Source organism: Balaenoptera borealis (genome assembly GCF_965194805.1).
Source record: "Balaenoptera borealis genome assembly, chromosome: 14".
NCBI lineage: Eukaryota > Metazoa > Chordata > Mammalia > Artiodactyla > Balaenopteridae > Balaenoptera > Balaenoptera borealis.
Window position 1 is genome coordinate 19905813 of NC_138875.1, and position 144179 is coordinate 20049991.

At 39.1% G+C, this 144179-nt stretch overlaps 1 protein-coding gene across 3 annotated transcripts; it reads left to right on the forward strand.

The window, feature by feature from the left end:
• Positions 1 to 1393: 1393 nt before the first annotated feature.
• MBD2 (methyl-CpG binding domain protein 2) lies at positions 1394 to 70816 on the forward strand. Of its 3 annotated transcripts, XM_082353419.1 has the most exons (7): positions 1426 to 2128; positions 16468 to 16627; positions 34983 to 35120; positions 60731 to 60821; positions 62118 to 62295; positions 66504 to 66642; positions 70342 to 70816. In XM_082353419.1, exons 1-6 carry the CDS (start codon positions 1593 to 1595, stop codon positions 66628 to 66630), a joined length of 1230 nt encoding a protein of 409 aa, XP_082209545.1. In that variant the 5' UTR covers positions 1426 to 1592; the 3' UTR covers positions 66631 to 66642; positions 70342 to 70816. The 3 variants fall into 3 exon arrangements, 2 of the variants coding, with proteins under 2 accessions (XP_082209546.1, XP_082209545.1); XR_014233974.1 differs by lacking the exons at positions 62118 to 62295; positions 66504 to 66642; positions 70342 to 70816 and adding an exon at positions 36146 to 36269 and having other exon boundaries at positions 1404 to 2128; positions 60731 to 60785; XM_082353420.1 differs by lacking the exons at positions 34983 to 35120; positions 60731 to 60821; positions 62118 to 62295; positions 66504 to 66642; positions 70342 to 70816 and adding an exon at positions 18466 to 18925 and having other exon boundaries at positions 1394 to 2128.
• Positions 70817 to 144179: the final 73363 nt, after the last annotated feature.

Here is a 144179-nt window from a genome sequence, read left to right on the forward strand (position 1 = left end):
AAACTTTGATTTCATAATTCTCTGACTTTTACTCCTTCACCTGAGCCTTAAACGTAGGTGTTCCTTAAGATTCAGTTCTTGGTTCCTCTTTCTTTTTTTTACTATTATTTTTAAGATTTTAATTAATTAATTAATTAATTATTTTACCATGCATACTCTTCCTTGGCGATCTTATTTACTTGCAGGGTTTCCTTCAATTGTCACTTTCACAAGATGACTTCTAAATGCATGTCTCCAGCACTGACCTCTCTCCTGAGAACTTGACTTTCCAACTCTTTGCTAGACACATTTCTAGACAGATTTCATGGAGGAAGCTATAGCTTAGCATATCTCAACTCAAGGACATTAAAAGAAGTCTAAGATCAAGCTCAGAGATAGACAAGTTTGTGTGTTTGAGCTGGTGTTTGAATATGCTGCAAAGGCAAATCAAATAAATTTAGATTTTCCATTATTTTATATTAATCAATATTTTCTATCCATTAAACTTGGCCCTCAACTTTTAGGTCCCACGTGTCCAAAAACTGAAGATAATTGAACACTATTTTCAGTATTCCAAACATTTCATAATATATCATCTTGAATTTCAAAAGGTTAAACAAAGATATAGAAACTGTTCTCCTCCGAAATGGCAATCAGTTTTCTTAATCAATTTGGTATTATTCTTTAAAAATCACTCCTGAACAATGAGTTGGCAGGTCCAAGTGAATTCCATCCAGATTCCTAAAGGCTGGTGACAGTGGGTTAAATTGGTCTTTCAACATACAGGTGTATTTGCCAAGTCAAAGGCCATTGATATTTGTCAAAGGTCATTAGACAAGGAAGTACAAATTAAGAAAAGATCCTGAGAAATTTGGTAAATTCTAGGTGGATTCAGGAATTCTGGTCATTTTATGGGGAATTTAGCGGTAAAACCTGTAGAACTGGAGGGAACTTTCCAAGTTGTTGCTTACCTTCCTGTAGCCTTACAAAGTTATAAGAGAATAATCAGTCCAGGGTCCTAAGGCCCGGAAGCCAGACTGGAGGATAGTGATACTCCTCTATGGGGACACTTCGACTCAATCCATCAATCTGAGCTCCCTGGCAAGCTACGATGTCGAGGCAGGAATGGGGGTATCTTCTACGCCGTTAAATGAATAGTCTCATATTTATATAGTAAACATAAAATATGAGATACATTTTGTTTGTTCCTCTTTAATTGGGAAGCAAACGTAGGTAAAATCATACAGTGAGAGAGGTTAACCCAGTTTGAAACAAATTAACCGCAGTCCTAACATCTCTCTACAAGTGACTCTGGGCCCAAATCGCGCGCCTCGTGGGGGTGGGGGCCGGAAGGGCGCGGCCGGAGGCGGAGCGGGTGGGGCTGGGGGGCGTGTCCTCGAGGAGGCGGAGACAAGATGGCCGCCCTGACCGCTTGGAGGACCTAAGAGGCGGTGGCTGGGGCCACGCCCCGGGCGGGAGGGCCTCTCTGTGCGCGCCCGCTCTATGATGCTTGCGCGCGTCCCCCGCGCGCCGCGCTGCGGGCGGGGCGGGTCTCCGGGATTCCAAGGGCTCGGTTACGGAAGAAGCGCAGCGCCGGCTGGGGAGGGGGCTGGATGCGCGCGCACCCGGGGGGAGGCCGCTGCTGCCCGGAGCAGGAGGAGGGGGAGAGCGCGGCGGGCGGCAGCGGCGCTGGCGGCGACTCCGCCATAGAGCAGGGGGGCCAGGGCTGCGCGCTCGCCCCGTCCCCGGTGAGCGGCGTGCGCAGGGAAGGCGCTCGGGGCGGCGGCCGTGGCCGGGGGCGGTGGAAGCAGGCGGGCCGGGGCGGCGGCGTCTGTGGCCGTGGCCGGGGCCGGGGCCGTGGCCGGGGACGGGGACGGGGCCGGGGCCGGGGCCGCGGCCGTCCCCAGAGTGGCGGCAGCGGCCTTGGCGGCGACGGCGGCGGCTGCGGCGGCAGCGGTGGCGGCGGCGCCCCCCGGCGGGAGCCGGTCCCTTTCCCGTCGGGGAGCGCGGGACCGGGGCCCAGGGGACCCCGGGCCACGGAGAGCGGGAAGAGGATGGACTGCCCGGCCCTCCCCCCCGGATGGAAGAAGGAGGAAGTGATCCGAAAATCTGGGCTCAGTGCCGGCAAGAGCGATGTCTACTACTTCAGGTACCGCCTTGGGGGCGGGGAGGGGGCGGCAGGGTCAGGCCGGGGTCAAGGGTCGAGAGCTGACCTGTTAGGGGATGTCAAGAGGAGAGCAGGGGCCAGAGGGGAGTGACAGAGACAGACTGGCCTGGTAGTAGAAGGTGCCCGAGCCCTTGGGTGAGAGTTGACCCCAGTGCAGTGACAGTCACAATGTCTGAATGGTGAGAGCCCATAGGAGGGCCTCTTATGGGTAAAGTGTTGGGGAAAATGGCTTGCGGAAAGAAGGGTTACTCTGGCAGGGATGATTATTCCTCTGAAGGGTTAAAAGAAGGTGTAATTCATCGAAACTATAAAACCAGTCACTGTTGGCTCCTGTCCCAGATTCATCATCACAAGAGTGTTTAATCATGCACATGTGGAAGAATGAGGTATCTACAGTAACAAGGTTTCAGTTGCTTTGTGGGATGCACGAAAGTTTCTTATGAAGTAGCCACTTGGATTGCCTGTAGTTTCTTGGTGTTGCAGAATTTACTCCCTTTTGAAACGAAACACTGTAGTACATTGTTAGACTCCTAGACCAAAATTTGTCCTCCAGGGGATACTCGGTAATGTCTGGGGACATTTTTGGTTATCACACCTTGGAAGGGGGTGCTACTGGCATCTAGCGGGTAGAGGCCAGAGATGCTGCTAAACATTCTACGATACACAGGACAGCCCTCACAACAAAGGATTATCTGGCTCCAAGTGTCACAAGTGCTGGATTGAGAAAACTTGGTCTGAATGATAACAGGTTTTCAGTTTGATGGTGAATCCTGTGGTCATGCTGTCCGACCCAGTAAGCTCAGGGAAGTGTCTTTGGCTATTGATACCAATGGAATTTTCTTAACAACAAATTTACTAACTTTTCTTATAAACAGTCCCATTTCTCGAAGAGAATATAAATATAAACATGTTTTACTCAGTGGCTTGGAGGGCCATGTTTGTGGGCTAATTGAATCATTTTCAAAGGGACGATATATGCGTGTTGGAGTAGTTGTTGTTTGCCATTTAGCCATTGGAGTATGGTAGGAAGGATTTCCTTTTTTCCAACATCAAGTAGGTTTAATACATTACCCCTGGGTAAAAGTATATATATATATATATACACACACACACACAAAATACAATGTTTATGAATTGAAAATATTCTTAAATAGATTTGAGGTTAAAAAAATACATGTATATGTGTATATGAGTATGTACATATATACATACACACAAGAATGTGATCACTACTGGTATAACATGTAAATATGAACATATTCCTGATAGTTGCTCAAATATATGGAAGAGTAGTTTCAGTGAAGTTATTTCACCTATTGAAGTAAAAAAAAAATAAAAAAAAAATAAAATGAAAGTGGTGTTGCATTAGAACTTATTTTGTCACTTAATCCGAGACCACTCATTTTGCAATCTTAAATGATAATTAGAAAACTTATTTTAAACATACAAAGGTGATAATCTTGTTTTGTATTTCCCCATCATTACATATTAAGTTTATTTCAATAATACTAAGAAAGTTATTGTGGAACAAATGGTTACTCTCAAGTTCACTTGTTTCATTTAGTGCTTTTCACAATTGTTCATTTTTGCATATTCTTTCGTTAACAGCTCTTTCTGTTTCCTTTTTAAGCAAGTAGTATGCATAACCTTCTTTATGTAAACTCTGTATTGATGTCTTTTAGCCAGTTATATTTGACAAGAACATTCTGTGTCTGGGATTGAACTCCTTGAGGAATAAGTGACTAGTCTGTTCTCAATAGAGCATCTTCAACTTTGAATTTCACTCCCTGTGGCATTTCTCCTGGGATATGGTTTGTTTGGTTTTGGTATGATGTATTTGTTCGAACTTACTTTTGGTTACTGCAAAGGTTTTTTGTTGCTGTTCTTGCAGTACCTGGAAAAGTTATTTTAAAAAGGCAGATTGCTGTAGCGCTCATTCTGATGTGTGGTCACCTTTTTTTTAATGTGTTGTAAATTTTCGATGTTAACTTTTCTATACAAGCTCAATAGATTATTTTATGGTAGAAAAACTGATATAATCAATCTAAAACTTTCTAAACAAATTCATCCTGTGAAGAATCACAAACCAGTATAGTAATAATTACTCTCTAAAATTAAAGTCTGGGGCTTCCCTGGTGGCGCAGTGGTTAAGAGTCCACCTGCCAGTGCAGGCGACACGGGTTCGAGCCCTGCTGCACGAAGATCCCACATGCAGCAGAGCAACTAAGCCTGTGCGCCACAGCTACTGAGCCTGCCCTCTAGAGCCTACGAGCCACAGCTACTGAAGCCTGTGCGCCTAGAGCCTGTGCTCCGCAACAAGGGAAACCACTGCAATGAGAAGCCCGCGCACCGCAATGAAGAGTAGTCTGCGTGCAGCAACAAAGACCCAATGCAGCCAGTAATAAAATAAATTTATAAAATTAAAGTCTTTTTAAAAATAAATTTATTTAATAAATAAATTTATAAAATTAGTCTTTTAAAATAAATTTATTTAATAAATTTATAAAATTAAAGTTTTTAAAATAAATTTATTTAATAAATTATAAAATTGAAGTCTTTTAATAAATTTATTTAATAAATAAATTCATAAAATTAAAGTCTTTTTAAAAAATTAATTTATAAAACTAAAGTCTTTTTTAAAAAAATAAATTTATTTATTTATTTTATTATTGGCTGCACTGGGTCTTCGTTGCTGCGCGCCAGCTTTCTCTGGTTGCGGCGAGCGGGGGCTACTCTTCATTGCGGTGCGTGTGCTTCTCAGTGTGGTGGCTTCCCTTGTTGCGGAGCACGGGCTCTAGGCGTTCAGGCTTCAGTAGTTGTGGCACGAGGACTCGGTAGTTGTGGCTCGCGGGCTCTAGAGTGCAGGCTCAGTATTTGTGGCGCACAGGCTTTCCGCAGCATGTGGGATCTTCCCGGACCAGGGCTCGAACCTGTGTCCCCTGAGTTGGCAGGTAGATTCTTAACCACTGAGCCACCAGGGAAGTCCCTTAAAGCCTTTTTATGAGACAGTGCAACATGATTTGCTTTTTACTTGTTTATGCCAAATGAAAAGACACATTGAACAGATTTGTGCCACATGTGCTTAGTTCAGGGCTGGAGGGAGTGTTGTCTATTGTTTGTTGTCTACCTACAAAGCTTAGTTACTCTACAAGATTGTAACATCCAGTCTCGATTTCATTCTGAGAGGTTACATTCTGGGACAGGAGGACACATAGAGTGTGATGTGATACTTGTGATATAGTAGTTACTCTGACTTTGACTTCTGCTTTCAGTGATGAATGCTGGAAGTCACCTACTTACATTAGAGGTGAACACACTATTTTTCAATCCGCAGTGTCACTGCTTTGAATATTAGCATCCCCGTATACCTGCCACTCATTAAAAACCAGTAGCTCACAAAATACTAGCCATATCTGTTAATAGGTGGGTTAAGAGTCAACTCTTCCGTTGGTAATGTGAACACCTGCACACAGTTGTGTGCACATAGATTCTAATAATGCTAACTCCTGATTTAGCTTGCCCATGGGAAGATTAATTTAAACAAATCTGTGCCTGTTAACGCAGGGTGTGTCTTACAATTATTAATTGGACTTAAATTAAGCTCATTGAGAAAGCCTCAAATTTTGGTAGAATTTTTTTCTTTTTTTGCTGTTTCCTGAGATTGCCAAGTTCTAATAGGAAGGTATGCCTCTGGTTGCTAGTTAAGCAATATAATTATGCCTTCTGTCAGGATTACTGATAGTACTGTGACAGTTTGTATATGATCATCCAAAGTTTGTTTTTTAAAAGGGTGTGGTTTCATCAAGCGTTGGATCCATTGGTAGAGTTTCTGAAAAAGTTCATTGCCATCACATGAGCCCATTATTTGAACAATACTTTTCTTACCGGTCTACTTGACTCCTGTCATTTCTAGTTTTTGGTTCTTGCACTTGCAGATTGATATTTTTGAAATATTGTTTTCCTCTGCAGAGGAACCTTTAGTAGCTGTCTTATGCCTTTTTTAAAATCAAGTCTATGCTTAACCTTGGTGTGAGCTCTCTATCGATGTCTTGTTGGGTTCTAGACTTCTGGTTATAACTGGGTTAAAGGCCTGGGAGTCATGGTAAACTGCTACAGCTGCTGCCATAAAATGTCATCTGGTTGGGTATTGGAAACATAATAGTAACCATTTTTGACTCTTTTATCAAATTATGATGCATTCACACCTGATCACTTCTCTGAAAAGATAAAATGGAACCAGAGAACAGTTAAAATAATCATTAAGGAGCAGATGCATGATGAGAGACTAAAGAGATTTCACCTTGATCTGGAAAGAAGAGGACTCAGAGGCAATATAATTGAGGGCTTTAAATCATGAGTGAGATGATAAAAGTAGGAGTCTCCAGGGAAAGCAGCAGGGCACAGGGGGTTAAGGTCTGGAACTGGTATTCTACCTCTGCATTTACCAATGGTGCAGCCTTGAGCATGTCATTTACACTTCCCAGTGCTGTGGTTTCTCTGTTTGTAAAGCGGGTATGATTGTACCTGTACCGGATAGTGCTGTAAGGATTCAGTTCCAGAACACCAAAATAAATATGTAGATGCCTTAAAGCTTTGGATATGTTTAAGGACTAAGGAAAACAGTTCATTAAATAACTCAAGTTGTATGGACGGAACATATAAATAGGTTTAAAAAAGTCTGTAGGCGTATCTCATTTGTTATGAAAGGCTGGTATGGTCTTTGAGGGCATGAATTCTGAATCATTGAGGATGTCAAAGTTCAACTAGGCTCTTCCCCTCTTTTTTTTTTTTTTTTTTTTTTGGTTTAAAAATAATAGACTCTCCCTTGTAGTCGTTGTTGGAAAAAACTAGCTCAGTGGACCAAGGGTCACAGTTCTTTTTTTTTTTTTTTTTATAATTTTTATTGGAGTATAGTTGCAAGGGTCACAGTTCTTAATTGAAGTCTCGCTGACGTTCAGTAAACTGTCTTTCTCCATAATATTTTCTTTCTGGTCATCCCTATGTAGTGAAACGTGGTGTCTCCTGTATTACTCTGTTGTTCATTTCCCTAGAACCTGTGGCTTTCTCACAAAGCTGTCTTCCTCCCCCCAGACACAGTGCTGAACACACAGATACTAAATAAGTGTTTGATACACGGCACGTAACATTTTGTAAAACAGGGCTTAAATGATCTCTTAGCCTTTGCTTTATATTACCTGTGATGTTGTACTGTACAATTATCTCCATTTTATAGGTGGGGCGTTAGGACAGGGAAGTTAGGTAATAGGCTTGAGGTTGTACTGCTAGTAGGTGCAGAGTTAGAATCCTGAGGCAGGTGGTTTAACCCCACAACTCTTAGCTACCCTGCTCTGCTGCTGCCTCACATAGAGACCTCTAGTTATATTCTGAAATATTGCAACATCTCTTGCCTAATCTACTTTATTAAACTTGGTGTACCACTAAAATAATGTAATTATTTACTATTATGCTTGCATCCTGAAGTTGACAAGGGGTACATTTTAAATCCTATTTCGCAGTGAAGCTATTGTACCAAAAGATGATCTTCCAGTTAGTTCTATGTAATATTGAAGCGGAAAAAAAAATGGAAAGATTGTGGTAAATTAACATAATTAAAGCAGTTTTTTTTCTGGGTAACAGAAGTGACCATTTTGTTCAGAAATATTTCTCTTTTTCTTGTTTATCCTAGGGTTGCCCCTCTTATTTATCAGATATTCAGATAGGCAACACATTCGCCAAGGAGCAAGCTATATAGATCTTCTTCATTTTAAAAGCTTTCACTTAAATAGAAGAAATCACATTGTAACTTGCAGGCTAAATGCAGCTTATGAGATAGTTTTATATGGTTCCTGGGAAAAGCTTTATATGTTTCTTTCAGAGTTGAGATACAGTTGAAATGTATCCTACAGACCAATTTAAAAAAAATCCCTTTAGTTGGAGAAAGGAACAAAATACAGTATTTATTAAATACTTATTGCGTAATTGAAAGTTTAACTTGCTTTTAGTCTCTTCTTGATAATGCCTGATTGAAGCCTGAATCCAGAAATAAAAGTCATAGGTGTGGTGGAAATTGTGCTCTGATAATTCTTTTCTCAACTGTACCATCACATCTTTTTGTGATGTGCTAGAGGGATTTCTGTTAGGTTGCAACATTGCCATCTGTCCTACATCCGATTTTTAGAGTCTGACATGCAAAGTCTCACCTGCCAGAACATGCATAATACCTGTAGTAGAGGAAATACATAGCTCAAAAGGAACCGATACACGTACATTCTAAAAATAATCTCCAACAGAAACTGATGTATGATTTTTTTCAAATTGCTTTAAAATTTCATTTGTGAGATATAGAGTCACAATTTAATTTTTCGTAATTTAACTTTAATTAGTGGAACAGAAGCAGATGATTTGTGAAGTTGATGATGATTTTTTTTGCTTTGTTTTTGTTTTACACTTTATAGTGGGACTAATAGAGATTCATAATGTTTAGCTTGTATTTGAGATTTCTTAGCCCAGCATGATGAATTAGAAATAAGTCATCAACTCTTATTTCATGGATTTACTGTTTGACTTGATAGGTATTACTTGCAGCTCTTGTCTGTTGATCTTTTATTGTTGTTTGCCATTTCCACTAAGAAATGACTAGGCAAATTGAAAAATGAAGTTTTACTTAATTTTGTCAGAACTTCTAAAAACTAAAACTTCTCAAGGAAGGAGAAGTATGAAATAGGGTGAAATTTGAATAATATATGTGGATCTTATGATCTTGCCTTATCTTATTAGAGTATAAATTCAAACTCATTTGTTTGGGAACTTAGCTACATAAGCAGTGTGTAAATGCAAATGATAGTAAATATAATTTAAAATTAGATCTTAAAAATTGAACACTTAGCATTTGTCAGGAACAATTATTAGTGATTTACAAATGTGAGGAAGAAGAACATCATCCTCTTGATGATTTTTGACTACTGTATTTTGGTATTGTTTTCCTCTTCTTTTTTTTTTTTTATTTTTTGGCTGTGCTGGGTCTACGTTGCTGCACGCGGGCTTTCTCTAGTTGCGGCGAGCGGGGGCTACTCTTCGTTGTGGTGCGTGGGCTTCTCATTGCGATGCCTTCTTTTGTGGAGCACGGGCTCTAGGCGCGCAGGCTTCAGTAGTTGCAGCACGCAGGCTCAGTAGTTGTGGCTTGCAGGCTCTAGAGCGCAGGCTCAGTAGTTGTGACGCACGGGCTTAGTTGCTCCACCGCATGTGGGATCTTCCCGGACCAGGGCACGAACCCGTGTCCCTTGCCTTGGCAGGCAGATTCTTAACCACTGCGCCACCTGGGAAGCCCTCCTCTTCTTTTTATACGGAAAGAATCCATAGATTAAAGCAAAAATGAATGTCCTTAGAATTCTTTTTAACATGTATGCAGTGATGTATGCATCTCTTTAAAAAAGAAAGCTCTTTCCTGGAGGCCCCTAGCAGAAGTGGGCAGTATAATACAAAAGTGGACATATGAAATACACATTGCAACTTTTTATTGTTAGATGCTACAAGTCATAAATTTACCATGTCATATTGCCATAGCAGTTTCTAAATGCTTTCTCTCCATTTCTGTACTTATTTGAAGACCTTGTTTGAAGTAAGTCTGTGCATAAACTATACTTGCATAGCACTGGTTTAGAATAAAAATAGGGACTTTAAGTCAGAAGATTGGGACTTGAATCTTGAATCTTGCTTTACTGTTTTAACTTGGACAGATTTTTAAACTTCTGTAAGCTTCCGATTTCTCAACTGTAAATCAGGGGTAGGAATCCTACTTCATGGAATTTTGTGAGATTAAATGAAAATACATGTAAGGCATTCGGCGTGTAGTAGATGGTCAATAGATCAGTAAAATCTTTGTTCCTTTCTCTTCACTTAATTACCCAGCATAAATAGAAGCATGTGCTTGTTAATTATGTGAGGATTTGCAATATTTTGTATTTTGAAATGTGTTTAGGGTAGAGCTTAGGTTATACAAGTTCATCAGAGGTTTAAAAAATATTCCGTTTTTTCCCTGATTATAAAAATAACCCATGCTCAGTGTGGAAAATTGGGAAAATACAGAAGAGTATATAAAGAGAAATGACAATCCTTACATAGTTCTAAAGAGAATCACTGTTAATATTTTGACACATTGTCTTCCATTCTGTTTTCTGAATATAGTTGTCTGTGCACACACATATACACATACACACACCCCAACACATGTGTGTGTACCTGTGTATGTTCTTTCATAGTTCTTTTCATACTGGAGGAATCCATAGATTAAAGCAAGGATGAATGAACTTAAAATTCTTTTTAACATGTGTGCAGTGATGTATGCATTTCTTTAAAAAGGTCTTTTCCAGAGACCCCCTAACCTCTTTTTAAGAAATATAGTTTGGTTTTTGGGTGTTCTTATCTATCTATATGTATATTTTTTTATTATGGGAAAGTTCAAACATATGCAAAAACAAAAGTAGTTAGAAAAGTGTAATGAATTCCTCATGTACTTGTCTACCAGTTTTAACAATTATCGACTCCTGGCCAGTCTCGTTTCATCAATATCCAGTCCCCTTCCCACCTCTCCCATTATATTTTGAAATAATTTCCAGACATGCTTAATTTCTGACATTTCCATAACAGTGTTCAGTCCCCAATTCAACCAAAATAACCAGTGTTTTTGCTTTTTCAAAAGGTGAGTGCTTGTGGCAGTGGGATGAGATGAGGTAGAATTCTATGTTCATTCATTTTTTATTTTTTAGTGGATCACCCTGACTTTTTAACCATATTCGTAACCATGATATAGAGATAATAGAATTTGCTACCAATAGTATACTCTTTGCATATAATTTTTGTTAAATAAATGCTAGTTTATGGAATAAGGATGATTGGCACAGAATTTGAATTCTACTAAAGGTCTTTCATACCATTTAAAATTGTGTGGTGATTCCTTAAACATTTAAGTCGAGGAAAAAGGTGGAATGCTGTCATATCTTATCAGTAGCCAAATTGTAAATACATTTTTTTTTCTTGTTGATACTTTAAAAATAATTCTCCACCCCAGCCCCCACCCCAGCTGCTAAGGAAATTCTTTCATGCTCCAAGTTACTTGCCCAAACTCTTCATATTTTTAAAAAACTACTTTTCAGTTTTCATGGGGAAATAGCTTGCATACTTTAATGTTTATATTTTAAGCATCTTATTATAGAACATTTCAGACATATATACAAAAGTAGAATTATGTAAAGAACTACCAAGTGTCCAGTTCAGCAGTTGACAGCCTTATTTCTTCCATACCCACATCTACTACCCTGACTCAGCCTTCATTATTTTGAAGCACATTTGACGTCCTATCATTTCATTCATAAATAATTATACTTCAGTATGCTATTTGTGAAGATAAGATTTGAACTTGTAGAAGTTTTACAGCCATACAGAACTCAGTATTTCAAACTAGACTGCAAGAGATGCCAACAGGCGGTTCATGATTATTTACGTAATTCATGATTATTTACGTAATTCCTGTTACTTTGTTCTGTTAAGGCTTTGTGGAAGAGGTATAAGATGGATTAGTGTTTCTGGGCTCTTGGGGATTGGGGGGTGGAGACACGCATGCTGGACCAAGTAAAATACATGGTTTGCATAGGGCTGAAGAGGGAAATCATTCAGCCTATTGATTCAGAATAGACTTGAGTAAATCAATATGGCAGGAGTCACTGGGTAAGAGGAGTGGAAAATAGGGTTGAAAGGTTAAGAGAAGACTAGATGACAGAGAATCACAAATGCAGGGCCAAAATGTTTGGCTTCCTTTTGCTAATGGGTTGAAGTCCGTTGAAGGCATTTAAACTGGAACTTTGGTAATAGTGGTGTTTGAGGAAGAGCAGTCTGGCTAGTTTAGGATGCAAAGAGGCTAGCAAATAGAAAATCAGCCTATTGTGGTGATTGAGACTTGAGGTGATAAAGACTTGATTTAGGCAGTGGCAATGGAAATGGAAAGAAAGGATGGATTCAAAGGTGATTATGAAGGAACTGGATTTTGTAATTGATTGGAGATGGGAGATATTAAGTAAGATAAGATAAGAGTAGATAAATTCTGCCTGGGACAAACTATAGAGGAGGGCTGAGGATGTTCATTTTAGGAAAGGCCTACATTTAAAGTTTGGGAGGAAAGGAGTTAAGGGGGACTGGGAGCTGACTTTTAGATGGATTTTCCTGTGTGTATGTCATGTAGTTTTGAAAAAATTGGTATATATTTCTTCGAATTAATTGGTTTGGCAGTTTTCTGATTGTACTAAGGTACAAAAAGATAATTTTAATTTCAGATTTTTAGTCTCAGCTAAAATTTGATTTCTGGAGACAATTGTTATTTAAAGTTAGAGAAATCTTTCTTTCAATACTTAACACTCTTGTAAGTAACAAGTAAACTTTAACACTTAGAGGGATAGAAAAAATAGAAAGTTGATGTTTCTTTATTCTCAAACTTTTCCAGTGCTGTAGCTTCTAGAATTTTTATTATTCCCCGCAAAGCACTTCCTGATGTTGTTGGAGAGCCATGCGTGTTAGAACTTGCTCTTGAGCCGTAGACCTAACCATCTGCCGTCGACGATGCTCCTTCCTGCTGATAGGCCAGTCCATCTTCTTCCACTCTGGTTGCCGCCACCCCCACAGTTCATCCTGTTAGAAACTGGTTTGAAGGTATACTTGTGTTTGCTCAGACCTCTGGTCTCCTCATAATGGTTTGACTAGACATCATGATTATCCATTCTACCAAAGTAACATGAAAAAATACATTTGCTCTACTACTCATTTTCAGAGTGCAGTTTCACATGCAAGCAGCAGTCTTCAGAGAGTTAATTTTCATGTCATAGACTGGCAGGGCATATTACAGTTGTCTAGCTCCAGTAATGCTGTTTACAGATGAGTTTATAGAGTGACATAATGGGAATACTACTAAGTTAAGGTGACTGTTATTTAAGTCTTTCTGGTATCTCAATAGAGTTTTTTTAGATTTGAAAGTCAGATGCCAAATAAAATTTATTTCTGTTTGATAATCTATAGTTAGAAACCTCTAAGGTAGAGTTAGGTTTAAAAAGTGCTTTAAATCAACTATACTTCAATTAAAAAGAAAAAAGTTGCTTTAAACAGCTTAATCAAAATGAAGGCAAGCAAAGACATAGTTCAAGTGATGAAATGTTCTAATATGAACCGGAAAAATGTAACTCATGCTTTTGATTTTCATTTAATAGTTACTTTTCTTCACGGTATTTAGTGGGGAGGACAAGTTAAAGGTGAGATCACAGGTTGGCTCAGGATAGGCAGATCTAGGGGGCAGTTGGTAGGGAAATTTTTTGTGGTTGAAAGTGAAATATTAGTATTTCATTACCAGGATTAGAAGTAATCGCTTTGGGCAGAGAAAACTGAAAGTGACTAATATCCTTCACTAGTCTACTAGAGTTTAAAAAAAAATAATTTCCCTAAGTTACAATTTGATGCTTTTAGAATAAAAGCTTAGTCACATTAAGTCCTGGTATGTCTGAGACTGTTACCTAACAGCAGCCATCTTAGAGGGCAGACAGATGATAACTTAGTCACTTTAGTGACATACAGTCGTTTTGTTTATCTAGCACTGACTTCCTCGGCCACTTCCAGAGTCATTTTGCCGTTGTGCAATGGTCCCTACGGACAGAATTTCTGCTTAACCATTCCCATGGGCCTTGCCTTTCTAATATGCTTGCCTTCATCTCCTGCAGAGGAAGGTCCCTGGTCTTAAAATCCCCTGGGGCAGCCAGGTTGACTTTCCTTAAAGCACCAAGCACAAGCTATAGCAGTTATGGAGAAGAAAATGGCTTGTAGCACGTTCTGAAGGCAACAGTGTGTATGACCAGTACTTGTAGCTGTGCATTACAGATGCTTGTATCTGTATATCAAGTAGTTTATCAGAATCTTATTTACCAGTAACTGGAATATCTGATTATAAGGACTATATACCTATTTTAGCTTAATTAAAATTATTCGTAATTATATAAGTGATATAATAACAGGGTACTCTTTACCAATTTTTCATTAACTTGGGTTTTTTAGTAATACTTCATTTCTTATGTAGTATAAGATTAACCATGAAAATATTTTCCAGTTGAGTTTTTAAATTCCAGACAGTGTAAGTTTTATATAAGCATAGACTTTTCTGTTCCATTGTGTCTGCAAATGAAAACCATGTTCTTAACTATTCAACTGAGAGGTTTTCTTTTTGCTCTCAGAAGTTACTTTGTTCAGTACTAGCCTATATATGTTTTGTTTGAGGGTTTTAATAAGGGACATAGTAATCTTTGGTTGTTTACTAATCAAGGGAATGTTTAGAATTGTAATGAAGTAGAATTGAGGGATAGCAGAATTATTTCTAAGTGGGCTTGCAGAATCACAGACAACTTCATAGATGCAGTGACATTTTAGCTGGGCTTGGAGGATTTAATAGTTTTATGATAGACAGGATATTGCTTATGCTCATCCTTCCACCTGGAAAGACATGACTGGAAGTCAAAGGTACATGGCATGTTTTGGTGACACTGAGTTTAGAACGTGAGGCGTGTTCAAGGCTGGTGGGAAAAAGTCAGGAAAAAAAAAAAACCTGAACAGATGGAAGGTTTTTGATGTTCTATTAAGGAGGCAAAACTATTTTGTCAGCACTGGGGAGCCTCTGAACATTTAGAACTTGGGATTGGATGTGTGGGCTGAGGGATGGAGCACTGAACATTGTGTTTGGCCTTCTAGCTTGAAGATTAGTTGCTAAGTAGACAGTGATGCTACAATAGAGGGCAACACAAGAAGATCAGGTTTGGGGGTGGAAGTTTGCAGTGAGCAGAAATGATTCAGGTTTTAAACAGTATTGAGGGTTGCGTGCTATTTTATTTTGTGATACTGAGCATATTTGGAAATCTGGATTAGAATGGGAGTTGAGGTTTGTTTATACATAATTCTATATTCTTTCCTCTGCTGTGTTCTGGTTGTTGTTTGCTTCTTTCTATTCTGTTATATTCTGGTCTTAACTGGCTGTTATCTTCATCTGTAGGCTGAATTCTATACCTTGAATTGTGTTTCAGGAATAGCTACGTCATGTGATTGTGGAAAAAGAATGTTGATACGATCTTCAGTTTTGTTGAAGTCTGTGGTGGCAGAATACCGTGGAGTTTGTGACAGACTGGGGTGTGTTGATTTGGACTTGACCCAGAGAGAAGTTTTGCTGTTCCAGGGAAATGTAAATTGCTTGGTTTTCCAGCCTTTTCTCTTTTGTCTTCCTGTTGAATTATTTTTCTTTTACTGTAGTCAGTTGGTGCAAGGTTAAGTTCTCAATATGACATGTTGGCTTCTTTGAGAAGTATTTGAGAATTCTCACAATTCTCTTCTGGTAACATATCCCACTGCAGTTTATTCTAGCACATTTGGTTCAGAAAATTTATTAGATGAGACTTTGGGGTATTCTTCATATAAAATTTTTCTTACATTTCAGTGCAATATGGGACAAATTTTTTTAGGAAACACTAGTTTAGTTTAGCCCTGTATATAATTCCAGCACTTCTGTCATTTTCCAGCTTCGACAGTTTTTCTTACAGGAAGTAAGTTATTCTTGATACCCTTCTCTCAGATAAGAGTTAGGCTAACAAAAGTCATGTCAGCATCATACAAACACATTTGCAAATGTTTGCCTTAGTTTTCTCCTTTCAGTAACATTAGGGAGCATTTAAATATTGTCAAAAATTCAACAATTTTTTTTTTCTGTTGTGAATGTTATGAGTTCAAATCGGTAGCACAAAGATTATATGGGTTCCAAGTGTTGTGTAAATGTGTTGTTAACAAGAGTTGTTGACTTCAGAACAATTTGTTTTGAAGTTCTTTGTGATTATTGTTGGCATTGTGTATATGTAATACAGAAAAAAAAAATTCAAACATCAATTTGGAAAATGTGTAAGATTGAAGACGTTTGCAGTGTGCACATTGTGTTGTGCATGCTGTTTGGGTTGGGATTCTGTTAATGGTTGCTGGGTGAGTGCCCAGTGGGATAATCGGCATTCACATCTGTTATGTGCTCCAGGGGTGTACCTAGTGGAGTATTATATTAGGTGACACATTATCTCTTTTTACAGAAGATAAAAAGTTCTAATTAAGTTCCTCTAAAACTTCTAATATTTCTTTGAAAAAAAATATGTAAAATCGTGATGTGATAATAATTGGGAGCAGAAAAGAAGGCATGAAGAAAAGGTTTATGTAGTGATCTAGGGTAAATATTGTTGTCTTTTGTACAATTAATGTTATCTTTCTTCTAGTCCAAGTGGTAAGAAGTTCAGAAGCAAACCTCAGTTGGCAAGGTACCTGGGAAATACTGTTGACCTCAGCAGTTTTGACTTCAGAACTGGAAAGATGATGCCTAGTAAATTACAGAAGAACAAACAGAGACTGCGGAATGATCCTCTCAATCAAAATAAGGTTGGTTAATTTACTTATAGCAAATGAGTGCTATTCCAAAAGCTCTCCCAAAAGTATCTTACATTGTACTATGTCACTGGAATTTTGGTTGTCTGAATGTCCCAGTTTTTTTTTCTCCTCCCCCTCCAAAGCATTTTGACTTATATATCTGATTAATTTTCTGGTAGTTGGCTTACAGAGAGATAGCCTAAGTAAAATTGTGCACAGTTGAAAACAACATTTCAGTATCTCTCTAGGCCAACATACATCACACTTTTGACCCATTGGGACTATTTACAAAAGATTTCTTTGTTGATATTAATTGTCTCCTTTATTCCCCCTCTTAAAATAGTTCCTGTTGCCCAGAAAGAGGCAAAATTTTATTGTGGCGCAAGTATCGTTACCTACCACATAGTTTATACTTACCTGTTAATTTTCAGGATTAGGATTTGAGAAAGAGCAGTTTTTATTTTGACTTTTTGATGATGTTGAGGATAGTGACCTTTAGGAATAATATTCTAATACTGTAATTGGAGATTGTTCCACTAGCTCTTACTTTTACTGGGTTGCTTAGTTGATGGTTTATTGTACAGGAATTTAAATGAGTAGCATTTGAATTCTGATGCTAATTTAATTGTATTAAAACACCCAGTATCTTTACAGAGAAAGCTCCCCACCTCCCTGTGGCCCCGAAACAACTAATCTTAGATAACCTTTTTTTTTTTTTTTTCCAGTTTTTTTCCCTCTAAATTTCAGAGAGACACATGTATGTGTGTTGCCACCACCGTTGTCTCACACTGACCATGAAAATGGTGGAGGGAAAAGGAAGGGCTTTTCTTTCTAGGTATTTGGCCGATGTAGCCCTGCGTGCCCCTTGGGAGTGCCGCGTTCACTTGAGGAACCGGGGTGGCGTATGGAGTGGGGTGGGCATGTTTTGATGTACTGGCTCTGCCACTTACCAGCTCAGGCAGTCATGGGCAACTTTATTAACCTCTGATGGCCTCAGATTTCTCATTTGTAAAATTAAGGTAATAAGATCTTTCCTTTAGTTGTTGTGGGGAGTAAACAGGAATTTATGTGAAATTACCTAGCAAGTTCCTTTCCTCTTCCCGTTGTAGCTTCCTAAGCAGCGAGCTACCTTAGTGAACAGTGTTGCCTGGTGGCCAGTGTAGGAAGCTTTTCTGACCCAAGCTCTCTTCCTCCTCACCTTTTACTTTTCCTGGAGAATATGGGGTCTCTGCTTCATATCCCTCTTTTTTTCAGAATTTAGCTTAACAGTTGTCTTTTTTTTTTTTTTTTTTTTTTTTAACAATAGTTTGATTTCCAAAAAAATGGTGTGGGGTGAGAATGCACTGTTTCCTCACATACTGCGTTAGTTACCTGGCATGGTTTCCCAAGGGGCATCGGCAAGTACCACGTTCAGAGGCAGAGCGGGAAGGGAAGGCTGGAATTGCCTCCGTATCGCTTAACTATGGTGTTACTGTGGGTTGATGGTTCTGAAGGTGTTAAGGAGGATATGAGGTAGTGGTAGGAGTCGGGGGTGCTCAGTTTGGGACCTTGAGTGTGTAGAGGCGAAGCTGGGTGATTTCAGCTTAAGAAAGTCTTTATTCTGGGCTTATTTTGCTGCTTAAATGTACGGAGGAAAATTACGATTTATTTTTCTGAAACTGCCTTTTTAAAACTCTGAACAGTGCTGGATGTCTTTTGAAGGGGCTTAAATATTTATGAAATGAATGGAATGCTTTCAAACTACTCTGTTGTTACCAGAATCACAGTTAAGCTGCGCTAAGTGTAATATGAAGATATACTTCCTGGTAGTTATGATTCACTAAAAACCTAAAACTAATTCGTCTCTTTAGTTTGTGTGCACCTTTCCGCGCTAGCTGCGCTGGACCGCTCGTCATCCTGCACCGTGGCATGTGCTTTCAAGATTCTGCTTGCTCATGTGCTGTTTCCTCTGCTTGGAATGTGCTTCCCCCTCCCCCTCCATCTGGTGAACTGCTCCTCATCCAAGGCCCAGCTCCATTGTCTCGTCTCTGTGAAGCCGCTCTGCATCCTCCAGGCAGAACCAGTCCTTCCTTCCATAATGCCTCCCTGGTGCTTGGCCGTTGTATTTGTGATTGTTTGTCGGCTTCAGCTAGACTGTGAGCTCCGTGAGGGCAGGGTCCATGTCTTTTGTTTTGTTTTGGTATATTTAGTCCAAAGCCTAGCATACGGTAGGTACCTAATAAATGTTTGCTGAATGTTTGTGTATTATTCACCTCATTCCAGAAGTTTATAGTGGTCATAAATGTTTACTGAATAAATTAATATACCATACATATTTTGGAAATGCCTTTTATTATCATTGTTTTCTGAAGCTCTCTGTCTGAATTTTGGGGGGCCTGATTTATTTTTGTATCTGATTTTATTTTAGTTGAATAGACAGAAGATGGAGTTTTTCCTTTTTTTTTTTTTAAGTACGCTCTCTTTTGGAGTAACGCCAACATTAAACATCTCTATAAAGCAGAAAACATGTTTGTGGGTAATTAATAATAACTATATTAGGTATTTTTTATAATAATACAGTATAGAGAAAATTGAGAGATTTAAAGTGATAAACAGGAATCTGAGGTAGTGTTTTGCTATGTAGTTGTGAACCTGGCTGAAGTACTTTATTAATTGTATTATTATTTCTTAGTATTTATTCACTGGTTTGTTTTATTTTTTTAGATTCCACATGTAAATGATAACATACAGTATTTGTCTTTCTCTGTCTGACTTATTTCACTTAGCATAATACCCTCCAGGTCCATCCATATTGTTGCAAATGGCAAAATTTCATTCTTTTTTTATGGCTGAGTAGTATTCAGGGGTGTGTGTGTGTGTGTGTGTGTATCTATCTATATGTATATCTTTATATATCACATCTTCTTTATCCATTCATCTGTTGATGGACGCTTAGGTTGCTTCCATATCTTGGCTATTGTAAATAATGCTGCTGTGAACATTGGGGTGCATGTATCTTTTCAAATTAGTGCTTTCGTTTTCTTCGGCTGTATACCTAGGAGTGAAATTTTTTTAAAGACTCGTATCTTTAAAGAATTAGAAATGTAATGAACAAAATAAACTTTGAAACAGGCTAAATTGTAGTTTATATTGACTGGTTATAAACTGTGATTTTAATGTATCTTTTATATCAAAGGGGAATTTACTGGGTGAATATCTTCAGGTGTGTCTGGAAAAATATCTTTTGAAGATCTTTGCAAAATGGTTTTTAATTCTTCTAGGATAGGTGGGTACAGTGGAGTGGAAATTATCTTTCGATTGATACTTACTAAGGTTTTTGCAGTACCTGTTCCCGTTTGTCTCAAAGTCAGTCTTAACCTTACCCTGAAAATCTGTTCCATTCTTGATTACATTGTACCTTATTGATTTTCTTGCCACTGCCGTGATTATTTCCAGCCACTACTTCCATCTCTTCAGCTGATAAAGTAGAATTGAAATATCGAGTATGTTACTAAAGATATTCCATTAGGTTAATGGAAAAAAACTAGAGAAGGATTTGGAAGTCATCAACCTAGAGCTGATATTTGACGTCATGAGCAGCTTTCTCAAAGCTTACTCAGAGGGAGAAGTTGTAGAGCAGCACTGTCAATAGCAGTTTCTGTGATGATGGAGATGTTTTAGCCACCAGCCACATGTGGCTGTTGAGTACTTGAAATGTGGCTGATGTGATTGAATAACTGAACTTTTAGTTTTATTTAAAGTTTAAGTAGCCACATGTGCCTAGTGGCTACCATATTGGACCACACAGTTCTAGAGCTGTGCCTCTCAATACAACTTTTGCTTCGAAAGCTGAATATTGTCTAGGTATTTATGCAGGCTTTGCTTTTTCAAAGAGGAGATGTTTCAGTGTTTTAGAGATAGGACCCTCAACATTTTATGAAGGAAGTTAATTTCTTAAAAAGATACATTTCTTTAAAAATTAGAGAAAGATTGGATAAAGAAGAGTACGGTGTTTCTAGTGCAGGATATGTTTAAGGAACTTGAGTAGCTTGGTTTTCTTGCTAGAAATTTAATGTTTCAGTTGTGTAAATATTAAACTGAATTCCTTTTGTTTCTAGCTCTTAACAACACTGAAATGTTTATGAATTAAATCTACAAAACTAATAAAATTCAAGTTCCCTAACATTAATGTGGCATGTATTTTACAGCTTGCTCACAATATGAATATGGTATGGAACAAATTATATTTTAGCCTGACTTGTCAATTCTGCTAATACCTTGGAAAGACTCAGTTCTTTCATCACATTTCACAAATTTGATACATTTGGAAATAAAGAGCATTATGTTCTCTTGAAGGAATTAATTGTATAAGTCTGCCGTTATTTTGTCATGAATTACCTTGGTTTATGGTAGTATGCTATTGTGATTATAAACACAGCATTGGATTCTGTATGGTTGTGTCCTAAGTACTTAATCAGACCATCTAGCAGGTGTTTGCTTTAATTATCTTCAACAAAATAATAACAAATTCTTGTCGAGAGCTCATATATCTTGGGAGCAATATTTGTGCAAGTTGAGAAACTTAAGTGAGCTGGTGGTAATGGTGGAAGTCAGATTGGGTATTGGATAGGTGAATATCGAGTAGGTGCGATTTGGGAAAAGGGGAGACTGGAAGTAGGGAGAGCAGTTTGAGTTGTTTTAGTCCAGAGAAATAATGATGGCTTGAATTAATGCTGTATTAGGAGGTATGAAAAGGTGTGAGACTCAGTCAAGAGAAATTAGTAGATATGAGTACCTGATGATTGTAGAGAGAGGGAATTGTTGATGCTAGCTACAATTCTGGCTTGAGTCACTTGGGGCAGGGGTCAGTAGGAAGTAGGACAAGAAGAGCAGATTTGGGGAGGGAGTTGGTGAGCAAGACTGAGTTAAAATACTTTTGTTTCTTGGAGGTCTGAAAAGAAATTGTGGACCGCCAGGGTTCCCCAGGTCACACTTTGAGAACTCCTGTCCTAGTGGTTTGCTAAAACATATTGAGATCGCCCAACATAGGGGCAAACAGAAAAGTATCTTGTCACACTGTAGGCAGTGAATAAATTAGTTGTGTGGGGAGTAAGAAGGAACTTCCAGAAAGGTAGTAGGAGAATGAAGAGAATGTGGTGTTATAAAAGTCTAGGAAAGATTTTTTTGTTGGATGCCGTGGAGAGATCAAGGAAGATAAAGACTGTAGTATTCATTGGATTTTCAAATTAGAAGTCACCTGGTGGCTTTGATATAACCAGCTTTGGAGAGATAGAAAGAGCAGAAGTCATATTTAGAATGCCAGAAAGTTTCTGGGAAATGAGAAATTAGAAGCAAAAATGTAGCCTGCTGTTTTAAAAGTTTAAAAAAATTTTATTTGATATTATTTGATTAGGATTTGCACACATGGTAGAAAGGATATTCAATGAGAAACATCTCTCTCCTCTTTCAGTCTCTTAAGCTCAGCCTCTTCCCTAGAGGAAACTGTTGTTAACCAGTTTTTTTTTTTTTTTTGGTATGTCCTTTCAGAGCTTCTATGCATTTACAAACACGTACACGTATGTGCATTTCTACATCTCCCCATAAAATGGTTAGACTACTCTTGTGAAGCTTGAATGAGAGGTGAAGGAAAGAGGACAATATTCAGAAGAGAATGCACCATCAAGGAACATTATTATTATTGTTATTTTTCCTGTAAAAGTTGAAAGAGGCCAACTTGGCAGGAACCAGTAGAGTTAGGGAGGTGTCTAACCTGAGAGTCCACGTTTCAGGATGCTCTCCAGGAACCTTTGAAATGTGTGTAATACTTTCTGTTATAAATTTTTAAAAATTAATTAATTAATTAATTTTTGACTGCCTCGGGTCTTTGTTGCTGCACGCGGGCTTTCTGTATTTGCAGTGAGTGGTGACTACTCTTTGTTGCGGTGCACAGGCTTTTCACTGCGGTGGCTTCTCTTGTTGCGGAGCACGGGCTCTAGGCTTGCGGGCTTCAGTAGTTGTGGCTCACGGGCTCTAGAGCGCAGGCTCAGTAGTTGTGGTGCACGGGTTTAGTCGCTTCGTGGCATGTGGGACCTTCCCGGACCAGGGCTCGAACCCATGTCCCCTGCATTGGCAGGCAGATTCTTAACCACTGCGCCACCAGGGAAGCCCCTGTTATGAATTTTTTAAGGAGAAAGTCTATCTTCATCAACTTCTCAAAGGAGACTGTAGCCGAAAAAGTTAATAACTACTGTTTTACAGACAGGAAGAGGGAGCAAGGCTTTGGCGGAAGATGTTAAAGACCAGCTCATTTGCTGTAGCTCAAATTAGGCATTTGTTTAACTGATTAGGAATTTTTCAGTTACTGAAGTAGCACCTTAGAGGGGTGATATATTTCTGTCGTAGGGACCCCGTTGTCAATTAACCAGCACTAAAGGGCCCTGTGGTAGGATCAGTCTGATTACCAACTCCTGGTATTGTGGTAAGAAGTACCCCTTGGCTTCTCCCTTCCTAGAATCTTTCCATCCAGACTGAAAACAGAGACCTCATTCCTTACATCAACATTCCTGGCCTATCGGGAAAGTAAAATCTTTCCCAAAGATGCTGGTGCTTTTTTCATCATTGTGTTAAGCCCTTGCTGAACAGAGTGTCTTTTGGTCTTTCTCTGTTGGATATAGTTGGGGGTGGAAGGAGGAGAGAGTAGAACACAGCTGATGAATCCAGCATTTCTAGGCCTTGAAGTCCTTACAGGGGATTACTGGCATCTCACTTAAGTGTGGGCCACTCTTGAGTACAGATTTCTGTTAATTTGAAATGAAATTGACAAAAGCGGAAGTGAGGAGCGAGTAGCTGTTAACAATGGTACAATGAGGAATGGCGATGGCCTAGACATATGTTGTGATAGAAGTGAATAGATCCTAGTTCCGTTTTGAATATAGAATTGACAGAATTTACTAATGAATTGGTTGTGAAAGATGACAGAGAAGACTCAGAGTGTGAGCCCTTAGATTTTAGATAGATTGAGTGACTGGGTGGATTGGATTGCCATCTACTGAGATTGCCTTAGGAAAGAATTTATATGGGTGAATACAATAAATTCAACTTCAAACATGCAGAGTTTGAGATGCTTATTAAACATCCAAATGGAGATGTCGTGTCATGTGTGTATACTGATTGAGAGGTCTGAGCTGGAAAGTCATTAGCACGTAAGTAGTATTCCAAGTAATGGAACTGGAGTTTATAGATAGGTAGATAGATAGAAGGATCCAGAACAAAGCTCTGAGAAAGTCTGGTAATTAAATTTGGGTTAGAGTAGAAGGAATCAGCAAAGTGGATTGTGAAAGAATGGCTAGTAAGGTAGTAGAGACATAGAAGAGGAGAAAGTTTCAAAAAAGAGAGTGGTCTGTTACATTGATTGTTGCTGAAAGTTTGAATGGAGGAAGACAGAAATTTCCATTGAGTTTGGCAGCCTGAAGGTCATTAATAACCTTGATAGATAGCAGTAGTTTCAGTGGGAAGCGAAGCTAGATTGGATTGGGCTGAAAGTGAATGAGAGTTAAAATTGTCAGCATGGACAATTCTTTCAATAAATTTTCTTGGCTAGGAAGGAGAATCACTAGATAGTAGATGAAAGGGATGCTGACTTGGGTAATCTCCCATTTTAAAGATTGTGGAAAGGATAAGAATGGGGTCTGTAGCACAAGTGGAAAAACCACAGAGGTCAAGAAAGTTAAGCATACTTGCAGTGTAATAACAATGATGATGGACCATGGAATCTATACTGGGTAGGGAGGAATGTGAAAGAGGTTATGGAAGAGTAAGAAATATGATCAGTCAATGGATGGGAAATATTGATGGGTTCAGAGAATGCAGAGGGCAGTCCTCAGTGAGTTACAAGGATAGGAAGTAGAAATTGAAGAGTTGGATGCTTGATTGAGATATTGGAGATGGTGTAGTTACTAGTGTTGACAAGCCTGTGCCTATAATGTTAGGTGGGTGAGGTTGGGTAGACAGATAGGTCAAAGGACTCAGGATGTTGGATGGATTATCCACATGGGTACTGAGGCCTTTAAGAATGAGGACAAGAGTTGGGATGGAGAGGAAAACATGGAACAGAAACTAAAGTCTTTAGTGAATAAGGAGAAAGCAGGGAGAAGGGGTAGACAGTAGTATAGTCAGATCCTATGAGCTTCAGAGGAGCTCCTGTTTTTGGAGGAGGAAAAATAGATGATTTGAGAAAAATGGGGAGAAAGGAGGAAATTACCACTTCCTGGCCCCTTAGATATGTAGTTGTAAGAGAGAGAGGAAGAGAGAAAAAACTCTCTCTCTTTAAATTTGAAAGAACTTTAGGGAAGATAGGACCTTTGAGGGACAGCCAAGTTTCAGTAAGCCCAGCAACTTGAGAGAATGTTGAAAGAAAATATTGAGGGTATAGGAGAGACTGCGATCAGTCACTCGAGTGTACAGTACAAGGACTGGGGGGTGGGATGGGTAAGGTGGGGGGTTGGTTTTCAAACGTCAGATGGTTAAATCAGTGTAATTGTTCAGGACTGGAATTTTTAAGATATGAAATGCAATAAGATAGAAAATAGTGTCCATCCCATTTAGCAAGGATAAGTATTTTAGGTGACTTTTGTGATACACACCCTTGTGTATACTAAGTCATGATGTAAAGTATATATTTCTACTCTTAGTTGAAGTCAAAAAAGTTTGAGAGCCACTGAACTATGGCGTGGATGTACAGAATATTTTGGAGATGAGTACTGGGTGATGACCTATGATCTGGGGGACTTGGCCGTTTGGTTATTATGAAGATAGAATGTGGGGTGTGATGGGATTAATTTTGATAATTGCTAGAGCAGAGTATACAAACATTTGAAATATTATTGTCCTGACTTTTTATAAAGGAGGTATGTGTACCTCTGCCAGATAGCTATTACAAATGAACTCAGAAGAACTTTCTTAGGCAGGTAGGACCTGTCTGGAACTCTGAGCCCCAAAAGAACTGGCTTTATTCCTGCCTTAGTTCTCAGCCTCCTACATGAGCGATCTGCTACAGGACTACTCAGCAGAGTATGGGCTCCTTAAACACCTTTGCTTACCTCCCTAAGAGAGAATAGTTTTACAGTTTGGGGCAGGCTGAATTCTCACTAAACTTTTTAGGATTCAAGTTGATTAGCTCTGCTTATCTCCAAGTTAATATTCTTCTTCTTTTTTTTTTTTTGGCTGTGTTGGGTCTTTGTTGCTGCGCAAGGGCTTTGTCTAGTTGCAGAGAGTGGGCTTCTCATTGTGGTGGCTTCTCTGGCTGCGGAGCACAGGCTCTAGGCGTGCGGGCCTCAGTAGTTGCGGCATGCAGGCTCAGTGGTTGTGGCTCGTGGGCTCTAGAGCGCAGGCCCAGTAGTTGTGGCGCACAGGCTTAGTTGCTCCGCGGCATGTGGGATCTTCCCGGACCAGGGATTGAACCCGTGCCCCCTGCATTGGCAGGCGGATTCTTAACCACTGCGCCACCAGGGTAGTCCTATTATTCTTATCAATTAAACTTAAACCAACTTTGAGTTGGTGTAACAACCAAGAGATCACCTGTCTCATCTCTATAACTTACCTGTTGACATCCTATTGACCTTACACTTTGGCCCAAGGTTTTAATCTCCATACCAGTCTCCTTTGTCTAGACCACTGCTAAGTTTTAGGTTATTTTACTATACAGATGAAAAGTTGTTATGGCCAGTAAGTTGTAGTGAGATGGTCCAAGTTTTCAGATCCATAATGAAGAACATTTTTCCTAAACCGTGGCTCTCTAGGAGCAATATGGCATGCTTTCTGCCAATGTACATAGTTTGTTTTGTTGTCTTAATCTCATGTTGGCAGTCTGCTGAGTTATACATTTTTTGTACTCTTTATTTCCCATTATTTCATGGTATAACATCACTATAATTGACAGTGACTTTGCCAAAAACACCATCTGAGGATTTATTTTCCCATGGGATGTTTGTGTAGGACTGGCTGTGTATCTATAAGCATAACTTCATGTTAAATACTAAGAAATGGAACAAGTCTGGGGATTATTTTACATTGGTAATCTTGAGGTATATAATACAGATGACTATGCTTAATAATTTTGACATGGATATCATAGACCATGTTGAGTTAATAATTTCCACTTCCGTAGCATGGGTACGTTTCAGGCTGACAATGAGAGTATTCAAGAGTAAGGGCTGCATAACCCAAGACCTTACATGTAACAGACATTTTATGCATCATTTATTCCACAGAAAAATTTTTAGCACATTCTGTGTGCTCAGACATAATTCCAGATTCTGGAAATATAGTAGAGGAAGGTTATATGTTTGTGGAGCTTATTATTCTAGTGGTATGACAAACTAATACACAATTTAAGTATTAAACGCTACACAGTAAATTAAGTAAGAATGGTTGAGATCGACTAGGTGGCTATTGTAGGCTGAGTGATCAGGAAAGCTTTTTGGAGGGCGTGATTTCTGGCCAAGATCTGAATGAGAAGGAGTCAGCTCTATAAAAACCGGAGGGCAGAGTGTTCCAACCAGAGGGAGTAACCAGTGCAGAATCCTTAAGGCCGGATACATTTAGCATATGAGGGCAGAAAGTAGGCCAGCGTGGTGGGAGGTTAGTGAGTGGGAGAGGGGTACTTGGTGAGGTCAAGGAAGAAGACAAACCTAATGACAGGACTTGGGAAGCCACCATAAGGAGTGGTATGGAACGCTTAGTTGTGGACTTTGTGTAGGGAGCGATATGCTCTCTGGCTGCTGTGTGGAGAATGTACTGTAGAGGTGCAGAAGTGGGAGCTGGGGGCCAGTTACAGCCGGAGGCTATTTACCCAGGCTTGGATGATGATGTCTTGGACAGTGGTCGTTTAATGAATAAAGAAAGAGATGTAGCAAGAGACACTAGAACTACAGTTGACCTTTGAACAACACATTTGAACTGCATGCATCCACTTATATGCAGATTATTTTCCATAGTAAATACTGCAGTACTATACGATCAGCAGTTGGTTGAATCCATGGATGCAGGACCAGGGATCCAGAGGGCTGACTATAAGTTAGATGCTGATTTTCATTTGTGTGGAGGGTTGACGCCTAAACTCCCACCTCGTTCAAAGGTCAACTGTATTTAGTATTCCAGAGAACTTCTGATTTTCTCATATGCAGAAATATCCTTAATAAATAAATAAAGGATATTTATTTATCTTTAGCTGATGAATGAAGATAATGAACAAGTTATTAACAACTAACAGCACTGGTCCATTTTTTGGCTAATTTGAGATAGGTATTTAGGTATGGATTGTATAAAGATTGCTAGGAAGCAAAAAGTGAACAGAAGAACTTTAGCCATGTTAGCAGATAGACTTGCTGATGAGAGTATACTCTTCAGTATGAGAGCAGGTTTAGCATGTTATAAGTTAGTACTTCAAAGGTAACAAGGTACAATAGACCCTTTGGGAGGGTCTGGCTTGGCCTTTGTGCTAATAATGAAGGTAGATATGGGGACATAGGTGCCCATGGTATGGTTTTGTCAAGATTTATTTTGGATGCCTGGTTTTCTGTCAACAATTGAGTGAATTTCACCAAGTTTTATAGGTCTTGAAGAGTTACCTGACTTTGTAGACTCTAGGTCAACGAGAGAATGAAGCCCTACAGAAAACGATTTGGGTGACTGTTTCCATAATTCTAGGGATGTGTACTCAGCTAGTGCCAACAGAGATGTAAAGGAGATAATGAATTCCATGCAGTTGATGCCTTAGTTTGAGTAGAGCTGTTCTGGTCGAAACTCATTAATCTTTTGCCATCTGTCCTTTTATGACCCCATATTAACTAAATCTCCAAGAAGTTATTTTTTCAAACAAAACTCTTCAAAGCTTGATTTCAATGATGAATTTCAAACCTCCACTTCTTCAATTAACTACAAGTATATGTCCTTTTTTAATGAGCTCAAAGTATAGTATACCCATTTCATTATTTTTTTTAATATTCCATTGATCTCCTTAAGAAGGTAATATCTTATTCCTCATTTAGGATATTACATGAAGTGGATTTTCAGTACAAAATCATAGATCCCAGATATATTTTTCTTTACTTTTTGCAGAAGCCTGTGAAGCTTGCACAACCTTCTGAATCTACTAAAACCCACTGAGTTGTATACTTTAAAATGGTGAATTTTATGGTGTGTGAATTATATAAAAAACTGAAGGATTGTAAAGCACTTTGCATTGTTGGCTTTTGATTTCTGTGGAAACGCATTAGCTGTTGGCTACTGTGCATATTCTGGAGAAAATCCAAAATTAAGTTTTGAGGATAATCTTGTTTCGACCTGAAGATACCACTCAGGCTCCTCTTTGTGTGAAGCAGCAGATCGCTTTCCTTATGGGAAAGCTTAATAGGTCAAGTTTCTAAATTTTAGTAGCATGTTCAATAACATGTTAGTGCTGATAGTAAAAATAGCTCCTATTTCTTCAGAATTTGTGTGCCAACATGACTATAAACTCTACACCTATTTTGTTAATTGTCGTCTTATCCCTACCCTGAGAATGTAAGCTCTGAGGATTTTGGTGTTTTGTGAGTGATACCATACCCAGCGTATGGTCAGTACCTGGCAGATAGTAGGCACTCAGTGTTTGTTCAGTGACTGAATGAAAGCTGCATGAGCTTTCATTATCATACATGAATTATCTTGTTTGATCTTTACAAGAATCTTATGAATAGTTATTGTATTTACCCTCATTTACAGATAAGGAAAGTGACCTTAGAAAAATAAAGTCTTTGCTTCTCAAATTGGGGCATGACTATCTCTTGGGGATATGCAGAGCCACAAAATTAAAATGATACTTAAATGATTAATTTTCTTTTTTTTCCTTTTGTTTTTGTTTTTTTAAATTGAAGTATAGTTGCTGTACAATATTATATAAGTTACAGGTGTATAATATATGATTCACAGTTTTTGAAGGTTACTCCATTTATAGCCATTATAAAATATTGGCTATATTCGCCATGTTGTACAGTATATCCTTGTAGCTTATTTTATACCTAATAGTTTGTACCTCTTAGTCCCCTACCCCTATATTGCCCCTCCCCCCTTCCCTCTCCCCATTGGTAACCACTAGTTTGTTCTCTGTATCTGTGAGTCTGCTTCTTTCTTGTTATATTCACTAGTTTGTTGTATTTTTTAGATTCCACATACAAGTGATATCATACAGTATTTGTCTTTCTCTGTCTGACTTATTTCACATAGCATAATGCCCTCCAAGTCCATCCATGTTGCTGCAAATGGCAAAATTTCATTCTTTTATGGCTGAGTAGTATTCCATTGGAGGTGTCCAGTTTTGTTGAAGCATTTTGGGTAGGAGAGCAACATTTTTACATTAAAACAAACATGGCTAATTTCTAAAATAAAATGCAAAATTTGCATGCATTTTAAAGATAAAATGAATCCCCTAGGCGCTTGTTATACAATATGTACAGTTCTGAACTATCATACTGTTTCAAAGCTAGGCTGAGAAAAGTGGTATTTAGAATATATAGTTTAAGTTCCTGCTGTTCAAACTATGTTATGTGGAGGCTTAATATGGTATACACAGCATGGGTGGTTTTAAAGGAATTATTTCTGTATCCTTAGGTTCTGAGAATGTACCTGAGATAGAGGTACAGGTTCTTTTTTCCCCAGTTCCCCTTCCATAGTCAACTCTCTCCCATTTTATAGAAGAGTAATACTCTTCTCACTTGTGTGCAATTTTACCATGGTATAAAACGTTTGACCTCCAATAAAGGGACAGTTTGAAATATTGGTGTTGATACTGAGAAAATGAATGACTTGGCAATTGTCAAGTCTTTCTACTAGTACAGTTCTTTGCCCGCAATAAAATTTACAGAGGACTTAATGTAGATGTCAATTATTGAAATTTTTGATGGTTCGCTATGTGATATTTTGACATATAACTCAAAAGAAGTCCAAAAAATTCACAGACTAAAACTATCTATTCATTTATGCGAACAAGGTTTCTTAGTGTTATATCTATCAAAATATGAAGAATAGGAATAGAATCGATATTAAATCTTATTCTAGCAATTAGGACTACTCATCTAAGGCTATGGACTTAATTTTTAAATAAAAAATTATTTTCATGTATAGTTTTATCTCTTATGTTTAATAATTATTTATTAAAATGTATAATTTACTGTTTTTGGTCAGTTATATACTAATAATTGTAATAAACCAGAAAAAAAATTTTTTTTTATCACTAAGAACTTTAAGGTCACAGAAAGTTAAAAAAATAACTTTATGATGTATAAATGATTAATTAAAGGTTTTCAAGTTTAAAATAAGAAATAATTCTGGGAATGGAATTGTTCAAAGGGAAAAAGGAGTATAATAAATGTATTACTATTGAAGATTTTGTTTATGTATACATGGCTGATGGTGGGTATATTTAGATCCTGTTAGATACATTTTAACATGATGTAACAGTTTATTATTAAAGTGTCAGTATTTAAAATACCTTAGCTCATCCTCCCCAACTCTTTTTTTTTAAATTTTATTTTATTTATTTTTTATACAGCAGGTTCTTATTAGTCATCTATTTTATACATATTAGTGTATACATGTCAATACCAATCTCCCAATTCATCCCCCACCCCCGCTCCCCAACTTTTTACATTAAAATGTGAAATACTTCAAAATGTAGGTGGGGTATATATATTTGAAAAAAATTTTTAGGGGTAGGAATGAAACAGTATTTGAAAACGACCGGTTTATGAAACATGCTCTGCATCACCTCTTTAGTTATCCTCTTTTCTAGCCTTAATCATGTTAGATCACTGAAAGTTTACACAGTAATCCGACCACACTGATTTAGTCCTTTTCAGAATCATCTTCACTGAGTTGTCCTTTAAATATGTTCTTGGCTTTAATGGAAGGTCATTGGAAAAAGAAAAAGCATTTGAAATCTGCTAAATATTTGTTGTGATGTTAAGTGTCTTTAATTTTTTTTCTAGGTTTAATACCAGGACAGCTTTTGTTTTCCTCCTTAATTGGTATGCTTCCTCCCTTCTGAGTGTGGTATCTATGTAATTTAATATTTCTTTTTTCATCCACACCCCTAGAAAGTTCACATCCACATTTGATGCTCAGCTCTAGTATCAATCACTGTTAACCTTTTCAAAAGGAAATTTGTTTTCTCCTTGATTTTTATTGCATATTTGTCCTTTGTGAGTTTTAAGAGCCATCTCAGATATTTATTGGAAAGAGATGAAGCAAAAGTTTAAAAATTTTTTTAAAAGATTTTTGTATTCATCCCAGGAGGATAGAATAAACCCTTAACAGTTATTTGAGTTATTTGAATACTTCCAGCTTAATATACACATTATTATAAAATACATTAAATTTTGATTTGAGCGCTAGCCTGTATACTGAGAAGATTTATCAAAGGTTGGAAACTTTATTAGAATGTGGGTGTTTGTCAGTTTAGTTTTCTAATATAAGGAACTTCTATTTTACTTTTTCTTGTATTGAAAGGGAAAATTTCAGATACATGAATAGCTTTAACTTGTCCCATAAAAAAAGTGTTTGCTTTATAACTCCTAAGTTCATGGCAGATTGGTAGTTATTTAGAAAAACTCACACAACAACTGGGCGTGAATTAACAGTGACTCTTTGACAGTCCTCAGGGGAGAATGGTAATAAAATTTACTGTTTTTGTGGCAGTTTCTGGGAAAACCAGTTCGTCCAGCTTCTCAGATTATTCTACACGATACTGCTGTAGAATACAAAAGTAATTAGTAAAAAATTCTTTCTGTCTTCAGAGCTTTCAGGCCAGTTTAAAAAAGAAAAAATAATAAAAACCAAAATAAGATCAACAGAAGAGCAAGGCAGCACACTCTTCAATAATCTCATTCCATGCCACTGGGAAATGAATTGTCTCATTGTCAGACAATGGAAGTTAATGGTGTATTTTGAATACTTTTAGCCAGTAAATAAATTTTTATTAATTGCACCACGAACATAAGTTAATGAAAAAAATATCAATCTAACTATTGTAGCACAGGTCGTTTTACATGTTCCGTGCTTCCTTCCAATCTGTGTGGATTCAGGATTTTATAGTTTTGAATAGTTTAGACTAGTCTGTGCTTCCTCCAGTCATTCTTTGTAACAATGAGAATCTTACAGGCTCGACTGTGTTTGCTCATACAAATAGTTGTTATATACTTCTTTGTCTGCTGATGCCATCTTTGTTCTAATACCAGCAGAGTTTAGTGTTCTTTATTCAAGAACAAAAACATTAAAAACCAAACAAGATATTGTTTAGTGGAAGATACTAATTATAACTAGTGACAGGATAAGTTCTTCATAAGCATTTATGTGTTAAGCTTCTTTAGGATTGAATATTGACTATGTGATAGGTTGGATGGCTTCACTTAGGGCCTCAGAATGCTCTAGATGTCATAAATCAGAGGGATCCAAACCTGTGCATCACAGAATTACCAGGAGAGCTTTTAAAAAATACACATTTCTGGGCCTCACACTTTTCAGAGATGGCATCCTAAATGGTTATCTTGCAGCCTGTTGGTCAAGTTTCCACACCTCTAAGTTTTTTGGAAAACCATAAAGATAAAGTGAAATGCCTGAGAAATAATATTAGAGTTATGAAAGATGAATATGTCTCTTAAAGGTAAGCACAGACATGGGGAGAAAATTGAGTGCAAGAAATGACAAGCATGCCCAGTAGGTACAGAAGATCAGTGTGTGTGTGTGTGTGTGTGTGTGTGTGTGTGTGTGTGTGTGTGTTTGGGGCTGGGGGTAGAGACATATTTAATAGTGAGTCCAAATAATACTGTAAGTGTAATAATGATCAGATTAATTTACCTTTCTAGTCATCCTGATATTCTTTAAGCAGAGATCACAAACTCAGTACCTGTAGGGCTCAGACAGCTTTGCAAATGTGAATTGAAGACTTTTGCAAAAGAACAAACCTTGACACCTCTAGTGGCAGCCATTACTAATCGATAATGGCCTGCTTTGGCCACATCAGTCCAGTATTTCTAGGTCTTTGAGTTTTTAAGAGAAGCTAGAATTCTGCATTTTTGGTGAATTTTATTTGTAGATGTTGGCTTAATTTACTAAAGAAACTAAAAACTGAACAAAACACATCTATGGGTTAGACCTGGTCTCCCCGCCACCAACTTGCAGTCTGTGTTGTAGAGCAGTAGTTGTCCAAGTGTGGTCCCTGGACCAGCATCAGAATCACCTGGACCTTAATAGAAATGCAGTTTCCCAGGTCCTACCTCAGACCTCCTGAGTCAGAATTTCTGGGAGCGAGGCCCAATAATCTGTGTTTTAATCAGCCCTCTGGGTGACTCTGATGCATGCTCAAGGTTGAGAACTGCTGTTCTGGAGTCTCGAAGTTGATATAATTTTTATTTGGAGATAGTTATAAAGATAAAAGTTCATTGAATATCCTGTAGATGATTTATCAAGTATACGTCTATACTAAAATTATCTGAGGTATATTGCTTTCAGGTATATCTGACCCTTTATGGTTTTTGCCAGAATCAGAATACACAGTGATTAAATCACATTTTGTTCTTTTTCTTCCTCTTTTTCCTCGCCTCTGCCCCCACCTGATGTTAGAGTATTTCAAATGAGCTCAATAGCAATTCTGTGCCACATTTGCTTTTCATTAGAACATATCTTAATTTTTTTACTGGTGGATTAAAAGTATATAAGTATGTTGCTTGCCCTTCTGAAACTTCAATTTTAAGTTTACTTTTAAAAAGCATTAAATGTGCTATAAAATATTAAAGATAAAGAATATTTCCTTATTTTATTACATTTTTCTAAATTGAGCTCTGTTTGTGGAATTACAACTTTCATTTCTTATTATCTTTTTTTTTAATATAAAAGGGAAGGTTAACCTTTGTGGTTTTATGTAAGCCTGGCCCCCTGACAGCTCATGAGGTTATTTATATTTTAATGGCCAAGTACGCTATTAGTTTCCTCCATTCTCAGAATGTAGAAATGACTGCTTTCCGATTATTGTCCTGAAAACCCTCCTTCCTTTTGTGTAACCTAACCTTAAACATATTTGTTCACCTAAAAGTTCCTAGTATCTTGCTAATCAAATTTATTATGAATTTTAATATAGAGAATTTTCTTACATTTAAAAGAATACAGAAAGCTTTTTATTATGAGAAAACCTTGCATAAGTCTTACATAATAAAGTGATTAAAGTGTACTTCAGAGTATTTAAAATGCTGAGATTGAGAAGTTTGGACTAATCCAAGTTAAAGTAATACATATTGAATTAATAAAAATTCATCTAATTGTATTTATATATATATTAATTAAAACACACTTGTATCCACAGGGTAAACCAGACTTGAATACAACATTGCCAATTAGACAAACAGCATCAATTTTCAAACAACCGGTAACCAAAGTCACAAATCATCCTAGTAATAAAGTGAAATCAGATCCACAACGAATGAATGAACAGCCACGTCAGGTAAGGATCTAATTGGTTCTCCAATCTTATTTTTCAGAAAATTCTGGTATCTTTACCAGATATAGTTCAAGTAAACTCTGGTTAAAATGGAATATATCTGGAAAGAAAATTGTTTTATATCCTAGGCTATTACATGAATGCTGGAGAATAACTCTGATAAGATAACATTTAGGTAAAATGTTTTACGAAAAAAATTAAGTTAATTAAAAAAATCAAATTAATTTTATGGACTCCACTTTTATGCTTTTGTGTGGTAGTGTACATCAGACTTGGTTCTGCTCTTCTTAGTTTTTTAAAGATTATCTTTCCAGGGATAATATTTCCTAAGGGGATGAAGCATGCAGTTTGTGTTGCTTAGTTTAAAAATATTTTCTATTATTTGGAAATGACTTTTTGTTCTGATTTCTTATTACATGAAAGCAGTCCCTCCCCTTTGGAAAAACAGCAGTAAATAAACTTTGTCAATATGGTATATTGTCCTGTGACTTCCATTTTTGTATAAATTGCATTTATTTTTCTCTTTCTTTATTGTTTCAAGCTGTATTCCACCAGAATCTTTTCTTAGAAAAAAAGTATTATCTGAAAGGCCTCCCTGCTGCTTAATAATGCCACTTAGCCAGGGGAGGGAGACTTGACAAAACGCTTAAACTTTCCAAGTGGTCTCGCTCACTCACTCCCTAATTGCGGTCAAAAAGTTTAGGTACCTTGTGAAATTTTAGTAGCAATTGGGGTGAGGGAGCGGAGGGAGAAACCTCGGTGCATTTTTTCTCTCCTTTCTCTGCCTCCTCCCACTTAAGGATTAGACACACTGATTTACCTACGACCAGTATCTTTTGCTCTCGTATTCCCCTTTTAGATGTCTCACTCCACCTTTTCATTTGAATTTGGTTTTTCGCTAGTCCCTCAAGTGTCTCATCTCCAGACTTCAAAAAGGATTGGGCCAAAACTTTCAGACAGTTGCTCTAGAAGAAACTACATAAAGAAATTCAGTTCCCACATCCTCTGTAGTGTTTTTTCCTCTTCAGGTGAGCCAGGAAAACAGAAGATATTTGGAGCCACATTGGATCAGCATCTTGCTATAGATGTCTCAAGATTTGAAGTTCTAAACTTGCTTTACTGTTGGTCCCCAAGAGATTCAACAGGGGCCATGTAAGTGTATCACATCCAATATAAAAGATGCGTACCTGCATGTGCCTTTAGGCTCTTGTCACCACTTAGGTTTTCTTTGGGCCATTCAGCTTTCTGTGCCAGGCTTTTCCCTTCTGTTTTACTACTGCACCCAGTGGTAGCCACCAAACCACCGGCAGTTTTAGTATATTCATTCCAACAGGGAAGGAATTCTGCCATTCTGAACTTTGCCCACCTTGACAAAGCCACTCCCTGATTGTGTTCTTTCTTAGATACTGTCTAAAGTCTTGAACATCTTGTCCTTTGGCTTTTTGGTGATTTTAAAATCGTTTCCTTGTAAAGATTTTTATTAATTGAAAAATTTGAAAGTATGTAATTGGGTAAGACAGTTTGCTTCAAAGAGCCCGAAAGATAAAGGAAGTGGAATAACTAATAATATTAGTTCCATATTAAAAATTTGAGTTGTCTCATTGAGAACAGGTAGTGTTTCGTAAATTTTATCCTCATCTTTTCCTTGTCAAATCATTCTCAATATAGTCTGTGAACAAATATTTTGGTTAAAGACAAACCGAGTAGCAAATTATGGTCATTTTAACAGGAATTTAATTGTTTTCTGCACTTAAGTTCGGTCACAGATTTTAAAAACAGTAATTATTATATTTATTGGGTGTTTATCTGGTTGTAGAGATATTGGCAACCTAGATTTTTAAAGCTGAAGTAACCAGATTAGTTGCTTCTTATTTTTTGGTATGTTGAGTAGTTGTAAGTTTTCCTTCTTTAATTAACATTTATGAGACTGTTCTCAAGTGAAAATAATATGTCAAAAAAGCTAAATCATCTCCTGCCCCCACCAAAAAAAACCCACTTATGTCATTTTAACCCAGATCTTTTGAGGGTTTTTATCTTCCTTCTAGCTTTCAGAGACAGGAAGTGTTAAAATTATTTTGGAGGTTACTTCTCCAAATGTTTGCACTGTTTTTCACATCATCCTCTTGTCACCTGACAATTTTTGCTGGATGTTTTTGATTACACTAAGACATTAGTTGTCTCTCCCCCTTCTTTATCCTGAATGTAAGAATTGAGATAATATTTGACTACTGTCTCACTAACAGGATTTCAAAATATAGGACTGTGCATTGAGTAAATGCAGGAAAATAGTAAAGAGACAACTTTGGTATTAATGTTTTTTGAAATCATGATCTGTCATCCTGACTATTCCAGTTTAGATTCAGGTTTTTAAGTAAAGGAAAGATGTTGATTTAATTATATTTTGGCATACATATGGCAGATGACTGCTAGTGAGCTATTATTGTTGAGGAGATAGTTGGTATAAAATACATAGGCAAAAATGATTCTTCCAATTTTGCTACCTTTTGCATAGATTCATTGAACTAGATTAGTAATATAACTGGCCAAATATTTCATTTGGAGAAGCTATTTTGATCATAGAGTAAATAAATTAGACAATGAATTGTCTATTTTTTTGAGGTTCCTGCAGATATGTTTTTATCTTAACTGTATCACATTCTTTTAATAAGATGGTATTGTAATTCCTTTCGGAGCGTTGAATTTTGAGACCTAGAACTAGGATTTGGTTTTTAGATCTTTTACCTTGAATCGGTTTGAAGTGATTAGTTTAGATGTGAAGCAATCATAGAAATTCATAATTCTGTTTTTATATAACAAACATCATGTGCCTAGTTCTGTCTCTATGGCAGTCTAATTTGAGTTCTATAAAATGTATAAATTATGAAATTCTAATGTACTGACTCCTTGAAAATGCCTTAGTTTTAAAAGGGCAAATTAGGGTATGTAAACAAAAGTGCATTGAACAGAATTCAGCAGTGATTTGGGCCTACAATTGAAATTATAAGGTAGAGATGGCATTTGTAAGATCTGGATCTCTAGCCAGCCAGTTTTGTATGTCCTATCGGCATATTTCACATGTACTTGTCTTGTCATTAGATTCAAAAGAAATCTTGACCGGGGTGGAGGGAATTCTACCAATTATAAGACTCTTATCCCAAACAGTAAGATCATTGAAATATCCTTATTTGGCCAGATATGTAAAACATGCCCCAAATTCTTTTTAATCTAATTGAATAGTGATTTTGCTGTTAAGGGTGTCTTTCCTAGCTTCCTTCTTTCAATATATGAAGAACTCACGTATCTGTTTCTTTCATGCTGTCATCTTTGACACTTTATGGTCTCTTGCTTTTTCTCTTTTTTTATCCTCAAATCAAAGAAACTTCATTTTTTGAGCCATTACTTCTTCCTTTTAATTAAAGCCTCTAGGCTTTAGGTGTTTCTGATAGTCTTTGAATATTAATTACATTTCTTACAGAATATTCTCTGTTTTACCCAAAAGTAAACATTTAAATCACCGAAGAAGTGGATTTAAATCTTCCATTTGATCCTAGATTTTTTCCCTTTTATTTTGTTAGCTAATTCTTTGTTCAAAGGATATGAAACTTTCCTTTACTCCCTTCCAGAAATGTCTTTTTTGTAATGATTTTTTTCCAGCTTTATTGAGATGTAATTGACATATAACATCGTGTAAGTTTAAGGTGTACAATGTGACGATTTGATACATGTATACATTGCAAAATGATTACCAGAAAAAAGTTAGTTAATACATCTATCACCTTACATAATTACCATTTTTTTGTTGTGGTGGTGATTGTGAGAACATTTAAGATCTCTCTTAACAACTTTCAAGTGTATAATACAGTATTGTTAACTCTAGTCACCATGCTGTACATTAGATCCCCAGAACTTATTCCTCTTGTAACTGGAAGTTCGTACGTTTTGATCAACATCTCCCCATTTTCCCCACCTTCAGCCCCTGGCAATCACCATTCTACTCTGTGTTTCTGTGAGTTTGGTTTTTTGAGATTCCACGTATAAGCAAGATCACACAGTGTTTGCTTTCTCTGTTTGACTTATTTCACTTAGCATAATGACCTCAGGTTTCATCTATGTTATCACAAATGGCAGGATTTCTTTCTTTTTTATGGATGATAATATTCCATTGTGTGTGTGTATATACATGCATACATACATATATATATGTATAAATATATATATATATACACACACACACACACACATTATCCGTTCATCCATCGATGGACACTTAGTTTGTTTCCATAACTTGGTTATTGTGAATAAAGTTGCAGTGAATATGGGGGTGCAAGTATCTCTTTGAGATGTTGATTTCGTTTCCTTTGGATATATAGCCAGAAGTGGGATTGCTGGGTCATATGGTAGTTCTATTTCTAATTTCTTGAGGAACCTTCAAATGTTTTCCATCATGGCTGTACCGATTTACATTCTTACCAATAGTGCATGAGGGTTCCCTTTTCTCTACATCCTTGCCAGCACTTAAATCTCATCTTTTTGATAATAACCGAGAGTGACTATTTTTACATGTTAGAAGAAACTTTCTAGGTGAAAGATAGATTTTAAAAATGTGCACTTTAAAGACATTGTGTGTGAAAAGTTTATAAAATATTTTATTATTCAGTTATTATAATCCTGAAAATTGCTGTTCATTCCAGGCATTTTAACATTTACTTCTTCCTGACCCCTGACTATTATTTCTAGTTTAGTCTTTAGTATAATGCTTTTATGATTGAGAAATAGATAAGCTAAAGCACAGAGTTCCATGGAGGATATTATATTCCTTGTCTCTAGACAGATAAATTGGCTGCCTGGGCAGAAGAAATATATGATATGTTGTCCAGTATTATTTAAAAGCATTATTCTGGGTGATGTTGGAAAGATGCCACATATATATACATACTTTAAAACATTTCACCTAACATTGTATTATACACATTTAATCCATGTTTTATATAATTTGTGTGCTATAATTTTATAATTAACTGTATATTATTCCAAAAACTGTGCATTGTACTAGCATACAATTTACTTTATCATTTCCATATTATTTCCAATTTTTCACCATTATAGGTAGTACTCAAGTGAGTATCCTTATGTATATAAGTTCCTATATTTTTCAATATTTCCTTGGGCTAGATTCCCAGAAGTATAATTAGTATGAATATTTATGATTTTTGATACATACTGGCAAGTTGATTTCCAAAGACTTGTACCAAATTAAAAGTCTATTGACAAATTATGTGCAATTCAGTTTCAGCTTACCTTCTATGGTATTATTATCAATATTTCTTCTTCTTGGTAATTCATTATATAAAAACTGTATTTCATTTTAAATTTGCACTTATTTGAATATTCGTGAAGTTGAACAGACTAAAGCATTTGTGTTTAAATTTGCAAATGAGAAGTGATTAAAGGATTTGAACAAGGGAGTAGCTTTTTTATTACCCCTCTGAACTGAACTTGACCATATCTTGTGACCTAAAACTAATACCAATATCTGTGCTTCCCAGATACATTCCCTCTTACCTTCTCAGACAGCTCACTCAATGGATTATGTCAGCTACCTTTCATCTTCAACTTCTTTCTAAACTGGCTTCTTCCCCAAAGCATTTAAATATATTCAAATCTTCCCTATATTAAAAATTTATTTATTTTACTCTGTGTCTCCTTTAGAATTAATTTTCTTTCTTTTCCCTTTACAGTCAAACTTCTTGGAGTTGTGTGTATTTACTATCTACTTTACCTCTTTAATTTTTATATCTCTGAAATACTGCTTTTGTTCTCACTATGCCACTTGAACTGTTCTCATCAAGATTATTGATGACCCTAATTAAATTGGTTGAGCAAACTTCAGTCCTTACATTACTTGACCTGTTTTAGTATTACGCACTCTTGACTACTCCTGCCTTCTGAAATACTGTCTTTTATTCTGTGACACTGTACTCTCTTGGTTTTACTCCTTCTTTGTTTTTTCTCAATCCCCATCCTATGTTCTTTCTGTGTCTATCTTTCAAAACGGTGGGGTTTCCTGGGGAATACTGTGCATTCTTCTCTGGATGTAAACCCTCCATGGATGATTTCACTCATTGTCATGGCTTCAGTTATCATCTATATGTTAATGATTTCCAAATTTACATCTTTATCCTGAGCTTCAGTTGTTTGTATCACTCAATCTACTAACATTGTTTGCTTGGAAGTCTGACCAGTATCTCTAATTCATCTTCCCAAACTTCATCATCATTCCTTTCAAACCAGCTCTTTCTTCTGTATGCTTTATCTCACTGTATGTACCACTGGCCACTTGGCCGCCTAAGCCAGAAACGTGAGCATCACCCTTGACTCTTCCCATCTCTTACCCCCAAATCTAATTAGCCAACGAGTCCTGTTGACTCTACCTCCTAAATATTCACTTGCTCCATCTCTCTACCAAGTAACTCTCATTTCATCTCTCTGCTTCTTGTCTTATTTTCTTCAATTCTTTCTTCATATTGCATCCTGAAGATCTGTTTGACATAATGATTTAATAGTGTTATTCTGCTGAAAACATTTTAATGATTCGTGTTAGTTTGTAGGTAAAAAAAAACTAAACATGACTTTTTAAAAATAATTAATTAATTAATTAATTATTTTTTGGCTGTGTTGGGTCTTCATTTCTGTGTGAGGGCTTTCTCTAGTTGTGGCAAGCGGGGGCCACTCCTCATCGCGGTGTGCGGGCCTCTCACCATCGCGGCCTCTCTTGTTGCGGAGCACAGGCTCCCGACGCGCAGGCTCAGTAGTTGTGGCTCACGGGCCCAGCTGCTCCGTGGCACGTGGGACCTTCCCAGACCAGGGCTCGAACCCGTGTCCCCTGCATCAGCAGGCAGATTCTCAACCACTGCGCCACCAGGGAAGCCCCCTAAACATGACTTTTAAAGTCAAAACACTTAACATAACTTACAAAGTCCTTCATGATTTGGCTTTTGTGTATCTCTCTGGCCTCACATTCGTCCCTTGTTCTACAACTGAATCATGTGAAACTGCAGATTTTTGAATGTGCTATTCATCTCCCCCTCTGCACCCTGCCCTTGCATTCCCTGATCATATTTCCTGCTGCTTTCTTTCCCACTTTAATTAGCTATTTCCTACTCATCCCTCAAGTCTGAACTTAGATATCGCTTCATCTGTTCAAGAAACCTGATTCATGAAGTCTAGGTTTAGAGACCCTCCTTAGTGCTTCTCCTTTCGCCTTTTCTGATCATAACTGTATTAGTTGTTCATTGCTTTATCCACAGTGTCTCCATTACCTCAGTGCTTAACACATATTTGTCGCATTAATGAATGAATGAATTTTTTAATTCAAAAATCATAAATTGAGCCCTCAACTTGTGGCAGGCACGTTTCTAAGTGGTGGGAATACTGCAGTGAGCAAAACCAAGTCCCTGCTCTCATGGAACTTACTTTCTAGAGTGATAGGGAGAGAGACAACAGATAAATACATATATAATGTGTCATGGCATGGTAAATGCAATGAAAACAAAAAGCAGAGGAGTGAGAGAATATATGGTCTTTGAAAGAAGAGAAGTATGGGGAGGACATTCTAGACAGAGGTTTAAATTTATTTATTTATTTATTTATTTAATTTTTGACTGCGTTGGGTCTTCGTTGCTGCACACGGGCTTTTTCTAGTTGCGGCGAGCGGGGGCTACTCTTGGTTTCGGTGCGTGGGCTTCTCATTGTGGTAGCTTCTCTTGTTGCAGAGCGCAGGCTCTAGGCGCGTGGGCTTCCATAGTTGTGGCACGTGGGCTCTAGAGCACAGGCTCAGTAGTTGTGGTGCACGGGCTTAGTTGCTCCGTGGCATGTGGGATCTTCCTGAACCTGGGCTCGAACCCGTGTCCCCTGCATTGGCAGGCAGATTCTTAGCCACTGTGCCACCAGGGAAGTCCCTAGACAGAGGTTTTAATCTGGCTCTTGTATGTAATATGATAACTGACTTAAGGCCAGGAGACCGTTGAAGAAAGTATAGGAAGCTAGGGCATAGATGATAAGATTGGTTTCATGCTGGTCATAAAATAATTGACAAAATTTATCTATGAATTAGCTGTGCCTATGAGGAGAGTTTTAAAATTTAACGTAACTGGGAAAACAATGTCGTTGACTGGAATGTGGAAATGTTTTTTAAATAATAAAATATGAATGTAAGTATTAGAAAATGTATACTCTTAAAGCAGTTGTGGGAAGTAAAAGATCCAGGTAAAGGATGATGGGTTGGAGCCCTATAGAGAAAACCGGTTTGGTGACTTGTCAGTTTTATGGGGGTAAGAGTTGCAGCTGAAAGATGATATGTGACTTTTTAAAAAAAAATTAATGAATCCATAGGTTTTTCATTCATAGTGACCTTTAATCATCATATATTTCTCTAGATCACTTAAAAATATTTCACTGATATGGGGAGGTCCATGGCATTTTTTGAGATTTTTGTATTTCTCTAAGAAACGTAGGAATATAGATGAAAAAAAAATCAATGCTTAAAAACTTGTGTTTCAAAACAGTAGTTTCCTACTTTTTGTGTCTTTTAGTTCCATTTCCAGAAGCATTTAATCTCAATTCTGGTCACTCCCCTTTATAATTACCTCTATATTTCTGAATAATAAACTTATTATCCTATTTCTTTATTTATTAATTTTAGACATTATTTCTTGACTTCCCACAATGGTACATGAGTACATAGTTCTCTCTCTGCTTCATGCTCCCAACATAGTTATACCATATTTTTAGTTAAATAGGTTAAATAGTCAGGGTTTACATTACTATGACTGAAAGTTATTCATGGTTATGGCAAGTAATGTCTTATCATCAGCATCAGAATTCTTTATTGTTGTCAGTCTTAGGAATTGTATGCTAAGTTTTCTTTATAACAGAGTTAATCTTTCCTCATGCTTGTTTCTGCTACATGCCCATCAATAATACTTTCCGTATGCTGAAATCCGTGGGGTTCCTTCTTGTGTCTTTCCTGGAATCACCTCTGCTTCTCTTCAGTCTGAATGCATTCTCTGGCCTTGCTGTGTAGCTGTAGCTCTGAGGATTTTCTTTACTGTGCTTCTGTGTGGGGAGTTTGTTTTCTGGAGTTCTGTCTTTCTCTGTCTCAGTAGATGCCTTCAGTTTGTAACAAATCCTCTAGTAGCTTTGTAATAAAATAAAATGGGAGGTAAAGTTGAGAACCTGCACATTGGAAATAAACTTTATTCCAGCTGGACACAACCCAGTTTGTCTGGGTATGAAATCTTAGATTGAGAATCATTTTTCCTGAAGTTTTGAAGGCATTGCTTCATTGTCCTCTAGCTTTAGAGTTGCCAAAGAGAAGTTCAGTGCCATGCTCAACCTCTGTTCCTCTTTTATGGTCTTTTTTTTTTCTCTCTTAAAAAGTTTAGTATATTTCTGATTTTTAAAAATTCACTGATATGTGCCTGTAGGCCTTTTTTCATTCACCAGGCACTTAGTAGGTGATAGACGTGACTACTATCCTTTGCGTGGAAAATTTTCCTGTGTCATTTTTTCCCATTTTCTCCTGAATCTCCTAACTTTCCATTTTCTCTTTGTATGAGTTGTGTATTAGCCATCTATTTCTACTTTTTCTACTATTTCTACTTTTGTATTTTCCGTCTTATTATTGTTGTTGTTTTACTTTCTGGGATATTTTCTTGATTTTACTTTTAGTCCTTTTTTTGATTTTTTTATTTTGGTGATCATATTTTTAATTTCCAGCAGCTGTTTCTTGGCTTTTGTATATAAAATTTTGCTGTTCTTGTTTTATGGATACAACCTCTACTCTTTCTTCTCTGAATCTATTAATTATAGGGAAATTTTTTATTTGTATGATATTTGTTTTTTCTCTGTTCCTTGCATTGACTATTCTGTTGCTGTTATTTTAGTTTCTGTCTTTCTTGTTGGCTATTATGGATATTCTTCAGTGAATATTCTAGTATGTGTTTTTGGTTTTGAGCTCATAGAGGAGTAGAAGTGCTGGGTCATAGAGTATGCATATGTTCAGCTTTATTAGATGCTACCATATAGTTTTCCAAAGTGATTATACAAAGTTACCCTTCTACCAGCAGTGTGCAGTTGCTTCAAATTCTTGTCAGCACTTGGTATTATCAGTCTTTAAAATTTTGAACATTCTGGTATGTGTTTAGGTGTATTTGTTACAGTTTTAACTTGCATTTCCTTGGTATTTAATGATACTGTGCACTGTTTGTATGTCTATTGGCTGCATAGATATCCTTTCTTTTGAAGTGCCTCCTCTTTTATGCATTGTTCTGTTATGTTGTTTATCTTTTTTTCATTGACTTGTGGGAGTTCTTTGTATATTCTGAGTATCAGTACTTTGTCAGATATATCTATCACACATATCATCTTCCAGTTTGTGACTTAACCTTTTCCACTTCCTTAATGGCTTTTTTTGGTAAATGTAAGTTCATAATTTTAAGAGAGTTGGGAGGTGGGATAGAGACTGGGAGAGTGTGGGGTGGGGGCTTCTGGTGTGCTAGTGATATTCTATTTCTTGATCTGCATGGTAGTTACATGAGTGTTTACTTTATGAAACTCCAGTGAGCTGTATACTTATGTTTTTTTTACACTTTCCTGTATGTAATACTTCAATGATGATTTACAAAAAGTAAAGGATATACTTTATCAGTCTCTTCCTTTTATTTCTGTGACGTGTTTAAGAAATTTTTGCTTACCCCAAGGTTATCAATATATTCCCCATGTCATCTTCTGAAAGCTTTGTTTTACTTTTGCATTTGGGTCTATGATCCATCTGGAATTGACTTTTGTGTATGATGTGAGGTAGACTTATTTTTTTCCCATATGGATATCCAGTTGACCCAGCACCATTTACTGAAAGACCATTCTTTTTCTGTTGCTTTGTGTTGTCACCTCTGTCATAAATGAAATGTGTAAGTGTGAAAGTCTGTTTTTGGTCTGTTCTGCTCCTTTGCCCTATTTGTACATGTGAATCTGTTTCTACACTCTGTTTTATTTCATTGGTCTGTTTGTTGTTTCTCAATACTGCACTCTTTTTAATTGCTGTAGTTTTATAAAAAGTCTTGATGTCTGGTAGTGTAAGTTTTCCAGCTTTCTTATTCTTCATTCAAAATTATCTTGGTTAGTCTTGGCTGTTGGCATTTCCACATACATTTTATTTTATTTGTTTATTCATTTATGTAAAGTTTTTTTTTTTTTTTTTTTTGATGTGGACCATTTTTAAAGTCTTTATTGAATTTGTTACAATATTGCTTCTGTTTTATGTTCTGGTTTTTTTTGGCCACGAGGCATGTGGGATCTTAGCTCCCTGACCAGGGATCAAACCCATACCCCCTGCATTGGAAGGTGAAGTCTTAACCACTGGACCACCAGGGAAGTCCCCCACATACACTTTAGACTCAGCTTGTCCAGTCTTTTTCAAAACCTGCCAGGATTTAAATCTATAGATCAATTTGGGGGAGAATTAACATTTTTACAATATTAAGTCTTAAAATTCACTAACCTTGTATATTCTACCATTAAGATTTTATAGTTTTCAGTCTAGACATCTTACATCTTTAATTGATTTCTAGATATTTGATGTTTTTTGATGCTATTCTGATTACATTTAAATTTTTTCTAGTTATCTGTTGCTAATATGAAGAAATAAGCTGAATTTTGTATATTGACTACGTATTCAGTTATCTTCCTAAATTCACTTATTAGATAGTGAGTCTCTCCAGCTTTGCACATGAACAAACATATCATCTGCAAACGAGAGTTTTATTTCTTCCTTGCCAATCCTTAAACCTTTGATTTTTTTTTTTCCTTGTCTTATTTCACTGGCTTGGAATGCTAATACGATCTTGAATAAAAGTGATAGCAGACATCCTTGTCTGTTATTGTAATACCAGGGAACGTTTTTAATCATTCTCCATTAAATATGATGCTTGCTGTAGGTTTTTTGGTAAATACCCTTTGTCAAATTAAGGAAATTCACTATATTCCTAGTTTACTAAGAATATTTTTCATGAATGGGTATTGAATTTTATCAAATTATTTTCCCTACCTAGTTAAATGATATAATGATCTCTTTTCTTTTAATAGGGTGAATTACAGTGATTGGTTGATGTGGTAAATTGCAAGGCTTGATTTTTTTTTAATGGAAAAACCTTTAAACATACCTTGAATTCCTGGATTAAGCTCAGTGTGGTCATGTTGTGTTATCACTGTTTAGATTTGGTGTTATTTTGTTTAGGATTTTTTGCATTTATAGTCACAAGAGAGATTGATGTGCATTTTTCTTTTCTCATAATTTTCTTAATCTTTAGTATCAAGGTTTTGCTGACCTTGTAAAATAAGCTGGGAGGTGATCTCTCTTTTAATATTCTCTGGAAGAATTTGTGGAAGACTGGTGCTTTTCTTAAATGTTGGGAAGACTTAATTGTGAAGTCATCTCAGCCTAATTTGTTGTTGTTGTTGTTTTTAAGTGGGAAGCCTTGAAATTGCAGATTCAATTTATTTAATGAGTACATGGATGAATATTCATAGTTCCTATACCAACTTTGAGAACATGTTTTTCTAGGAATTTGTGCATTTCATAATTTTCAAGTTAATGATATAAGGATGTTCATAATATTTTCTAGTAATATTTTTAATGTTTGTACTATCTGTGATACCCTCTTTTCTCTGATGTTGGTAGTATCTAGGTGAAAGGTGGAATGAAGTATTGGGGAGAGCTTTCTTAACAAGTTTTGAACTCAGTCTATACATGCACATTTCCCCATGGAAAACCAAACTCCAATTTTATCATCAAATTTATTAAGATAATATTTATTTTATGGAAGTTAGTTAATTATAATGGGTTAAGCTTTGTCTTATTTGACACTTACTGCCTTGAAGTAATTTTCTAGTAATATTGGAGCCTTTGTTTTCTCATTGTCTATGTTTGCTTTCTATTTCTTTACTCTTTATTGTTAGCTTTTTGAGTCCCTTTATTTTTTTTTATTTTTTATTTTTTGAGTCCCTTTATTTTTAGAAATTTTTTTTTTCCATGAAACATACAGTTGATTTTTTTTTTTTCTATCTGATCTGAGGGTCGTTTTTTCTTTTATAGCCGAGTTGACCATTACATTTATTGATTTTATAGATATGTTTGGTCTTGATTCTATCATTCTATTTATATACTGTTTTTAATATTTTATTGTCATTTTCTGGTATTAATATTTTCTGAGGTCTGGGTTTTCCACTTAAATTCATACTTCTGATAATTTTGAGGATTTGTAACCTGATTTTAGTTCTAGTCGTTGCTCAATGTCATGTTTTAAATAGTACGTATGTACGTCTATTTCTTGATTTATTGATATTAGAAAGGAAATAGTATCTATTAATGTCCCACTATAAAAATGAGGAATTACTTTATACTATTGAAATTAGTTTCAGGGAAGCTCTTCTGAAGGGCCTCTCTTCTGATAAACAACTAGTGATAGCTCTCTATCAGAGATTAAAGTTCTTGCACTTGAGTGGGTTTTGAAATCATTAATTCATTTATTAAACAGAGTATATTGTTGCTTCTATTACAGGTGCTGTACAAACACACAAATCAGTCATGCATCCTCTCCTTATAAAACTTCCAATCTAATAAGGAAAACAAACACTGAACAAATAATTTCAACTGTGTGGAAATATGACATACAAGAAATAAAGGAACATAGCTACATCCTTATATGGACTTACATATTGATAAGAAAATTGTTACCACTTTTCCTGTGGGAGTAGCACATGAAAAACTTATAGGCCTCATGAGCAAGTATTCTTATTCCATGGTTATCTTAGGGTAACAGTACCTTTTCAGGTACTTGGCAAGTATTACCTACCCACTTTGTGTAAGTGAAGTGGCATTCATGACAGAGTTCAGACGAGCAGCTGCAGTGGGCGGTTACTGCACCTCCATCCTCCTCAGCTCTACTGCCTCTTGCTTCATCCTTCCATCCTCTCCAGCCCACATTGTTATCTTTTGCCTTAACAAACGATCTCACTGTAGTTTGCACAACCACATGAGTCAAGCTTTTCCTTGATTTACGTAATAATTTTCTTGTCATTATCTAGCCCTTTCTTCCTAGCCCACTCCCCCAAAATAAAAGGGTAGCTCATATTTGTCTTTTGATGTTTGCAGGCCATGGTATTTAAGTTAAGTTGTTTTTGCTGACCAAAACTAGCAACTCAGATATCATATGGGGTTGATTTGAAATAGAGCAGTTTATAAACTGGACAGCAAATTCCTTCTGGGCAGGAAACATTGTTCTTCTGTGTAGCCCTAACCCAGTGTCTTGCATATTTAGCTTTTCATGAATCACTGAATATAAAGTGTACATTTTTTGGGTTTTGGTTTAGTCTACAAATACATGACAAGATCCTTTGTTCTTTGATTCGATTTAGCAAAAGCCTTAGAAAAGTGAATAAGATATTTATTGAATTTATGGAATCCTAACATTGGAAAATGTTCTAAACAATACAATAAAATTTTTATGTTTTCAAAGAACTTCCTCATTTTTTTTTTTAAAGAAATTCACGTTCTTTTATTTATTTATTTATTTATTCATGACTGTGTTGAGTCTTCATTTCTGTGCGAGGGCCCTCTCTAGCTGCGGCAAGTGGGGACCACTCCTCACCGCGGTGTGCGGGCCTCTTACCATCGCGGCCTCTCTTGTTGCGGAGCACAGGCTCCAGACGCGCAGGCTCAGCAATTGTGGCTCATGGGCCCAGTCGCTCCGCGGCATGCGGGATCCTCCCAGACCAGGGCCCGAACCCGTGTCCCCCGCATCGGCAGGCAGACTCCCAACCACTGTGCCACCAGGGAAGCCCTTCCTCATTTTTTATCAGTGTTTATCTTCTGAGGTAGATAAGGCAGTTATTAGTATTTCTAGTTTTACTAGTGAAGATACATCCAAAGGCGATTAAGTGACTTCCCTAAGACAGCACATCTATTTAATGGTTGAGTCAGGACCAAAGCATTAAACTTCCAAACCAGTGGTTTTCCTGTTACCCTGTATTCCCTTTACTTAGCCACAAATTCATCCCATGAAATTTGAGTGTCTCGCATCATGCTTTTGACAGAGATGAAGACTGTGCAAGTTAAAATTCATAAAATGGTTAAATTTTAAAGGTAACTTTTGGTTCTTCTACTTTACAAAGTATTAACACTTCTGTGCCCAAATACTTTAAAAGGTATATTACATCTTTTGTTTTTAAATGTTGATAATTATTTTGTTTTGTTCTGTTTTGTTTTTAATATTTATTTATTTATTTATTTGCTTGCGCCAGATCTTAGTTGCGTCAGGCAGGCTCCTTAGTTGCAGCTCAAGGGCTCCTTAGGTGTGGCTCACTGGCTCCTTAGTTGCGGCACATGGGCGGGCTCCTTAGTTCTGGAGTGCGAACTCTTAGTTGTGGCATGTGAACTCTTAGTTGTGGCATGCATGTGGGATCTAGTTCCCTTACCAGGGATTGAACCTGGGCCCCCTGCATTGGGAATGCGAAGTCTTAACCACTGCGCCACCAGGAAAGTCCTGGTATATTTCATCTCATACATTTTAAATATTTGTTTTTATTAGAAAAATTGCTTATAGTCTTATTTCTTTGACAATTACTGTTAGAAGTCTTAATTTGTTGCCTAACAGTAATAGAAAATACAGAAACATACAGAGAAGCATCATAAAAGGCACACTTACATAAGTCTTCTGACAGCAGGCAGTGGCAACAGTGAAGCAGGGCAAAGGAGGCTTGAATCAGGAATTGGATTTGGTAATTAGAAGGTTACTGTGACCTTGGGCAGGTCAGTGCTAATATAATAGTAGGAGCAGAGTCGAGGTTAGAAGGAAAGAATGAATGGAAGGTGAGGAAACAAGAAAGTTTCTCTCCTAGTGGAAGGAGGAAGACAGATGGTTTGAAGGAGATGTAGTTAAATAAGGTCACTTTTTATGTTAGCCATGTTCCAGTGTATCTGTCACTTCAGGGGAAGAAGCCCAAGGAGAGGAAGGGGTAAAATGGAAAGTGTGAGAGGAGGATATTGTAAATCGATGGGCAGGATCAGAAGGAGGCAGGAGAAGATATGACCAAGCATCACTGTAGAGAAGCTCTTAGAAAGACAGCAGGGTACTTAGTCCTCTGAGACAGGAGAAAAGTAAAGGAAGGGTGAAATGGTCCAGGGGCCATCTGTGGGGCAGGGAGGAAAGCTCAAGAAATCTGGGGTTTGGATATATCGCAGTTTTAGATGAATTTGGTTTCACTATTGAAATCTCAGTGTGTTCTATATAGTCAGTTTGATTTTTTCTAATGGAGATTATCATTTCAAAAGGGAAGGGAAGATGTAATTTAAGACAAGATATGAAAATTATATGAAGATCTAAGTTTTAAGTTTTTGTATGGCTCAGTTTGGCGGGATGCTTTTTCCCTGGGCTTTTAATTTAATATTGGCCAGGCCCTACTGATAGCTACATACTAAGAATTTGTGGAAGTTAAAATGTTCAAGATCAACCCATGGTTCTATTTTGTTACCATACCTGTATTTGAACACCTAAAGTCATTCTGAATGGAGCTGTGTTTTTCTCAGTAGTCAGTGACATCTTTGCACATACATGTGGTCTCTGATGCTGTGGTAATAACAGAGAACTCCCTCTAAAATCTGTACACACAGATGCTTTTCAACTTACAGGTTGGGATATAAAATGTCGTGTTTCAGTCCTTTGGAACCGCACATCTTCCAATAGAAATGATATTATAAATGGTTCTAGTGTCCTAGACCAGCCCATAAAAGACAATTAAATCTAAAGTGTGTCTGAATTACTAAAAATAATTACTGTTTATAACCATGTTTCTATCAGGAAGTGTGTTCAATTTCAGGTCTTAAGGTAAGAAGTGTTTCTCCCACTTCTGCTTTCTCGTACTCACCCCCTGGCTGTCTGGCAGTGACAGAAGAGGCAACCAGCTCCAGGCCACTTAGTGTGGTTCTGGTAAGGCCCGGGAATGGAGAGCTGGGATAGAGACTCTCTGAAAGTCGAGAAGGGGGCTGGTGTAGTGATGCATATGCCAGGGAAGGGTCTCCCTTCTGTCTCAGCTCTGAGAGCTGGGCCCCTGCCACTGTAAACCTCCTGTCTCCTCTCCCCTTTCTCTTTCTCTGGACCCCTGGTTCTTAGCCAGACCTGATTTTGTCCTCCCGCCCCGACCCCAAATACCTGGGGAAATTTGGCAGTGTCCAGAGACATTTTGGCTGTCACAACTGGGGTGGTGCTACTCGTATCTAGTGGGTGTAGGCCAAGGATGTCGCTAAACATTGAGAACCAAGAATTATCCAACTTGAAACGTCAATAATGCCAAGATTGAGAAACTCAGCGCTAGGCTACTGCTACTGGTTTGAGTTTTTTGCCTTCTTGCTTCACTGAGGAACAGAAATGTCGTTTGTTTCCAGTTTCTTTTCTACCTTCTGTTCTTGAAACAAGCTTATAGCCTTTTGAGGTTTCTCTGAGGGCTCTACTATCATCACAAGATGGAAATAGATGGAGTAAAAATAACAAGAAAATTACAGTTTCAGGAAATCTTAATGAAAAGCTTCCATGTTATCCACTGTCCTTTAAATAGAACAAAATTCTCATCGCTCTTTAGGCTTCTGTCCTTCTTCCCCGTTATGATTTCCTCCTTCCCTGGGCTTCCCTTCTTCCTACCGTACAGCTCACTCACAGAGGCTTTGGCAGGGGTCCTCGCTCCAGTCTTCCAAATGAGGAGTGACAAGAGGGAAGAGAAATCCTTGGGCTGTTTTGACGCGGAGTGAGGGGAAGTTTCCTTTGTTATTGCATAGATCCGGCCAGAACAATTTTCTGTTGCCCTGCTACTTTTAAGGAATTCACAGAATGAGATTATACCACAGCGTTTCCCTAAGTACTGCTGCATGGCACAGGGGTCTCCTGTCTCTGCTGGTCTCTCCTCCTTTCTACCCGGCACGTAGTTACCATCCCTCTGGCTCCCTGGGCGTGTGACCTGAGCAGTTCCTTACTAGGGCCAGTGCCTGGTCACATGCTGTGCTGTCATCATGAAATAGTCTTAATAACTTTCGGGACAAGAGCCTCACATTTTCATTTTGTACTGGGCCTTGCAAACTGTGTAGCTCTCCTGCTTACCAGAGTTCTCCCAGCCAACCTTGGGCCCCGGAGGGGCGCAGACTGGCTTGGATGAAAAAAGGAAGGGGAAGGGTTTTAAGATACTTAGAGTAGCAAGAAAGCCCCCCCAACCCACCGCTGAAAATCTGGGCAGGACTACCAGACTGGAATGCACGTCTCAGTCTTCCTTTGTAAATACGTACCTTTCAGAGCTGACTCTTTCTGCTGTGTTTATATTTGTTAATTTTAATAAGATGACCAATTACTTACTAGGTACTATTGTGTGATAAAACAGTGTGCTAGACGCCGTGGGTAAAACTAAGTAGTAAACTGATATTTGCTCTCTATGGGTTATCTTCAAGTGTTTATAAAACCTCTTCATGTAGTGTCCATAACCATTTGAGATTGTTTTATTGTCCCATTCCATAGGGTAGGAAGCTGAAACAGGCTATGTTACTTGTCTAAGTTTATAAAGCTAGTAAATGACAAAGAATGGATTTGAACCTAGGTCGGTCTGACTCTGAAGGCCAGTCCCGTTCACTCAGCTACTCAGAAGTTCAATCTTCCTACTGTCCAGTTGACTCTCAAGTTGAGGTCATGAGCATACATTGGAGGTCAATTTCTTTTAATCAGTGAATTCTTTTAAAACACTACACAGTGCTTTTCAAATTAAATATAATGGTGGATGAAAATGTGTATTTGATCTAGATGCTTTTCCTTGTGTTCATGAGAAATAGATATTCACATAAGTAACCAAAAATAGTACTCTTACAGAAAAAACTCAAAAGTCTTCCAATTCTATAAACTTCGTAAATCACTCCGTCTCTCCTGTTTTATGAAACATCCATTGGAGCTAACACTCCATTGTTAGTGTGACTTATCTGAAAGAGTTTTCTTGGAGTACGGGTTTCTGTCTTTAATTTTTATCCACCAAATAAAAAATGTGGTGTTCAATGTCATCGATATTTGCAATTAATTCTAAGAAAGCTAATTTGTAGAGAATATATTTTATACCAATTCTTTGGTTTTTATCATGTGAGCTACCCCACATTATGGTTTGGTATCATCCTTTTTTTTTTTAATATTTATTTATTTTGGGGACTTCCCTGGTGGCGCAGTGGTTAAGAATTCTTCCTCCAGTGCAGGGGACATGGGTTCGAGCCCTGGTCTGGGAAGATCCCACATGCCGTGGAGCAACTAAGCCCATGCGCCACAACTACTGAGCCTGTGCTCTAGAGCCCGTGAGCCACAACTACTGAAGCCTGCATGCCACAACTACTGAGCCTGCGTGCCTAGAGCCCATGCTCCTCAACAAGAGAAGCCACTGCAATGAGAAGCCTGTGCACCACATTGAAGAGTAGCCCCCGCTCGCCGCAACTAGAGAAAGCCCGCGTGCAGCAACAAAGACCCAACGCAGCCAAAAATAAATAAATAAACAGATAGATAAATAAAAATGTAAAAATATATATATATTTATTTATTTATTTGGATGCACTGGGTCTTAGTTGCGGCAGGCGGGCTCCTTAGTTGCAGCTCATCAGCTCCTTAGTTGTGGCATGCGAACTCCTAGTTGTGGCATGCATATGGGATCTAGTTCCCTGACCAGGGATCGAACCCGGGCCCCCTGCATTGGGAGCGCAGAGTCTTAGCCACTGCACCGCCAGGGATGTCCCTTGATATCATCTTGAAACCCTGTGCCAGCTTTAGCCAAAATACATTACACGGCCAGGCCTCTTAATTCTACATGAGGAGGAGGCAGGTGTCGGCACCAGTCACCTACAGTGGGCAGTTTACACAGCATTACTTAGTAGGTGAATGGATTAAGAGCAACTTGACAATTTTCTTAGCAGTTACTGATCTTTCATCTGCCTTTGATTTCATGACTACAAGGGTCTCAGGCCTGTTACTATTAACACAGAGCCGTGCATGTAAATGCTCTTCCAGAGCTTTTACTGTTAAGATCAGGACTGTTTAATCACACTGACCTGAGTGTTAATTCCAGCTGCACCGCTGACTGGTTGTGCACCTTTGGTGAGTTACTGTAGGCGGGACCAGTGATGTCTTCTTCAAAATGCTGTAGGAAAGACTAACCGAATTACTGTATGTAAAGCCCTGAGCACAGCGCCAGGCTGAAGGAAAGGGCCCGGTGGGTAAGTGGGAGTTGTCGTCCTCCTTCTCCTCCTCCTCCTCCTATTCCGCCAAGAGAATATGCCTGGGCATAAACAGAACTTTGGGCAAGCCCTTTTTCTGTTTACACCTAAATAATTTGCTATACTCTTAAATATACTTTGACACACGTCCTCCTGCAGTGAAAAATAGAAGGGCAAATATCTTCCTCCTGTTCTCTGTGAGGAGAGGATAGCATGATGTGTTTTTTATCTTCTGGTAGAATCAGGAATAACTCAGGGGTCTCGGTGATCAGTGTACACAGCCCTCTGTGTATACTGCCGTTCTCTCAGCACAGACCAGACCAGCCTTTTTCAAACTGAGATCCCCGGCCTGCATCAGAATCACCTAAGACACTGGTTAAAAAAATAAAATAAAAGCCAGCTCTCTAACCCCAGACCTACTGAACAGAATCTCTGGGGCTGAGGTCTTAGAATATGCATATAAAATAAGCCACCCTGGTTATTCTTGTGTATAAAAAACATTTAGAAATACTGGCCCATACTCTCCGTCTCACTCCCCTGCCTTTGCTTAAGCTATTTCCTTGGCTTGGAGTAGTCTTTCCTCTTCTATAGAATTCTTATACATTTTTCGAATGCTACCTCTTCCTAAAAGCCCTTCCAGATTCTCCCAAATTGAAGTTAATTTTGTATCTTCATTATTGCAATTATTACAGTCTACCTCATAGAGTTTTGCTAGTTTTTTACCAAACAGTAAGCAGCTAGAGGGCAGTGATTGCCTGATTGCCAGTTATCCTAATAACTATCCCTGGTGCCCAGCAAAATGCTTTGTGTATAATGGGCACTAAAAGAGTATCTGTAATTTGGATTGATTCTCTACTGCTTTTTTCCAATAAAACCTTCTGTTCTGACTTCCTCCGAAGAGCACAAATCCCTTCAGAGTACGTATTATTAAGCTCAGGGTGACGGAGGACAGTCCTCATAAACATGATCAACCTTAGGTCCCAGCACATCAGAATTGGGATGTGTGTTTGTGTATGATACGAGGAATTGTTTGACATCCCCATTTCTACCTCATCCTCATCTTTGGATACCATTTGTAAGGCACGTTGAAAGAGTCTGCCAAAGTCCCAGTTAAATCTGCAGCCATTGAAAAAAGAAAATGATATGGTTGTATTCTGGGTTGGTTTTACTTTCAGGAAACAGATTTGATCGTATGAAGCAGCTTTTATAACACATCATCATACTTTCCTCTGGGGCTCTATAAGATAGATAAAGCACTTGCAGCTGTGCTTCCACTGATGTCATAGAGGTATTTCCTACATTCATGTGAGGAGCAAAGGTGTAGAGATGAACTCCACTTTCTAGTAAGATGGTTTCTCCAAAGCTGCACTGTCCCTGTCAGTGATATTTTAGGCACTTTTTTTGGTTTTGGACGACTTTTAATCCCATCTTGTGCTTCTCTATCAACTGGCTTGTTGGATAGGGCATTGCCCAGATCGTTGGCAATATAAAGTGATGCACACATGGGACCTATCCAGTTCTTTTATATACTGGAGGGTGACAAAGAAAACATGATATTAGAGGAGGGTCTGATTAGTGGGGATTAGAAAGGGATGTAATAACTGAGAGTAATAGCACATTAGGGAGTTTCTCCAGATATTAGATCCTTAAAAGTATTACATTGATTATTTGACCTCACACAAGGCAGCAAGGTTAAGCCGTGAAAACTATTGGATTTGGCAGGTGAAATCAGATTTTCATTGGGTAGATTAGGATTTATGAAAGCAATAGTGTTCATGAAAGTATGGTGGACAAGACAGCTATCCTAGTGGGGGACTCCTTACAAATTTAGGGAGATTCATCTTTTCGATATTTCTGTCTTTAGATTTCTAATGGAAATGCAATAAAAAGAACTCCAGATGACCACAGTTAATCACCTAGTAAACACATGGAATACATAAATGAGTAGAGTAGATCAGAAATTTTAATTTCAGGCAGAGGAAGACCTCTCCCTTTTCCTGCACCCTTCCAAAGCATTCAGGGCTATAAAGTGACCAGAGATACCGAGAAAAGGTCACTGAACTTGGTGAGAGGAGCTGACTAAGTTTTACAGTAAATTTAATGGAAATTCATGGCATAGGGGGTGGGGTAATAAAGTTGAACTGGGCCTGGGAGAATGGAGATAGTGCATGTTGATCATTCCTTGAGCAATTGGCTTGGGAAAAAAAATGGTAATTGTATCAGCGGGATAAAGTTTATGTTTATAAAAAAAAAACCAGAGAGCACAATTCCAGCACCCCAAGGAATTCCCTTGCGCTAACCCCTTGCAGTGAGACCTTCCCTCCACCCCTAATCCCTGGCAACCATCCCTATAGTTTTTTTCTTTTTTAGGATGTCATATAAATTCAGTCATACAATATGTAAAAGACTGGACTCCTTCACTTAGCATAATGCCTGCTCAGTGTAAATTTTTTTTTTTTAATAATTAATTTATTTATTTTTGGCTGTGTTGGGTCTTCGTTTCTGTGCGAGGGCTTTCTCTAGTTGCGGCAAGTGGGGGCCACTCTTCATCGCGATGCGCGGGCCTCTCACTGTCGCGGCCTCTCTTGTTGCGGAGCACAGGCTCCAGACGCGCAGGCTCAGTAGTTGTGGCTCACGGGCCCAGTTGCTCCGCGGCATGTGGGATCTTCCCAGACCAGGGCGCGCGAACCCGTGTCCCCCGCATTAGCAGGCAGATTCTCAACCACTGCGCCACCAGGGACGACCCCAGTGTAAATTTTAAACATATTTTAAAGTACAAAGAATCCCCCCTCTCCAAAACAAAACAAGTAGGACCCGGAGAAGATGGGTGTAGAGAAAGTGAGTTAGGGACGTATTGAAGTGTAAACAGACACCTAGCTCGTGAAGATGGCTCCAGTCCTCATGGAACCTAGGCAAGTTTGTTCACTTTGAACGCATGGTGGACAGAATGGAGAGGATGGCAGTGGTACCCTTGACCAGTTAAATATTTTCTTTTCTTAAACTAGCCTCCTTTCCTGCTCTGAACTTCCCCACTACCTCCCTACTTCTCGGGGTGGGGTGGGGGGTAGGGGCAGGGAGAAATACACACATACACACTTATACATTCATAAATACATGTATCTCCATTTTCATGGCATAAGCATTTCATTTATAAAGAGCTCATCAACCTTTCAGTTTCAACTTCACATTTAGTTGAGGGCTATCAGATGACGCGTAGTGGTACCAGGATTTGTAATTTAGAGCTGTACGCTTGTTTCTCAATCCAAGATTTATTTTGCAAAATTTTTCTTTCTAAATTTTTGTTTTCCTTCAAATTAATAGGAATTTAAACATTAAAAATTATAGAGGGTAAACAATTTAACTTTTGCTATCTAGAATTGGAATTTTTAGATGTAATTTGTTAGTAATCATCTCTGTACAAGGTTTTCAAACTTGGTTTTTGGCAGTGTTATTTTTACAGATTATATATATATTTAATTTTATTATAAAAGCACTTATTAATCTCATATTCACTGACTCCCTCTGTATGCTTTTTCATTAGGAATTAACTGCACTTTCGTTTTTCTTGTTTTTTTTCCTGTAGTTTTGATATTCAAAGCATAGATGATTGTTATTTCCCCAAAGAGGAAAAGCAGGCAGACTTTCTTGGGACATTTATCACATTCATTAATTATTACCTTCACCTAACTATTTTTCTCATGACGGTTGATATATTCATGTCCTCATATGTGTTGACCACATATTCTGCTGCTGATGTAATTTGTGTGGAGATACAAGGAGCTGTTAACCATATACCAGAGGTCTTCAAAGGACAGTGAAGCAGGTTACTCTTGGTGCTAGCATTGTGGTTATTACATAATCTAACATATTATTGTTCTGCCATAAATAGAAGTATTTTACTGTATCTTTTCATTTATCTGGAAGGTGATTATTTGATACTTTTCATATATCCTGAAGTTAGAATATAAGCCTGAAAAGCCCTCAGAGTGGTCAAAATTTGTTAAAAGTAAATGTAATGAACCTTATTCCTACTCTGTGACAGGTGTTTACATATATTGCTTTATTTAATCTCCACAGTAATCTTATGTGATAGTCATTGCTGCCACATTTTACAGAAGAGGAAATTGAAACTTCGGAGGTTATAGAACTTGTCCAGGGTCATACATCTATCTATAGCTGGGCTCTCAACTTGGGTTTGTGTGTCCCTCAAGATCCTGATTCTGAGTCCATTTACCCCCACATTCAGTCATTCACACAAATATTTTTTCATTATTTACCACGTGACAGGCCCTGGGTATCCAGGGTTAAAGACAGGTATATCGAATCCTGAGGAATTCCTTTATCTGTTTATTGGACTGTAGTAAATATGAAACAGACTAGAAAAGAGATGAGGCTTAAGGACAAAGACACTGTCTATCTTATCTACTGTTGCATCCACAGGACAAGCACAGCACATAGTAGGAGCTCAATAAATACATGTCGAATGGATGAATGATATGAGTGAGAAGTAATAGCCAACTAGGAGAGAGAACTAAGTGTAGGAAGGGTATAAAATCAAACAGAACTGTCCTGGACCATTTAGTGTTTGAATAAGCAATTGCGTACCTCACTAGCCCCAGAGGGTGTGAAGAGACTTCAGTGTGCTCACTGGTGCCAGAAGGATGACCTGGGGCCCCCGAGTGGCTAAGGCGACCCAGGCTCTGTGCAACAGGAAGAGAGTCACTCATGAACATTACATCCTGTTTAAAAAGCAAGGTAGTATGTAAGACATTTTAGGAAAGTTTCCATTAAAAAATGGCCCTTTTCCCCTTAAAGTATGCTAAAGGGCTGAACTTCAGTGTCTTGGAAAAATCACATAGGTGGAGGAGTTATTTCCCAAACAATATTGGATTAAGAGGTATTACATAATATAGTTTTTCTCTTTCCTGGTAAATTATAACATTAAATTTTCATGCCAAATGAATCTTTAAAAAATTCAAGTTATACTCTTTGGAAGATACCTTATAAAGGACTATATATAGTACATGGCACATAACAATCTATTGTATGTAACAAGTGAATAGGTTGCATAGAATAACAGAAGTTTTTGAGTCATATAACTTGAAAGAATTATGATGTGTTGAAGTCATGCTTGGAATATCATTTAGCTTTTTGTAAGGAAAAAGTGGGGAAATTAGGAAACTACTGAAATGATTTCAATTTCATTATTCAACAGCATCGATGCGCTACTTTCTTGTCCCAAGAATGTATCTATTAACCGTGATGTTTTACCTTACAGCTTTTCTGGGAGAAGAGGCTACAAGGACTTAGTGCATCAGATGTAACTGAACAAATTATAAAAACCATGGAACTACCTAAAGGTCTTCAAGGTATTATCCAAGTTCAGTTGAGCAGTACCTACTACGTGCCAGGCTCTGTGTTAGGTGCAGTGGAGTCAGACCTGATTGAGACAAGTCTTTGCTTTGGGGACTGTACGCCTTGCTGGATGAGGTACCTCTTGGGTTTTAGTAAACCCAGAGGAAATGTACCTGAAAAGCTTGTATGTTGCAGGGATGCGTCGGGGCAGCGTCTTACTTAAGATGTTTTTCTGCGTGTACATTTTGGCTTTAGGTTAGTTGGGTACATCAAGTAAATTAACCCATGTGCTGCTTTTAGAACCAAATGCAGCTGAATGACAGAATGTCCCAAGCTTCCTGCTCAAAGCAGCATCTGGCCCCAGCACATGCTCTTATCAAAAGAGCGGCCAACAGCTCTCCTTCTGCCCCTCCCTCCACAAACTGCTGCTGCAAGTAGCAGTGGGAGCAGATGCCCGTTGGTCCAGGGAGAGGAGTGAGTGGGATCTGGGGTGGAGACCTCAGCTGCTGGTGTGCTTGTCATATCATAGGTTAATTCCAACTTGTAGAGAAGCATTATTTTTCAAGTATTAGAACTTTGGCTTCTAAAACTTGATACACTGTGGATTGCTCAAAAATCCTCATAATTCATGGTTAGAATATTGCCTCATCCCTCTATGCTCTTGGAAATTATTGCTTTAACTGGTTTAACAAGTTTAGGACTTTAAGCAATGCACTTAAATATAGCCACGGTTCCAGTCTCCTACATGTAGTCAAGGTGTGCAATTATTAATTCTGTTAATTTGGATATTTCGTTAGGTATTTGAAAAAGCTGTTAAAGGTGCAGGTACAGCATACTTGCATTGGCTTTTCCTTTGAGATCCCTACACAAAAAAGATAAGTTTTGAGATATGGCTAGAAATGAATGTTAAACAGCTACAGGGGAAACTATTCCAGGATCCTAGGGACACATTAATAGGGATACTGGAGTGTAATATGACCTTAGAAGGGACTTAGATCATTAACATAATTGAACTTGCTTGTGGAAATGTAGCCAACTTTTAAAAAGTTTAATACTTTGGAAAATGTATTTTTAAGTTATGTTAAAGTTTTATTATAATACTCAGGTATTTTGTTACTGTTTCTTTAATGTTAGTTCTTTGGTGTATAATAACTAAATAGATATGCTATTATCCTTTGCTGCTTTGGCTTGTGTCAGTTTTAAATAGCTGATCCCAAATGAATATAAAGATATCAGTTGTTTTAGGTTACATAAGGTTTGCTCAGCACATCTAGAAATTTCCTTTAACTCATATATGTTTCTAATTGCAGGAGTTGGTCCAGGTAGTAATGATGAGACCCTTTTATCTGCTGTTGCCAGTGCTTTGCACACAAGCTCTGCACCGATCACAGGGCAAGTCTCCGCTGCTGTGGAAAAGAACCCCGCTGTTTGGCTTAACACATCTCAACCCCTCTGCAAGGCTTTCATTGTCACAGATGAAGACATTAGGTAAGGCAGCTTAACATGACTTCAAAAGCTTGTCTTTTACACTTGTTACATTTTATACTGCCTGTTAGGTTCCGTGGCACATCTAGTAAGTGATGAATCAATCAGAAAGTTATACTTTTTTTTTTTTTTTTTTAACAGAGCTTTTGTGAAACTAATGAAAGGTGATAGAGAACGTTTAAAACAAATACATGCTTGAAAAAGGCAGCAGTGCTTTGTATAAGGCATATCATCACGATGATGTCCAAAGGACAGATCAGTTGTACTCTCTCCACATCATTTTTGCAGTGTCTTATGAAATCTGGGGTTCTGCCTTTCTGCTCTAAGAACCCCTTCATTCAGTTATGCCTTTTGTGATCGCTGACTGCATTGGTTTGTCTGCAGTAGCAGATCATTGCCGTGCTACTTTAAGTTTGGTTGTGTTTTCAAAATTCAGTTTACTTATCTTGATTATATTTACCTCACTTAAGCTCAATTTAGAGATTTATTTATCTCTACTTCAACTTGTTTCAAGTAAAGATTTAAGGTGGCTCCAAAGACACACACACACACACACACACATGCACAGACACACACAGAGAGACACACACACACACACACACACCACAGTGAAGCCAGATAAGAAGCAAATGAGAAGAAAGACAAAGCAAAGCGTAAAGCAATGAAACAGAGCCAGGAATGAGGAGCGGACACAAGTGCATCTGTTAACATCTTTCACTCTTTCTAAGGCTGGGCCACAAATTAGGTTTTTAGCAGCAAATTTTGAAAGGAAGACATATAGCTCAGATTGATAATGCCCAAGGAGTATAAGCAAACCATTGCTCAGGAGAAACAAAACTATTCCAGATATTTAAGACCACAAAGAAATTCTTATATGGGATTTATGAACTTCAGTATTATTACTCTAGAATGATTGTGTAGTATACTGTATTTTCTTTAAATATAGGGCAGTGTGTACACTTCACTATTTCTGTCCTCTGAATGTAAACCAGAAAGCTTTACTGGAGTATTATTCCTAAACCAAACCAGCAGAAGGCACTTTTGAATTAAAAAACATGTATTATATTTGTATTTTTTTTTCTAAATCCATGGAAGTTGGCATGAGAATGTTTTTAAATGCCTGAGTCTAGCTAGGTTTATAATTGGAAAGCCGTTCCTGGGTTTTAAAGTAGTTCCTTTTGCAAAGATGTAGAATGGTTCAAAGTTGCGTTCAGATGCCTTTATTACATAGAATTTACGATCAGTGTTATTTTCTTAAGAAAAACAAAATGTAAAATCAAGGAAAGGAATCAACTTGCTCTTTGGACAATTCTTACCTTTGAGGAAGGAAATTACTCAGGAGACAAGTTCCTATCTGTCTTGGAATGAGTACCCAGTTAATCAGCAGGGATTCCGCTAGGTCATTATGGGGGTTGACTGAGGTTCTCTGAGTGATGTCATGGGAATGCTGACGGCTTCAACATCAGATCTTTTGACAGTGGAGGAAGCTGTCTCAAAGCCAGACCTGGATGCTTTCCTTTTAGGGTAAACTTGTCTAACAAATTGTCCATTTGATTTCATTGTCATAACAAATTATTAAGCAAACATGTCTTGTTGAATTAGTACAGGTTCAAAACACATGACTGCAAATGGAATTGTTACCCTTTCTCCAATTGGATAGCCAGTAATCTGTTTGTATTAAACCTTCAACTAAGAATCTCAACATTAAGCATATATATTTTCATCAGTCTTGATGCTATTTTCACCCACGGGTGTATTTGTTTTCTAATACTGAGTAACAAGTTCTCACAAACCTCACAGCTTAAAACAATACCTGTTTATAGCTCTCAGTTCAGTAGGTCGGAAGTCTGGGACAGGCATGACTGGATTCCCTCCCCGGGGTCTTACAAAGCTGAAATCAAAGTGTCAGTGGAACCGCAGGCCTTCTGGAGCTTGGGCTCCTCCTAAGTTTGTTGCAGAATTCATTTCTTTGCAGTTGTAAGAATGAAGCGCCCGTTCTCTTGCTGGCTGTGGGGTGAGGCGGTTCACAGCGGTTAAAGGCTACCAGCATTTCCTTGCCCCATGGCTCCCTTCACATCCCCTCTCCTGCTTCTTTCTGGAAGGGCCCAGCCCCTTTTAAAGCCTCTTCTTATTAGATCAGGCCCTCTGTGATAATCCCTTTTGATTAACTCAAGGTCAGTTATTAGTAACCTAATCAGAGAATGATAGCTCAATCATATTCATAAGTTCTGCCTGCCCTTAGGGGAGAGAATTATACTAGGAATGTAAGCAGGGGCAGGTGGGGACATCTTGCGGACTGTGTTAGAATTCTGCCTACCACATCCAGCAGATGCTTTAATTTCAGTTTTCATAAATGTGGGAAGCAGTGCTCAAGACAAAAGAGAAGCAGTGGCCAATGTCAAGAGTTTCAGATATACTTCTCTAGCCAGAAGCACCATTCCTTCCATTTTCTTTGTCTTCCTAATGGGGTGACTTTAAGGCAGTTGTGTAGACTCTCATACTCTGTTACTAGGCATGAGAGACTGCCATGAGATTGATACGCCATTTATCATAAAGCTGGAGTCACTGAGCCAGAGGCAAGGCTATCTGTAGAAGAAATAAACATTGTGTTCTTCATGACTCTGCTCCACTGCATGAAAATCAGTTGAACTTCAGTTTCTGTTGATATGATTGAGGCTGCAGAGCCCGATTAATTCAGTGATAGATCCCCTCTTTTTGAAAATTCATTTAAAAGGTAGAAGTCCAAACCTTTTATCTCTTTGCGCTGTTTTTAGAGTTTAGTAAAGATGACGTCTAAAGTTACTGTGTTTACACAGTATATGTTAATTTTACTACCTTGGACATAGTCTCATGAGATAGAGAGACGTGGGGATAGTCTCATGAGATAGAGAGACGTGGGGATAGTCTCATGAGATAGAGAGACGTGGGGACTAGACTACAGTAAACACGACTTTGCAACTGGTTGAGTGCCCAAGGGGTGAATACTCAGGGCATCTTAGTGGCGTCTTCTGGAACATTGCTCCTCTACCCTTCTGCTTTCCCAGGTTTGGGGCATTGTTACAATTTGTCTTCCTCAACTATTGATGAACTACTTCTTCTTTCAGTAGAGCCATCAGTATTCCTTGTTGCATCTCTTATTTGTCCCAGGGCTGCTCCGTCTCCCATTCTGTATCCATCCTAACCACCTTTCCTTTGGTCTCAGGAGGTGACTCGTCCTGTTTTCTAATCAAGGGGCTCATCCTCCGACCTGGGCCTTTGCCTCTCTCCCTTTCTTGCTTTTTTCTAAGTCTTTTACTTAGCCAGTCTTGTCCCTTCCCTTGTGTCTTCAACCATTGCCTCTCCACTGGGTTCTGGATGCGAGTTTCTATTTACCATCTTCATTTGCTAGAACTGTTTTAGGAATCCCTCTCTTGCCTTGTCAAGGAGCTAGTCTCCGTTTTTTTCCTGCTTTTTAAAGATGGATTGTATACCAATAGCCTCTCTTCCTGTGCTTTATTTTTCACCTAATGGTTCTGAACTTTTTTATGACTCGGTGTTACTAACTCTCACTTTTGAGGTTCCTTTAGAGTCCCCAAGACACAGGGAAACTTGTGGCATATTCTTAACCGACTCAGCTCACCTCGGTTCACGAGTCTTTTCATTCCCTGTCCTTGGTGTACAGGATCATGTGCTCTTGGTTCCTTCATGATGGCCTGCTCCCAGCAGGCCAGGGAACCCAGGGAGAACTCCAACTACCTTTCCCCTGACACAGCCAGAGAATGCCAACGAAATCCCAGCTCATCATGCCTCCACCTCCTCCATCTTTCTCAGTGCTTCACTGAGCAAATCTCTTTTCCTTCTTTATTTTCTGTATTCCTTCCCTGCTTTTAAGTTATTTCTAATTATCCTTTATAGGAAAAACCCTGAATCTTCACATATTTGAAGTTTGTGAAGTTGTAGAAAAGGTCACTGAAATAAATCTACTCCTGCCGGAATTCTCTGTGAGATGAGGGCTATCTGCCTGTCTGAATGTCCCTCTTTTGGACAAAGTTCATCCCCCATGTGACTTGGTTTTTTGAGGGTAGAAGCAACTTTTGCAAAGTCTAAGGAGAAGGAAATGTATGTTTCTCCGGAATTTTCATGACTTTGAAGTAAAGATAAACCATTTCGGTAGCTTCATTGTTCCAATACTTGCTAAATTATTAGTATCTTTTTACTCTCTTTTTAAAAAGGAAACAGGAAGAGCGAGTACAACAAGTACGTAAGAAATTGGAAGAAGCACTGATGGCAGACATCTTGTCACGAGCTGCTGATACGGAGGAGATGGGCATTGAAATGGACAGTGGAGATGAAGCCTAAGATTAGCATCAGGTAAAGCAACACCAGAGAGACGTGGAACTTAAGGTCTTTTATTTCCTTGCTTTTGCCCTCGTAGCCTGATTCAGCAGTGCCTACAAAGCCTTCTCCTCTGCGTATCTTGTGCATGTGCTGTTGTTTGGCCCCTTCTATATTTAAGGGCCATATAAGTGTGCATCCTTTTGTTCTCATTATGTGAAGATGTTCACACCCCTGCAGCCACTTGCAAGGCATCTGGTCTCCAAGGTGTCACCAGAGAAAAGCAGAAGAAGGAGGAAAGGACTCTGCCGGGGAGGGAGGAGTGGCTGGGGGAGATGAAGGCGCCATCGCCTCTACCACAGTAGCTCTCCTGGGGTCTGTTGTCCCCTCTGTAAAATTATGGTCACAAAGTAGGCAAAAATCCCTCCTTTTTCCCCTCCGTTTCTGTTCTCTCTAGCACAGACTTGATGCAGGGAGAATGAGAAGGACATTTTAAAGTATGATAAATAATTTACCTTAAAAAATACAAATAATGATCCTGTCCTGAACTCACGTAGGAGTCTCCCAGTCTCTGTTCCATCGGGTACATATTCTCTGTAGAGGATTACACTCCAATCCCCAAGGGTTTATGTGGCATCTTGCTTCCCAACTTCTATCCTGCTTCGTTTTGGGGGCCATGTCTTTCTGCCACCCCCAAGCCAATTATTTATTTGCGTCCTTTGAAGGCAGAACTGAGCGGTGGGTGGTGGTGTTAGGAGGGAAAGAGAAAGGGATGGACCGAGAAGGAGAGCGAGCGGAGGGTGTGGGAGTTCTAACCCCGTGCTGGTCTTGGAGCCCTGTCTCTGCCCCTCACACCTCGTCCTGAGAGTCAGTCTTGCATTCAGTGCTGGGTCCTGGGGACGTCCCCGCGCCCACAGAACTTACCGTACAGTTGTATGAAACAAATGCTCACATAACTGTATGATCACCAGCTGTGATCAGTGCGATAAAGGAGAAATGAAGGTGCTGGGAGAGCTGCCGGCAGGGGAGCTAATGCGATGTGAGGGCCAACAGGACTCTGGGGACGTGGCATTTACGGTGAGCCTGAAAGGCGGGTAGGAGTGAGCAGAAGTTAGGGTGAAACGTGTTCTCATCAAAAGAAATATAAGGGACAACTCAGTTCCTTTGAGGACCAAAGGAAAGATCACTATGGTTGGAATGTAGGAAGTCTGGGGAGGGTTAGAAAGTGTGGAGATGAATCAGATCATGGTGAGCCTTGTGGATTCTTGTTAAGGATTTTGAGCTTTATCATTAAAACCACTGGGAATCCACTGAAGGCTTCGTAAAGTGATTAGATGTGCTTATTTACAAGATCCCCACGGCTGCTGCATGAAAAAGGATGTCCTTTCTAAGGAAAGCTTAGAAGCAGGGAGACCAGTTAGGAGGCTGCCGTAGTCCCGCAAGAGGTGATGGTGGCTTCACAAGGGTCTCGGCAGCGGATGTGGAGAAAAAGGGGAAAAGGCCGATTTGAGATGTATTTGGAGGTAGAATCGACTTGACCGGGTGACTGACCGTTAGGGAGGATGAGAGAGTGGGATGAATGACTCCAGGTGTTTTACTGGAGCCACTGGGTGGATGGGGAGGGGTCCTGTTTGGTAGAGGGTCATACTGAGGGTGTTGCATGCAGGGGGGATGAATTCATTGTTAACACAATCTTTCCTTCCCATCCGTGCTTTGTCTCAATTCAGGGAGTGGCCCATGCCACAGTGACACAGATCAGGTGATAATCACAGTGTCTTCCATTTACATAGTCAGTGACAGCAGCAACGTTTGGTCACACAGTTTCCTGACCACGCAGAACCTTTTAAATCGAGTTCAGTGCTATTTTAAGTGGTTTTGTTTTGTTTTCCATGTTGAGGACAGGAAGGTGCCGTGTTGACACTGAATCTTGTTTTCCACCCCGATCAGGATGTGTTTTATGGACTTTGATGAGCGTACTTAATGTGTGTGAAGTCTCTCAGAGGCAAGTCTGCAGCGTGCTTCTTTTCTCCAGAGACTTCAGTGCAGTGTGGGAATCTGGACCATTGCGCCTGCACCACATCAGAACTGACTCTGGGAAAGCCCTCTTCTTCTCCAGAGCTTTTTGTTGTTTTTCAGACTTTTTTCCTGAAAACAATTTAGAATAATCAAGGGTCATGTAGTTGAGGTTTTACGAGACCCTCACTTACTTTGCAGATTACTTTGCAGGTTGACGTCAGGGCAGCACCCTAATTTATGTAAGCGAGCCTGTGGTTAATGCACGAACAAACTAATAAGTTGAGGGATTAAAGTTTTAATATGTACTTAAAGAGTAGCCATCACTTTGTCATGTGCTAGGGAGAGATCTGCATTACGTGTATCATATTCTAAACTTCAGAATGGTATTATTAGACCAGGCCATTAGACTTGTAGGTTATGGAAGATTTAGATGTACTTCTTGATTATCAAAATTAAATTTACCTAAATCACTAATTTAGCCCCACGTACACCTAAAGTGTTTAATAAACCAGAGCACTGCCACATGACTTAATTAGGTGTTCATAATAACCTGTGGAATAGGTAGGACTTAGCTTGGCTAAAGGTGGGACATGGCCAAGTTCACATGGCTGCTAAGAGATGGAACCTGTAACATGCGGTTCTGTTTAGGTCTGTTCACTGCATTATGACATGGATGCTCTTTCTGATGGTCCTCATTAGCAAAATGGACCTTAATTTGTATGTATATATATATATATATATATATTTGGCAGGCGCAGAGTTTAGGAAGCTGTCAGCAGAGGTGTAACTCCAAGTTTCGTGCAGTCGCAAGAAGAGATTTCAGCTCTTCTTCCTTAGTCACATGGCCCCTGGGGCTCAGCTGTGGTTTCAGCCCACCTCTGCATGTGTTTCTCCCGCCAGAATCTGCTCCAGAGATTGCCGGAACACAGGAGCCCGTCAGGGAGGACGGAGCTGAGGCTGTTATTGATCAGGGCGAGCAGGCGTGCGTGTGTGTGTGTGTGTGTGTGTGCGCGTGTGTGTGTGAGTGTGTGTGTACACACACACCATCAATAACAGGTTGAGGTTTGCTGTGTTACTTAAGATTTTACACTCAAGAGGAGTGCCCAGGTTATCAAACATTTTAGGAGTGACTGCAAGAAGAAGATAACTATAAAAACAAAGGTGTTAAAACATTTAGCTATAAATGAGCTAGAGTATCAAATACATAAATAGTTGAATTGGCAATTGCACATTACCATTTCACCCAAGTTAAGCAGTAATAAAACTTCAGTACATTTCTGTCATCTGTAAATTCTGAGAAGTAAAATAAATTATTGTGAAATAAAATAAATCATTGTTAGAAATTTTCCTAAATCTTCTCAAGGTATGTTTGGATTTGGCTACGTCTATTATGTTTTCTTCATTTGTATGCCCTGTGATTTCTCTTTTTATGCTGATTTAATTAATGATAGAAAATATTTTCACAAGCATACAAAGGGGTACATATGATTTATTTGAAAATGAAGTGAGTATTAAGGGTTATTTTCAAAATAAAACACTTGAAACAATGAAGGGAAATGTTGAGCACTTTTTTATGTACAAAGTGCTGTAACTAAACGCTATCAAGGCTCTAAAAATCCTATTCTAAGTGAAATTTGGCCTCTTAACTGCTTTTCCAGGTTTTGCTAACCTCACCTGAGAAATCACTGAATTACTTAAGTTTGTTTGTTTTTCTTACAGGTAACTTTCGACAGACTTTCCCCAAGAGAAAATTCCTAGAATTGAACAAAAACGTTTCCACTGGGTTTTGCCTGTAAGAAAAAAATGCACCCGAGCACATAGAGCTTTTTAATAGCACTAACCAATGCCTTTTTAGATGTATTTTTGATGTATATATCTATTATTCAAAAATGATGTTTATTTTGAGTCCCAGGACTTAAAATTAGCCTTTTGTAATATCTATCAAGCAGGACCCTGAAGATGAAGCTGAGCTTTTCATGCCAGGTGCAATCTACTGGAAATGTAGCACTTAACGTGAAATATTCGTCTCCCCCGCAATTTTAATATGAACGGATCAGGAGTACCAAATAAATTTCCCAATGAAAGCTTATTGTGACTTCACTGTATATAAACAGATTTTTATACTTTATTGAAAGAGGACACCTGTACATTCTTCCATCATCACTGTAAAGACAAATAAATGATTCTATTCACAGACTGATTGGAATTCTTTCTGTTAAGGAGCACACAATACATAGCCCCTCCTTAGGATTCCTGGTTCACAGTCAACTGTGATCCCTGGGACTTAGGTTTGAAATGGAGGTAGTAGCAAATAGTTCATACATTTGCAGTATGCCTCTGGATATCATGAGAATTGCGCTGCTTTCACCAGAATTGTAAGTTGTCGTGTAGCATGGGTAATTTTTTTCCCCTTGCCTGTAACGAGTACTTTTGTTAGTTCTATAAAAATAAGGCATTTTCTTCCCTGGGGCGTGAGTTAGGTACACAGGTGCGCTTCAGATGTTACTGGAAGTCCATGTCTGTTTTTCTAGAACATTTTACATTTTCCAGTGCCTACTGGCTTACAGAGTTAACAGGTGCAGGTCAGACCCTTTGCCACAAAGAGAGGCATTTTTCTGGGCAGAGTTGCTTAATGAACCAGATTGTAATACTTTGCTAATTACTACCCGGCCTCCAAAGTATTAACATCTTTTTTTCTGTTGAAACTCACAAGTGTTAACTTCATTACCAGTTAAATTCCTTGATATCTAATTACTAAAACTGGCATAGCATTGAGAAATGAGTTTTAAAAATCAAAACATACTTAAGGTAATCTGATGCCAAAAAAAGGAGGGAGTGGTTATAAGCAAATTTAAGTACATTTTGAGAAATAGAGCAAACATGTTATCTTTCTGTACGAAGGGTTTATGCACTTCTTAACTCTGAGTTCTTTCAAAATCAGACGCAGAATGATGCGATCAAGGACGTGACCAAACCCCTCTAAATGTCACTTGTACATTTTTTTATCACTACCTCCAGCACCCTTCCGGTTTCCGAGGAGGGGAGAGAAAAGAAAATAGTGAAAGCAATATGACTGGCTAGGTTTGAGCTGCTGTCTCTGTGGACCTTACGCAAAACTACCTAGATAGCACCTTCTTGGAATTCCTGATTTACATGCAACTTTGATCTCTGGGCTTTAGGCCACCAATTTCCACAGAGTAATCCTGCTGGCAAATAAGCAGAGATACTTGCAGACTCTGGGAAGACAAGTGGCAGAGGGTACCTGCTCTGGGCCCTTCCGACTGTCCCAGTTGGGGTGGCAGTGGGAAGTTACAATAATATTGATTTCTTTGTAAGAGCTATTACAACTAGTTAGAATGAATGTCCAAAGGCTTTGCTTAGACTCCTCAAAGTCACGAGTCTTCATTTGTAATCAAGCTTGGGGTAACTTCACCTTGGTGATCGTATGTTCTCTTCACAAAGCAATCCAACCAAGACGTACATGCCTTTATAAACAAATTTTGTAAAAGGAAAAACACACACGTGCAAAACTTTGATTTTTGTCGTTATATACATTGCTCAGGTAGAGAACAAGGTTTGAAAGCCGTTACATGGTGTCTAGCTGGGAACTATCCCATAAGTCCAGGTGTTCCCAGTATACCCGTGGGACATGTCCAAAAATAAATGCATCGTCTTATCCCCCAGACCTACCACCGTCTTGCATTCCCTAACTTGTGTAAAAGCAAATCATCTGATCCAGTTGCCCAAGGCAGAAGCCCAGGAGTGATCCCAGATGCCACTCTTCCCCTTGCCTCCAATATCCCATCAATCCTGTTAGAATTGTTAACCACGTTTCTCACACCTTCATCTACATCTCTTCTCCTTTCCTGCAACCTCTGCCTCCTCTCCTCTCCTCTGCTCCTTCAGCGGCTTCCTTTTATTTTTCACCTGTCCCCTTTCCCTTCTTCCCTCTCCATCCCTCCTTTTTCTCCTCCATATAGTCATCAGAATGGTCCTGGAAGCAAATGTGACCTTATCATTTCCCTGCTTGAAATTCCTCACTTCTCCGTGTATGCAGTTTAGAATCATGCTTAATGAGCACTTTGAAATGGAGAGAACCTGTGTCTGAACCCTGGTTTTGCCATTTGTGTGACTTGTCAGGTTACTTAATGTCTTTGAGCCTGTTCGTCCTCAGTGAAATAGGAATAATAATACCTACCTCATAGAGTCGTTGTGAGGACTAAAGGAGATACTGTTTGTCAAGTGTTAGCACAGTGCCTGGCGCATAGTGAGGGCTCCTGTTGGAGCGGGCGCTCTCGCTATTATCTCTGCAGGTGTCATTTTATGTCACTTCCAAGAGGCATTCGCTGATAACCCTAACTACCCTCCACTTTATAAATACCCGCAATACTTTATTTTCTGCCTTGGCACTCTGTTTATTCCCTTTGTAGAAATCTTCTAAATCTGTATTTTATTTATTTGTTGACTTTTTGTCTGTCTATCTACTAGAATGTAAGCTCCGTGAGGGCAAGGATGTGTCTGTCTTGTTCCCTGTTATAACCCCAGCGCTTAGCCTAGTGCTTGGCACACAGTGAGCACTCAATAAGTGCGTGTTGAATAAATGGACGAATGATCAAAAGCCTCTTCACGATCTGATGCCCGCCTACTTGTCTAGCTCATCCTGCCACTGTCCCCACTGCACCTTCGGCTCAAGAAAAACCACATCACCTGCTCCTTTGAAGTGCCCCTTGGGCCTCTGTGCCTTTGCACCTGTCGTTCCCTTTGCCTGCCTGTCTACATGGCCAATTCCTGAGCACTGGTCAAGTCACAGCTCCCTCCTCTGTGAAGCTGTCCCTGGTTTCTCCAGGCAGATGTTCTTTTTCCCCTCTTCCAAATTCCCACTGCACTTTGTCAATACCTCCACGGAAGCACTTTACTGTATTGTATTGTAAATTTGTTTGGATGTCTGTTTCTACTTTTAGACTGTAAGCACAGTGAAAGCAGAGATTGCATCTTCTCATCCTCATGTCCCCAGAGCCTAGCGCTGTGCCTGGCACATAACAGTTTGTCAATAAATACTTGTTGAATGAATTAGTGAACAAAGCATCTTGCAGTTGGAAAAATCTTGCAAGACGTATGTATTATTACAGAAAGGGATGCCCCTGGCGGCTTCCGGGGTAGTTTTTTGTGCTAGAGAGGAGATCTAGAAAGCATTATGTAATCTCTTTGAATAGAAGATGACTTGTTTGAATTTCTAAAATAAGTTGAACAATATAGATCTTCATAAATGATTGCAAAAGATATCAAAAAGCTTTGTGATCCCTCAAATGCTACAAAGTCCAAAATAAATATTTGCACTATTAGTATTTCCATAGTAAATGCTATGCGAAAATGTACAGCAATAAATTTTGAAGCTTTAAAAATGTTTGTGTAAGTTATCTTCAATGACTTAATCTATGGAGAACATCTAGGACCTGTGTTTCCCAGACATAGGGGCTTCAGACTGGGGTTAGGGCCCCAAAGCTTTCAAGCTTATCCAGTGATACTGCTTTCATTTGTTACTGAGACAAATTGCTCAGTCATGCTGCTGGCATGTCTAGTGAACAGAAAGGTCTGGAAGTGTTCTCCACAGAATCAGGTGGTGGCCACACTTGACCTCGTGAGGACATAGCCTCCGAACCTCCACGAAGACTGTCATAGCTCCCTTGTCCTGCCCGCCTTCACTGCTGGGATGCATATGTGACCCTTATATGAAATCTACTTCAGTGGCTACCAAATCCACCTGCCAAGTCATCACATCAGTCAGAATAGCATTAGCTATGGGACTGCGAATCGCAGCAGTGGCTTATCAAACCTGCGTGTCTCAAAGGGTCTGGGGTGGACTTTAAAATTTCCAGTTGCATACTGATTTTTCCAGAAGGGCACATGTAAGTTACTCTGTCAATTATTTGGCTTTTGTTCTTATGACAGGAGGACACAAGTTTTTATTTCTTCTCATTTATATAGCATTTTATGATGTATAGAGCACGTTTACCTCCATGAATGGCATGTTTGAATTTCAAGCTACATATAAGGCATGTCATATACACATGCTATTACCCCCATTTAAGAGTTGAGGAATCTAAGAAGCAGACAGGTTAAATGACTGACTTACTCAAGCCGGTAAGGTGCAGAGAGGGGCATTTGCATGCAGAGGGCTTCTGTTTCTTGAACGCCATGCAACCTTCCAACACTCTTCTCCACTCACATCTGAAGCTGCCTTTCTCTCTGTGACAGAGAACAAAACAGTTTGGTTTATCAAGTACAGCGTGACTGTGGCCTGAAAGCTTACACAGGGCAGAGCGACTCTTTATGGGAAACTTGGTTCTTTTCAGTCTGAATAGTCAAAGCTTTTCCAGTGAATTCTTCTGCTGAGAAATCTTTACTAAGATTAATCTTTTATAAGAGGTGAGAAGAGGTGCAGCTTCTCAGTCGCAGAACATTGGGAGTTATTTTTATCTGAGGGGGTTAGCATTTTCTTTCTGCTGTAGTACTTTCTATTTTTTGCTTCATGAGCTTGATGCTGTGAGAAGTCTGGCATCAAGATGCAACTGGACCGCAGGGCCTGGGGAAGGGGCTGCAAAGTGGGGCACGTGCATCTAGGCCTTGTGTAAAGGCATTCAGTGGGGGTGGGAATGTTACCGAACCAAACTTGGGTCTGCCCACCCGAGCACAGTAAAGCCAATCTACTGACACCGGGTCTTGGTGAGGCAAAGTGCAGTGTTTATTGCAGGGTGCTAGACAAGGAGTCTAGGGCAGCTAGTGCTCAAAACACCCAAACTCCCTGATGGGTTTCAGCAAAGCACTTTTAAAGACAATGTCCCAGGGTATGTGATCAGCTTGTGCACAATTCTCTGATCTGTGGATGGTGAGGTAACAGGGCAGTGTCACAAGGGTTAACACTATCAATCCTTAGGTGCCAGTAGGTATGGGGGCTACATGCTTATGATCATCAGGTAGTTAATTTCTTCCATTTGGTGGTGGTTTTAGCATCTGAAAAACTCAGGAAATCTGCGTCAGATACTATTTTCTAGATACTTCAGAGAGGAGCTGCAGCCGAGGATATGGAGGAGGGGGTCTGTCCCAGGAAGGCCCCAAAGGGTCCTGCTCAGTTACAGGAAAGTATCTGACCTTTTATTATTTGTTTTCATCTCATCTGTTTGAGATTTTAATTTTTGACTATTTAATTAAAGATATAATACATTAGCAGAATAGTACATGTATATGGTTTATAAGTAAATATCCATAAATTGGGGACATATACTTTTGTTTTTGAAAGGGCTTATTATTATTAAAAGGGTTTGTTATTAAACTCTTACTATTAAAAGAGTTTTTTTAAATTTTAAATTTATTTATTTATTATTTTTTGGCTGTGTTGGGTCTTCGTTTCTGTGTGAGGACTTTCTCCAGTTGCGGAGAGCGGGGGCCAGTCTTCATTGTGGCGCGCGGGCCTCTCACTATTGCGGCCTCTCTTGTTGCGGAGCACAGGCTCCAGACGCGCAGGCTCAGTAATTGTGGCTCACGGGCCCAGTTGCTCCGTGGCATGTGGGATCTTCCCAGACCAGGGCTCGAACCCGTGTCCCCTACATTGGCAGGCAGATCTCAACCACTGCGCCACCAGGGAAGCCCTATTAAAAGAGTTTTGAGACCACTACTCCAGTGCAGGACTCCTCATCTGGGGTTCATGTACCCTGGAATCAAGGAGCCCACCAACCTCTTGCCATCAAGTGCAAAGTTTTGTGGCGATGTGCCCTTCTCCTGGGCTAGTATCCAGAGCTCCCATAAACTTCTCAACAGGGAATACATATCACAGTTTCCGTATTTCATAAATGGTACCAACCCCTTCCCTCAAAAAACACCCCAATGATTTTTTCAGGATTGGAATCTGCTTTGGGGGGAGTTATCCTGAATTTTGCTGACTTGACAGATACCTCTTGGAGCAAGAGAGAGCCAAACTGGGGAGTTGGGTGTGTTGGTGGGAGGTTGGTGCCCAGCTGTCAGAGTGCCTTGTTGATCGCAGCACGATTTACACTAAAGAGCCTTGGACCCAACAATAGCTAGTTGTGTGAAAATAGAAACATTTGGAAACTTAAAGGGAAAGATATGAATAGCAGCATGGTAGAATGTTCTATTTATGAAGGGAATAAATGCCTTTTTTTAAAGCCTTTCTTTCTTCTGTCACCCCCAGAACATAAAGTCACTTAGTATAATGTTGTAAATGAGAAAACCACAGGCTTACAGCTATGACTGTTATTTTAAAAAAAATAACATTGTGGCTCTTTGTAGCAAGCCAGATTTTAGTTTATCAGAATCTGCTGTGAGAAGGGGATGGATTAGTCACCTAACCCTGAAAACACTTAACACTGGGGAGAAATGCAGTATTACTCAATGAGTCAAAAACACGCACAACTTTCCTGGAACTTTAAATTCATTCAAGGAATGGTCACAATCTTTGTTCTTCTGAATTTTTTTTTTTTTTAATGAAATCCGATAGGCTCCATTGCCATATCCTTAAAGACCAATTGAGAGGCAAGAGGAAATACAGGTGAGAGGTAAAGAATAGAGATAACTCAAAGCACTCAAGGAGATTTCTACCTGGCACAGAGATATTGCAGAGGACATTTGGGGAAGAAACAAATGTGACAATGAAGAAATGTACACTCTCACAAATATGTCCACTTAGCACTCGCTTATTAGTTCAAATATCTATAAAAATCTTGGCTCATATTCTCAAATAAAAAGGGAAACTTCTTTTTTTTTTTAAAAAAAATATTTATTTATTTAGGCTGTGCCTGGTCCTAGTTGCAGCACGCGGGGTTCGTTGCTGCACGCAGGATATTTAGTCACGGCATGAGAACTCTTAGTTGCGGCATGTGGGATCTAGTTCCCTGATCAGGGATCAAACCTGGGCCCCATGCATTGGGAGTGCAGAGTCTTAGCCACTGCACCACCAGGGAAGTCCCAAAAAAGGGAAACCTCTTATTTGGTTATTTAACCATGTGATGTGTGGCACACAGAGAAGGTTGGCTAACCCGACAGCCATTCACAGATGTACTGGTGCCACACTTATGCTCCTAATTAAGATCGGATGCCTAGATCTTCAGCAGCTGTTGCTAATTAGTACATACCCAAACTTTAGACTCAGCTTTGAACACTCATATTCAATTAGTCACTGGAAGCCCCACCCAGTTTTCCTTCTCATTCTCATGGTTTCGTATGCTTTTGTTAACCCCTGCCTGGATTCCTGCAGTGATTTCTATCTGCTGTCCCTGCCTCTAGTTTTTCCAGCTCCATTCCATTTTGCCTATTGCTGCCAGATGTTTCGCCTATACCTCTTAGATGATCTGATGTTCTCGGTCATGTTTACAGTGGGCTTCTATCCTTCTGGACCAGGTGTGTATTCCTCAAATGACGTCTGGCCCTTGGTCGACACACCTTACCTGAAGATACTCCCAACTAAACGCCTTAATCAGCTCAGACACTGTGTATTCGTTTTCTGCTGCTGGGGTAACAAATTACCAAAGTTTTAGAAACTTAAAACAGCATCTCTTTATCATCTCATAGCTTCTGTGGGTCAGAAATCCCAGCACAGTGTGACAAGCCGGTTCCCTGCTCAGAGTATTATGGTTGAAATGGAGGTGTTGGCTGGTCTGAGATTTTATCTGGAGGCTCTGGGGGAGATCTGCTTCCAGGTGCATTCAAGTTGTCCGCAGAATTCAGGTACATGCAGTATAGGACTGAGGTCCCCCTTGATGACTGTTAGCCAGGGATCATTCTCAACTTCTAGAGGCTGCCCACATTCCCTGGCTCATGACTCCCTTCATCTTTAAAGCCAGTAAAAGCGGGTCAAATCCATTCTATGCTTTGTATCTCTCTCATCTCCCCTTCTGCCTCATGTCCCCAAGTCCAGCCAGAGAAAGTTCTCTGCTTTTAAGAGCTCATTTGATTAGACTGTGTCCATCCAGATAATCCAGGATAATTTTTCCAATTTTAAGGTCTGCAACTTTAACAGCATCTGCAAAATCCCTTTTGCCACGGAACCTAATATTTTGATGCTACTAAGAATTAGAGTGTGGACATTTTGAAGGGGCTGTTCTGTCTGTCACATACTGCTAGCTACCAGTAACAGAAAAATCAGTCTTAAGTGGTTTAAATATTAAATGTAAAGACAATCCTAGTGGAGGACAGACACCCAGGGCAGACCATCAGCGCTGCCCCCCAGCTTTGCTTCTGTGTAGTCTTCTGATTCTGGCCTCCCCTCCACGTATTAGCTACATCCTCATCTCAGTAGCAGGATGGTTCCAGATGACATGTTTAGACAGGACAGTGGCCAGAGGAAGAAGATAGACTGTTTCTTCCTACGTCTGCATTTTAAAAGCCCCAAACACTTTCCTCCATACTTCACTGGCTGGATTTGGGTACCTGCCCATTCCTAAACTAGTCACTGAAAAAGGGGGTTGGAATTACCCCAAATGGCTTAGATTAATCATATGGGAGTGATATGGCTGTTAGGAGTCAACCACAATACCTGCTTCAAACGACTCACTATTCTTCTGTGTCATGCTTTCCCCACATTTGTGCTTTCAGTTTTACTTGTTTCTTTGTAAAAACTAGCTTGTTTTTCTCACAATTGTCCAAGTCCTATATTGTCTTTAAGCCTGAGAACATCGCGTTGCTTTCCGGAATGCTTCTCATGCATCCCTCCCTCCGATCTATCCCTTCCAGATAGCATGACTCTGTCTGACACACTGTATGTGACTCCATATGGCGCCTTCCTCAAATGTTTCTCATCTTAACTAGGTGTTAAGTTCCTCCAGAATGTGAGCGGTGAATTTGGGGGTGAGTTCGTCAATTTAACACCTGGCATTAATTGCAAAATCCCCATTGTCCTCTCCCTGCTGAGTTAGGACACACTATCTTCCCAGAATCAACATGATAAAAGGCACCGGGTATTGCCAACCCAGACAGCTCACCTGAGCTTCAGGGTTCATTGTTTCACTGGGGCTTCACTATCTAGGCATGGCTGATTGATTGATTGCCCACATGGTCAAACTCAGTCTCCACGATACTGCTTGACCCAAAGCCTCTACCCAAGTCACACGGTTGGTTCTTCCTGGTGTAGCTAGTCCCTCTCCCCCTAAGACAGTGCGGCATGGTCAGCCCCATTCTAAAATCTATTGTGACCAGGCCGTCCCGTAAAAAGAGAGACTCCCTTCAGGTATGACATAGATTACCTCCCAGAGGCCAAGGGCAATGGCCACTCTTCTCTCTAGGCAAGGCCAAATTCTGTACTACACACTTCATGGTAAGTATTTTAGTAATAACAAATACTAACCTGGTTATTACTAGAGCCTTCAGCAAAGATCTGTGATAATCAAATTAATATTTAGATATGCTATAGAATGATCATACTTGAAGAGCAATTAGCATTTTGTGCCATTCCACTAAAACCTTACTTTTCAACTTTGCTCTTATTATACAGGAATACTTCCTTGCACTTGTAATGTAAAATAAGCAAGAGTATCTCTCTGTTGCTTTTTCTTCACAAGTTATATAAGATACTTAAGACATAATTGCTTTCTTTTTTCTTAATCTGGAGCAAATAAATGGTGTAGGAATAAACAACAAGGCCACAGACTGAGTAATCATGCAAACACTTTACCTCCTAGAAAGAAAAAGCAATAATCTCCATTAAACTTTAACAATAATAATTATTGCAGCGATTACAAAGTCGTAGGTCTTTCCTACCCCTAATTCAATATTTTTTAGACCTTTTAAAAAATCCATCCTTTCTTCTATATCACATTAGAACTTTCTTGATGCTAATCTTACGATGCTAGTCATAAAAATCTAGTAAAAGGGATAAACCAATAAGTGAGGTTATAGGACAGGAGAACAAGTCTTGACACATTATTTCTACAATAGAGTCATGATCTCTGGGGGGTCCAAAATACATATGGTCAAAATGTGGATATATCTGAGCGTTTTATTTTGCCTTTCAAGTAAATGTCACTCTCTAGATGTGAATTGGGGTTGGTGGATGGGTGGGTGGGTAGAGAATTCTAAAGTGCTCCTGCTTGCCTAGAGGATTACATATAATTTTGGTTTTAAAAAATATTTATTTTAAAAATTATATACACTAAAATTTTTGATGTGCAGGACTGTGAATATTGACAAAGGAAGAAAGTCATATGTCCACCACCATAGTTGATACGGAAATGTTCTATCATCATCACCCTTCCGAATTCCTTTGTTGTTAACCACTTCCTTACCCCAAACCCTTGTCAACCACTGATATGTTCTCCATGTCCATAGCCTTTTGCCTTTTCCAGAATGTCATATGAATGGAATCATGCAGTATGTAGCCTTACAGGACTGACTTCTTTCACCTAGCATGATACATCTGAGAATAAGTCATGTATTGAAAGTTCATTCTTTTATTGCTGTGGATGTTTGTTTATCCATGGTTATCCATTCATCTGTTGAAGGACATTACTCCACTTTGTTTTAGGATCAAAACTTGATCATCTTAACACATCTTATGGTGGAGAGGATCAAACAAAAGAGTAGCATCATATTCTATGCATAGTGAACTTCCAAATTCAATGTAAGTCAAATTCAAATAGGAGACAATTGCTCTGTTTTTAATCATTCTGCTTTTTGTTTCAGAGAGTTGCACTTTAATATATGCTCAGGATTGTGCTGGATACAGTAACGAATGTACAAAATACTCTCCAAATGCAACACATGAGTTAGACACCTTCTTTGTCCTCTGGCCTAACCCAACATAATATGGGAATGCTGTTTGCTTGGTAATCACAGCCATTGTGGGTCTAAAGAGGAAAAGAAAAAACACTATCATATAACCTTAATGATATTCTTTTGGAATCCTAACTGTATATTCATCTGAACATTTCCCTACCAAGTATTTTGAGTGACATTTTTCTTGTTTTAGCTACTTTCACCCTTGGCAATCAGAATTTCTTTGGCTGCTCTAGTACTAAACAAACATGGATAGGAGGGCTTTCTGGCTGCAACATCTCCTATACTGCTAATCCAGAGGGTAGATCCAGAGGGTGGATCCAGCTGATCTGGCTGGAAAGGAGTGTGTTGCCTGTCTCATCTATCAGTGTGTGACCCTCCTGAATCTCCATGAAGAGGCAGACTTTCCAGATGGATCTTGGTCAGCAGTTGTCAAATATGAAACTTATGTTACCATAGCATCTCCCTTATTGTAAATTTCAGTTTTTAATTTCTTTCCTTCCTTGTGACCAGTTTCTTTCTTTTGTTGGCTGGTTTTGGTTAATTCCTGAAGAAAAATGCTGACTTCTGACTTCACACTCTATGGTGGTGTTTAATGGAAAATTGGCAGGCTGGACTAGTGAACTTAATAATTAACTTTCAGTTTGACCCAATGATGGGCCTTCAAAAGATCCAATTATGTTTAGAACTGTGTATGAAGATACAAATGAGCAGGGGTAAGGATCCATGGGGCATAAGCCCAGGGTCACCCTTGTGATCACATTAAGATGCCACGTAAGGAAGGGAGATGATCTTTGCAGTGACTGGACCTTCTTCCATGTGGTTCTGCTGGCACAGAGGGAAGTGACACAGACCGAACACTTCCAGGAGAAGTATTACTCTGTTTCCTATTACAATCTGTTTTTCTTTCCATGGAAAAGGCTTATCAGTTCTTACTGAGTTGGAGAACTCCCAGAAAATAGCTTATGAGATAACATATAATAATGACAGATGTCTGCATACACTCATTTTAGACTCACAATATCCCCTGCAAGAAAGACATTACTATCCCCATTTTGCAGATAAGGAAACTGAGTCTTAGAGGACCTTCATCAAGGCCACCCAGCTGGTGCCAGAGTCCATTCAGGACACCATTTTCACCTCTCCATTCTGTCTCTGTGGATCGGGTTAGCATATTCACAGAAAGAACAGCATGAGGGAGTGCCCCAATTCTAGAGAGGAATGGATTATGTTAAAGTGGGAGAACAACCTTTTTGGCAACATTCCTGTAAAAACCCCAGAACTGAGAGAAATGGCATGAACTCAAATGAGTGGAAAGTAGGGATATTTGAGTGGAGTAGTGGACCTGGGAATGAGAAAAGGTGAGAAAATATGATTTGAAATAGAAATATATATATATTCATTCATATTCAATAATATATATATATATATTTTAAACAGGGAATGGTAAAGAAAATTGTAAAGAAAAAGCCTGTGTCAAAATCTGCATGAAAACAGGAGCAAGAGTCCCATGTTGAAAGAAGCCACATTTAGATATTTTAGAAAATGTTGCTTCTTCAGCATTTTGCATCTTCACTCAAATGGCATGCTTTATTTCTTTAATGCTTCACTTTTCCTAGCCTTTGGTTGGAGAGGCAGCCTCGTTACCTTCATTTTTTACTGGCTGTCGAGATAGCTCAGGTTCAGATGGGCCAAGCCGAGGTAATGACCCAGGCAGGGTAAATGGGAAACTTTCTGTACTCTTGGGAATAAGTCATCAATGTAATATATTTCCTGAATGCTACATTCTTTCTAAAAATCATATACAAAATGTAGGCAAGCTAGTTCCTGAATTGTTTTTATTCAAGAAAATTTAAGAGGAGCATTGCCAGCTCATGCATCAATGTCCACAAAATACTTAACAATGAAATGTGCTCCAAGAAGCACGTGTTGAAAAGTCAGTGCTGAGTTTCCAAGAGAACTCTTCTGAGGTTCCATTTACCATATTCTTTCAGAATTTTGTCCTGAGTCTTTTCCAGAGCTAGTAGGCAATTCTTGCCCAGGCTGGATGGAAGGGAAGCCTTTACATGGTGGGGCTGCTCTTCCTTCTTTGCTTTTTCTCTCCCTTCCTTTTCCTTCTCTTTAGTCATCACCATGGCATGCAGGGCTTTGTTTCAGGACCTGTTCTAAAAGAGAAAAACAACCTGGCTCACAGACTTGGGCTCTTATTTTCCTAGAAACAACATTTGGTGCTAACATTCGTGTCCTTTCTGCCTGCAGTAGCAGCCCTACCATTACCCTCAATTATGCATGGCCGTAGCTTGAGTATTGTACAGGGAGATTTCAATCTCTGCTCTCTGGCCAAATGTGACTAGTGTTTTGACAAAGGACAGAGACAGTTTTCCCCCTATCAGAAATATAACACCTGCATCTACATCATTCATGCTTGTATACACTTGCCTATGGAATCTTTTCCTCTTGCCACGTAATTAAATTCATCCGATACAAAGGTTTTGTATTTATTGTTGGTTCATTTGGATAGTCTCATAGAGTCTCGCGTGGGATAGCAGTTTGAGAATTTCAAAACAAGGATGTAGTATTTCAAACAAGGTCTCAGTAAAATTCATAATCGCAACTGTTTTTCTTCACCTCTTTTCCATATTCACACATCTAAGTGTAAAGGAATAAGTGTTCCCCCTCTTTTTTGCAACTTTTTCAGCTCTTTGGTTCAGCACACCCCAATGCTGTCACTGTTTCTATTACCCTGTGTGTTAGTTTGCCAGGGCTGCCATAAGAAAGCACCCCAAAGTGGGGGGCTTAAACAACAGAATGTTATTTTCCCACACTTCTGGAGCTTAGATGTCCAAGATCAAGCTGTCAGCAGGTTTGATTTCTCCTGAGGCCTCTCTCCTTGACTTGTACATGGCCATCTTCTCCTTGTGTCTTCCCATCATTTTCCTTCTCTATATGGCTGAGTCCAGTTTCTTCTTATAATGACACCAGTCAGATTGGATTAGGGTCAACTCAAATGACCTCGTTTTAAGTCATTTACCTCTTTAAGACCCTATCTCCAAATGAGTCACTTTCTGAGGTACCGGGGGCTATGACTAGACATATGGACATGAATTTGGGGGGGGACACAGTTCAGTCCATAACTCCCTACATCCTTGATACCACATCTTAGATGGTGAAGTTTTAAAAATACCTTAATGCTCATTGTGCCATCATGTTTTCACTGTAAGCCTGATTTCAGCATAAGGCGAGGCTAGAGCCCATGGACTACTTGGGGTCCATAAACATGCTGAAATCATAAAGCAAACTTGTGTCCTACATTATGAGCACACATCCATCAGACTCTTAGTGCGTTTGTAGTGCAAAAAATGCTAGGGTCTAATGGTTGACATACGGGTGGTGTTGTTAGAATACCTTTCCCATAAATAACAAGCACTCTACATTTTGTCTCCACATTCAACACATGCATACACAACATTGTACAGCTCTTATAACATACCCAACACTCTTTCAAGTGCTCCACATATGAACTCAGTTAATCCTCACAGGGACACTGTGAGGAAGGTAATATTTTTTTTTAACATCTTTATTGGAGTATAATTGCTTTACAATGGTGTGTTAGTTGCTGCTGTATAACAAAGTGAATCAACTATACATATACATATGTTCCCATATCTCCTCCCTCTTGCATCTCCCTCCCACCCTCCCTATCCCACCCCTCTAGGTGGTGACAAAGCACCGAGCTGATCTCCCTGTGCTATGCGGCTGCTTCCCACTAGCTATCTATGTTACGTTTGGTAGTGTATATATGTCCATGCATTAGGCTTCTTTAAATACAGTTGCAGGAGGTCACAGAGAGGATATGGCCACTAGCTGACCATGACATCAGAGACTCCTCACCCCGTCCCCTGTCCTTGGGGTGTATGTTCCACCCGTCCACTGTTCTCATATCAGCAGCCATTGCAAGGAACAAGTCTTGAGAGAGTAATGTCTGATCGAGACCACCTGGACCATGTATGTGACTGAACTCCATTAAGGGCTTTATATAAACTTAAGATTCTGGTGGGCAGGTGCGGAGAGTTACTCATCTTGCAGCGGCTCAAGACAAGCCTTGTAGGTAAGTTCTCTTGCTTATTACACCTGCCACCTACCAATCTGGAGTGGCCTGCCTATGGTCACTCCTTGTCCTCTGCATACTGGGGCCGGTTTTGAATTTCACCAGGGGAACTCCCGAGAATGCAAACCAACAACATTCTATCATTTCTAGTCCAAAAGACGAAATTAAAGGAGAAATTGCATCCTTGGACTGGGGTGGGTACAGGAGTTAGCCAACTAGCACTTGCTTTTCCCGCCTACTTAGCCGCTGTATTTTCTACTTTCTTCTACCTTCCAAGCCCAGAGGACAACTAGAAATGCCTCATTCCCTTGGGCAAAAGGTGCTTAACTAACAAAACACAATTGAAAAAGAAAGTAAGTATAAATCACATCTTCTTGTAATTTGGGAAGATTGGTATTCTCCCAGGTTTTTTTTTAGAAATTATAGACATAACTATGAAGGCTTACAAGTTGGTAGCAAGTGCTTGCTCTGATACTTTTTTAGAACTCAAACTACACATGGGGAAAAGGGACATATTTGAAGGCAAAATCAGTGCTGTTAGTCTTAGGACTGACTGCATCAGGACTCCTTGTATATGAAGTGGGAACCCCTTAGACTGGCTGTAAGGTGGATACATTTGATAAATGCTCACATACTTATGTATTTCTTTTCCTTTGTTTCTGGACACACTTTTTGAGTGACAACTGCAGTGGGGCACTGGAAAATTTTGTGAATAATTATGATGCTCTATGGATCTACTGAAGGAAATGCATGAGATCTTAATGGGCAAAAGATGGTGTGTAAGCTCCTCATCTGTGGAAACTGTCAATCCTATTATTTCAGCTAGTCACCCATCAAATCAGATCACTGCCTGATCAATTATTAGACTATCAGTAGTAAAGACAGCCTGAAATTCCAAATGGATAATGTCAAGGATAGTGACACTAACAGTCGTTATTTTCATGAAATGGGTAACTGGTTTAGCCACAAGACACGAGTTGTTTAATTACCGTCTATGTTTCTATTTTTGGTGTCAAATCAAGTGTCTAGATGAGAAGTCATACCCTCTCCCCCCACAGGTATTCATTTTTAAAAAGAAAAGAAGTCACCTACGTATATACCGGCTTAAAATTCCTTCTTCCACAGTTCATAGGGATACAGAGATCTATCTGCAATTATATTTCTCAGACTCACCATTTTTCAATAAATTCAGCCTCTTCCCAGGTGTATGCTCTGGAGAGGCTGGCTTTGTTTGAGATGTTAACGATTAACACCGCTGAGGAAAGGAGCTTTAGGGTAGCGATCTTGTAGGTGAGAGTATTATTGCCCAGAGGAAAATAGATTGGAAACCTCATCCGAACTCTTGCCTGCTCAGACCAAGACAATCGAGGACCGAGGAGTGGACACTATGCTGCTTCACCCATGGACTGCAATGACCTCTCCAGGTTAGTTGGCAACCCCTTCGGGGAGCATCCTCCAGTTCCAATCAGGTAGCCCTGAGCCCCGGTGTACGACCAGGTGCAAACAAAGCCGCTTTAAACCAGAGATGTCCTGGAAGGGGAGGACCCCTTTAGGTAGGTCTGGGTTGCTTCAAGGATAAGCAGGCTTTACATGACGTTTAGAGGGTGATCGCGCTATTGTTTTGGAGCTGTTTCCAAAGTTCCTTATATTTTTCCTTTGTCCCTATTTGTGACCCTGACCATAACTGCGGATCATTTGAATTTCAGAGTACAACCCCTGTTCCTTTCAGACTGATCGACATGGGCTGTCTGCCCCTAGGGGGGTTCATTCCTCATTGCAACCCTAGAATGCACCCCCAAAATCGCTCATCCCTCAAAGTTAGACTTGCAGACTCGGAATCTCAGCTCCCTCAATGTTCCATGTGCTTCTTTTCCTTCAATCCCCCTATATATGGGGACAGATCCCTGGGTGATCTGTGTATTACAAATCAAAATTTCAGTTGCCAGAAGTGTGTCATTAAGATTCTTGGGAGAAGCTGACACGCCACAGCTGTTTTCCCCCCACTCGGTGGCAATGCTGTAACTTGTGTCCACCGCGCCCCCAGCCTCCGTGGCAGCGCTGGTATTTCAACCTAGCGTGACTCAACCTTCTCTTCGAGATGAGGAATGAAGCGAGGCAAGGGGTGGTGCGAGTGATGCCGCATCCCAGGCAGCCCGGGGTCTCCACGCAGGGACACAGCTCCCCGTTGCCTTCCCTGTGTTGGAGGGACTGCGGTGGTTGGCAGCTGGCCTAGGGTCTCAGCTGCTACACGGGGCAGGAAATCAAAGTTGCACATTTAAAATGCAAGCGCTTGTTTCCAATCTGTCTGACTAATACAGCAGCAAGCTTAACTGCTGGCGCTCGGGTCATGAGAAATAACGCTGATGAAGTTTGCTCCTATTAAGACGGTTTTAATTGATGGCACTTGGCAGTGAGATCCCGCTCTCTGCTTTACCGCTACTCTCCACACCCTTTTTGATTCTAAGAAAGCGAAGCAACATTTTCCCATACTTTATTATTTCTTTTCCCCTGGGCCAAACGCCTAGCATGTTCTGAAGGAAATGAAGAACCTCTAGGGGTCAGTGCAACGTAAAAAATGGCCAAGGCTCGCAGCTGAGCTGAATCCCAGAGATTTCAATCACAGCTTGGTCCCTATTTCATCCTAATGAGGGACCGGTCCCATTACTTCCTGCCGAGGCTGGCTCCAGAACAATGTCCCAGATAGCCATTTTCCTTTAATGTAACTTTAAACATGTACAATCAAAGGCAGCTCTAATTTGAAATTCAGGACTGTTTGTGCTGTTTTCAAATATGTTGCTTTTCACCTGTTCTGTTTGAACCTGGAAGGTTGCCCACTGTCCTCTCAAAGCTTCACCCCCAGGGTGGGCAGAAGCCTGTTGGCCTTTCACCTCACTTTAACTCCCCCTTTTTTCCCTTGTAGTAAAAGAACCCGTGTATGTGTGTGTGTGTGTGTGTGTGTGCGTGTTCCCTTTTGTATACATATGTCATTTTGGCCTTTGTTTTTCAACGTTGAAAAGTCCTAATTTCTTTTGTTATGTTATCAAAGGATACTTCAGTTTTAGAGCGCAGTGGAGATGGTGTGGAAGTGTTGCGGGAGAGAATGATAAACAGGCACAAGACACACTGAAACGGCAGGTGGCGGTGGAAAACTTGAGATCCCTGGGCAGGCACTGTAACGTGTGAAGGATGCTGGGAATTTCTTGAGCCATAGTCTCTCCTTACTGAAATAGTTTCAACTCCTCCCGTTTACTCCTCAACCTTCTTCAGTTCTGCCCCCACTACATCACTGAGACTACTCTCAAATCACAAAGGTCCAAATCCCAGCATCCCTTTTTCAGCCCTTAATTCTATTAGCTCTCCCTGGGGCACTTGCTCGTGTTGAACATTTCTTTCCGATGTGCTTTCTTGTTGGCCTTTTGCACGTTTGCATTTCACAACCTCCTAAACCTGGCATGGTAGCCTCATGGCACCGGTGCCACCACTTCGTTCCCCACTAACGACCTTGTGAATCCATCCTGGCACCTGTTTGTGGCCCTAGCATGCTCTCTCCGGGCTCCAAGCAGACACTGCCAGTTGATTAAAGTAGGCAGGATGGATGATACCTCCCGTTCAGCCTGCCTTAATTGTGCCTCTCCTACAATCCTTGATTCCATTTCCTTTTGATATCCATCCTTTCCCCGGATGACATCATCCCTTCCCACAATTCCAATGAGTACTCATATGCTGAAAACACCCCAATCTCTGTCTCCAGAACACATCTTCCCCCTGACCCCTAACACTGATAGTCCTATAACCTGTTAGATTTTCCCATCTGGAATACCTACAAGTGCTTCTAATTCAGCATGTCCCAAACCAAGCTCATCATCATACCTCCCAAATCTGGGTCTGCTGTATTCTCCAACTTTGTTAACAGCATCATAATCCATCTAGTGGCCCAAGCTAGAAGCTTCTCTTCTTTTTTTTCAATCTCCCCCCACCCCATTCCTACTCCCCACATCACTACTGCTTTCCCCTCAAAATCCACCCAGTAACAAAGACTCTATATGATAAATTACAAATGGGTAGAATGGGTAATTATTTGGTGGGAAGGGCTTTAGCTTCTCCATACTCTTTATTAAACCACCGCTCCCAACCAGTCATACCCTGAAAACATACACTCTAAGTATACTTATCCAACCTCTCCTTACAGAAAAGCAGCCCTTAACCTCTTGTATATGAATTCTGGAGTTCTCTGCAAGAAAGCATAAATCTAATCACACCATTCCCCAACTTAATAAACCTTTACTGGTTTCTCTTTGCCTGTAAGGTAAAGCCCAAAACTCTGAGCATGTTATCCGAGGCTCTGCCTGGCTTCAGTCCACATTTTCAGCCATATTTTCTGCCCTTTCCCCCTTCACATCCAGCCCTCATGCCTGGCATGCTCGTTATACACTGAATTAGTTCATGTTTCCAGGACATTTTTTTTAACATCTTTATTGAAGTATAATTGCTTTACAATGGTGTGTTAGTTGCTGCTGTATAACAAAGTGAATCAGCTATACGTATGCATATATCCCCATATCCCCTCCCTCTTGAGCCTCCCTCCCACCCTCCCTATCCCACCCCTCTAGGTGGTGACAAAGCACCGAGCTGATCTCCCTGTGCTATGCAGCTGCTTCCCACTAGCTAGCTATTTTGCATTTGGTAGTGTATATATGTCAGTGCTACTCTCTCACTTCGTCCCAGCTTACCCTTCCTCCTCCTCGTGCAGGACATTGTTCTTGCAGCTATCTGCCGGTGTAGCTTTTCTTCGTAATTCTCTGTTTGGTCCCCCAGCTCAAAGGTCACTGCTGTGAAACCTTCTCCAACTCATCCAAGTAGACCAATCAGAATTAGGTGTTCTCTGCTCTGTGTCCCCCTAGCATATGATATTATACATTTCTCAATAGCGCGTGCCACGCAGAATCCTGATTGGGTGTCTTTTCGGCCACCAAAATTCTAAGTTCCTACAGGGAAGGACGTCTGCTTATTTTTTGAGTCCGCAGCACCTTGCATGGTGTCTAGCACATGGCAGATACCCATCAACTGTTTTGTGAATGAAGGAGGCAGTGGATGTGCTAAAACAGGAAATGAGTGTCATTAGCGACAAACTGTTAGGATTATGTTTCAGACCAATCCTTAGTAAAGATATTTACAAACTAGAAGTTCTGCGTTTTGCAAGACACAAAGGCGCCCCTAGCCCCACCCATCTGGAATGAGGCACACAGTAAAGATAGTGTCTGTGGAAGGAACTCAGACATGTACTCTGGCCAGACTGTGAGTGTGTGTGTGTGTGTGTGTGTGAATGTGTGTGTGTAGGGGAGGGTGGTGAGGAGTAGAGTAGGTAATTCCCCATAGAATTATCTGTTGGGCAGACTGTTGATAAGCAAAATAAGCATTCCTGGCTTGCCCACTGTCAAATAAGACCAGTTGATTTTTCAGGGGCTGTTTGAGCTGCTACTTTGGGCAAATGTGCAGCCCGTGCAGAGGTGTCAGAGGAATGTGGTGAAGTTCTCATCACTGAGTCATGGACAGTCCTGCTCAGGAGGCAAGACTCTTGCAAAGCTGGGTTTGATAAGTAGGGTGATCATGTTTTATCATCTGGACGGAAACATTTTTGAGCATGAAAGGCAGCGCTATTAAGTATTTCACCAGAAATATAGATGCAAAATAGGAGTGTCCCACACACACTGGGACATACGGTCACACTAAGGAAAACTGTCAGATGTTTAACGTGAACTATAAATGTCATAGTTTCAGAGGAGAATGCAAGCATTAGGAGGTGAGGGGTCACAGAATCTCTGGAGAGGAGAACCTTGTTATAGGACCTGAAGGAAGAGGAGGATTTGGTATGGTGAGAGGAGGTAGGAGAAAATGTTGAAGTGTGGAAAAGGGGGTGAACGTGAATATAATGAGGGAAGACCCAAGGGTTTGAATAAAGGAGCCAAGAGCAGATCCAACTGCCTGGATCAGGGGGTTCCCAGAAGGTGGTGATGCTTGGAGTGGAGTGGTGGGGTGTAGAAGCCAGAGGGGAAGGTGAAAGCCAAGCTGTCAGGCTAGAACATTTGGATGTCTTACTCAAGGCAGTGACAGTTTTGAGTGGAGTGATTTGCTCAAAACAAAGCAAATATGTATACATATATATTTACATTAAGGTTAACTTTGCAGTTTTTTCAGGATGGAGCTGGAGTCTAGATTAGGTCAGAAGGATGTTGAGTGGCAGAGGAATGGGAAGAAAGATGTTTGCAAGAGACTTTGTGGAGGGGAACAAAACAAATGAAATTTGAAGATTTTTTTGCATAGGGGAGGCAAGCAATGGAAAGAGGAAAGATCCAGGGAAAGTTGAGGTTTCGATAGTAGGTGACTGGGAGGGTGGTGGCCCCAAGCTAACAGAGAATAAAAAAGTAGATGGAAATAGTTTGGGGGAAAATAATTAAGCTGGGAGAATTTGAAATGCTTTTGCTTTTGATGTTAAGAGTAACTACATGCTTACTTTAGAAAACCTGGATAATGCAGGAGTTATGGAAGAGAATTTCAGCATCTTGTGATGTTGATGCATCCCATTCCTGGGATATTCCTGATGGCCTATTAATTCTAAAGAGATAGATGGAACAGCAGGAGGGGTGAAGGTAAACCTGATTTCTATGGGAGTTTTTCAAATGGTTTGCCTTCTGTGTTTTAAAAAATATTTCACTCATAAAAATGTGCTTGTTTAAAACTTATTGGTCCCTTAATCTGTGCCAGACACTGTGGAGGAAATGACATTAAGAAGTAGCAAGGAAAGATTTACAGGTGGAAACTTATGGGACCAGTATCACAGAAATTGTGACAGAGTTTATAGAACGGAGAAATCAGATACCTGAATGAAAAGCCCTATTGAAATATACTCACCTAACACGAATTCCAGTGGTGGGAACAATTAAATACAATGAAGATGCTGACAGGTTGCTTGTATGTTTGAAGTTTATACAACTAAAGATTCTCTAGGGTTTATTCTCTGTGAAGACTGGGTTGTTCCATCCTTAACTAAACTAGTTTCTCCCAGCCTTCTTCTGTTTCCTTCATTCTTGATCTACGTTCACTCATCAGAACTGTTGTTCTTTTACCAGCAACAGTATTTATGTTGAATATCAGTGAGTCGTGACAAGGCTAATTCCATGACATCGTCTAAAGGTTCTCAGTTGTACACAAGACTGTTGTAACTTTATCAGGCCACATCAGTTTGAGCTTAAAAAGATGTTGACAATAATAATAAATACTACTCTTCTGGCTCTTTCCTCTCCTCCAATTTCAAAATCTCCAACAGCCAGTTATTTCTAGGGGTCTTCTGAGAATCTCACTTTGCTCATGAATAGAATCCTTTTCAGCCCGTGCAAGGCATCCTCATGTCTCTTCTCTTTGATGACACATCCCGACATTTTCTGCCAACGTGATGCTCTTGGTTCCGGTGCTGCTGCTGGCGGAGATGCTCTGGGTACCAACATCTGCTGATGGCCCTGAAGTTGTGCTGTGCCAACCCCAAAGGGCCCTGCAGCGTTGCCTTGTGCTAAAGCACTGATGCTGCTGAAGCCATTTGATGCCCAGCCCCCTCGATGTGACAGTGCCATGCTGCATGGACAGAGGAAGTGAGGGGACATCCTTTCCCTAGCTTTCTGCCGCATCCTCTTGGTTCCAAGGCAGTGCTACCTTCTGCTTCCCAAATAATACTGAAAATAGATCTTTCAGTTTTTGTAAGCAGCCCTTAGCTTTCTAAGACCCTAACATAGGACCATCTGAGTGAAGGATACCTGCCGTACTCAAAATTCTTCCTCCCCTCAGATTCTAGGACACTGTCACGCAACCAAGTATAAGGGTCTGTTGGCTTCCCGTAGGATTTGCTCTTTCTTACCCAGGGTTTCTCCATTTCTCATGTAACTATATCTCTGCAGAGCTGACTTGATTATTCTGAAAGACATCCCTAGATGTGTCTTTAACATCAAGTCAGGATGGAATTATACTCTTCTGCTGGTTCAATAAAGATGTCCCTCTTGTTGCAGGCAAATTTCTGTTGCAGGATCCAGAACAGTGGTGCCTGACATGCTAAACCCATCTTTCCACCAGAGGGCAGATACGTCATAGCTATTGAAACACTCAGGGTATGTTTTGCAATAAAGAAAGACCAGGTTAATAAAAAATGTAATGTAAAAATTATGTTCCTGTATCTTTCTCTATATCTTTAATATTTATAAGCTTCTATAGGGTATATTAGTATGTATAACACTGATATCTATCCTAAGTGAATATGTATAGTCTTATGGTGGTTTTACTTGTACTTTGAATTATAGTGGTTTTATGGACCTGGAAAGGGTATTTAGCAATAGAAATTGGTTTGTGTTACCCCAGATTTCCTTTGAAGCATAGAACATACATCACAGGAGATTTTAAGAAGAAATAAATGTAGAACTAATTGGCATGGCATGCCATTTTGCAAGAACATTTGCTGTCATATCCTAGTTTTGCCTGATATATACTTGAAATAACAATTCTGATATACTGATTTATTTCTACTTCAAGATTTTTTTTTCATCAGCTTGGAGAAGAGCTATGTGCAATTTCTAAGTGGGACTATTTTGATTTTGAGTATCCTTTTTGCCAATTTACTTCTACTATGTAGGAAGTTAAATCATAGTGAATGTTATGGCTGATTTGTGGTTTTAGGGAATTCTCTAAACCATGTAGAAATGGAAGCCTTATAATGGCAATGTGAAGTACAACTAATTATGTATTTCTCTTTGGCTGTTGAGAAAACCAAGGTGTAGAAATTATCCTGAGGCCCAGATAAGGGGAAGTTCTTTATAAGCTTTTATTTGTGCCAAGGTTTTTAAAAAAAATTGGTGCAATAGCATACCTACAATTTTTCAGTAAATATGTGTTTCTAAAAATGTAGAGCTATAGTCTCATAGTTAGTTTCAAAGTTGATACAGTGCTTGGAACCCAAAGGTGTTCTGGGGCTTATGTACTCCCTTTGCCTTAGTTCAAAGGAAAAACTTTACATATACAGCACTATTGTTCTGGAGACATCTCAGGAGGGGGAGAGAGCCAGAGTAAAAGACACTGCCTTAATTTTGCTCGAAGACTGAGCTTGGGTGGCTCAGTGAAATGATATTGCGTGAGATCAAAGCTAAAACCTTTGACCAGCCCCACAATGCCCTGCCTTTTCATTGCTGTTATGAAATACTATGAGGACTTCTCTGAAAAATGTTATGGTAGCTGACTTCCTGCTTCAAATAAAGCCCTCCCCAGCAAAAGAGAGGGTGGGGTTGGGAGTGCAATAGAAAAAAAAAAAATGAGGAACAGGAAATATTGTCTCAGTGAGTTCCCTTTTTCTCTTGATCTTTCTCCCTCACTGATATGGTTTGAAGACCTCAAAGTAACTTTGCCTGGATGTTCAAGTTGCTGATAAACTGCATAGTATAAGGTATGCTTCTAACCATTATTTTAGAGACTCAGTTTAGATCCTTGCTACTTAAAGTACGGTTCATGGCCTAGCAGCATTGGCATCACCCAGAAACTTGTTAGAAAGCAGAACCTCTGTGCCTCACCCCAGACCCCTGAATCAGAATCTGCGTTTTAACAAAACACAGGTGACTCACGTGTGCATTAAATTTTGATGTGATGGCTTAGATAATCCCTTTTTCCTTCCTCTTTCCCTCTTTCTCTCCCTTTCTTTCTTCCTTTCTTCCTCCCTCCCTCCCTCCTTCCTTCCTCCCTCTTCTTCTTCCCTCCCTTTCTTTCTTTCTTCCTTTCTTTCTCTCTTTCCTTCTTCCTTCTTTCCTTCCTTCCTTCCTTCCTTCCTTCCTTCCTTCCTTCCTTTCTTTTTCTCCCTTCCCTTCCCTTCCCTTCCCTTCCCTTCTTTCCCCTTCCTTTCCCTTCCTTCCCCTTCCTTCCCTTTCCTTCCCTTCCCTTTCCTCTCCTTTCCTCTCCCTTCCCTTCCCTTCCTCTCCCCTCCCCTCCCCTCCTCTCCCCTCCCCTCCCCTCTCTCCTCCCCTCCCCTCTCCTCTCCTCTCCTCTCCTCTCCTCTCCTTTCCTTTCCTTTCCTTTCCTTTGTTGTCTGCAACTCAGTTTTCCTCTTCCTATTCTGCCTCTGTCCTGGGATACTCATCTACCTGGTACAAGTGATTTAAAAACTAGAACAACTGATCTCATGAACCTAGTGACTAGAATGCATATGGAGATAAAGTCAGCCAGTGTGCTGCCATTTCCTTCATAGTAATTTTTTTTTTTTTTACATAAACTGCAATGTGCAGTTTGCCTTGCATTAAGTAAACTTGACAAAACTCCAACTTACAAGACATAAAATGAGGAAGTGATTATTCACATTGTAAGAGTCTCTGCTTTAGAAGGAGATTTACTAAATTATTTCTTTAAATTGCCCTGGGGTACATTTCAAATAGAATTTGACTCAAATGTTGATTCACAGTCCAATTTCTGAGATGGCATGTAATACATAAATTGAGACATGATTGCACAGATAGTAGTTTTGGGCATCTTATTAATATATTTCTGAAAGAGCTGTTGACCACCCGTTTCATTTCTTTTCTCCATTTCATTCTAATTTCTTTAAGTCTATAATCTGGAATGACTTCTTTTTATTCATCTACCAACTCATATAAGTCTATCACTTCACATCCTTATGAAGTCAAAGACTTCACCAGGATTGAATTAGCAGAGAAGACACCTAAAGATGAATCCCAGAAAATTGACCCTTTAGCGTGATGAATAGTAATAGTGGTATTATGCTTGGTTTGAGCCTGTAATCCTCTCTGGTAGTAAAATCCTGCAAAGGGAAAGCAGATACATTCCTGAAGAACACTGAACAACAGCACAGAACTGTTTCTTGGATCCAGAATGTTATCTACAGCTGGTAAACCACATTGGAACAGACACTCAGATCATCAACTCCTCCATGTTCTCATGCCTTTGTCCAGATCTCTATTATGTTACTTATGTTTCTATAGTGCAATCTGTGTTTTTGATGGTTTCCCCTAAAAGTTTTGGAGGGCGGGAACTTTGTTTTTCTCATCTTTATGCACCTGGGGCCTAGCACATAGGAGTATTTCACACAAGCTTGTTGCATGAAAGACTTGGGAATCACCTGCACAGTTACTGATACCTTTAGAAAGGAACAGGGATTTGACATCTGAGCAAAGTCTATAAAAAGGGGGTGAAACACTGATAGGTTCTCTCTTTTCAGAGAGGCAGCAGTAACATGTTTCATCTAAAATATCAGATACTAAAAATTAGTATTTGACTTAGAAATTGTGACTATATTTGAATATTAATAACTATGAAGCATTGGAATCACTAAAAGACAAGAAGGAGGAGGAGGAGGAGGAGGGCAGATGGGGAGGAGGAGAAAGGGGAGGAAGGGGAGGAAGAAAGCTGTGGCTGTTTCATTGAAATGCTTTGACTATACAGTTACTCCTGAGACTGTTGTTTATCTCAGTGGCTGACCCCCCCTTGTACACTAAGTCACTTAAGTCAGTACAGAGAACTCCACTTGCTGGAAACCTTGCTTCTTCACATAGGCAGATCAGGTTTTAAAATATAGGACTTCTTTTCTCTAGGCCTCGCTTAGAAAGAAGAATCAGAATCACATCTTTGTCATCTAAGTACCAAACTAAATGCAAAGAGTATTCTTAGATTAAATACCTGCTAAGGTAACATATTAAGAAGAGGGTGACATTCTAGAATTATTCTTTATGTAGCTGGTGCCTTCCCCACCAGGTACAAAAATCCTGACTGCCATAGTCGTTTGGGTCCACCATATTCAGATATCCCCTTTTCATGCTATCTGGAGGTAGTCTTTAATTCAGAAATTTGTGAAGATGTATTAGTTCATAATGACTGAACTCATACTTTGAGATGAAAGCAACATGGGTTTTCTATACCCTTAAAATAATTATGGACAACCAATTAAAAGTGATATAGAGTAGGGTTGTGGTCTGATTCTTCCTCTTAAGGAAATAATGAGTGAATGTAAAGAGAAATGGCCCTGTTCTTGTCTAATCTGGACATCTGTCCCACCATTACATAAATCTTGGTTATCCTCTAATGTATTTTTTATACTGTACTTTTTCCATATTTGTGTACCAGAGATTTCGCTTGCTTCTATCATGGCCCTAGCTAGTTGAAAATACTAAGTTTTTGTTTTTAAGAAGAGGCCCCAAATTATTTTACTTACAGTATTTATCCACTTTGTTCCTGATGAATATTACTTTCAGCAAAACTGTTGGTTATTGATTATTATTATCCCAAGAATGGGATAATAGTTATTTGTTCATATAGTTTTCTCATCCTCTGCTCCAATTGTTCTCAAGGCTTTGGCCATTGGCTCTTGTGTTTTCCATGAGCTACACTTAGTGCTTGGAAGAAGAGGATTTCACTGCTGTTGATAGAAAAATTAGCTTTCTGATCAGAAGTAGAGTTGAAAATGGATCTCCTGTTGGACAGAAATATGGGCACCCAGGTGTTTCCCATGCAACATTAAATAACTCCCTCTCCCAAATGTGTTAGCTAAGTAGAGATTCTCTTTAAAAATACCATACCCAATAACCCATAGGGTTTCAAAATAGAGTTGGTGGCAAGAAGAATTCAGAATACAAAAGAAGATACAATATAATGGAGGTGAAATGTGGAAGGTAATTGGTCTGCATATGCAATGGTCCAGGAGCACCAGATTTCTCATGAGTGGAAAAGAATAAAAAGGTAAAGCTTCTGCATTAGTGATTCTTGGAATTACGTGACATGCAGTCCTCTTCCTCTTCCTTGGGAAAAAGCTGACCCTTGAAGACGTGGTACTTGCTGGGAACATTCACTTTATTCAGGCCTGGGTTTGTTTGTTTGTTTTTGACTTTAAGAACAAACAGCCACATTTTTTTTTAACATCTTTATTGGAGTATAATTGCTTTACAATGGTGGGTTAGTTTCTGCTTTATAACAAAGTGAATCAGCTATACATATACATATATCTCCATATCTCCTCCTTCTTGCATCTCCCTCCCACCCTCCCTATCCCACCCCTCTAGGTGGTCACAAAGCAATGAGCTAATCTCCCTGTGCTATGCAGCTGCTTCTCACTAGCTATCTATTTTATATTTGGTAGTGTATATATGTCCATGCCACTTTCTCATTTCTTCTCAGCTTACTCTTCCCCCTCCCCGTGTCCTCAAGTCCATTCTCTACGTCTGTGTCTTTATTCCTGTCCTGCCCCTAGGTTCTTCAGAAGCATATTTTCTTTTTCTTAGATTCCATATATATGTGTTAGCATACGGTATTTGTTTTTCTCTTTCTGACTTACTTCACTCTGTATGACAGACTCTAGGTCCATCCACCTCACTACAAATAACTCAATTTCATTTCTTTTTATGGCTGAGTAATATTCCATTGTATATATGTGCCACATCTTCTTTATCCATTCATCTGTTGATGGACACTTAGGTTGCTTCCATATCCTGGCTATTGTAAATAGTGCTGCAATGAACATTGTGGTACCTGACTCTTTTTGAATTATGGATTTCTCAGGGTATATGCCCAGTAGTGGGATTGCAGGGTTGTATGGTAGTTCTATTTTTAGTTTTTTAAGGAACCTCCGTATTGTTCTCCATAGTGGCTGTATCAATTTACATTCCCTCCAACAATGCAAGCGGGTTCCCTTTTCTCCACACCCTCTCCAGCATTTATTGTTGGTAGATTTTGTTTTTTAACATCTTTATTGGAATATAATTGCTTTACAGTGGTGTGTTAGTTTGTGCTTTATAACAAAGTGAATGAGCTATACATATACATATATCCCCATATCTCTTCCCTCTTGTGTCACCCTCCCTCCCACCTTCCCTATCCCACCCCTCTAGGTGGTCACAAAGCACCAAGCTCATCTCCCTGTGCTATGCGGCTGCTTCCCACTAGCTATCAGTTTTACATTTGGTCGTGTATATATGTCCATGCCACTCTCTCACTTTGTCCCAGCTTACCCTTCCCCCTCCTTGTGTCCTCAAGTCCATTCTCTACTAGGTCTGCGTCTTTATTCCTGTCCTGCCCCTAGGTTCTTCATGTGTTGGTAGATTTTTTGATGATGGTCATTCTGACTGCTGTGAGGTGATACCTCATTGTAGTTTTGATTTGCACTTCTCTAATGACTAGTGATGTTGAGCATTCTTTCATGTGTTTGTTGGCAATCTGTATATCTTCTTTGGAGAAATGTCTATTTAGGTCTTCTGCCCATTTTTGGATTCGGTTGTTTGTTTTTTTGATTTTGAGCTGCATGAGCAGCTTGTAAATTTTGGAGATTAATCCTTTGTCAGTTGCTTCATTTGCAAATATTTTCTTCCATTCTGAGGGTTGTCTTATTTATGGTTTCCTTGGCTGTGCAAAAGCTTTTAAGTTTCATTAGGTCTCATTTCTTTATTTTTGTTTTTATTTCCATTTCTCTAGGAGATGGATCAAAAAGGATCCTGCTGTGATTTATATCATAGAGTGTTCTGCCTATGTTTTACTCTAAGAGTTTTATAGCATATGGCCTTACATTTAGGTCTTTAACCCATTTTGAATTTATTTTTGTGTATGGTGTTAGGGAGTGTTCTAATTTCATTCTTTTACATGTAGCTGTCCAGTTTTCCCAGCACCACTTATTGAAGAGGCTGTCTTTTCTCCATTGTATATTATTGCCTCCTTTGTCAAAAACAAGGCGACCATATGTGTGTGGGTTTATCTCTGGGCTTTCTTTCCTGTTCCATTGATCTATATTTCTGTTTGTGCCAGTACCATACTGTCTTGATTACTGTAGCTTTGTAGTATAGTCTAAAGTCTGGGAGCCTGATTCCTGCAGCTCCGTTTTCCTTTCTCAAGATTGCTTTGGCTATTCTGGGTCTTTTGTGTTTCCATACAAATTGTGAAATTGTGAAATTTTTTATTCTACTTCTGTGAAAAATGCCAGTGGTAGTTTGATAGGGATTGCATTGAGTCTGTAGTTTGCTTTGGATAGTATAGTTATTCTCACAATGTTGATTCTTCCAATCCAAGAACATGGTATATCTCTCCATCTAGTTGTATCATCTTTAATTTCTTTCATCGGTGTCTTATAGTTTTCTGCATATAGATCTTTTGTCTCCTTAGGTAGGTTTATTCCTAGGTATTTTATTCTTTTTGTTGCAGTGGTAAATGGGAGTGTTTCCTTAATTTCTCTTTCAGATTTTTCATCATTAGTGTATAGGAATGCAAGAGATTTCTGTGCATTAATTTTGTATCCTGCTACTTTACCAAATTCATTGATTAGCTCTAGTAGCATGTTTAGGATGCTACTAGATGCTACTTTTCTGGTAGCATCTTTAGGATTCTCTATGTATAGTATCATGTCATCTGCAAACAGTGACAGCTTTACTTCTTCTTTTCTGATTTGGTTTCTTTTTATTTCTTTTTCTTCTCTGATTGCTGTGGCTAAAACTTCCAAACTATGTTGAATAATAGTGGTGAGAGTGGACAACCTTGTCTTGTTCCTGATCTTAGTGGAAATGGTTTCAGTTTTTCACCATTGAGAACGATGTTGGCTGTGGGTTTGTCATATATGATTTTTATTATGTTGAGGAAAGTTCCCTCTATGCCTACTTTCTGGAGGGTTTTTATCATAAATGGGTGTTGAATTTTGTCAAAAGCTTTTTCTGCATCTATTGAGATGGTCATATCATTTTTCTCCTTCAATTTGTTTATATGGTGTATCACATTGATTTATTTGCATATATTGAAGAATCCTTGCATTCCTGGGATAAACCCCACTTGATCATGGTGTATGATCTTTCTAATGTGCTGTTGGATTCTGTTTGTTAGTGCTTTGTTGAGGATTTTTGCATGTCTCTTCATCAGTGATATTGGCCTGTAGTTTTCTTTCTTTGTGTTATCTTTGTCTGGTTTTGGTATCAGGGTGATGGTGGCCTCATAGAATGAGTTTCAGAGTGTTCCTCCTTCTACTATATTTTGGAAGATTTTGAGAAGGATAGGTGTTAGCTCTTCTCTAAATGTTTGATAGAATTCTCCTGTGAAGCCATCTGGTCCTGGGCTTTTGTTTGTTGGAAGATTTTAAATCATGGTCTCAATTTCAGTGCTTGTGATTGGTCTGTTTATATTTTCTATTTCTTCCTGGTTCAGTCTCCGAAGGTTGTGCTTTTCTAAGAATCTGTCCATTTCTTCCAGGTTGTCCATTTTATTGGCGTATAGTTGCTTGTAGTAATCTCTCATGATCCTTTGTATTTCTACAGTGTCAATTGTTACTTCTCCTTTTTCATTTCTAATTCTGTTGATTTGAGTCTTCGCCCTATTTTTCTTGATGAGTCTGGCTAATGGTTAATCAATTTTGTTTATCTTCTCAAAGAACCAGCTTTTAGTTTTATTGATCTTTGCTATCATTTCCTTCATTTCTTTTTCATCTATTTCTGATCTGATCCTTATGATTTCTTTCCTTCTGCTAACTTTGGGGTTTTTTTGTTCTTCTTTCTCTAATTGCTTTAGGTGTAAGGTTAGGTTGTTTATTTGAGATGTTTCTTGTTTCTTGAGGTTGGATTGTGTTGCTATAAACTTCCCTCTTAGAACTGCTTTTGCTACATCCCATAGGTTTTAGGTCGTCATGTTTCCATTGTCATTTGTTTCTAGATTTTGATTTCTTCAGTGATCTCTTGGTTATTTAGTAGTGTATCATTTAGCCTCCATGTGTTTGTATTGTTTACAGATTTTTTCCTGTAATTGATATCTAGTCTCATAGCATTGTGGTCAGAAAAGATAGTTGATATGATTTCAATTTTCTTAAATTTACCAAGACTTGATTTGTGACACAAGATATCATCTATCCTGGGGAATGTTCCATGAGCCCTTGAGAAGAAAGTGTATTCTGTTGTTTTTGGATGGAATGTCCTATAAATATCAATTAAGTCCATCTTGTTTAATGTAACATTTAAAGCTTGTGTTTCCTCATTTATTTTCATTTTGGATGATCTGTCCAGTGGTGAAAGTAGGGTGTTAAAATCCCCTACTATGATTGTGTTACTGTCGATTTCCCCTTTTATGGCTGTTAGCATTTGCCTTATGTATTGAGGTGTTCCTATGCTGGGTGCATAAATATTTACAATTGTTTTATCTTCTTCTTGGATCGATCCCTTGATCATTATGTAGTGTCCTTCTTTGTCTCTTGTAATAGTCTTTATTTTAAAGTCTATTTTGTCTGATATGAGAATTGCTACTCCAGGTTTCTTTTGATGTCCATTTGCATGGGATATCTTTTTCCATCTCCTCACTTTCAGTCTGTATGTGTCCCTAGGTCTGAAGTGGGTCTATTGTAGACAGCATATATACAGGTCTCGTTTTTGTACCCATTCAGCCAATCTATATCTTTTGGTTGGAGCATTTAATCTATTTACATTTAAGGTAGTTATCGATATGTATGTTCCTATTACCATTTTCTTAATTGTTTTGGGTTTGTTATTGTAGCTCTTTTCCTTCTCTTGTGTTTCCTGCCTAGAGAAGTTCCTTTAGCATTTATTGTAAAGCTGGTTTGGTGATGCTGAATTCTCTTAGCTGTTGCTTGTCTGTAAAGGTTTTAATTTCTCCATCGAATCTGAATGAGATCCTTGCTGGGTAGAGTAATCTTGGTTGCAGGTTTTTTTCTTTCATCACTTTAAATATGTCCTGCCATTCCCTTCTGGCTTGCAGAGTTTCTGCTGAAAGATCAGCTGTTAACCTTATGGGGATTCCCTTGTAGGTTATTTGTTGTTTTTCCCTTGTTGCTTTTAATATTTTTTCTTTGTATTTACATTTTGATAGTTTCATTAATATGTGTCTTGGCGTGTTTCTCCTTGGATTTATCCTGTATGGGACTCTCTGCACTTCCTGGACTTGATTGACTATTTCCTTTCTCATATTAGGGAAGTTTTCAACTGTAATCTCTTCAAATATTTTCTCAGTCCCTTTCTTTTTCTCTTCTTCTTCTGAGCCCCTATAATTCAAAACTTGGTGTGTTAATTCTTGTCCCAGAGGTCTCTAAGACTGTCCTCAATTCTTTTCATTCTTTTTTCTTTATTCTGCTCTGCAGTAGTTATTTCCACTATTTTATTTTCCAGGTCACTTATCCATTCTTTTGCTTCAGTTATTCTGCTATTGATTCCTTCTAGAGAATTTTAAATTTCATTTATTGTGTTGTTCATCATTGTTTCTTTGCTCTTTAGTTCTTCTAGGTCCTTGTTAAACATTTCTTGTATTTTCTCCATTGTATTTCCAAGATTTTGGATCATCTTTACTATCATTACTCTGAATTCTTTTTCAGGTAGGCTGCCTATTTCCTCTTCATTTGTTTCATCTGGTGGGTTTTTACCTTGCTCCTTCATCTGCTGTGTGTTTCTCTGTCTTCTCATGTTGCTTAACTTACTGTGCTTGGGGTCTCCTTTTTGCAGGCTGCAGGTTCGTAGTTCCCGTTGTTTTTGGTGTCCGTCCCCAGTGGTTAAGGTTGGTTCAGTGAGTTGTGTAGGCTTCCTGGTGGAGGGGACTAGTGCCTGTATTCTGGTGGATCAGGCTGGATCTTATCTTTCTGGCGGGCAGGACTGCGTCCAGTGGTTTGTTTTGGGATGTCTGTGACCTTATTATGATTTTAGGCAGCCTCTCTGTTAATGGGTGGGGTTGTGTTCCTGTCTTGCTAGTTGTTTGGCATAGTGTGTCCAGCACTGTAGCTTGCTGGTCGTTGATTGGAGCTGGGTCTTAGCGTTGAGATGGAGATCTCTGGGAGAGCTTTCACCATTTGCTATGATGTGGAACTGGGAGGTCTCTTGTGGACCAATGTCCTGAACTTGGCTCTCCCACCTCAGAGTCACAGGCCTGACACCTGGACGAAGCACCAAGACCCTGTCAGCCCAGTGGCTTTTGGGAAGTCTGAGGTTTTCTGCCAGCATTCAGTAGGTGTTCTGTAGGAGCTGTTCCACATGTAGATATATTTCTGATGTATTTGTGGGGAGGAAGGTGATCTCCACATCTTATTACTCTGCCATCTTGAAGGTCTCCTCTCTACAGCCACATTTAACTGAGCATTTCAGAAGTGAAACTAAATATACACTTGATTGAGTGATTCCCTGGAATGTCAAGCTCCTTTTTGCTTGGGCAATGCATGGATAATTTATGAGAGTGTGTGCTCTGGGCTAAGACCTGGGAGGGAAGGAGAGCGTCTGTGATAGGTCCTCAGCATTTTCTCGCTTTGGGGCTTTCCAAGCTGCTTGATCCCGTGGACTTTAGCATAAGGTAGTTCATCCAGGGAACATTTTTGGTGACTGTTGGAGGTCAGACCAAAATTGTTACAAAATGTAGCTCAGGCAGCTGGCAAGTGATAAAACAGTTGATCTCTAATCTTTTATGGGCTGTTTTAATACTCTACGCACTCTCTTGAAGGAGCTAGGAAACATAGTTATTGACTTTTGCTCCATTTGGGGGAGGTTAGGCTATAGTTGTATTGACAGATGTTTGTCCCCCGGGAACTTGTTGGGAGGAATAAATATATCCCTGGGTCAGACAGTTCCTTTCTCCAGAGGGTTTTAACTAAGGGTGAACATGGAAATATTCCTCAGACTCATGTTTTATACTACAAAGGAGTACCACCACTTAGTTGAGAACGTTGGCTGTTACTATTTCTTTTTCTTAAACAGATTTAGAATCTTTGGGATTATCTGGTAATTTAGGGTCATCCGTCCCAAATATCCAAAGATCAGAACCTCTGGCCATTGGCTAGAGTAATTGGAAAAAGCTGTCTAACCATGCATCCACATTCCTTAGCATCTGCCAGCCAATCTAGAATTATTACATTAACCTATGATTGTTGGTCCCAATGTTCAAATTGTTTCCAGCCAGGAAATATTGATAAGAGAAAAATTAACCTTTAGCATATTGGAAGAAGTATACAGCCAGGTCTGACCCATGAAAAAGCAGAGAGGAACACAATGTTCAACTTTAGCACCTTGGGTACTCCCTTTGGGTGTTAATTTCCCTTTTCTGTATTCCCTATCTGGCCTGGGGGTGCCTACTTTTTTTTTTTACCATAATGATAGATTGTCTGCATCTTTCCATTTCAATAAAATATATGTATTCATCAACAATTTTAATGGCTGCTTATTATTTTGTTGGATACCTGTTTTTAACCAAACCTTAACTGATGGGCAATTTTACTTCCAATTTTCTTTTTCTTTACAATGCCTAGATGGGCATCTTCACACATACAATTTTGTATTCTTATCAAATCTTTTTTTTGAAAGGATAGTTTCCTTTGAGTGGAATTACTAAGTCAAAGTGGATGTATATTCTAACATTGGCCCATGTTACCAAACTGCTTTCCAGAAGCTGTCAATTTACATAATCATCAAAAGTACATCAGAGTTCCTTTTCCTCCAAACCTAGCTTGTACTAGTCTTTAGAATTTCTTTAATCAGTTGGAGAGATGAAAATAATTTTTAATTATTTTAATTTTAATTTTTGATTGTCAATGATTTTAAATATTTTTTCATGATTTCTAAGAGTTCTATAGCATTAACTCTTTCACTGAAATTTTTTATTCACTTTGAGTTAATTTTCATGTGGGGTGTAAAGGAAGGGTCCAGTTCATTCTTTAGGGTGTGAAAATGTGGTTGTCTCAGCATCATTTGTTGAAGACTATTCTTTCCCCATTGAGTTGTCTTAGTACCCTCATCAAAAATCAATTGACAAAAAAAAAGAAAAAAAAATTCAATTGACTATAAATGTATGTGTTTATGTCTAGACATTCAATCCTATTCCATTGATATGTACATCTATTTTATGCCAGTATCACACTTTTATTTCTTTTTTCTTTTTTCTTTTTTTAAACATCTTTATTAGAGTATAATTGATTTACAATGGTGTGTTAGTTTCTGCTTTATAACAAAGTGAATCAGCTGTACATATACATATATCCCCATATCTCCTCCCTCTTGTGTCTCCCTCCCACCCTCCCTATCCCACCCCTCTACATGGTCACAAAGCACCGACCTGATCTCCCTGTGCTATGCGGCTGCTTCCCAATAGCTATCTGTTTTACATTTGGTAGTATATATAAGTCCATGCCACTCTCTCACTTTGTCCCAGCTTACCCTTCCCGCTCCCCGTGTCCTCAAGTCCATTCTCTAGTCTGCATCTTTATTCCTGTCCTGCTTGTAGGTTCTTCAGAACCTTTTTTTCTTTTTCTTTTAGATTCCATATATATGTGTTAGCATACCACACTGTCTTGATTACTGTAGCTTTGGAGAAGTTTTGAAATTGCAAAATATGAGTACTCCAACTTTGTTCTTTCTCAAGATTGTTTTGGTTATTCTTTTAATGATTTGATTAATTTTTCTATTTCTTTTTTGAATTGCCTATTAATGCCTGCAGTTAATTACTTATTCATTTGATTTGTGAAAAGAGAAGTTTTTTTTTTTTTTTGAGGTGATCATTTTTTAAAAACATTAAAGTATAGTTGATTTGCAATGTTGTATTAATTTCTGGTATACAGCAAATTGACTTAGTTAAACATATATATATATATATATATATATATATATTCTTTTTAATATTCTTTTCCATTATGGTTTATCACAGGATATTGAATATAGCTCCCTGTGCTATACAGTGGGACCTTATTGTTTATCCATTCTATATATAATAGTTTGCAACTGTTAATCCCAAACTCCCAATCCATCCCTCCCCCACCCCTCCTCCCCCTTGGCAACCACAAGTCTGTTTTCTATGTCTGTGAATCTGTTTCTGTTTCATAGATAAGTTCATTTATGTCATATTTTAGATTTCACATATAAGTGATATTGTATGGTATTTGTCTTTCTTTTTCTGACTTACTTCACTTAGTATGATAATCTCTAGGTCCATCCATGTTGCTACAAATGGCAATATTTCGTTCATTTTTATGGCTGAGTAGTGTTCCATTGTCTATATATATACCACATCTTCTTTATCCTTTCATCTGAAAAGAGAAGTTTCTTAATCTCTCTTGGTTTTGGGGAATGACGTGAAATGACTTTGTGATATGGTACCCAGCACAGCAGTTTGGGCATTATCGGTCTTTTATTGACTTTTGTGTGAAAAAAAATCTGGATCAGGCAAAACTGTGAACAGAAAAAAAAAATTAGACTTTATTTACTACCATGAGCAAAACCACCGTAAGGCAAAATGGCTTGAATTGAAAAGAAGCAGGTACAATCCTTAAAAACATAGACTGCCTCAGTCAACTCATCAGTAGTTTCTATATAAGAGAGTGAAAGTATTCCAGGATGTGCAATGATCCATTGGTGTGTGGAAAAATAACATTAACATTTATTTTTTATTTTTTTAAAGGAATTAATTTTTTGAAAAATTTATTTTTGGCTGCGTTGGGTCTTCGTTGCTGCACACCGGCTTTCTCTCTAGTTGCGGTGAGCGGGGGCTACTCTTCGTTGTGGTGCATGGGCTTCTCGTTGCAGTGGCTTCTCTTGTTGTGGAGCACGGGCTCTAGGCGCTCAGGCTTCAGTAGTTGTGGCACATGGGCTCAGTAGTTGTGGCTCGTGGGCTCTAGAGTGCAGGCTCAGTAGTTGTGGCACATGGGCTCAGTAGTTGTGGCTCGTGGGCTCTAGAGTGCAGGCTCAGTAGTTGTGGCACACGGGCTCAGTCAGTCCGCGGCATGTGAGATCTTCCTGGACCAGGGCTTGAACCTGTGTCCCCTGCATTGGCAGGCAGATTCTTAACCACTGTGCCACCAGGGAAGTCCCCATTAACATTTATTTTTAAATTAATTTCATCACATTAAAAATATTTATTTTTCCTGTGGTTTAGAATATACCAATACAGTGATACATGTATATATGTTATAATAAAACCCTCTATATTAAAAGCATATGCTAAAATACTTTTCCTGATAGTGGTGAAACAAAGGAAAATTGGAGGCCACCAGTCTGATTTTGTCTTAGGCTATCTCTTTTAGGCATTCTCACGCATTTCCTTGATTTCTGGGAACATCTTCATACCGATTTAATTTCCTCGTAACTTGAACCCAGTTACTTGGCCATCCAAGTTCACGTCTTCCTGGTTAGGTGGGTTGTTGTTGAACTTTTGGGCTCCTACACATGAATGGTTGTTGGGAGACTCTGAGTCCCAACTACAGGCGAAGGTAGCTCTGTTTGTAGGAGATAGAACACATTGTAACATTATATTTTTATATTATATAATTGTAATATCTTGTTATAAAGTTGTATCTAATGCACTTTTAGCAAATTATTGGCACCTACAGACCTTTTCCATCTGGGCAAGGCTAACCCTGCTGTTTTTTATGTGGGCATAAAAACTGGTGGGTCATATAATTTCCAAACTCAGAATGCATATTTTGGAGACCGTATCCTTTAATCTCATAAGTACATTCATAGAAATTTATCAGAGATTTTGAAACACTCCAAAACATTATCAGTGGTTATCATCCAATTAGTGGGATACATTTTTTTTTTGTTTTCTGTGTATATCTTCAGAATTTTAAAACTTTTCAATAAAAAGAACTTTTAAGTTAGAAACATTCAATTAAAAATTGGATGTTTTGAAAAATACAGCACGAGGAATAACTGAATAGCAAGTCACCACTGACTAACACTACGAGCCATTAGGTACACATTTTACGTCTGGGCTTTGCTACTTCCTCCCTGTTTAACCTTGGTCAACAGACCTCTCTAGACCTCACTTTTCTCAGCTCCCTAAAGGGGACATTTACTGAGCATCTACTGTATGCCAGCAACTATTTTCAGTGATAGAGATAAAGCAGTGAACAAAACAGACAAAAATCTTTGCCTTCTTAGAACTTACCCTCATCTACTTTATCAGCTTGTGAAAATTAGAGTTAAAACATGTAAAGCAATTAGAACAATGGCTGACATAAAGAAACTATTTAATATATATTACAATTACAATGATTGTTATTGTGAGCACTGCACACTTTTTAAATGGCAAAACGAGAGCTTAGTAGCAAATAGCTGAATTAAAAGCCAATACGTGAAAGGTGAATGTTGGTAAGTCAGGACTTGACTTCATTGGAGATGTGTCAGGGCCTAATGAATGATTCATATGAGGTCATTCTGTCATATTAATTAACCCAATTGCTCTGTGGACCCACAAACTAGGTACAGGATGGATACTAAGAAATTCTTATTCCTCTGAATATAACGTAAATCAGGGGACTCGGGCATTTCAGTGGAAAATCTTCCCATCACTCAAACTAGTACCATGTGATACTATAAAATCTATTCTGTCCACATTCTCCCTTACATACATTTTGAATTGCGTCTGTTTCACTTTCTTATTATGGCATATATGTGGAACACCTCAGGGGAGAGAAATCCTTCAAGAAAAATGATGGCTCGCAAAGTTGCCCCAGGGGAAAAACAAAACAAAAATAAAAGTTGTCTTTGAAACATCTGTCAGCAAGCATCTTCCTATGTGCCAGTTATTGTAGAGAATTGTTTTCAAAACCACGAGCACATTTTTTTTTTTTTTGCCATCTCTGAGTTCAATTTGAGTGGCTTGAAGTTCCTTGTATAATTATTTGTAAAAGAATTAAAGAAAAAGAAACAAACCCTCCCCCCTGCCATATCCACTTTTCTCCTTTTCTCTACCAATTTTGCCCATCTGCAGCTTCATTGAAAATACTACGTTTTCAGGTTTTATGTCTGACTCAATGCCCTTGAGAGAGTTCTGTGAAATTTAAAGGCTATCATAAAACTTTAGGGTCTCATTGTTATTGTTTATAACAAGCTCTCATTGGTTGGGGGGAAGGTCACTACTGCTGCTGAAGTAATCTTTTCCTTCTTCTTCAGAAAAAAATACCTAAGCTCTGATGACAAGAAAATTAGATCATAAAGGAGAAAATGGGACAGTATGGTTTATTTTGTAAGCAGTACCTACTTAAGAGATACATTGTTTAATAGGAATTTTATAGCGCTTCTAGCTATATTCCCTTCTGTCATATTTAGTGAGGAAGTTTACAAGGCAAAACATTAAACACCTTCAGGTTTTGCCTCAGGCTTCATGTTTGTCTGGCATAGATCTCAGCGAAGGTCAATATTACTATTTTGTTTAGAGTTTTGTTTAAGGCAATGAGTGGAGAGTTATTGAAAAGGCATCTTTAAACAAGCCTTATAGGCAGGATTGTTCTATTTTAAAAGGTAGAAATGAGGTATAATTTTGTTTTTTGAACAAAATTAGTTGGCAGAATGCCAAGAATATTGACCAAGGAGTCAGAGTTGCTAGATTCTAAGTATGGCTTTTTCTAGCTGTGTGTCTTTGGGCAAGTTGCTTAACTTCTCTGGGCTTCAATATACTTAGACATAGAATGAGGGCATTAGGCTGCATCACTGGTTGTTAAATATTTCTGGTGACAGCTCACAGTAAGAAATATATTTTATATTATAAAACTGTACATATATACATATATGAATAGATATATAAATGTAAATTAAAATTTTGCAAAAAAAATCACTCCTGCTGTGTCTGATGCTCTGATATCCTCTAATTCATTTCATTCCATTCTATCTCATTTAGAGCAAAATGCTGGTTGAGACTCACTGAATTCATTTCACTCATAGGTGGTTGCAATCAAGTTTTATCAACACTGGGCTAGATAGTGGTTTTTTTTTTTTTTTATAAAGTTGGTTTCCATTTATTTCTTTGGATTGTGTGCATGTGTGTGTGTGCATGTGTGTGCTTCCTTTTTTAAAAAATTTATTTATTTTATTTTTGACTGTGTTGGGTCTTCGTTGCTGTGCACGGGCTTTCTTTAGTTGCAGTGAGCGGGAGCTGTAGGCGCGCGGGCTTCAGTAGTTGTGGCACGCAGGCTCAGTAGTTGTGGCACGCTGGCTCTAGAGCACAGGCTCAGTAGTTGTGGTGCACGGGCTTAGTTGCTGGCGGCATGTGGGATCTTCCCGGACCAGGGCTCGAACCCGTGTCCCCTGCATTGGCAGGCAGATTCTTAACCACTGCAGCACCAGGGAAGCCCTAGATAGTGTTTAAGGTCTTTTTTAGGTAGAAAAACTCTAAAGTAGAATAATGAGGGATCATGGAATTGCTGCTAAGTAAGAAAATACCTCTTCCCAGTGAATGAATAGCTCTTTCCTTTTATGAGATTTGTCAGCATATTTGAAGTAATCAAACTAGATTTTGCCAGATGAGAATGTGATTTTCTGCATCTTCCGTTTGGTGGGAGGCATGTTAGCTCCTGGAATCCTGGGTGTTAGTGGCTGCCCAGTGGCCACCAGACCAGCTTTAGATGAAATCCTGAAATGGGCCACATTCATTTGCAGAATCTTCTGCTCTTCCTCTTTAAGCCTCCTCCTCCAGATTCCTGCTTCATTCTAGAAGGTCCAAGAGATAGACATTGTTACTCTATAATGCAGGTAGGCTTAGGTCAAGCGTGTCCTTGGGAAGCCAGTTCAGTTCCAAGCTTGTTTACGTTGGAGGATTTAGTAGAACAGAGGCTGAATTTCACCAAGTTACCCAGGCACTTCTCATTTTTCTCTGTGTAAGCCTTTCTGTCACCATTTTTACTGTTGGCTTATTTTCCTTAATTCTTGGAGCTATTTTAATCCATATCACTTGTTTCTCAGGGTTCCAGAAGAGTTCATGTGTATGCCATGCTAAAAGCATCTAATGAGATTGAGACATGGTGATAAAAGAGAGATACAGGTTTATTTACTCCTAGGGAATATTGTGAATCTCTGATAAGTGGATCTTGGATGCAGTATTGACTGTACTTACCTGACCGTGAAACCCTTTTACAGTCTCTAGACTGTAAGCCCAGTAAGGGGAGGGAGCTTAAGGGGTTTTCTTCAATGCCTGACACGTATTCACAATCATTTGTGGCATGAATGTTGCTGAATGTAAATGATTTGACTGCATTACCATATCATTGAAAAGAATGAGACAATCTTTTTTTTTAAAAATTTTTTTTTTAGAATGGGACAATCTGAAGGCAGTTGTCTGTGGAAATACAAGAAAAGTGGTGTCTTAACAGCACAGGTTGGACATGTCCAGCTGGGAGGGTTTTAGCCTTTGAGTATTTCTGGTTCCAAGAATAAGGCTATATTCTTACTGGAGTTTAATGTAGAGGATTCTGGATTTTGAGTATTGATGCTTCCACTGTATGAGATGAATGTGTCAAGCCAGACTGGTACATTAAATATTGAAAGCATATACTGCTTTTTTTTTTTTTTTTTTTCCAGATTTGGCCTTATCTTTGTTGTAGGTCTACATAAAGGATTAGTGGGCTAGTCATGCTACATAAGTATTTACTGTCCCTGTGATGGCAATTTCTTCTTGCAAATGAATTCTTTTCCATTTCAGTGTCTACCTCAAGCTTGTGTTTGCTTTTAGCTATTTTGAGTGTTTCTCCTGGGTCCTGGGGAGCGCCCCTGGACACTGATGGAAACTATCTACTGTTGCCTTAAAATGGAAGTTCAGATCTTACCAACGTCTCTAAGATTATTTCCCTCCGAACCGATTTAAGATCTTTCAGAATCATTTATGCCAGACACATTTATACACCTTTAAAGTAGACCAGTGTTTCACAAAGTGTGGGCCCTGCACTATTTGCATTGGCATCACCTGGGAGCTCTTGGAGATACCTTGGAAAAGAATTAAGTCACATAAAATATGTGATTTTTTTTTTCTGCTGGGAAAAAATATCCTAGGAGTTTACAGTGTTCTTCCTCACAACTGGATATGGCTCCCTAGACACTGGTGACCTAAGAACTAAAAGGACAAGATATCTGTCCCTACACATCCAACATACAGTGGTGGAGCATCTGATCTTCTATAGATATAAACCCACCTTTCCTGTTTTCCTTCCCCCAGGACCCTGCTTCCCTGGTGAGAGGCTGGAAAAGTGAGTAATTTAAGAAAAGGTGTTAATGGCTGAGAATGGTCTACTAAATTCTCTCTTCCAAAGGATTGCCTTGTGAACAGTGTTGTTCTCTATTGTCAATCAAAGGAATGACTCATGTTTGAATTTTAGTTCAAGGCTTGAGGAAAAGGTCTGGAAAAAATTCTGTGTAAGAGGCTGCTAACTTTTCCAGGAAAAAGGCTGGCCCTGCCTGGGAATTTCAGGGACAATGGGATTTCATGACTCATAGACAACAGCAAAATTGTGGTAACTAATTAATTTTACCCTCTTACTACTATTTGGATGAACCAAGTACAAAATTTTAAAAAATCAACATGTTGACTTCTCTGCTCAGACTCTTGTCAGGAAGAGTGATGTGCATTATTGCTGAAAGCAAGGATTGTGCAATAATTATAATAATAATAGTAACAATGCTTAATTTGCATGGCAAGTTACAAGTTGACAGATTGTGTATATATATATTGTTTATATGTAAACATGTATATACATGTATTGCTTATACATTTAGTCATATTTAATCCATCTATCACGTACATATTATTCTCATTTTACAAGTGAGCAAATCAAGGCTAATTTAATGTGACTTGCCCATCTAAATGCCTCTAGAATGTGGGAGAGTTGAGATAACATCATTTTTAGTTAAATGCCAGGCTTATGCTGCTACTTAAGTATGAGTCTCTTTTTTTCTTAATTTTTGGCAAACATTTTAGTAAAGTATAGCATGTATAAATACAGTGTTCATATGAAGAGTATTCACAGAGTGACCACAGCCATGAACCCAGCCCCCAGAACACACCCAGTCCCTTAGGGGCCCCTCTCCTGCCCCGTCCCAGGTGTTGGGTCTCCCCACCTCGGCCACCAAGAAAAGCCATTGTCCTGTCTTTTGACAGCATATACTACATTTGTGTGTTTTCAGACACTATATAGTTGAAATCATAAAGTGTGTACTTCCTTGTGTGTGTGTGTGTGTATATATATATATATATATATATATATATATATATATATATATAAAGGAAATATTAGAAGCTTATAAATATTTCTTTAGTGGAACGTGCGTATTATCCAGATGATGTTAATTGGTTCCGAGTGATGCACTGTTTTGCTCTCCCCTGATGAGTCAAGAAGGCTGCCTTTAAGATGAAGATGAACGTACTTCTGTCAAAGGGAAGTTATGCTTGATTTGGAGCTCTGTTTGACCAGGTCAATTAATCAGATTGTACTGGTAAAACCTTGCCACTTTCAGGAATCATTGCAGCTTGTATTAAATTATAGAGTCTAGTCTTGGTGTTTATGAATAACTCATAATAAATAAATAGACATAGCATTTTTACAGAGTGACTAATAGAGTTTGACTTATTCCTATGGGCTGATTTAATGTGTTCAATCAGCTTCCAGGAATGAGTGCCAGAGAAGAATTGCCAGCGAACAAAGTCAGGAAGAGGCGTTTCTAATAAGGGAGGATAGGGCCTTGCTCTTAACGGATAAAACCCTCAGAACTTTTATATAAGCCAGGTGGGTTTCATCAACTTGGAGACTCTCCTCATCCGCTGGACAGTTGGCTTTAGCAACCACACAGTTTGGTTTTCTTTTCTTTTTTTAAAATAATTAATTAATTAATTAATTATTTTATGGCTGCATTGGGTCTTCGTTGCTGTGTGCGGGCTTTCTCTAGCTGTGGCAAGCGGGGGCTACTGTTCGTTGCGGTGCGCGGGCTTCCCATTGCGGTGGCTTCCCTTGTTGCAGAGCACGGGCTCTAGGCACGTGGGCTTTAGTAGTTGTGGCTCGCGGGCTCTAGAGCACAGGCTCAGAAGTTGTGGCGCACAGGCTTAGTTGCACTGCGGCATGTGGGATCTTCCCGGACCAGGGCTCGAACCCATGTCCCCTGCATTGGCAGGCAGATTCTTAACCACTGTGCCACCAGGGAAGTCCCCACAGTTTGGTTTTCTGATGTATCTAGAGAGCTACCATTATGGTTTAAGAGAAAGCCACAACAGATTCGATCTCAGTGCCTCAGTTTCCACATCTGTGAAATGGGGCTGATGATTAGACCTGCCTCCTGCTATTATTGCGAGGGTTCAGTAAGACAGTACATGGTTTGGAATAGTCCCTGGTGCATAGTAAGCACTCAGTTAGTATTAGCTAGTAGAGATGGGCTGATGTATACTAGAAGTATGGCTGCCCGCATGGTGTCTTTTGAGGGGCTCCAAGAGAGTTCCATCTACAAAAAGAATTTGTGAAAACCCCCATCATCCGTAAGAGATTTCCTATTGGTTTTACTAAATGTCAGGGCAAAGATGTCAGACTCCCTCAGTCTCTTCTGACATGTCTACTCCTTCTTCCTATGCCCTCTCACTATTCTGTTACATTGACACATTTAATATTCACCACAACCCAATGAGATAAATCTTACGATTGTTCTCACTTTATAAGTGAGAAAACTGAGGCACAACAAACAGGTTAAATAACTTCCCAATTTTACACAGCATGTGTATGGCAGCACTAGGATTCATGCCCGGGATGGGCTCTAGAATTTACTCTTCTCATCCACTCTGCTGCCTGTACCCTTTCCAGCCCATCCTCCCCTCCCCTCTCCCTAGTGTTTTCATACAGGGTCCTCACCTTGGCCTCCCAATGATTCTACCTGCCTGCATTCTTGCCCTTTCCAAACAACCCCCCACACTATACCTACGGTAATCTTTCTAAAATATGACTCTCATCATATAACCCTGTTCTGCTAACATTCTGCAATGTTTTCTCCAAGCCTGAAGAGCCAAGTTTGGAGCTCTCATCTTTTTTTTTGAGTTTTATTGGAGTATAGTTGATTTACAATGTTGTGTTAGTTTCAGGTGTACAGCAAAGGGAATCAGTTATGCATATACATATATCCACTCTTTTCAGAGCTCTCACCTTGCATCTCTGACCCTTCATGGCGATGGGGTGCTGGTTTCTACCCCAGCAGCATTGCTCCCCAATCCCCACTTGCATCCCAAGGTTTTTCCAGATTGACCCTGAGGCTCTCAAATTTCTGAATTAGCACAGTCTTGCTTCCTCCTTTGCTTGCAAAGTCCCTCTCCTCTTTTTGTTGGACTGGTTCTTATACGTGCTTCAAAATTTGCCTCCTTCCCTAGTTCCCCACTCCCTCCCAAGTCTGGGTGAAGGGGCTTTACTGCCGGCTCTCACAGCACAGGCTCCCGGACCCCTGCAAGGCTCTCCAGATTGAGGCACTGCCTACATGCTAATGAACTTTCCATTTCTTGTCTTTCTGCTCCACTAGACTTTGAACTCTGTGTAGGCAAGGACTGCTCTTATTTACTTTTACATTTCCAGCCCATTGCCCAGCCCACAGTAGTGCTCAATCAATGACTGGTGAATGAATAAGTAAAAGGATGGCATACAGAGAGCAGGGCCCTGGGGCAGTGGGACTGAGAATGGGTGGGGCTTGACTGATGGAAGAGGAGGGGCACATTACCAGGGGCACATCAGGGGGCACATAGCCTGTAGTTGGGAGAATTTAACGGAGGGCAAGACACAATTACAAACCAGTCAATGGTGTGACCAAGGGATGCAGAGAAAAGCCCTATGAACTGTGTTGCTGGTATCTCAGTGCTCCTGTGGTCAGCCATGACTTTTATTTTTCTTTTATTTAAATACACCCCATGGTCTCATCCAAGGTGGTTAACAATGAAAAAATCAGTCTCACCGTCTTTCCTTCCTTTCTCCCTTCCTTCTTTCTTTCCTTTCTCTTCCTTCCTTCTTTTATTAAAATGACCTTTTAAAACTTACAAAATGAATATGTATGCTTTGTTGAAAGTAAAAACAGATAAGCCAAAGTTTGGAAAGTATTACTGTATGAGTGTCTTAGGGCTGCTGTAACAAAGTACCATACATTGGGTTGCTTTATTAAAACAACAGAAATTAATTTTCTCACAGTTCTGGAGGCTAAAAGTCCAAAATCAAGGTGTTGGCAGGATGCCCCTTTGACAAGGATTTCAAAGGGAAACCTGTAGGGGAGAATCCTTCCTGGCCTCTTCCTAGTTTCTGGTAGTTGCTTGTTAATCCTTGGCTTTGCTTGACTTGCAGCTGCATCACTCTAATCTCTGCCTCTGTCATCACTTGGCATTTTCCCTGTATGTCTTTCTTCTGTGCCTCTCTCCTCTTTTTCTTTTTTTTTGGCCCAGCCTCATGGCATGAGGGATCTTAGTTCCCTGACCAGGGGTCGAACCCACGCCCCCTGCAGTAGAAGCTCAGAGTCTTGACAACTGGACTGCCAGGGAAGTCCCTCTCTCTCTCCTCTTCTTAAAAGAACAGCAGTATATTGGATTAAGGACACACCCTCCTCCAGTATAACTTTCTCTTAACTAATTACATGTGGATAGACCCTATTTCCAAATAAGGTCACATTCTGAGGTCCTGGGGGTTAGGACTCCAACACCTTTTTGGGGGACACAATGATTCAACCAGTAACAATTATATTTCTATGCCTCAGATATAATCACTGGTAATATTTTATCATATATTTTCCCACATCTTAAAAAAATGCAGGGCTTCCCTGGTGGCGCAGTGGTTGAGAATCTGCCTGCCAATGCAGGGGACACGGGTTCGAGCCCTGGTCTGGGAAGGTCCCACATGCCGCGGAGCAACTGGGCCCGTGAGCCACAACTGCTGAGCCTGCGCGTCTGGAGCCTGTGCTCCACAACAAGAGAGGCCGCGATAGTGAGAGGCCCGCGCACCGCGATGAAGAGTGGCCCCCACTTGCCGCAACTAGAGAAAGCCCTCGCACAGAAACGAAGACCCAACACAGCCATAAATAATAAATAAATAAATAAATATTAAAAAAAAAAAAAGCAAATAGCATAAAAAGATATAGTATAAAGCTCAGAACATACAACCTAAACAATATAAAAAAAAATGCATATCTATCTATATCTATACCTATATCTATATATACACACATACATATGTATCATATATTTTCCCACATCTTAACAAATGCATATATACATATATGCAATTTTTAACTAAAATGAGATGATACTGTGTATGCTGTTTTGTAAGTCTTTCTTTTTTGTTTTTGTTGTTGTTGTTGGTTTTTTTTCCAGTTAATGATCTAAGGAGATTAACTTTTATTATCTGATTTCTTTTGTTTCACTTTGCAACCCTTGTTTTCTGGCTTATTTACTGTGGTTTTTAGCCATTATATCTGAAATGTGATCCTATAATGCTTTTTTGAATTGCTAAGCCTATTTTCTGATTATTAAGGAAAGTTGTTGGGTTCCCTATGGGTACAAAAAAGAAAAAAGAAACAGATTTAAAGGCCCCATTTCATTATGCATAATCCATGTAAGCATGTTTTCTGGACACTTCTGCTCTCATTGACATTCTGAATTTGAAGACCAGGCTGAGCTTCTACTCTCCACCCCAGTGGAGGAGGGCTGAGGTCAAGTGTGACTCTCGTCTGAATCTCTCCAATTAGATTCAGCGAGCTTTGTGCCTAATGAAAAGTTTCATCTAAAGGCTCAGTTGTTCAGAGGAACTTTTTCTAAACCTTTCTTTCCTCTACCTAATGCAAAAGTCTGCAAGGAAAATACAAAAGAAGGAAGCTTTGCTGCTTAAGCATAATTTAGATAATTGTGCAAGTGAACTAAAATAAAATGAGACACATTAGAAAAGAGAGGATCTTATCTAATCTTTATTTTCCATCTTTCTCTCTCCCCCTTTCCCCTTTTCAGCTGACCCTGGTGCTTTTTAGAAATAGAAGCAAGTTTTCTGTCTAAAAATAAAACAAAAACATAATGTGTGTGATGGTAGTGGTGACTGAATAGGAGCTGTCTGGGTGGACTAATGGAAAACTGATCCCCTAGCGATCAGGTGTGTAACCCTCTGAGACACGGGTTTGGCTCTGAATGTTTTACAGAGAGAAAGTGGCAATCACCCATGTGGGAGGATTTATGAGATCCTGGGAATAAACTTCCTGCTCACAAATATTTTTTCCCACTGACCCACCAAGATGCCTGCAATTACGACATGATGTACTTCTCGGGGTGATGTCATTGAAGGGCAAGTTTAAAGCACAAAGGTTAGCTGAGCTTACTATACACATATGTCTTCAGTCTTCAGTCATGTAATAACTGTGTGAGCCTGGGACCCTCAGAATCAGCTGTGGCAGAACATGGCATAGGAGTGTTAAGTTTTGTTGGGGGATGGAGACCAAGTGTATGCGGGCGTTGAATTGTGAAATGCTACGGATGAATGGGTGTCATAAGGGAAGCAGGAGTTGAAGGGCTTAGAATGGAAGTGACAGGGAAGACGTGACTGCAAGAAAGCAGATGTAATGCTACCGATGGCGATGTGCAGTGCCATCTTTTGGAGCCAGGCTAGTACTTGGATTCAAATCTGAGTTCTGTCACAAAGTGTGAGGCATTGGTCAAGTTACAGTCTTAATGTTTCCATCTGTGCAATGGGGGTGATAGCAGAACTACCTCAGAGGGTTGATGTGAAGAGTAAATAAACTAATGAATGTAATATGCTTAATACAGAGTTTGGAACATAGTATTATAAATGTCCAATAAACATTAACTACTCTTATTACTAATGTTAACGTATTAAAAGTATGTTCAGCACTAGCCTAGGCATGTTTAAAGTGGTGACTTTTAGCAACATTATAACTTTTAATTCTCACAACAGTTCTTTGCTAGTATCCCCTTTTAGAGATAAGGACATTGAAGCTTACAAAAGTTAAATAGTTTGGTCAATTTTAGGTAGCTAGGAAATCCCAGAATGGATTTGGAATCTGAATCCCTCCAAGGTTTGGACCCTGCCAGCAGCCGGCCTGCAAGGTCGGGGGTCTTACGTTGAGTTCCTGAGATGCAGAGTCCAAGATGGGGATTTGGATAAGAGGGATTTAATGAGGGAGAACCCTTCAGAGAAGAACCTGTAAGAGAGGGAGAAGGGCAAGATAGGAAGAGGAGGGGCCCCCAGTGAAGACGTGGTCTCAGGGAAAGTCTAGTCTTGGCATGGTCCACAGAGGGGAGAGAGGGTCAAGAAAAAAAAAAAATCAAGTCACACACCACAGTTGTCCCTCCCTGAGGCAAATGGCCTGGCCTATGTGCTCACTGAATCAGTTTCTGGCTTTGGCTTCCTCCCCCCGCGCCCCCCGTCCTGGGTAAGGGGGCTCTTACTTGTGGTTAATTATCCAGGGAAGGGGGCAACTGTGAGCCATTTGCTTCTAAAACCCCCAGTAGCGAGGATGGGTGTATCAGCCAGTACAGATGATCTGGGCGGGGTGCCAATAAAAAATACCATGCCGGGAAGATCAGGTAAATGAGCCCCAAACAGGGTCAGTCTGGGAAGAGTGTTAATTTGAGGCAACCCTTGGAAACCTACTGTCATGTGGAATCAGAGCCTAATTAGGAAAGTTTTATTCGTTGAATCCAAGAGTCAAAACAAGATGTAATGAAAGAATAATACGTGAAGGTATTGCTAAATCACAAATGTTGTGAAAAATCTGGTGAGGCCAGGTGAGGAGTGAGGGCTGAGATCAAGGATGACCCTTCACCTCTTACCTTACAGGCTCCGATCTATAGACTTAAGGAAGCATGATGATGGGCTGCAGAGGGAGAGGATGACCCAATAATGTAGCTGCCAGCATATACTGCAGGGCAGGGTGGACTTGCTTAAAAGACAGACCAACTTCTAGAGTAACAAGTGGTAACCCTAACCTGAGAACAGGTGGAGCCAGCCTGAAAGGGAGGCAGGGACTGAGGAGTGAGTGGTGATACAGCGAAGTTCCAGCTCTGCATCTGCAACACACTCATTGTCTGAGCCTCGTTACCCTCGTGGCGCACGGGTTTCTCACCCGTGAAATGAGGGTGTCCCCTCCAGCACTAAAACTCAATTCCATTTTGTTGGCACTCAAGCCAGACACCACTAAAGTGTGGCTTTCACCCAAATTAGATGCGACACTCCCTATATGCTTCACCAGTGATGAATGATGGGTTTACTGCTTATTCTTTGTGGTTCATTTTGAAAAATCAATGAAAAGCTTTGAAAAATTGGTTTTAAACAGCGCTTAGAGAGCACATGTTTTGGTAGAGATGGATGGTCATGGTATGGATGCATTCTAGGCTGGAAAGTGAGAGAAGCTATGAGACCAACTGGCTCATCGTCTTTGGGGCAGGCCAGATAGGTAAGAATCACATTCCCTAAAAACTGTTTGTGCAAGGCCACTTGATGGGGCTTTTCCTGTTTCAAAGCAAAAGGGTGCCCCCAAGTGGTGAATGCTAGTCGAGAAGCACAGTTCTGGAAGCAGTAATCTGGTACATTGAACAGATAGCTGCGTTGAATTTTAGGATCTCGGATGTTGCCTTGCTCATTTACAATTTTACTTTTAAGGGGACGATAGCCGCTTGGTTCTCTCTGTGTTCACAGTATCCTTTTTCCCCCTGCTATCTGTCTACCTGACTCCAATCACCTTAGCCTCACCTATGGTAATCACCTATGGTATTGATTTAGGTACATGGTCTAAATCATGTGCCAGTACTTTCCTTGTGACTGTTGAGAGTGACCCAGGGAGACTCAAAAAGAGACAGAGGACAACCTTGAACTGACATCATCAGGTATCCTTGGATGAAAAGATATCCCTTGAGTTTATAGTAGTAAACGGCAAGTCATATATAGGTTGGAGTACTTTCTTAATCCTCTACTATACCTGAAGTCTTCTTCAGTAATAGACATAGTACCATGCTTATGTCATTTAAAAATTTTTTGTATTTTACCAACCATTGCTATATGTTTGGACAATGTTTGATACTCCCTGAGCAATATGGATTTCTTGATTGAGTTGACCTTTGGTGGTTAAGAGAATTCTTCCCAGAGAATGCTGGGGGTAAGCATATGTGAGTCCGGCTCTCAGCAGCTCCAGTAGGTAGGACACAGATCTTTTTTTCCCCAGTTACTCTTGCAAAAAGTTTTTTGGCCCAGGGTCCAGGGCTGGGTGAACTGTTCATTCAATAAAAATGTATTGAGTCTATCTGTTATCACTTGCTTAAATGGTAGGAAGTAAACCAAAGTCCACTTATATAACAAGTATAATTTAGATTGGAATTTTAAAGAAGTAAAACTTAGATCACTTTGAAACTGGATTGTTTCACACTACACAGTATACAGCCTGCCTATACCTGAGTAAAAACAATGGTCCATCCATCCCCAGCCTCTATGAGTTCCTCCATGACACAGCCCCCATGACGCTCTGACACTTCCCCGGATGTGATGCTGGTCTATTAAGTCACTTACTCCTATCTCATTAAGTTCACACTAATCTCATTAAGCCTTTCAATTCTTTTTGGTTCAAAGGTCGGCCTGCTAAAAAGATCTCTGTCTTCCAAGCTACCATGAACTCCTTGTCAGCTCTTAGGCTCTAGGTTTGGGAAAGCAGAGACAACTCAGGCTTATCCTCCCAATGGGCTCTGTTTTATCCACCCCAGAGCCTGGTGCAGGGGGAACCCTGCTTCCAGAACAGCCCCCTCTGCAGCGGAAGTGCTGGTATTTCTTGGCTCAGCCAATAACAAAGCTTTAAAAAATCAGCTGGACTTAATTTTTTGGCAGCCTAATGAATGGGAAGTAGAGTTTATAGCCAAGAAAATAAACTAGATATGGTTTCCTTTATAAAATAATTTCATTTGGGATTTCCTTTTAATCACAACCATGAATATAAACTTGATTCTTTGTTAAATTAGCTAAACTCTTACAAAAAAGCTGTACATGCTCACCAAGGAAAGGGCTCCTTTAGAACTCAGAACAAAGTTTCCGCTTTTGCTATTTAATAAAGACAGAAATAGTCACAAGTGAAATCAGAGGTGATTTGTTAATAATTAGTAGGAGACCAATGGCCCTTTATAGCCTCTCTTGAAAACTGAAAACATCCTCAAAAGAAAAACTCAACGCGGGAAGCATTATTAGCTACTTAGATAGAATATTGTAAAGTGTCACTGTCAGAGGCCTGACTGCATATATTGGGTTGAAGAGAGAGAAAGAGAAACTAGGAAACTTACTTTTATTCTGAAGCAGGACCAAAGTTAATCATGTTTTGACAGCTGAATTAATGCCTCACACTGCAAGGGAGGGAGGTCTGCGATGATGATGGAAACACCGGTGAATGTTCATTACTCATTTCTGATGGTTTCAAATATGAATTTTGGTGGGTTTGTTTACTATAGCAGAACCAGAAATGGAAGATGAAACATGGCTATTTCACACCTTGTCTACAGCATCAGACTATCCTGTTGTCACATGAAAAATCCAGTCATGAAGAGCTCGGCTCTTAGAGAATGCTAGAACTGGAAAGTTCCAATTTTTAGAGGTGAACATGGAGACCCAGATACAAGTAAGCAGTTAATTAAAAAGTCTGATTTAGGAAGGGAACAGGGATGAAATTGTTTTAGTTTTCTCCAATCGTTGCCTTCATCCATGCTCAGCTGAATCGCCCTTTTCCATCCCTCTATGACGTAATAGGTTTATCCCATAGCTTTCCAGTCACTTTCAGTTATTAACGACTCCAGTCCAGTCTAGGCCAATCTAAAACAATATTAATACATTTTAACTGTCTCCCCCCCCTCCTCCTAGCATGGACGAGGCTTGGTCCTGAAGGACTTGAAAAGGGGAGGGAGGGCACAGTTGACTGTTACATGCGCTAGTCTTCCTCCCTCTACTGTGTCTCTAGCTCCTTGGGGGTTGGAGATGGCAGGAGGAAATAGGATGTTTAGTTTTTAAACTTAACTGGGCGGTGGGCTGCAGTCCTGTGTTGGGTGTGGGAGCTCAATGCGCTCTCTGCAGCAGATGTCCAAGTGCTGGCTCCCTGGGGGGCAAACACGTGAGTCCTTTGGGGGATTTAGGGAGATCTTGCGAGACTGGGCTGTGGATTGTCCTTTGTTATCCGTGCAGTCGGCACACCCACCTCCCAAGGCTGGTGGTCTTTTCTACAGACTTTTTGGATGCGGTCTCTTTGCTGATGAGCAACCCTCTTGGGTGAGTTATGATAAGAGTGCTCAAGCCAAATACCATCTGAGGTATCCACGTTGGCCATGGGACACTGTCTTTGTCCCGCTAAACCTTGGGAATGCTGATTGCCCTGCAGTAGACTCACCATCTGAAATGCAGGGTATATCAACCAGTCTGTTGCCTAAATAGATGTCCAACCACGGAACCAAGGGCAGAATCCCTTTCTTGGAAGTCCTTCTGGCTCCTTCCTGGCTCTGGCACTCCTTACTAGACCATGTAATTCATGACTCTTAGGGTTTTCTTCTTCCAACTCCCCTAGCCTTTTGTTAGTAAACTAGAGGGGAGTAGCACAAACCTAAGCCATACAATCCCAGTTACGAACTCTAAGGAACAGAGGGATGGAAAGGAAATCGAAGGGTACTGTTGTGCAAGGTGAGTTACAATTTCTTAGCCATGTGGGGATTGTCTTGATGGAAGCTTTTACCGAATCATGCTGCTGTGACTGTGTCAGAGGCCAGATTTTCCTGTACTTCTCAGTGATTTATTACTGTTGGTAATAAATGTGCTGCGGTAATGAACAAAATGTAATGGACGGTGTTGGCAAATGGCATGGCTTGTGAGTGTTCCACTTAAGGTTTTCTAAATTCAATGCAGTGGTGTTCTGGCTCCTTGAGAAGCTCTAATCTCGCTTAAAAAGATAAATTGTAGTATCTTCTTGAATTTGTACATGTAAAACCATATCAGCTCCTTTTCTCAGGCTCTTTTCAATCATTTGCCAAGAATGTAAAACTCAAAGTAGTTCCCAGCTTCCAGAGCAAAAAAGAAAAAAAAAAGAATTGGTATTTATGTTAGGTTTACCATTGTTTTCACGAATTCTCATTAAGGGTTTTGCAAATAGGATGATGCATTTACATTCAACAATAATGTTTAGTGGTTTGGTCTATCAAACAAATATTATTAAAGAATAGCTGTGAAACATCTTTTTATAAATATAGAGCTTATGATTGGAATTTATACAAAATTTCATTGTTTTTCAAACTTAATTTTAAATCAGCCTTTTACCTTTAAGTAATTTTCTCTAAAGTCCAAATTGGGGAAAAAAAAAAAAAGCACTGGAGTCAGATATGCCAGTGTTTAAATTAGGCTCTGCCATTAACTGCTCTATATTTACCCTCTCTAAGCCTCAGTTTCCTCATCTGTAAAATGGGATGGTAGATGCTACCTCATAGAATAGCCCTGAGAATTATTAGAGAGACGATGTGCGGTGCTTAAAATAGTGCCCTGCACACTGCAAGTGCTCAGACCTTCTGTTACAGTCATCACTGGCTCTTGTGGCCTCAATTCTTCACCCTGCTTTGATCTGTGCCCTCTGCCATGTGACTCTGCAGTTCCCCTCACCACAGTGCTGGAGTCCAAATCCGCCACCTTCCATCCGAGCTTAGTTATGCAACTGGCTTTGGCAAATGGTATGTGCGCAGAGGCTTGAAAAAGTCCATAATATGTTTTCATTGGCTGTCTTGATTTTCTGCCCATCCTCCGCCCTTGCCCCCATGAGCACTGCTGGAGGATGACACATGAGGAAGCCCTGAGTTACCCCAGTCATCCCAGCAGAGGCCTTCCTGGAATAGCTGAACTGCAGCTGACTGCCAGGCAAGGGTGTTAATCCAGCTGGGACAAGTCTGAATCACTGACCAGCTCACGTGAGAGCTATATAAATGCTGATTGTTTTAAGTCACTGCATTCAGATTCCCTGACCACTTGGCTGCCTCTGACCCCTTGGACCATCTCCTTCTATCAGTTTCCTGGTTCTCGGCTACACACGGTTCCTAGCTCTGTCCCATACTTGGTCTGTGCCTTGCATGTTGGTCCAGGGCATTGTCCCAGGTTGGTGCAATCCCGTGGTTTCTATCTTTTGCATGTATTTTAATTTCTGTTCCTACCTGCTTTCTCATTTGAATTTTTGCCTGGAAAATTCTTGACTATTATTTCTGGGTTTCTGTTCCTCAGTTGAAAATTTTCAGCTCTTATTTTTGGGTGTCCTTGCTCCTGGCTGAATGTCCTTGGTAGAGCATCTCTGGTGCCTCTAACATTGCCACTGTCTATGTTCCCAGCTGGCCTGAGTTTTACTTAGAAAACATCTAGCTTGGGCTTTGAGATCCAGAATTTATTAATTTGGCATACATGTGTTGAATGACTAATATATGCCAGGTACTGTTATTGATGTTAAGGATTTAAGAGTGTTGATAACACAATATTACCTTCTATGTGCAGTAAAGTAGAATAGATGATGTGATAATAGAACTGTTTAAATGAACTTGGGTTGGTGATGAGGGGTGCGATGAACTGAATGTGTACCCTCCAAAATTCATATTTTGAAATCCTAACCCCCAATGTGATGATATTAGGAGGTGGGGCCTTAGGGAGATGATTAGGTTGGGAGGGTGGGCTCTTGTGAATGGGATTAGTGCCCTTATGAAAGGAGCCCCAATGAGTTCTCTCACCTCCTTTCTGTCATGAGGGGATGCAAAGAGAAAACAGAAGTCTACAACCCTAAAGAGGGTCCTCACTAGAACCCAACTGTGGTGACACTTGGATCTCAGACTTTTAGTTTCCAGAACTGTGAAAAATAAATTTCTGTTTTTTAAAATAAGCCATTCAGTCTATGGTACTTTTTTATAGAGCCTAGACTAAGACAGCGGGTAAAGGTTTCATTGCAGAGAGACTAGCACAGCCATGGAAGTAGAACATATTCTGGGAAAAGCTAGGTGTTCATTATGGCTGAGGTCTAAGGTATAGGGCATTAAGGTTTTATGCATAGCAAGAACCAGGATTAGAGAAGGAAGTGGAAATCAAATTAGATCAGGTAAGGAGTGTGTAGGTTGTAGAGAAAGGGAGTCCTTAAAGGGTTTAAGTAAGGGCTGAGAGGATCACTAGAATGCTGCGAATCTGACACCAGTGTGGAGGTGGGCAGACTGCTGGAAGGGAGAGGAAAAGCATGGCTAATGCAGGGGCACGATAATGAGTCTGGGCAAAGTCAGGGCAATGGGAGTAAAGAAGAGGGACTGGATGAGAGACCAATTGTGAAGCCAGAACCAACAGAAATTAGCCTTTTATGACATGGTGGTGGAGAAGAAGAAAGAAAAGGTGTAATGACTCCCAAGTTTCCCTATGGACAAGTGGCTAGAAAAATTTGTTGAGACTGGGGACACAGAAGGAGGAGAATATTTGGGGATAGAGACGCTTCCGCATGTGTTAAGTGTCATGAAAATAGTAAATGTTACTAGCTTAATAATAATAACAATGAAAACAAAAACAATGAAAAAAGGAATACTTCCAGCTGAGATGTTATTCCAATGAATTACAATTATACACATGCATATATTATTCCTTAGTATATCCCATGATGTGAAATTTACAGAAATGTAATCTACAGACATGAAGGCACCAGAAAAAGGGCAGGATCTAAAAGGCGGATCAAAGAAATATTTGTCAATTGCATCTTTGACTCAGTGTGTTAACATCTCTATTTATGCAGTGACTCCCCAGACAGTGATTTGTGTTGTTGCTTGGTGCATAAAGATGTATGGTTGGGTAAGGCTGTAAACATTTTTTCTGAGGAAAGTTACTACATTACAAGTCATAATAAAACTATATTTTGGCAAGCAGAATGAACAAATTTGTCTACATGATTAAGAGAAAACTAGCAAATCATCAAGATATACAGGAGTTGGCAGCGTGTGCATTTTAGGGTTGTTTTTCAGAAACATTTATTTCTCCTCAAAGGGAAAGAAAAATTCTAAATGATCACATTGCCAAAAATAAGAGATGATTAGGTGCTTTCTCTGTCTACAGTGAAGATGACTTCTCCATCTGTATGCCGCATGTTTCTTGTTCTGCTACAAAACTAAACTGTTAATGAGGGGAAAATGTGCGAAAGAAAAATTTCTTCCAAATTATGAGTCACAGTTGGAAAGCATAAGCATTTAAATGTTAATGACAATAATTCCATTAGTGTTCTGCCTCAAAGTAAATCTAGGTATGAAGATATCAGCTCGTGATTAAAAGAAATTAAGTTAGCATCAGGATTCTGCTTAAAACTCATACCCCCTCTGAAATGTCAAGGTCACATGCTAACCTTACTCTGTGCCTTAAAGTGGTTTTCAAAAAAATCTGGTCAAGAATAGGACTGTCTAGCTTGGAGTGAACTGAAGGTTGAAGTTTCTATTCCTAACGATTTTGTGAGATATTTTACTTTTTTAGAAAGTTTCAAACTTACTTAAAGGTTGCCAGGAACTCTGGTATGTCCTCACTAAGATTCTTAACTGTTGCCATTTTACCACATTTGCTTTATCATTCTAGCTCTCTTTCTGTAGATGCATATACACACTGTTACCATATTTTTCTTTGAGCCGTTGAGGGTATGCTGCCTGTCACCCCTAAATACCTTAGGGTGCATTTCCTACAAAGACTGTCCTGTATGACCACAGTACAGCTATCAAAATCAGAAGTTACGTGGATACATTGCTGTCACATAATCCACCAAACCCATTCAAATTCTTCCAATTGTCATAATGACATCCAGGATCCCATATAGGATTAGGCATTTCATTTAGCTCTAATATCTCTTTAGACTTCTTCAGTTGGGAACAGTTTCTCAGTCTTTTCTTACCTATAGTGGTTTTTACTTTTTTAAAGAGTACAGGTCAATTGCATCGCAGGCTTTTCCTCATTTGGGTTTATCTGATGTTTCCTCATGAGTGAGATTATACATTTTAGATATGATGCTGTATTCTGCACTGTTTCAGGAGACACACAATCTCACGTTTCTGGTGATATTAACTCTTATCATTCAGTTAAGATGATGTCTTCCAGGTTTCTCTACTGAAAACTTCATTAATAAGGATTTTGTTACTTGCTAGTTAAAAAGTGAGTGTATTTAGTTTGGATTCTACTATGAGGTAGAGCTCTATCAGTATATACTCATTCATTCCTGTTTTATTCAATGGGTTTTAATCAGTTGCTATCATTATTTATTTTGATGCTCAAATTGCCCTAGATCCTTCAGCTGGCTTCTGTGCCCTTTTGACATGACCCCATCATTCTTAGAGCATTTCCATACTTTCTTCCACAAAAACATGTTCCAGGAGCATCTCGTACTTTCCCTGCCTCAGTTCTGGGACCAGCCTTTTCTTCAAGGGGCCCTGGTTCTTTTAGTGGAAAATGGTCTTTAAAAATCAGGATATGGTGCTAGACATGCTTATTACAACTTGGATGTCACTCCTTCTTGACCTCTTAGTGAATAGAGCTTGGAAATATATGTGTGTATCTGTGTGTGTGTTGTGTATTCATTTGGTGGTTTTCAAAGTGTAAACCAGTGTAGACCAAAGCATTAGCATCACCTAGGAACTTATCAGGCTCCACCCCAGACCTACTGAATCAGAAACTCTGGGGGAGGGACCCAGAAATTTGTATTTTAACAAACCCTCGAGGTGATTCTGATGATGCACACTTAAGTTTCAAAACGACTTGGGAATTCCCTGGCAGCCCAGTGGTTAGGACCCGGCGCTTTCACTGCCGGGGCCTGGTTCGATCCCTGGTCAGGGAATCTCGCAAGCTGCAGGGCACGGCCAAAAACCAACCAACCAACCAACCAACCAACAAACAAACTACTGATCCATTGATAAATTACGTATGTGTATGTGTGTGTGTCGGGGGAGGTACGTGGATTGGTGGATGGTCATATTTAAACATAAGCACTCACCAGAATATGTATATAGATTACGTATATGTATTGGTACCTATATTTATTTTTATATCTTTCTGTAGAGATTGAAAACCACGATTTCACTTTGCTACCTCCAATTCTAATCCAACACTAGAGGGTTTGTTCTAGACCGTTCCTTTCTATATTTATAACTCCCTTCTTTGACAGTGAGACATTTACTCCTGCTATTCTCGGTATGTTTATTTGTTTGGTCCAGTTCCCTGCATGTAAACAAACTCTTGACCTTGACAGGTATATCACCTTCCCTGGCTACCTTCTTCTTTTGGCCCCAAGCCTTGTGGGCCGACTTCAGCAAATGTTAGAGAATGGGAAGGAGGAAGATGTATTCATTTTTAAGATGATGAAACATTATGAAAATCATTTGTAATCAATGTATGGGATGCCGATATTAGTTGATTGATATTATTTGGATGTTCACTCTAGATTATCAACTGATGAATATCAGTGAGCTGCTCCATCTTTAGTTGGACATTATTATTTCCTCAAGTTTCAGTCTCTTTTTCAGTCATTCATTTCTCCTTTTCCTTACTTCCATTATTTTTATTATCAGTTTATACTGTTCTCATTACAACTGAGATGTGTTTACATCACTCAATTTAGTCTATTATGTCTCCTCTTTACACAGAGATTTGCTTTTTTAGCAGTTGATTCTTACAACTTGCTCTCTCTCTTCTGGGTTCATCCTTCCTGCACAGATACGATTTTGTGTGAGTATTGCCATTTTTGTGCATTCAGCATACATTATTGAGTATGTACAGTGACCTCCATTTTGAAAAAGTTGAGTCTGAGGTGATTTTTTTTTTTTTTAATTTCTTAAATTTATTTTTTGGCTGTGTTGGGTCTTTGTTGCTGCACATCAGCTTTCTCTAGTTGCGGCAAGCAGGGGCTACTCTTTGTTGCGGTGCATGGGCTTCTCATTGCGGTGGTTTCTCTTGTTGCAGAGCACGGGCTGTAGGCGCGTGGGCTTCAGTAGTTGTGGTGCATGGGCTTGGTTGCTCATGTGGGATCTTCCCAGGCCAGGGATTGAACCCGTGTCCCCTGCATTGGCAGGTGGATCCTTAACCACTGCGCCACCAGGGAAGCCCTTAATAGCAATTTCTTAAGCTGAAGAATACAACCACTGCTCTGTAACTTTAGGCATGTTTGTGTTGCTGGTTTTTTTTTCTAGTACCCTAAAAATCAGTCCATGATAGATAGCACAGACATTCTTGGGTAAAGAATTCTGGGGAAAAAAAAAAATTATTTTTAGGATCTGAAAAAGTCAACCTAAATTAAAAACTGCAGCTGTTATAAGTGACAGGAAAGTGAATTGATTGGCTACTCCCATAGAAATCTGATATCATATACAAAGTGATTCTCCCAGTTAAATGTTTGAGAACAGCATTTCCTTGTTTTCTTAAAGAGAGGAGGAGAAGAAAACAGATTTCAATAAGATGAATTCAAGCTGGATGCTAATATAAAAAACCAAGATGCATCTTTGAAGTAAATATCAGGATAATATAAGCTTTTAAAAGTCATTTACTTGAACTATTCAGAGAGCCATGTCAATGATAATTTTTAGGAAACTCATATTATTCTGATAACTCCTTCAATGAACCCAAATCACTTAATGACTTTATGGAGGATTGATGTAGACTTAGAGACACAAGAACCTGGAATATGTTTTCCAAGGAATTTATAGTATTCCTATTTCCTTCCTTGAAATTCCCAGGTAAGTTTAGCAAGAGTATTTCTACACACAAAAATAGTGTGTCCAATTATGTTCCTAGAGGTGGCTAAATTCAGTTAAGTGATTATTCTGGATGGCAGGAGAAGGGATATGTCCCTTAGTACACCAAATAAACAATTTGATCTATTAAAAAAATTTTAAGGGTGGCTTTGGCATCATGGGGTACAGGCTGGGTTTATATAACTTATCCCTTGAGAAGAATAATTTATCTGGACATCACTCATGGCACTTTACGCTGCTAAATGGCTACCTAGAGGTTCAACATGCTGAGGCATCTGCTTCCTGATGAGACATTTATCTTGACAAGGTGGGAAATGTCACCTGGGGGTCAGCTCCAAGTTTTATCCAAATCAGAATTCTGCCTCAGGCCACAGGAACAAAGAATTAATTTAGGAGAGCATGGGAACATTTTTTACCTGGTGCTTATCCAAGATTGTTGTGTTTGAAGAAAACAATTAGCCTTAAATTATGTAAATAAAGTATCAGGTTCTGGTGAAGATGTTACATGTCTGCATCAACAACAATAAAAGAAAATAACAAGAACTTTAATTTTCAGGTGCATGTTAAAAAAGAAACTTTATTTTTTAGAACAGTTTTAGGGTCACAGCAAAATTGAGAGGAAGGTACAGACATTTTCCATACACTCCCTACCGCCACATGCACAGCCTGCCCCGTTATCAACATCCCCACCAGAGTGGTACATTTGTTACAGTTGGATGAACCTACATTGACACATCATTATCAGCCAGAGTCCATAGTTCACATTAGAGTTCACTCCTGGTGATGATGTACGTTCTATGGGTTTGGACAAATTTATAACATGTATCCGCCATTATGGTATCATACAGAGTAGTTTTACTACTCAAAGAATTCTCTATGCTCCACTTATTCATCCCTCCCTCCCCGACAACCTCTGGTAACCAGTAATCTTTGTCCTGTCTTCAAAGTTTTGCCTTTTAAAGAATGTCAGTCATGTAGTTGGAATCATACAGCATGTAGCCTTTTCGAATTGGCTTCTTTCGCTTAGTCATATGCATTTGTTTCCTCCCTGTCTTTTCATGGCTTGATAGCTCATTTCTTTTGAATGAGTTGCATTTTTTTTTTTTAAGTCAGAACCAAAAGTAAATCTTCTTTTTGCCTCAGGTTTTGTCCTCAGGTTTTCCCATTGCAGTTACTATTACCTTAGAGCAAATTTGTTCGCTACATAAATGTCTTTATTCTCTCTCCTTCTTCATTTATTTTTCTCCTAGAATTTATTTTATGCCAAATGTGGTCTTGGCAACTTTCCAGTTTCTGAGGGGGGTATTTAAAGAAGACTAAGACTAAAATTTTTTAAGAAGACTAAGGTACAGTCCTTGTTTTTAACCTACTCTATAGTTGGTGAAGCAGAATAAATGAAAGTAGTATTGAAAGCAATTTATTAAGAACTTACTATATGCCAGACCTTTGCTTAACTAGACACTTTATGCACATTACCTTACATCACACTTGGAACAACTTCAGAAGTTTGGGATTATTGTTCTTGTTTTACAATATGACAACTTGGGTTAGTCAGAGTTGAGATTCAAACCCAGGTCTGGTTGACCCTGCAGTTCATATTCCTTCTATTACACTAAAACTGGACAGAGAGAAGCCACAGGAAAATTTCTTAATGGTTGTTGAATGGTATAAATCTGAGTTACAAAACTATCACCAAAAACTTTTCAAGAAATAGGATTTTATAATAATTTCTTTTGCTGTATAATACAGTTTTTACACTGTATGATGTTTTCTTCTTGACTAAGCATTTAACTCATACTGGCTTCAATCAAACATTGATGAATTAGATAAGATATTACCATTTTACAGATGATGAGCTAAATAACTTGTCACAGTCAAATAGTTGGTGCATAGCTGGGGAACTGGAATTCATCTCTCTGTGAATGTGTTTGGAATGAGCTAGGCACAAAATCTTTAAAAAGGTGAAATTTTAAGCAGCAAGGGTAGCCATTCCCTAGATCCTCTACCCTAATGGAAAGTTGATGCTCTCTGTGCTACCTACCAGAACTCAGCCTATAGAATATCACTTTTTTCTTCAAAGGTTGACATGTGGTTTGATTGAACAAAAATGTTTGTGGAAGGACTCGGGATTCTGAGGGGAAGGAGAAGTACAAGAGGAGTGCCAAAAAAGGGGGGAAGGAGGTTAGAAAGATGAGTTTGAAGTCAGTTTTGCCTTTGGCTGTCTCTGTTGCCATCTGTCACGGCGCTGCCTGCATAATGGTCCTTTCAGCTTTGAAGGGACTAAGAAATAATGATTCTGAAAAGTAGAACATATGAATCAATTTCATAAATTCATTCTTTACTTATTTTTAATCATCTTCATTTGCATGTCTAAAACTAATTATACATGAAGAAAAAGAATTGGTGAGTTTGAATAATAACTAACTTGTGGGGGGGGGTGCTGAGTACATTAATTTTATGGTAAGCCATTTGCCTATGATAATTAATTTGATGAGACTGATGTTCTTAACAAACCATATAAAATAAATGGGGTTGAAAGATACATTATTCCAAAGTAAAAATAAGATATAATATGCTAGTATAAAACAATGGTAATTGTGTGTTAGATTCTGGAAATGAAGAAAGGAAGGCTAATTTTAAAAATGTTTTATGTAGAGACTCCAATTCAAAGAGTGAAAATACTTTATATATAGGGATTGTTAAAAAATAACACAGGTCTTGTTGTAAGAAATTAAAGCCAGAGAGTAGTTTATTAAACCTAGTTTTCATGTTAAAGCTCTCAGAGTCTATATCTGTGTGCGGTCAATAGAGACCTTATACAGAGAAGGGCATCACTTTTTCTTAAGCAATGAGTAGACTATATCCTTTAGTAATATTTTCATATTCTCCCTCTATTTTAAATGCTATAGCATTTTACTTGCATAATAAGGAGTTATGGAAACTTTGGTATCAGAACATCATAGAAACTTTTATCAGTAAGTATAAAAATTAAGCTTGTACTAGGCTAATTAGATAATCACCTCTGTAAAATGGATTTGTATATTTCTTGCTTTAGTTTTGTTAAATTTTTCTTAGTAGTTCTTGAAATTCTTTTATTTGATGCATATGCATTTAGGAATGATGTCTTTCTTGATTAACTGATTCTTTTAAGATTATGAAATGTCCCTCTTTATCTCTGTTAATACTCTTTGCCTTGAAGTCTATTTTGTGTGATCTTAAGGGAGCCACAGAAAGGTTTTATGTTTAATGCTTACATGGTGTGTTTTTCCATTATTTTACTTTCAACTTGTCCATATCTTTACATTTACAATGCATATTTTGAAAACAGCATATAACTGTTACTTCTAAAGAAATTCAATCTCATGTTATCAGCCTTTTAATTGGAGTGTTTAGTGCATTTATATTTAATATGATTATTGACATATTTGAATTTATCTTACTTGTTTTCTATTTGGCCCAGGTACTCTTTGTTTATTCTTTTGGGTTATTAGAGTATTTTTTTAGTCTTTCTTCCCAATCACTCAGTTGGCGTTTTTGCTATACCCATTTGGGTTATGTTTTAGTGATTAGTCTAGGGATTACAATATGTGTCCTTAACTTACCATGGTCTACCTTGACTACTTATTAGACTACTTATATAAGAAATTTATGATAATTTATACCTTCCAGAACTTTGTGATATTGGTCTTATATATTTTACATGTTCATATATTATAAACCTCACCTTATAATGGCATTATTTTTGCTTTAAAATGTTCTTTGTCTTTAAGAAGGACATATTAAGACCATAATCTTAAATATATTTAAGAAAATATATTTAGGCAAAATCATTACAATTTTTAGTTCTCCTGAATTATTCCATTCTATATATTAACATTTCCATATGGTATTATTTTACTTTGACCTCAAGAACTTTGTTTAGCATTTCTTATAGAGTACATCTGCTAGTAAAGAATTCTCTTTGCTTTCAGTTGATCTGAAAAATACTTTTATTTAACCTTTAATTTTGAAGGATATTTTTGCTGGATATAGGGTTCTAGGTTGACTGTTTTTTTTTCTTTCAACACATTAAAAATATTGTACCATTGCCTCTGACTTCAATTATTTCTGATGAGAAGTTGTTCATAATTTATATTATTATTTCTCTGTGTGTGTGCAGTGTATCTTTTTTCTCTGACTTCTTTTAGGATTTTTTCCCTTTATCTTTGATATTCAATTGTTTTACTATTATATGCCTAGTGTGAGATTTTTTTTGTGTGCTTATCATATTTGAGTTTACTGAGTTTATTGTATATATGAGTTGGTATTTTAAAGAAAATTTGTAAAAATTTAAATCCACATTTCTTCAAATATTTATTTCCTGTCTCTCCTCTCTCTCTGGGACTTCAATTATACATATATTAGTGTGCTCAATTTTGTTCTACAGACCACTGAAGCTGTGTTCATTATTTTTTAATCTTTTTTCCCCCTGCGTTTTAGTTTTGATAATTTCTATTGTCCTTTTATCAAGTTCATTGACTCTCTTGTAGCATGCAATCTTCTCTTAATTCTATCCAAAAAGTTTTTGACTTAAAATACTATTTGTTTAGTTTTAGGATTTCATTTAGCTCTTATTTAGTATTTCTTTTTCTATCCTAAAAGATCCAAGGTGTGGTCATGAGGGAGTGCAGCAGAGAGGAGTGAGGATAAAAGTCATTAGAGTAGAGAAATTCAAGAAACTGTGAGGTTCCAGAAAGTCATCCATATACACCTCTGATGTTTCCCAAGATGGTGGAGGAGTTAAGGTGGAAAGCCAGATATGTAATAAAATGTGCATAATTCAGCAATCTATCAATCTGGGAGGGAGCTGGGATTGACCATAGATCTTGGAGGTAAGATGAATCTCTAGCAGCATGTATATCAAATAATGAGAGGGGTTTTCATAAAGCTGATGTGTAATGGCCTTGAATTGGAAATAGGCAACTAGGAGAATGCTGACTCTATCAGGTAGGCATGGGAGAAACAATAGACTCCACCTGAGAGATCTTCAAGGGAGGTGGAAATTGGGGAAAATGTCAGAATTCAATTAAAGCAAAGGGTGTATTTTGTGTCTTTCAAAGAGACTGAGGGCATAAATGAATTTATTGATTATGGAATAGGAGTTTAAAAGGACACAGTGAAAAGATAGGAAGGGAGGATGGCAGTGAGAGGCTTGAACCACAGGTCAGTATGAGGGATGGAGGGATGAGACTATGGAAGATGGATCACTAGTTGGAGCTTCACTGGGGCACTGGCAAATGTTAGGGAAGAAAGGATGGGATTAACTGGTCTATAGTACCTAATAAAGCTTCATCATAATAAGAGCTGTTTGGTTACCAAATTGGCTCTGGCATTCCAGGGCTGGGGAGGCTCTAAGTATCATTTGCAGTTGACTCCAGGTGGTGCTGAGAGAACAGAAGGAGAGGCAGGACATCATGCTTGATTCTCAGTAATAGTGGGAGGAGTTAGCACAAAGCTCGTATTCTTGTAAATGAAGAATATTCTTACCAACAGAGTCTGAGAATGGCTTTTAAGAAGGATGGAGGAGATATTCAGTTTATTGTCTTAAATACTAAAGGAGATCTAGGTACCACAGTAAGAGGGAAGAAGATACAGAAGAAGAACTAGATACATGGAATCATATTTTGGAGTCAGAGCATTCCTCACTCATCTTGCCTTCCCATTCTGAGCCCTCCTACTACTGAATGGCCTAGGCTGCCTTCATCCCTCTTTGCTACTGTTAATTCGGGGCACTTGATAGACTGTTTCATGTTGAAGCTGTGACAGATACTAATCACAGGTCCCAGACTTGGGAGTTAGGTACTTCAAATCTTGCTGTCATTGACTTGTCAACTCATCCATTAAGCTCAAAGTATTTATTTGAAAACAGAGTTAAAGCTTTCTTTTATAAACATTTTGCTTGATAAAGGCAACATATTATGGGACTGCTTCATAGAGTCATTGAAATTTAGAACCAGTAGGACACTTAAAGACCGTTCAGGTCTTACCTTCAACAATCTTGGTTATTTAGTTTACCTTTAACTTCTATTTATTGTCCCTTTTATTAAACTAGAGCTGACTATTGCTGGAAACTATCTAGAGCTGGCTCCTCCCACATTCAGGTGGAAGGAAGACTTTCCCTTCTACACCTCCACAGGTGTTGTTCTGTTGGCTGCAGATGTAGGGAAGTTCTGGATGGATGTACACTGGAAAGATAACGTGCAGAACAAGGGTGAGGATTGGGGTTGGGGGGCTGGAGATGGATGGGGTTTGTTCCACTGGAGCCCCGTGGATACTGATTGCAAACCTGCTTTCCAGTCTCATCTTATTGGGCTCCACCTGGCTCTCCCACCTGCCTCCAGTCTGGCATCTGTGTGAGGATTGGTGGCAGTAGGGAGTTGGGAGTGATTGGGGAGATATATTCATATTTTCTACTAAATGTTTCACTCCTGCCCCTAATTTTTGTTGTTGTTATTATTATTGTTGTTGTTCTCCTAAGCCATAGACTTTTGGAATTCAAAAACTAATGAGACTCTTTTCTCCCCTATTTTTTCTGCTTTTAAATTACTTCCCAGAGGCAATGAGCATGGAATAGCTTAACAGTTTAAATGAAGAGCTAAGGCAAGAAGAAAAAGGAACAATGGTAAAAATCACATTGGCTAACACTGACTATAAAGTCAGAAAACCAGTCAAAAACATTGTAAAGACATTAAAGATAAGCTAAAAAATACATACTATTCCTTTAAAAACCTAGACGTTCTCTGCCTCCTTATAAATATTTTGGTATTTTACTGACCTTTAATAGTATCTAAAATACAAACTATGTAAAAAACAAACAAATAAACACACAAAGAGTTGGTTGAATGGTGGAAAAAATTGAAAACAACCAGTAAGTAATTGTTTGTTTGATGTAATTCACTTTTCCTTTTTTCCTTCAAACTGCTTTTGAGATACATTTGTAGGTAAATTTTATAGCTGTTGGTAGAAATTTATAGCTTAGTAGTTCCTATTTATAAATTTCCTAAATCATATTTCTGGAGTAAATTTAATGGGCTAAAGCTTTTTTAATGGTTTCCAGCTGTGTGTGTGTGTGTGTGTGTGTGTGTGTGTGTGTGTATATACATATATATATATATGTATATATATGTGTGTATATATATATATATATATATATATATATGCGTGTGTGCACAGACTTTTGGTGTTTGTATAATGATCCCTCACTCATGAAATCCATGAATAAAAATGAGAATGTGAAGACATTTATTAGGATATAATCGGAGCAGGAAACACTATAGTATGCTACATGTGTATTTAGATTCTGTTATTCACTATGTTTGCAAGACTTAAAACAATGCTTGGTTCTAAAAACCCTGCACAAAGGCATCCCGAGGAGGCATATTCCATGGTGTGATAGGAGGGCCCTGTGAGACCTGGTATAACTACTATATGTGTTAACTTTCTGCTCCAGTACAAGAATTCTCCTTGGAGTCTAGGTCTTTTAGCATAATTTCAAAGTCATGCACTCAATTTGGAGTGGGGAGTTGATGCCGGAATGGGCAACTAATGAAAAGTAGGAAATTTGGTAAGGTTGGGCCATGTATCTATGGGCAAGTCAATTCACTTGCTTGGGTCTCAATCTCTTTAGCATAAAATGAGAGATAAAATAATGTCTAAAGTCCTCTCCAGCTAAAAGTCAAAAATCTATCTCATTTTTCATAAATATCATAGAAAGAATGAGAGAGAAGGATGCTCTTCTGAAACACCATGCATTTCCCTTGTGCTTGGAGGCAGGGCTACACCTAAATCACTTGGGACAGATACTTTATCTAAGCTGTTCTAAAAGATCACCAGGGATGATTCTTGATAATCCCTTCTGCCATCTAACTGTCTCAAGAATTTTAGAGTGTCTATAGCTACACTGTGTCTTGAATGCTGTAATTGCTCAGGTGACTATTGGCGGATAATGGTAATCATAGTCTACCTGTTGGACCTCAGGCTTCAGTCAAACTCCTCCACTTTGTCAGGTTTTGTTATCATCAGACTCAGAAAGTAAAGATGGTTACTTACAACAGGGGGCCTGTATTCATGAATAGGAAGGAAATGATATTTTTCCCCCTCTGTCCATGGTTCGTGGAGAGGTTTTGCTTGTGTCTGTACATTTCAAAAATACTCAGATCGAACAATGCAATGCAAATGATGTGTTGAGGAATTCTCTGTGGCTTACCATTAGGGAGAATATATAAAATCCTGGTTTTCTTGTTCTAAAAATGGTTGTTAATACCTTTGTTATTTAATGAGCTAATGAACGTGAGAGCTTTTGTAATCTGTTAAGTACTCTACAGATAGGAATAATTATTATTTTATTTCAAGTGGTGTTGGTAAATTTGGGCTGGTTTCCTCTGTTCTCTTACCCACCCATGCTTTTGACAAACAAGCTGGTTGTGGCTAGAGGTAGAATTTTATACCCTAGGCACAAGAAGATCTACTCAATTAGTTCCGTCACTTCAAACATTAACTGAGTATTTAGGACAGTAAAGGGAATGTATATATCGTCTTGTCTTCAGGAATTTTTCAATTTTGGGGGGTTAGGAGAACTACGGCACATTCACGAAGACAATGGCGAGCAAGCAGTGTCCAGAAAGATGCCTGCTTCCTTGAGTCCCCAGGTCGAGTTCAAAATGTTCCTCATGCTCTCATGACCTGTAATACACTCTTCTATGATCACATTTCTAAAGTTAAATGTAATTATTTGTTTATTGTCTCTTTTCCCCATTGGGTTGTAAATTCCTAAAGAGTGAGGTCCATGTTTGTTCATCAGTGCCTAATGCAATGTCTATTGCATATAAGTTGCTCTCTTTGTATATATTTTCTGAATCAATGAATGAATATGTTGAAAGGTAGAGTAAGAGCCTCCAAAATGGGAGTATGTTCCCCTTAAAACCTGTGCAAGATGATCCAGAGACCATGGGAAGAAAATATTAGCCTATTTATTTGTGTACTTATTTGTTTCTTAGCTAAACATTTTCCATTTTGTGTGTTTTGCAATGTTCATGCTGTATTAGTTCAGTAGTAGAAGTCTATATTTATATTATATGGTATAGCTTTGAAATTTTTGATAGTCCTTCCATTGAGAGGTAGGAATCTATAGCTCCTTCTCTTGAATCTGTGCTGGTTCTGTGACTGCTTCGACCAATAGAATCCGATAAAAGTGACACTATATTAGCTTCTGTGCTCAATCCTTAAGAGACTGGCAGCTTCCACTTCATCTTATAGAGAACTCTCACTCATGAAGTCCTGAGTCACCGTGTAAGAAGTGGGAGCTCCCTTCTGGGGAGACTATGTGGAAAGGCCCTAAGATCTCATGAAGTGAGAGAGGGCCCCACCTGAACCAAACTTTCCTGCTGTCCCTTCCAAGGCATCAGGTTTATGAGCAAAGTGTTCTAAGATCCTCTAGACCAGCCTGGCTGAGCCATTAGTTGAGTACCACTGAGAGACCCTAGCCAAAGAAGCAGAAGAATCACCCACTGAGATCTGTCTTAATTCAAGACCACCAAAATCATGGGCTATAATAATATAGTGGTCATTTTAAGACCTTAAGTTTTGGAGTAGTTTGGAGTAACAATAGATAACAAGCACTATATAGGAGGTATGCCTTTTTTTTTTTAACCAAAGGGGGTGCATGATCAAAAGCGTTTGGTGACCACTGAGTTAAAGTGACAAGGGATTAATGTGGTCAACACATTTGAGAATGACTTGGCGGTTCTCAATTTTCTATTTGCTACTAAGCAAAGATAGACCTGGATGAATTGTAAGCTATTTAATCAGTTGTAAGATGGTTATGTCTGCAATTTCTGACACTGTTAATTGTTTAAAATGTTCAATTTTTAATTTTTAAATGCCTAGCTGTTTTATAGATATAACCAAAGAATATTAACGATTATTTCATGCTTACTGGCTCTAATCCACTCTACATGATTCCAAGGGTTTTGACTTCTCTATAAGCAGGGTTGAGAAATGGAAAGAGGATAGGCTTTGAAGTTAGCCAGATATAGGTTTCAGTTTAGGATCTACTGCCTGTAGGCTGTATGACTTGACTAAGTTATTTAATCCTCTGAACCTCAATTTCCTCCCGTAAAATAGGACAGATCTCTCAAACAATTTCATTGAAGAATTATTGTGAAGCTTAGTAAGTGGTCAATAAATTTTATCTTCTGCTATTATTATTTTTGTTTTTCTGATATCTTATTGACATATTGAGGCTTTAGAGCAAAGGGTTTAAATTTAGCAAATAGTAGGATATTACTAGCATAGAAGCATGGGTAATTACTATACTCTTATCTCATAAATATTTTTGGTTTGGTTCTTGAACATCCTTGAAACATAGCCAGGAATATTTTTCAATCAAGACATCTGTTTCAAGTGGGAATGAGGTGGCTGAGAGAGTTAATTAGTTTAGAGTGGCTTCTCATTTCAGGCCAACTTAAACCACTTGCCCAGGATGAGTTATAATTTTTGCCAGACAAATGGTAAAATGTGATTTTAAAAAATTATATTTTGAGTGTTTGTCAGGTCAATTTTCCATCAAATATTATATATCCTATATCACTAAATAAGTGGTCACGTCTCTGTGGGTGCTCAATATATTTGTGGATGATGAGGATGAATTTATTTCTCTAAGTATTTACCTCATCAGATCACAATGATATAATATTGTCTGTTTTTTTCAGAGCTATCTTATGAAGTTAAGATCAATCTGTTGAACGCTGAACTGTGATATGAGGAAGGCAATATCTTGTCCCTAAGTTAGTCTATACAAGCTTATTATTATTTTTATTACTGTGGTGAGAAACACATAACATAAAATTTACCATCTTACCCATCTTTAAGTGTGCAGTACAGTAGTGTTAATTACATGCACATTGTTGTGCAACAGATTTCTGGAACTTTTTCATCTTGCAAGTCTGAAACTCTATACCTATTGAACAAGTCCTGTTTTCTCTCTATCCCTAGCCCCTGGCAACCATCATTCTACTTTCTGTTTCTAAATAAGCTTATTATTTTTTTACCCAAGCCTTTACCCTCTGCTTGCTTCCTTGTGTCTATAGATGATACCTCTATCCACCTAGGTCTTTCAACTCACAATCTCTGCAGTTTATCTTCAGTTCCTACATTGGCTTTATGATGCACATCAAGTAACTCTGTGCAGTTACATGTTTTGAACTGCATGTAAAAAATGATGCATCATTGTTTCACTCTGTCTACAGTCCCACTCTCGGTGGTAACCTGGCCCAGAGTTTCACAATATTTTCCCACCTTTCCTTTGAAAACTGTTGATTAGGAACCCTGGACTACCAGCCACCTTCAGGTCTTCAGTCTGAGGCCATTCTTGCAGCCAAACATTGACAGATAGGTTGGTCTCCTTAGCAGTTAGAAGTAGTTAAGCCTACTGGAAGGTTAAGTATATGGAATCCTGCCTGACTACATGTTTGATGGAGAATAATATGGTCTCAGCATTGCTTCAGGGTTTTCAGTCATTTAAAATAGATGCTAGGTTTGATATGGTAGTCAATCTCCATCCAGTGTATTCTGAAAACCTTGAATCATTCAGTTCAGCAAACCTCTGTTTATGATCATTTAATTCAACAAACCACTGCTCATGTGGCACTCATGATAGCAATTTGAGTGATGATGAGCTTTAAAATGGCTTTGTTCCTATTGAGAATATTTCCCTTGAATGTTTGAAGGTTGATGAACTCAGGCAGGGGCATGCCTGGTACCTGTGGACATACAGATGATAATTTATATTGCATTTTTATTTTATAGGGTTTATACTTCTTTCATGATTCCTCATAAACTCTTTGTGATGTAGAGGATATGCACAGGAAGCTCTTTTTATAAAAGGTTTTTTTTTTTTTTAAGAAAAAGTGTTTATAAAGAGTTAATATTTCTAGACGGTAGATGTAGACTTTTTCTCTTGGGTCTTTATTAAGCCTCCTGAACCATTGACCTTGTAAGTCAACATTGTATATAGTCTGAATGTAGATTAAAGTCCCCATTAATCAATTACACAAGAAAACCATTGGTATTTATCGGCTATCTAGTGAGATGGTTTTTCAAACCGGGTTACATAAGAAATACCTGGAGAAGA

Coding starts and splice junctions, on each gene's coding strand:
- MBD2 (XM_082353419.1), top strand. CDS start 1,593: ATGCGCGCGCACCCGGGGGGAGGCCGCTGCTGCCCGGAGCAGGAGGAG. Junction 35,121..60,730: donor TGAATGAACAGCCACGTCAG/GTAAGGATCTAA, acceptor TTTACCTTACAG/CTTTTCTGGGAGAAGAGGCT. Junction 60,822..62,117: donor ACTACCTAAAGGTCTTCAAG/GTATTATCCAAG, acceptor TTCTAATTGCAG/GAGTTGGTCCAGGTAGTAAT.